This window comes from Dunckerocampus dactyliophorus, chromosome 2, assembly GCF_027744805.1.
Source record: "Dunckerocampus dactyliophorus isolate RoL2022-P2 chromosome 2, RoL_Ddac_1.1, whole genome shotgun sequence".
Taxonomy (NCBI): Eukaryota; Metazoa; Chordata; class Actinopteri; order Syngnathiformes; family Syngnathidae; genus Dunckerocampus; species Dunckerocampus dactyliophorus.
Genome location: NC_072820.1, coordinates 39,105,100 through 39,210,077, shown reverse-complemented (window position 1 = coordinate 39,210,077; position 104,978 = coordinate 39,105,100). Strand labels below are relative to the sequence as shown.

The 104,978-nt window shown below is 40.7% G+C and overlaps 5 protein-coding genes and 1 pseudogene across 8 annotated transcripts; 1 reads left to right on the top strand and 5 right to left on the bottom strand.

The window, feature by feature from the left end:
* Window positions 1-394: 394 nt before the first annotated feature.
* Window positions 395-29,847, bottom strand: si:dkey-121b10.7 (heparan sulfate glucosamine 3-O-sulfotransferase 6). The gene is made up of 2 exons (XM_054768523.1): window positions 29,195-29,847; window positions 395-1,359 (listed from the first exon to the last, which is right to left on the bottom strand). Exons 1-2 carry the CDS (start codon window positions 29,641-29,643, stop codon window positions 732-734), a joined length of 1,077 nt encoding a protein of 358 aa, XP_054624498.1. The 5' UTR covers window positions 29,644-29,847; the 3' UTR covers window positions 395-731.
* Window positions 29,848-47,855: 18,008 nt separating this feature from the next.
* msrb1b (methionine sulfoxide reductase B1b) lies at window positions 47,856-53,542 on the bottom strand. Of its 2 annotated transcripts, XM_054767131.1 has the most exons (4): window positions 53,383-53,542; window positions 52,928-53,070; window positions 52,678-52,795; window positions 47,856-52,016 (listed from the first exon to the last, which is right to left on the bottom strand). In XM_054767131.1, the coding sequence occupies exons 1-4, from the start codon at window positions 53,435-53,437 to the stop codon at window positions 52,000-52,002; spliced, it is 333 nt and encodes a 110-aa protein (XP_054623106.1). In that variant the 5' UTR covers window positions 53,438-53,542; the 3' UTR covers window positions 47,856-51,999. The 2 variants fall into 2 exon arrangements, with proteins under 2 accessions (XP_054623106.1, XP_054623104.1); XM_054767129.1 differs by lacking the exon at window positions 47,856-52,016 and having other exon boundaries at window positions 52,025-52,795.
* Window positions 53,543-54,228: 686 nt separating this feature from the next.
* Window positions 54,229-55,501, bottom strand: neurl2 (neuralized E3 ubiquitin protein ligase 2). The gene is made up of 2 exons (XM_054768159.1): window positions 54,754-55,501; window positions 54,229-54,680 (listed from the first exon to the last, which is right to left on the bottom strand). Exons 1-2 carry the CDS (start codon window positions 55,499-55,501, stop codon window positions 54,565-54,567), a joined length of 864 nt encoding a protein of 287 aa, XP_054624134.1. The 3' UTR covers window positions 54,229-54,564.
* Window positions 55,502-60,209: 4,708 nt separating this feature from the next.
* tex2l (testis expressed 2, like) lies at window positions 60,210-88,177 on the top strand. Of its 3 annotated transcripts, none has more exons than XM_054768431.1 (13): window positions 60,210-60,281; window positions 60,386-60,640; window positions 65,314-66,678; window positions 68,606-68,806; window positions 69,167-69,488; window positions 70,225-70,508; window positions 72,887-73,036; window positions 73,116-73,215; window positions 73,689-73,821; window positions 74,429-74,560; window positions 76,267-76,476; window positions 76,619-76,739; window positions 76,810-88,177. In XM_054768431.1, exons 3-13 carry the CDS (start codon window positions 65,353-65,355, stop codon window positions 76,972-76,974), a joined length of 3,144 nt encoding a protein of 1,047 aa, XP_054624406.1. In that variant the 5' UTR covers window positions 60,210-60,281; window positions 60,386-60,640; window positions 65,314-65,352; the 3' UTR covers window positions 76,975-88,177. The 3 variants fall into 3 exon arrangements, with proteins under 3 accessions (XP_054624406.1, XP_054624407.1, XP_054624405.1); XM_054768432.1 differs by having other exon boundaries at window positions 74,423-74,560; window positions 76,619-76,671; window positions 76,810-76,983; XM_054768430.1 differs by having other exon boundaries at window positions 60,212-60,281; window positions 74,423-74,560.
* Window positions 77,679-81,829, bottom strand: LOC129167848 (uncharacterized; annotated as a pseudogene).
* Window positions 88,178-89,505: 1,328 nt separating the features above from the next.
* LOC129177382 (NADPH oxidase organizer 1-like) lies at window positions 89,506-94,759 on the bottom strand. Its single transcript, XM_054768465.1, has 8 exons — window positions 94,615-94,759; window positions 94,431-94,511; window positions 94,290-94,356; window positions 93,000-93,183; window positions 92,724-92,917; window positions 92,196-92,291; window positions 91,821-91,938; window positions 89,506-90,550 (listed from the first exon to the last, which is right to left on the bottom strand). Exons 1-8 carry the CDS (start codon window positions 94,693-94,695, stop codon window positions 89,863-89,865), a joined length of 1,509 nt encoding a protein of 502 aa, XP_054624440.1. The 5' UTR covers window positions 94,696-94,759; the 3' UTR covers window positions 89,506-89,862.
* Window positions 94,760-104,978: the final 10,219 nt, after the last annotated feature.

The window sequence follows — 104,978 nt, the reverse complement described above, 5'->3', positions numbered from 1 at the left end:
ACCAAATTTTCCCCAAAATTGCAACATATTCTTTGATTTGTTTCTTATATTCAACATTTTTTCCATACTAAACAAAATTTCATGCTATTTTTTTTCCTCATAATATTGTTTTCCTAATATTTTGTCTCTATTGTCATAAAAATTACTGCTTTTTTTTTTTTTTTTACATTTTTGCTGTTGTCTTTTTAAAATATTGTTGTATTTTAGAATAAGCGGAGGTCCAATTTAAAAAAAACAACAACAACAACAACAAAACAAATGTAAATGGCCCCCAGGCTGCACTTTGACACCCCTGATACAGGGCATTCAAGGACAAAATATGACAAAACACCTTTGAAGAATAAAACATTTTTAGTCAGAATTTCAGCAGAATTCCAAATACAAAAGTGTCAGGAAAAACATTTCAACAATATGTTGTCATTTTATAAATTAGGAGCTCTGAAACATACTGTACACTTGAATGAGGGTATGGTTTTGTGGATGTACTGCACGGTTATTTCAGATTAGAGATACTGTAGCAAGAAAAGCAGCATCTTTTAAAGTGAAAGAACAGTACAGCAAATGAAGGAACTATAAGCACCTCTCACTGCATATGCTGTGCTGTCTAAACTGAACACTGTTGACGAAAGCTGATTGTTGCATTTTTAGATAAAGTAATGCTTGTAAGGCCTGTTTTTCTCAGTAAAAACTTTGGTAATGCATGTTGTGTCTCGCCACCGACAACTTTGGTGTCAAGCTGTGTCATCCCAGCCAAAGTTCTGACCCGTCATTTGATAGAATTTGAGGTTAAAAGGTCTGTAAAAGTCTCTGAGCCTGAGCAGGACGTCTGAGGGGATCTGCGGATGGGGCCTGCCCTTCGACTTCCCCAGGCAGCGCGGCCTGCTGCTCCCCTCTGGCTTCTTCAAGCAGGGGAAGCCTTTGGTCTGATTGAAGTAGAAGTGCTTATCCGTCACCACGCGTTTCAGTCCCAGGAAATCCTGAACGCGGCCCATCTCGCCCGCCGGGTCCGTCACCAGGCGCTCGCCGCTGACGAAAAGGAAGCGCGAGAGCGGGAAGTAGCGCAGCCAGTTCTCCAGGTGCTTGGCGTAGATGCCGATGCGCACCGCGCTCCAAGAGGTGTCGATGAGGCCTGTGGTAGCGTTGCGAAAGGCCAAATTCCGGAAGGACGGCAGGCCCGGTGATTTGGACACAGTTTGTGTGTAATCGGAAACGGCCCTGGTTACCGGGTCGCGCACCACCACTATCAGCTTGGTGTGGCGGCTCATGGCAAAGACACGACGAGGGGCTTCTTTTGTGATGAAGTAACTGGGGGTCTTCTCCATGGTGATCTGACCATCCAGTGTGCGGGGCATCAGATTCCTGGGAAGAAAGGAAAGACCGCATTAAAAATACTCCATAAACATATGCTCGTAATCTCATTACATGGGACTCTCCGAACCCGCAAATTCCCTGTGGGCTTCTTGATTGTTATGCTTTGCTATTAGAGATCTAAATCTGTGGATTAAGCCTCTGACAATGATGGAGTGGCCCTATCAGCGCCGGCTGCTACTGTAGGAAACCACAAGACTGCATTAGCCTCAGACAACTCATGTCTCACATTCTCTCTGTAACACACAACACTGTCAAACTGCTGCTATTAGTTCCCTTTGTCCCTTTCATAAGCTGCTTGTTGTCATCAGCTTTGTATGATAATTATGCTGAGGCACGAGTCAATTAGCTCGGGAAACTTTTTGGGGAAGTTGAACACAATTTTAGCGCACACAAAGGCCTGCTTTTTGTCGCTGTGAAGTCTCCACACATAGCGCATCCATTCACCGGTCTCTAAAATAATTAAAACCACAAATAGTCATTTTTGCACCCAAAACAGGTGTACTCTTTGGATATTTTATTTATTTCCAGCATTATCTAATTGAAGTGGATTTTCAAACCTACTAAAATAGTAGTACTAGTGTAATGCTGCAAGAATAAAGTCATACAATTAAGGAGAATAAAGTCAGAATATTAAGAGAATACATTTTTAATATTACAGGAAAAAACATGCAATAAAGTCACAATATTATGAGGAAACAAATGTGTAAATATATTTTGTTTCTGTTTCACAAAAGAGAGTAAAAAACCAAAAAGAAAACCTTCGACTATAGAAATGAATGCACTGTGACTGTGTGTCGAGTTCTTTTTGGAGGGTACAGTGGAACCCGCTTATTTCGACGACACTCCGACTGACTGATTGACGTCGACACAAACAGTTGTCAACATAACCAAAACCGAAACGAACCATTGCTTGTACATTGACATGGTTTTCCTCCATTTGTGCATATTTTAATTTAGATTCTTCTGTATTCATATGATATTATAGCAACGGTAGTACTGTGTGGTCCTGAGCTGTTATTGAGGGGTTGGACTATAGGGGGCAGTGGTGTTTGCCTACGAGTTAGAGCCAGCCCAATAGTAAAGAAGAGTCACCGAATTGATGCATTCACGTTGTGTTACAGCTGTTTCGCCGGCATTACAACATTTGATACTCTTATCTAACCGAGTTGCTGCGGTAATTTCGTTGTGTGTCACAATGACAATAATGACAAGAAATCTACATGCGTAAATTCAGGTTAATACAAGCATACTTTTATTTTGATGCTGATTTTGCACTGAGCAGGAAGTCACTGTATCCACATTTTAATGCTGCGTCACTAGACACAGTAGTTGTGTTGTGGCACGCCGCTGAGCAATAACGAGGCAGTTGACAATACTACAACGCCTGTCGACAAAAGCGTACGTCGACTTAAGTGGGCACTTTTTAATAGTTGTGATATCGTGGTGGACTGTACATTGACTACTCTGAATACAGTCATCCTTTGCTACATCGCGGTTTGAGCATCGTGCCCTCAGTCTATCGCAGTTTTTCAAAAATGTATTAATTAATAAATGATCACAATTTCATGGTTGAATATGGTCTAATATTAGATAAAACTATATATATATATATGCATATTTAAGCTAATTGTACACATTCATGGCCTAAATTAAGCATTTTCAAGCATAAAAATGGCTAAATTCACGAAAATACAAATATAAAGCATTCCACAGATGTGATATGAAGTGTTATGAAGTGTAATACAGTTTCTGTCAGTTGTTGTGTGCGCCTTTAAGAAGCGGGGCCTGGGAAATTTGAGTTGACCTAGAATTAACTGTTAGCTGAGTGCTAGCGGCCGGTAAGCAGTGTAGAGAGCGGACCACAGCTAATAAAGCAATTGAAGTGCATCGTGAATCTCTCGTTAACCACGGAGAGCGGCAGTAGAGTAGTATTCTACACTGGTCTCTAGGTGTCAGTAACGATACATTGATGAGACAGTAGCTACCAGAAAGTACACTGTCAATGCTAACGTGTGAGTCTATCTTATCTTATTTATGTCTAAGATGGCTTATTTTCTATTATTATGTTTACTATATCGGGCAATCCAAGTGTAAAGGTGACTATAGGGGTGTTATTTCATCTCTAGAATGTCATAAACAGGTTTTCGATGCTCTAACTACGAAAATATTCCATTTATTAATATTGGATCCGACTTCAAGGAAATTCCTTTCTTGCGGTCGGGTCTGGAACCAATTCACGGCGCTAAACGAGACACGACTGTATATCCAAGTTTCATTTCTATCGTATTGTCCCTTGAGAAGACCTACTAGTTATAAAATGGTTGAAATGTGAGAAGATCTACTCACGTTTGTGAGATACTGCAACTAAACTGACCAGCTATTGTGCATTACTCTCACTTTACATAACTACTGTTTTCCTGACAGCGTATAACGAATGTGTGCAGGTGTTCCTAACGTTGTGGCTAGTGAGTGTGCTGTATTTTTACCAATGAATAACAGACATTAATGGGCAAAAAGAGGATTTGTGGTGCCTACGGAATCAGAGGTTATCCTCGGATAATCTTACCGTGCTCTCATTAAATCTTGGCTATTGCTGTTGGCTCCTCTGCTTATTATTGTTGCAGGCGGTTCTAGAATATTCAGGGTTTTAGTGTGTTGACATATTTCTTGATTGATTGCAGGTATAGCTGATGACTCAAGCTGAGACCACATATCACCTGAAAAAGTCCTAACATGACGTGCCAGAGCGGATTGTATAAAACAAAGCCAACGGAATGGGGGGGGAAAAAACCTGATTTGGCTCGTGTATTTCAGGCACATGCTACTGTAGTGGTAAAAACGGAATGTCATAACCCCCATTGTGAGTGACATCCTGCCAACTTTCCTCATGCAAACAGGGTCAAAAGAAGGGATCTCAGCAGGGAGAAGCGCCACATTTGCAAGATCTGTTACCTAATTTCAACAAAGCAGGCATGTTTAGATGGTTTGGTCTTTGCGGTTGGTTTGTAAGTAAAAAGCTTATGGCGCCCTGAGCTTTGATGGAGACGACTCTCAGTTTTATGAGGGCGACACCAAAGACACAACTTATGGTTTTCATAACACATCTCCGGCTCGTATTACAAGGGTCGGGACAAAACAAAATCACACAACACACAGCAAAACACCAGGAGGATAAAAGCGAAGTAAAAATAAAGCTTCCCTGGTTATAGTCTAAAATTTAGCACGCATTCAAGGAGGCTGAATGTGAGCAGCAGCCTTTCACTCTCAGGCCGCTTTAGTAAAACTGTGGCTCACAGATTTATTTCAGGCAATGTATGACGCGGGTGGTGGTATAGCTGCTAGGATAAGGATCCCAAAAAACGTTTTATAACTGTGTTTTTTGGGAGGGAGCTCCAACCGATGGGCCTTCCTTTTCTCTTTGCAACTATCATAGTACAGACACTACGTCCATCTACTGTTGCTTTTTTTACATTTCCCCCTGTGACCACCTGAAACATCTTTTATAGGAACATCATATAAACATATAGTAGATAATTATTGGTCTAAATCACATTGAAAATTGTTTTGGGGACATTTGGAGCAAGAAAAGGCTTTATTAAATTATAGTAAGGATCTGGTTAGTTTCATTTCTATATTAGTATGATGACATGACTTGATTATAGGTAACATGTTCTTTTGATCGTTAATTTGTCGTGTAATTTCTAATCGTATCATTTCAACAATAATAGGATATTTTATGACCTGGTTATAGCTCGTGTGTTGTTGTTTTTTTAGACATTATTTGTTAGCTGGATTTTGTGGCACCATCAGACAAAATCATTCAAATCATTTACATTCGAGTCCCTATTATTCCCTCCTCCCTAGAATAAAAAATGGTATGGTCCCATTGTTTTGCCTCATCTTCCATGAGCGAGGAAGTAGACTAACTACCAAATGGACAGAAAACCAAATAAAAACAAATTTGCCACGTTTTTCGATGATTCATCTTTTTTTTGTGCCCTTCAACTCACAATGGAACCATTCTCCGTGCCGTAGAATTAAACATGGTACAGTCCTGTCATCTTTTATCATCCACCATGAACCAGGAAGTGGCCTGCAAACTAACAAACTGACAGAAAGCCAATCAAAAGCAAATGTCTAACTTTTTTCAGCAGCATTTGTTTAATCTTTTTAACCTTTGAGTCACAATAGAGCCATTCTCTGTGCGCTAGAATTAAAAACGGTGCAGCCCTGTCGTTGTAAGTCATCATTCATGAGCCAAAGCCAAAGAAGACGCTCTCAAATTTGTCAGCATTTATTTGATCTTTTTTACTTTTGACTTTTGAGTCACAATAGAACCTTGGAAAAACAGAAAAATGGTACAGCCCTGTCATTATGTCAATCTCCACAAACCAGAACCTCCGTGAACCAGGAAGTAGTCCGCATTAACAAAGGACAGAAAGATAAAAAAAATAAACAATTTCCCACTTTTGTCAGTAATATTCATTATCTTTTGTTTTCTTTTTTTTTTTAAATTTGAGGCACAATAGAAACATTCACCGTGCCCAAGAGTGAAAATGGTACGGTCCTGTCATCTTACGTCATCCTCCATGAACCAGGAAATAGTCTGTTAGTTAACAAACGAACAGAAAACCAAAAAACAACATGGGACTTCACAATTGTATCACTTTTTTTGAAAAATGTACCGTATTTCCAGTACCATATGTCGCTCCGGAGTATGAGTCGCACCAGCCAAAAATGCACAATGAAGGAAGAAATCAAATATAAGTCGCACTGGACTATAATGCATTTTTGGGGGGAAATTTATAAAATCAGAGACCAAGAACGGACATTTCATCTTGAAAGGCAAGTTATAGTAATAACAATAACATGGAGAACAACAGGCTAAATAGGCGTCTTAACGTAACGTGAATAGGTGGTATTTTAATAGCCTAGAGCGCCCCCTCGTGGCTGTCAGTGTGACAAAAAACATATATAAGCCGCTCCGGAGTATAAGTCGCAGGACTAGCCAAACCATGACAAAAAAGTAAGACTTTTTTTCCCGGAAAATACGGTATATTTTCTTTTTGCCCTCTGAATCTTGATAGAACCGTTTTTCGTGCCCTTGTATTAAAAATGTTAGTCCTGTCATCTTACATCATCCTCCACGAACCAGGAAGTAGCCTGCTAACGTACCGACACACCAAGTTACACAAACACTTGCCCAAAGGTCTAAATATGTGGATTATATTGAAGTGCGAAACATAAACTGTGCTCTAAGGGGAGTGGAAGCCATTGTGTTGTCAACATCCTCGTTGCCTCACTGGGGGGAAGACAAAGTGAAACTTGTGCGGTCTGCTGACCTCAAGCAAATCTGAAGCAACTGCTAGCCTGCAATCATGAAGCGATTGAATGTAAGAATGTTGGACGGCGGTTAGCAACAAATGCACGATGGTGGACGAGCAGAGAGAGAGAGAGAGACGAAAGCGCGGGGGGGGAGGGCGTGGAGTAAAAGAATAACAACAGAAGTCTTTTTATCTCCTAAAGTGACAAACTACTTGTAGCAAAACTTAAGGTCTCAAGAACATGACATTACATTTCCAACAGCTGGCATCCGGTTGCTAGGCAAATTAAGAGGGCATACACGCGTGTCCACACACGCACAATCCATGTCGGTGCATAAGCAGTGTAAGCAATGTGGTGTAGACAAAGCCAGCAGTATTGTCGGCGTGTGCGTCTATGTATAGCAGATTCATGTTAGCCTGGCTGTCCTGTTTATCAATCAAGTGACAAACGTCACACTGAGGATGAACGATGGGCTTTTTTTGATTCCATGCGATCGACCCACATTACATTCGAGATACCACAACAAGACTTTCCCAACGTTAACGGTGAGTTATTACAGTATGTCTCATTACTGCTTATCATCTCTACTATATTAGGTCCTATGAGGATAAAGGTGACTAGGGGGTGTTATGTTATGTCTACAGGGCTGTGATAATGTTATAACCATTTTTAGAAGGTCATAAACAGGTTTTCTATGTTCCAACTACAAAAATATTTATAAATTCAGCTATGGCAGTCAGAGCTGGTACCAATTAACCGCAATATCCATGGGATGACTGTATAATTATTATTATATTATGTCAGGTGTGGTTGATTTTTCAGGCTTCTGATTGGCCAAAATACACATGACAGCAGGTGAATGTGGAATGGGGGAAATGTGCGTTCTTGGAAATATCCATGTTTATATTTTTCCAAAAACGGGTCTGGGAAAAGAGGGTTGGTCTTATTTTCGGGGTTGTTTTATATTTCATTAAGTATCATATTATTACAGTGCAACAAGTGAGGTCACACACTTTGAAGTCCCACAGATGGAGGTCAGCGTTCATGTGTACGAAAGTACGTTGGTAAACCTCATTCCCTGAAACATTGAGAGTCGCATCAATGGTTAGCGCTCTCTACTCTCACTTGAGTATGAATAACGTCGCACGACACTTCAGTTCAGCAACTATGCGTGTGTATTGCTTCTTGACCCTGGAACACATTATTACTTACTATCATCTACTAATACTACGGCAGCCATCTTGATCTGGACTTCTGTCCGGATCTGGACCCAGTGATGGCACTTTACGGACCTGTGATCAGTTAAAGTGAATGCGAAAAAAAAAATATATATATATATATATATATATATATATATATATAAACATATGATCATGCTTGCAGACCGACGGCAGGGGCAGTTTGGGGGCATAATTACTTTAGTTATTATGGTGACAGCAAATGTGGTGACATCACTCAAAATGAGCTTTATTTATCTGTACGGTACAGATTGAACTCGAAACTGAAAGCAGTAAAATGCAGCAAAATGGAGAGCAGTGAAGCATAGAAGCAGATTCAAACTGCATGCTGACTAAGACAAATTCATACACGTTGGCAGGTCTGCACTAATATTGAAAGTCCTCCCTGCCTCTCACGCACGCCTGACAGTTCTGGACGTTGGACATTTGGCTCCGTAGCTACAGCGGTAGTTTCCCTGATTGTACGGGGAGCTCGCACGCAGTGGTGGAGCTACGTGGTGGCCAATGGTCGAGACATTTCAGGTTTATTGCCACCCCTATGTGATTTTAAATCACACCACAAATTGATCTATAATGATTAGTCCTACCCTAAAAGTATTTTCCACCCCAATTTTTTCCAATTGTATCCTTTATTGGATGGACTTTATTTATTCAATGTTCTGTATCTTTTATTGGATTAGGGATCTGACTCACAGAGGTTTGTTACTAAAGCCAAACAATATTATTGGTCATGCTGTGTAATTAAAAAGTACATTCAGCAATACTTTGGTTACATTGTTTTTAATGCTTTGAAGAGCTTTTTTCATTACCACATTCAATTCCACAAATTTGTGTTTGTAACAAAAGCTTATTATTTTTTTTTTTTTAAAAAAGGATCGGATCGGATCGGCAAGACTATAAAAAAAATTGGATTGGATTGGAAGACAAGGCATGTAATAACATCTTTTTATTGTTTTTCCATCTTAGGGCGCACAAACATTTTAATTCTGTTTGTACGCAGCAACACATGGACATACACAAACAAGCACACACAAGAGCAATGTGAACATGCCTTCCACAGGATGGATCCACATCTGGGAGCAATGAAGTTCAGACCCGCACAGTGTGTGTGCGTGCGCGTGTTTGTGTGCGTGTGAGCTATTTAGAGGGAAGTGTTTCTCACTTAGGAAGTTTCTCTCCGCTCCTGACGTTCCTAGCCATGAAAGCCGTGATCTGTACCGACACTGCCTGGCTCGTGGCCAGGCCCCCGGACCCTCTTTATCCTTTCCACCCTACTTTGCTACAAAAAAAAGCCCGAATTTCAGAGTCAGATGGTAGTGATTCAGAGGGCCAAACCACTGGGTATAATCACCAAGGATCATTCAATGCAACTTGTCATCATGTGCACTTTTCTCCCTTACATGCTGGTGCATGGTCTCTTTCCTCTTCTCCTTCCCTCACTTTATAGAACTGATTCAGCCTTATGTACTCCGAATCCAAGACTTCGTTCGCCCTTCCAACAGAATATACTGGATACGTGAGAATATATCCACATCCTTAACCACTTAAGCCTGTTCAAAGATGTTTAAAAGCGGCTCCCTGTAACTCAGTGTTGTGTGAAAGGGATACGTTTGTCATTACAGAGAGCAAATGCAGGCCTGGAGAGCTCCTGTGGGCTGATGAGAAGTCAGCAGAGACTGTAATCAACTTAACGAAAATGAGGGTTGTTTGTTGCCTCCCTGAGCGTCTAAGGACTTGAACTGAACAAGCCTTGGCTGGATAATATGCCCTTCTGGTAGAACTCTATTTTTTTGGTTTCATTTTCCTGCGAGCTATTTGACAAAAAAAAAAAAGAAAGCATGTTACTGCAAGCATGTGTGTGGTGCACACCAACGCTTATTTTTTGAGGTGGTGAAAAATATTTTTGCCGAAGAGGTTTTACAGCGCTGGGGTAGGTCGGTAGGAAAGCTGAAAAATGTGTGTAGCTGAGGGGAAAACTAGACAAGTACAAGGCCAGGAAGCCACAAGTGAGTGAGAGGTGGTCAGTCAGAAACCACAACAACATGAAAGACGCTCTTTGTGTATCCCCTTGCTGTGTGTTTGATCTGATAATGCAACTACATAGACGCATCTCTCTCATAAAGCAATTATGCAGGAGATTTTCTTAGGTTATGTTCACATGAGGAGCGTTTTTGCAAAGTTTCGTATGCAAACCACATTGCTGTCACCTGATGTTCATACCAGGCCAGTAGTCACCGTGTAAAGAGATGCTACGCACATGCAATTCAACTGCTTGTCCTCACTGGTGTTACACAAAATCCCCTCAGAGAATAACCTTTTGTTGGTGTTTGCATGGATTTAGAATTACATGTTGTAAATGCACACTGTGTACACAAAGTCTGCCATTGTTGTTTTGGACGTGGCAAAGTCACTGAGACTACACATGCATGTGCATGTGTTCTGTTTTAACTCTCTCACTGGCAAAAAGTCACGTTGACTGCCAAAGACGTCTATTGATGTCACAGATCAAAGTCTTATTCATCTTGTGTGTGAATTTCTGACTTGTAGGCAATGAATGTATTTCTGTCCCAGTAGAAGGAAACAGTTCTCTTTTCCTCCAACCGGCAGCGACTACGAAGAAGACGGATTGTGGGTTGAGAGAGGAAAATGGCGAAACACATGCAGAAATCGAGCGGAGACCAAAAACACAGGCAGCTAACACTGTCACAGAGCTGGTCTGGTGGTGGATCTGCCTTTAGCAGTGACGCCATCTCGAAAGATAGAAGCTGACATGGGTGACGTAGGTGACGTAGACACAAATGCAGAAGCAACAAGCTCGTGGTTAGCGTTGCTGAGCCATGTGGCGCGACACCGGAGCCTGACACCGGAAGCAATTCAGAGTCGGGTGACTCAGAACCCGACCCTGATTCTTCTGATGAGTGGCTGCTGTCTGGATCGGTCAGCAGCAGGGATTCATCCCCACATCCAGCAGACCCCAACGTCACTCTGCTTGAATTTGCTTCTTTGCAGAAAAAGCTCGTTTTCACAGCTTTTTGGTCAAAATCAGGTGTTTTTGCTGAAACTACCCTACATTCTATATCTAAAGACCCAAAAAGGCTAGAAACAAACTTTTTTTTCTGATGAAAGAAGAGAGTCTAAGGTTTCTTTAGATAGTTTCAATGGCGCTCTCTGCTCTGAACATGGCTGGTCGTCAATGGGTTAACATGGTGGATGGTGGTTTTCGGTATTAGGCAGGGGTGTCACAAGATCTCGCGAGATTAAAACCTGACAAGAATTCTCATTCAGGAAAAAAAAAGTCTCATGGGCGCTAGGCCTGGGATGATAATAAATAAATTAATTAATCACACAATAAATGAAAATGAACTTGATAATTTTGCCGGCCTCGATATATTGCCATGTGCATGCGTGTCCGTTTTCCTGGCCGCTCGCCTCCAAACAGGCAGGAAGAGAGTTCACTCTGTTCATTGGTTTCAGCACCTTGGCGCGTTTGTTCCATAGACCAACGGCATGAAGGGGGTGAGCCCTTTTGTCAATCATACAGTCTCTTTGTCTCGGTGAGTGGAGGCGGTGCCGCTAGCATACACACAGAGTGCAGAAGAGTGAATGTAGTAGAAATTAAATGAATAGATATGCAATATATTGTCATATATCATGAGACCTCTAATATTACAACCAAACAATTTCAATTTCATTGTACAAATTATTATTAACACTAACAAAGGTAAAGGTAATGGTTTAGTTTATTTTGAACATGCTTTAGAATTCAACATGTCCGAAAAGGAGTAGGAAGAAGCAGATCTTATTTAATCCTGCCCCTTCCCCGACTCAGTTCACTTTCTGTTTTTTACATGTTGTTGCCAACATTTTCTAATAGGAAAAGACAGAATAAACACTGTGTAATAGTTTGTAAATAGCTTATTCAGTTATGAAAAGAATAAATAAAGAGTAAAAACTAATGGAAACATTGTATAAGAAAAAAAATACAGTACAGTAAGTACAGAATTAGAGCATTGGATATTGTCAAAATGTGACGAAAAGTAGTTTTGAAAAACCATGATAGACTGAGAGAGGACTGTATTTGCCATCACTCGAAAGCAGCAGTTTTCCTAATATTCATGAACACGGATCTTGTTCAAGCTGAAAAGGCGCTTCAAAAAGAAAACAAGTGTGTCTAATCTAAACAGGTACTACTTTTACTTGTGTGCTCTCAGAAGCTTATACAGTATATCCTCTTTTATTATGAAAACATTTTCCTCTTTTACCATCTTGCCCGCTCTTGTGATTGTCTGCACCACTCTGATTAGTTTCGCCTGTTTCCTATTACTTTTTTCTCTCTCTCTCTCACGTGTTGTATTTGAGGCTGTATGATGACGCCTCTCTTTGCCAGTTTGCCTGTTTCTCTTCGCCGTTGGATTCCAGCTCAGCTTCTCTCTTTCCTGTTCTTGCCTGTGTAATTGCCTGCCATGGTGGACATTTTTAGTTTTGGACATTCTTTGTCAGGACACCGTGTTTGTGAATTGTTGTTTCTACCTGTACTGTAGAAGTTCCGCTCTACCGAAATATCCATATATATATATATATATATTTTTTTTTTTTAAATAAATCATATCATAATTCATAGTATCAGTGCATCTGTAAAGAAGTGTAGTACCAAGTAGTAAGAACTATGTCACGAGACGGCTGGAGCTGTCGACGGCTTGACCCCCAGAATGCAGAGAAGGCGGCGAAGTGCATTCAAACGTGTCTTTATTGCACACAAAAAAACAAAAAATAACAGAGAGAAGGCTCTGTGAAGACACTCGTACAAAAATAATATCAACAAGTAAGTCTATTCAGTTAGGTGACAGCACCGGTCAGGCAATGAGGTCCGCGCACGCTAGCAACGACAAAGACATGACAATGAACAATGAACCAGCGCCGCGCATTCGACGCCGCTGGTCTTTTAACCGTCACTAATGAATATTGACAGCAGGTGTGCGGCCACCAGGCGTGGAGCGGCAGTCCCTTCCACCACACCGGAAGCACCGCTTGCCAGAATAATGGCGCAGAACAGGAAGTGCACGCTCCTGTCCTGCGTAGCGTGACAAATTAACTAATAAGAAGAAGAAATAACCCATAAGTACATATCCAGTCCATATCCGCAAGTTCATGTGCATTAGTATGTATGCATGTGGCCACTGATTGCTTATCAAATGGGAAAATCTGCAGTCATGTTCCTGTAGGGCCCACATGTGGCCTACTTGTCTGGCTTTATCTTGAAGTTCCAAGGGGGCCCCGCCCTGCGTTCCATCCTTAAACACAGGATGGACAAGCTGAAGATGGGTTGGAGAGATGAGCAAATTACAGATTCTCCTTCCTTCCTGACCCCAGTGATGTCATAGCGTCGTCGCCACAGCACCATAATTGGGCTGTTAAAATGGAAATGTGTGGTGTACTGTGATATCCCTGTGGATAAATCCCTTGGAATATACACAAATAACATATTTCATGCATTAAGACGAGTGGCGGGATTATTTTAATGGTGTGGTTATAAACCATGTGTCACAATGGTTGCCAACTATCCAGTGATGATTATTGCTTGCATATCGTTTGCTTAATAACACAGCTTTTTTGTGTCACTGATGCATATCCGTGTCTTCCAGTAAACAGAATTATGTGCTCCAGGCAAGGCTTCAGCTCACGTCAGCATAACTAAGCAGACAGAATACTGTCTAAACCAGAGTATAGGTGCTCTTCTGACAACTGCATCTGGCGCTGGCATTTCTTAACACGATAAAATGTGTATATATTTTTTTCCCACTGACATTTTCAAGTCAAACATTACAGAAAACACAGTGTTAAAAATAACGCTCAAAACATAAAGCATTCTCATGCCTGTTAATCCATGCATCCAATTCCTACTGCAATGCGGGTGTCCAGCTGCCAGCTGTCCTTCCTAGATTTTCCGGGTCAGACACCAAAACTCGATTATTATTGGATAATGCTGTAGTCTACTCGGGTCATTGAGAGGTCAAGAAGTAAACTTCTAATTCTGCAGAGCAAGCCCTTTTGACGAAGAGGATGGCGAAATTAAAGAAAGATGAGGAGTACCATGCAAAACCATGCAGCACCAGAAGTCACATTATTGGTAAGAAGTATTTTATTTATTAGAAGAAATACAAATACAATTACAAAAATTACAAAATAATACAATCAGAGACTTATTATGAGACTTATTGATACACTTGGTATTGCTTAAAATGCACTCATTTATTTCTATTCAGTGTTTAAAAATATTATTTGGCTCTCACGGAAATTCATTTTAAAATATGTGGCTTTCATGGCTGACTTAGTTGACCCCCGGTCCAAACCATTCTTGCTCACAGGAGCCATTTTGACACTGTAAAACTGTAAGGAGTAAGACAGTTTGTAAGATTATTTAAAAAAAAATACAAAATTGACTTTCATGAAATGTAAGGTGATGCATGGGGCAAGGAAGAACCTATTTAATTTTGGTGAGAATCTGGCTAAAGGTGTAAATTCAAGAATGCGTTTTTTTACTGTCATGTCAATTTAATTGTCCGACCCCCAGAATCATAATGACACCCTTCGTCTGTAGTCTGCTAATTAACAAACACAAATGCAAAGCTTGATGTACTGTTTTTTTCCACTTTTGTCAAGTTTGAAGGGGTGTTATGAAATAAGCAATCACTATTGACGCCGAAGGCTAAGGTACTACAAACAGAAAATAACTAACAAAACTAATGTGAGTTAATGTTGTGCTTGTACTTTTGCGCAGCACTATATGCCATATATAATGTGCTTACAGGCGTATACTTTCAAAGATCTCCCCACAGATAGCTGGAAGTAGTTAGTTCAGTTACAAATTACATGCGAATTTCCAACATGTGCACACTGTAACATTTATCCCCGACTCTAACTTTGCAGAGGAGAAAGGGAAAAAAAAATGTTTCCTCTAATAAAACTAGTCTAAACGAGCACACACACACACACACGTTAGACAAACTTTAATCGACTCAGTGTGAAATTGTCTGGCAACTCCCCAAGTCCTGGCCAATAAGGACGCTCGATACTGTCTGATCCTGAAAAGCCACTTCCGAGCAGTTTCCGCCCCGCCGTTGCTTGTGGTTTTTCATTGTTCACAGTGTCTTAAAAAGAAAATCACAGGCAGCTTTTAAGCCTGGAAACTGCCTTTATCAGTCCTTTGCTGTTAGCAGCAAGCAACTCCGAGGTCACCGTGGAGCCTGTTTTAATGAGACTTTAGAAGGATTTTGAACAAAAGGTGATGCTTTGTAATGGGTGGAAAACTGATGCTGTGTTTTGAAATGAATGAATGGCATGACCCAGGCCTAGAAGCGTAGATACTGTATGGCCCAACTTCCCATGTTTTTCTTCTTTGGAGTGCAAACCAGTTGCGACAGTGTTTCGCTGGTTGCAGTCAAGTAGTGCACTCCATTTTGCCTCAGTTACCATATTGACCGGAATATAAGATTACGGTTTTCCCTAAAATGATCTAAAAAAAGCTGGTTCATCTTATTTTAATGGTTTAGAGATTGATATAAAAGAAAATGCGTGCAAAGCGATGTCTCTCTTTCTTTTGTCTGTGTGTGGCCAAGCGCTCCGTCGACACACGCACAGACACACGGCGACATCGCTCTTCAAAATTGTATTTGAGAAGCTTTTTGTGAAATGTGAGCTGGTGGGAATATAGGTGGTCCTCGATTTACGACATTCTGTAAAAACGTAATTTTGCTCCTTAAACACGACACTCATTCCAGAACTAGTTACGAGCGCTGCGGAAGAATACACTATGTGCTCAATACTTGTCTCAGTCACTCGACTGTCACAACCATCATAAAGATATTGTAACATCGACCCGGACCATTGAATGCCGCAGAGGTGGTCCATCAACAACCTTTTTTTTAGCAAAAACAAAGAGGCTACCGTCGGCCGAACCACACCAAAGCAATATCATCATGACCATCATGTTTCTGCCCCTAATACGGTTCCTTTTGTGTGATTTCCTACTAAATTCCCATGAGATCATTTTGGGAAGACGTGAAAGCGGGAACTGATTCCCATCACCGCGTCTTGTCCTGCGTGCATTCTTGGTTGAGCACAGGCTCTCTTTCCTGGCGTGATTAATCTAATTTCCGCTGTGTGTTTATGCCAGAGAGACAGGAAGGTGTTCAGGAACATTTGAGCACCGGCAGACAGACAGGAGGTGTGTTTTGGAGCAACACTTTTAGGATGGAGGCTGGTTGACATGATGGCACACTCACCACCCCCCTCACCCTTCTTTGCATGGTCGTCAAACATTAAACAGACAAGTCAGTCGCACACGCACGCAATCAATAATTACCTGCTTTCGAGACAGACTAGTGAGGTAAACACAGGTTTTTGCATTTCAGCGTCCGACAAAAACAGCGGCGACTTTGAAGTTGATGTGTACTTGTTTCAGTGCATGTCAGCGTAGTTTCATGAAAGTCTTTTACCAAACGTCAAGAAAGAGTAATGCAAGACGTCTTAACAGCTAAATAATAAAAAAAAAAATCAAAAAATCATTGGCCAGGCCAGATTCATTCCACCACATCATTAAAATAGGGAAGACTTACATTCCATCGCAGTATAACTGGAGTGAATTATAGACTTTATTATTTATAGATTCAAACTTATCATTATGTATTTTTGCTAATCTCTCCCATATATTATGTTTGCAGACGAACCTCAAATTACCAGTCATGATTGAGCATTCACAGTCATTTTCATGATTGCAGTCCAAGAATGTAACAGACAATTGTGATAAGTTTTAAAACGATAGATTTCATTATAAGAAATCATAACAATTTATCTTTTAAATTAAAAAAAATATCTGAATGATTTGGGTTCAAATCTCCGTTGGGCATGTCTGTGTGGAGTTTGCATGTTCTCCCCGTGCGTGTGCGGGTTTTCTCCGGGTACTCCGGTTTCCTCCCACATCCCAAAAACATGCATGTTAGGTTAATTGGAGACTCTAAATTGTCCATAGGTATGAATGTGAGTGTGAATGGTTGGTTGTCTACATGTGCTCTGCGATTGGCTGGTGACCAGTGTGTACCCCGCCTCTCGCCCGAGGTCAGCTGGGATGGGCTCCAGCATACCCGCGATACCAGCAATTTGTCCAAAGAGATTTACAAACCTCAACTTCATTGTAACACATTGTAATACTGTTATATTGCTTTAAGGAACATGTTGAATGGGAAATGAACAAATGAATCAGCAATTGATGTGCGATGTATTAGCAATTGTGAAATGTATTAGCAATTTCATGTGTAAAAAAGAGGCGATAGGATTGAATAAGCTCTGCTTCTTCCTACCCCTTTTCGGACATGTGGAATTGTAATATGTGATGTATGCTGAAGTGAAAAGAATGTTCAAATAAATCAAACCATTACTATTCCCATCGCTATATATTATTAAAATCACAGGTGTTAAACTCAGATTTGGACCGCCACATCATTTTTGTGGCCCGCGAAAGCCTGGAAATAATGCCTGTCAAAAATGTGTTTTGTCAAAATGTGTCGTTTTTGACTGAAACTTTGTACTGCATGCAATTGCATTTTTTTAAAAATGTATTTTGCTTTGGGTGGAATCACCCTCATTTCACTGAAATGATTGTCATTGGCAGGTGGAGGTCTCACTCCACTGCATTGTCTCACTCCACTGTCGTTTTGCACCACAAAAGAATGAACTAAAAGGCCATTAAATAACTAAAAATTACGTTAAATAAATAAAAATGCCTTTAGAAAAACAGAAATGTCATTAAATAATTAGAAAGGGCAGGAAATACATAAATTGATTGTAAAAAAAAATGGTAGTTTCAGTCGAGTTATTTAATTATTCATTATTTGTATTTTACAATTACCTTGTGTTTCACACTTTTATTCAGTATTTCATATTTTAATTAATTAATGAATGATCTGCCCTGCAATTGGCTGGCGACCAGTCCAGGGTGTACCCGGCCTCTTGCCCAAAAGTCAGCTGGGATAGGCTGCAGCACACCCCCGTGACCTTAGTGAGGACAAGCGGCATAGAAAATGGATGGATGGATAGATAATTAATGATCTGTTTATTTGGCTTTATATTTATTTAATTATGGCACAAATCCACTCCCCGGAGCCCGACTGATTAAAACTCTGTATGGCAAAGTCTCCGAGGGCTGCGCACATGCTGTCACCAAACAACCTGCCAATCATCCGACTCCGCTGTCACTGACTGGATGAGTCACGGTCCACCGGGTGGAGGAAGGTCAAGCAATGACGAGCTGTCAAAATATCGATGGCTGGCTTGGACCTGGCCTTTTTCTCCCTCTTGAGTTAAAATCTATACATATCACGCAGCAATTTATCTCGCCAGGCTTGATTCTAACTTCTTTCCCAGCTCCATTTACAGCCTGTCGTCAGCCACTCCATTCGTTACACCCGCACAATCTACAGTAGTGTATCAATATACTGTAATTGCCTTTCTCATGAGAGAATGTGTATGCGTCCTTAAGAAAATACACAAATGACAATATGACATTTTAATTCATTAAGAAGCCATGGGATTTATTTGACTTTGCGGTATTTAACCATGTGTCACATTGGCTGCCAGCATTAGAATGATCACTGGAACTCACGTGTTCAGGATACTGTGCGGCGAAATACGAGAGCTGCACGGTCAGAGCAGAGCATTTGTATTACAATATGTTTATTTTTGTGGTTATTGTGATGAATATCTTGATTACTCCATTTAGCAAAAGAGAAACAGGATGATGCATAGCAGTTCTCAACCACTGCAAACTAGAACCACTACCATAAACACATTGTCCAATTGTCTGACAGCGTCGTTTGCAATCCTTGCAAGAGCGGGTTTTTTTGATACAGGTGTTGAAGTGTGCAGGTGTTTCAAATTTTCTGACTCACGCAAATGACATTGCATGTTGCACTGATTGCTGCTAACAAACATCCTGCTAAAACTACGAGTATTTCCTTCCAGCATCGATGCAGCATAAAACGCATCGACTGCCCCTCTCTCTCTCCTTCTGCTGCACAAAGCCTTCTTTCTTGCAGCATAACGTATACATTTGTCTGAATAATAAAAAAGACTATGCACAGAGAGGAATTCAAGCCAAGATTCCCTTGTGGTTGCTAGAAATTCACTGACAGGAAATAAAACCTGGGCATTCCTGGCTAAGTAGCGCATCCTCCTCCCTGCTGAATTATGCAACCGCCTTCTTCAGAGCGACCAGACATTAGAGGGAAGAAATATAATGAGTCGATAATCAGACAGATTTAGAGACACTGACCTAACAAGAAAGAGAACCTGTCCGCCGGCTTGAAACTGCACGGTTTGAGTGGCCTGAACAAGCCGATAAATCCAGTGCGGCGACACCGCGACCCTGAGGTGTAAATGTCAGCAAGAGGTGGAGAGGAGTAACAGCCTCTTGTCAACAAGATTGAATATTCAGAAGTTAATCATTTCTTCTGTAACAGTGTGATAAAGGCAGAGAGCGGCCAGATCAATAGAATGAGGCAGTTTTCTGTGATCAATACAGTGAAATGACTAATATATCTGTGTAGTGACAAGATGAAGAGGCTACAGTGTTGCTGGGGTGACGGGATAGGCTCCAGGTAGCACACACGCACACGCACACACATCAAGTCCTTCACTCTCCATCAGAAAAACCACAGAATAACTTCCAGTCGATGGTAAATCCAAGGCTTTTCCACATATAAGCGTTTGTTCTACAACAATTTGCCAAATGCTTCCTTTAAGGATGTCCATGTGTTTTACTTGGTTAGCACAGAGGCCAAGGCTCTCTCTTGCTCTGTCTCATTGGAGCTCAAAGACGCACACAGCACTTTGAAAGTGAAGAGAATAAATGTTTAATTGATGTATTCCAGCCCAGTTTTCACATGATATTGTTGGCTTGGCATGCTGCAAAGTCGGCTTCCAATTGATATGAGGAATCACTGAGTACTTAGCGTGTGATTATGCTAAAGGAATAATAACATATGATATCTGGAAGTGATATGTGGGAAACTAAAGATGGCTGTAGACTCGAGGTACAGGGAAGGAAAGCTAGAAAGGGAAACGAAAGGAAAAGAGGGAAGAACTTTGACCTTAACTGTTTGGGATGGGTTGAAAGGATGGGAAGAGGGGAACAGGAGAAGGAATAAAGATTGGTAAAGAAAGAAATTCGACAAGTGAAGAGTGAAAGAATAGGAATAAGAGGGAAGGAGTGGGATAGAAAGGGAACAAGTAGATGAGAAAGGAAGGGAAAAGAATGGAGGCGAGGAGGCCACTGACCTTTAGGTGACACGATATAGCTTCCATTTTTGATGAAAGTACTGTAATTTCCAGTGTACAAGCCGCTACTTTTTTCTCACGCTTTGAGCCGTGCGGCTTATAATGTGATGCGGCTAATGTATGGCCAAAAGGCCCATTCCCATGATACTTTTAGTGCAGCTTCAGGAGGTAGTGAATTGGATGAGTGAAGTGGACGCCCATATCACATTTTAAACTCTTATGCAGTGATCGGGTTTTGATCTGACAAATCGTAAGTAATTTTGATCAAGTGTAGAATTACTACAGCGTCTGTTTGGACTGCTTGGACCGTGGCAGCTGCTGAACTCAGATTGGAAAAAAGTGTCTCGCATCTCATCATCGTAGCTAACGAGTGAGCTGGGTACATCGAGTGGAGGTAGGATTGCAAGGTTTGTAGTGTGGGTTTCGAAAGGCTGCACTACTGCATGATGAAAAGGACAGCTCAAGCTAAAGGGATAATTTTCCTCGAGACAAAAGTGACAACGAGAGCGACAAGGAAAGAGAGAGCGAGAGAGACTGACAAAGTGTGTGATGAAGGAATTATGAGGCTGGTCAATTCTGACGCTGAAGACGGGGACTTTAGTGGTTTTAGCTCCCAGGAGGAGGATGAAGACAGCGATGAATGACTTTTCTGGTAGGCTACTGTTTAATTACCTGTTTTACACGCACTGTTTGGAAATTTATTTAATCAAAAGTTTTAAAAAATATTTCTGTGTAACATCTTTCTGTGTACTATCCCATGTCCCATGTTACGACATGGACACCTACAGCTTATAGGTTGGTGCAGCCTATATATTTACAAATCTTTTTTTGACTCTCAATTTAGTGGGTGCGGCTTATATACCGGTGTGCTCTATAGTCTGGAAATCACGGTATAAATCGCAATACAAGGGCTTATGGAATGAATGGATGGGTATAGAAGGGAAGAAAAAAACAGGAATGGGAATATCGATATATTGATATATTATACAGTCCTCCCTTGTTTGTAACGGTTAATTGGTTCCAGATGTAATTCAATGTTAATAAATGGAATATTTTCATAGTTACAGCATAGAAAACCTTTTTATGATTTTCTAAATATGTTTTTTTTAAAACATTATTAGAGCCCTGTAGACAGGAAGTAACACCCCTATAGTCACCATTAAACCTCCTATTATTCATTGTTTTCACTGCATTGCACAACTGTTATGCTGCAGGGACTCGAGACGGCCGCTAGCTAGCTGGCAAGCTAGTGAGCTAACCAGTTAGCCTCGAATATATTTCTTCTAAACTTAAGAAAGGGTTTCAAACAGAGTGGGGAAGATGAACAAAGTAATAAGCCCAAAACTTACCACTTCCACACAGAGTGGGAGGAGAAACTTTATTTCACTTAGCATCCATGGCTGGCTACATTGAGTGCAAGGTAAGGTAATGTAATAAGGATGCATGTCTCATCAAAGTAACATTATTGCTGCCGAGTGGCCAGAATACTACATGTCACTTGTATTTCAATATGTTTTGACGAGTAATACACCATAGTTTACCACAAAACAGTGATCATTAACTAATTAATTTTTGAAAAACGCGATATAGCAAGGGAGCGATAATCGAACCGCGATATTACGAGGGACAACTGCATACAATGATCTGAATATGAGACAAAATTGAATGTCAGCTGACATGTCACCTGTTTTTGGAAAATAGACCAAAAAATCATTTCAATATCGATGAAATAACAACTGGTAGATTGTGACACAAAAAGGATATCATCTTTCTCAGATGCTTGACAGTTGTGTGATGACTCTGCTTCGTTGATCACTATTATCTTAAAATAGGCATCATAAACCCTCCTCTATTGTTTGCTAACTTGCTACTGACCTTTGGAGACACTTTTCCAGTGGGTGTCACAGCTGCATCTCTCCAGGTTACTAGTGCGTGTGTGAGTGACAGGAAGAAAAGCTCTGGGAGCACTTTTTGGTGCCACCTGTTGGTTTGCTCGTATAAAGCTCAAGACAAGACATCTTTTTGTAGTGAAAAAAACACCATCTTATATTTGGGTCAACTAGGTAATTGATTAAGTGATTGACTTTTGATTGTGTGACATTGATGAATGATTCATGAAAATAGCACTTAAACAATAAAAATGGTTTGCAAAAGAAGGAGATAAACCCAAACATCCTCAATATCCCAAAAAGACATAAAATTCTAAATAGGTGACATCAAGTGAGAATAGGGAACTCAGTTAGGGGAGGAGAGGGAATGGTCTTTAAAATAACAAGGCTTCCCTATGATGCATAATGTTGTTAATCCACATTACAAGGTGAAGAGTCGGGGGAGGGACCATGTTGTGGACTAACACTCCATAAGGTCTTGTTTGGCTGTGGCCGGGGGCTTAATCCCCGTCATCCCTTGCGCACCTCTCCGAGCTGTCCGTGTTAATGCCTGAGCTATTATTACACGGGTCCAATTCACACAGCGTTGACTCGTGCTGTCAGCGGCTTAGATAACAAGCACACTCCTTTCGTCACAAGAGGGGGGGTTTGATAACGTGTTCAATAAAAGGGTATACAGTGGAACCTGCTTAAGTTGCTCCCGTTTATGTCAACAAAATTTGAGACGGCAAAGGGGTCATTTCTATGAAAAAAAATCACTCTTTTTATGTCGAAAAGTGTTGCACACAAAACGTGCATACAGTGACTTCCTGTTCAGTGCAAAGTCAGCTTCAAAATTAAAGCATTGCAGTATTAACCTGGATTCCACCACAGCTACTAATAAAATGCACCCATTTATTATTATTATTTTTTAGATTGTTAGTGTACGCTTGTACGTAAGCTTTACTGTCATTGTAGTCAAGACATACAACAAGATTACCGCCACAGCTCAGTTGGGTTATGGTACAAACTATATAAAAAGAGAATAATCAAAGTAAAAACATTCACACATGGAGGAAAACGATGTCAACAAACCGCCGTAGGTTCAAAATCCTTTATTAGTGGCCACTCATCGTATGTCTCTGGCCAAAGTCACAAGTTAATAGCTGGTTTTGGTTGTGTTGACAACAGCTTATAGATAGATAGATAGATAGATAGATAGATAGATAGATAGATAGATAGATAGATAGATAGATACTTTATTGACCTCCAACAGAAATTCACATTTCCAGCAGCTCTGCAAAAATGTCATAATGAACTTAATCACTCAATCACAAAATAAAATCAAACAACCAAGGCAAGATGTAAGGGACAAAAAAACAAGAAAATAAAATAAGAATAAATAAACAAATAAATATAATTTGTGTTTATGTCGATGTTAGTCAACCACTCTGAGGAGCATTGACTGTACAAGGCACGGTCTGTTTGACACCGACAGGAAGCAGTGAAAGGAACATTTAACAGTCTTTCTACCTTTGCTGTAACTTTGTAGTCTTGCACAGGGCTCAGTCGCGAGCATTGCAAGACATTATTAAAGCAATGAACATGGATCAACACATATTACACATAAAAAAAACAGGAAAATAACACTTTAAATCAATAGTAGGAATTGACAGCGGCTTGATTAATTGCAGCCATCGTAGCTAAAACTTCCTATGACCTCCACATTGCACCACCGAATGGGAATCTGGCACCGTAAAGAGGAAGAATTTACGATGTCGATGGCTTTACCATAAATCTGACTTTTGTGCGTCTCTAAATTTTGTTTAGCTCTGCATCTGGAAAAGAATCCAAGAGCAAATTTATAACATGATGTGAAAGTTATATAGACCCACCGCACACTTAAGAGGGCATATTCTGTAGATTAGCTGCACTTGGTTTGAGTAATGACCATCCTCTCATACTGTATTTGCATTTTAGACAAAAACTAGCATTTAATGTTAACTAAAACACATTTCAGGGAAAGGTCAGATAAATAAAAGTACAAATGCAGTCGATGACCACAGTGTATCCCTAAGGGCATCTTCTCATTGTTGTTACTGTGTACGTATATTGATACAGGTATGTGTACCATACAAGTTATTTAATAAAACAATCAGGTTCCAATAATACGGTCGGCTCCAAGGAAACTGTTAACTGCGTTTTGACGTACAAGGATACTTCCATATTTTTCTCTCTGTCTTGGACTTTTTGTCCTTAAAGATTGAGCTTTTGCAATACTCCAATCAGGATGAAGACTTCCAGAAACAATTCAAGATTCAAGACTCAAGATTCAAGAGTTTTATTGTCATATGCATAGTAAAACAGGCAGTTATACTATGCAATGAAATTCTTATTCTGTTCATTCTCCCAAGAAAAGAAAGAAAACACAAGAAAAAGAATAAGAACATAAAAAAACATAAATACCAATAAATTAAGCAACAACAACAGAAGATACATTAATACAGATAAATAATACAAATAAATAAATAAATCAAGTGTTATGAGTGTGTGCGTGTGTTGCGTGCGGCGTGTGTGAGTGCTTCGTTGAGAAGCCTGATGGCCTGTGGGTAAAAGCTGTTTGCCAGCCTTGTGGTCCTGGACTTCAAACTCCTGTAGCGTCTGCCTGACGGTAGGAGTGTGAATAATGAGTGTTGTGGATGTGTGCTGTCCTTCATGAGGTTGTGTGTTCTGCGTAGGACTCTAGTTTTATAAATGTCTTGCAGTGAGGGGAGGGCTGCCCCAACAATGGGCCTCATTCACGAAACGTTCTTACGCACAAATGTGTTCTTAAAGCCTTCTTACAAAGATTTTTGGCATTCACGAAACGTGTTCTCAACTCACAGTTCTTAGATCTAAGAACAAATTCTACGAACACTCAGGAGGACTCTTACGCACAAGCAAAGCTTGCACTTTCAATGCTCAATTGCCATCATGATGGATTTTGCAACCTGATCCCAAAAAATGTAGTGCAAATAAAATATCCCAACAATTACTTATCATCAAAACAACTAAAATATACTCCATGGATAAATATATATTCAAATCCCAATTCATCAAAAGAAAAAAAGTAGCTGGCTGGACGTGCGCTGCGCAGAGAGAGAATGTAAAGGGACCATTAGATTTATTTGCTGAAAGCCACGAATATTTGATGTCCCGCTTCAGGCTTCAGGCTTCCCTCTCTGTTCTTGCAGGTGTGCAGGATCATCAGAATAACATCGCAATGAAACGTGGTGTGCCTATTGCGCACGGAGCACCCCCAGATAACGACATGCGCCCCCAGCCACGTCTTGAGCCAGAGCACGGGGCTGCTGTATTAATTAGGCAGCGTCTAATCAAATGTAAGCACAGAAAAAATAAATTGTCACACACAAACTATGTATTTTGACTTTATTTTTCCATCATGATTGTGTCAATATTTTCTAGAGTTTCCGAAATGGTTTAGTTTCTGATTGATGGCCCACCTCCCGTTTCCTCCAGATCCCTCCAGTGCAGTCCAATCTTTTTTTTTTACTCTAATTTTAAGTCAAAACACTTCTTTTTAACCTCTGCGGTGGCGCGTTTCTCCGTGGAAACGGCATTTATGTTTCCTGCAATGGTGCTCCATGCCGACTCTTTTTGGATGGCCTGATGACGGGTGGATACACGTGAAAATAAGGTGGTCTTGTGTTCGCTCACTCCTTGTAAAAGCACCTCTATTTCTGTACAATTGAAGTTTTTCTTTCGTTTGTTGTCCAGCTGCTCCTCAGTCTTGCCCTTGCGCGTTGCCATCTCCGCCTCCAGCTGCCTGTTGCGCACGGCACATTTTTGACCTTATATAGGAAATAATAGGCGGTGACCTGTGCTAATTAGGCCTTACATGCACGGGCATCCCCATTGGCATTCATCAACCTAAGAACACCGGCGCGAACGATTATCCCTACTTAAGAACGTGTCGTGAATGTGGCGCAGTTTCCAACCCGCGCCTTCTTAAGTACACTTCTTAAGAAGACTTTTAAGAAGATGTTCGTGAATGAGGCCCAATGTTCTGTGAGGTCTTGATCACCCGCTGGAGTGCCTTCCTATCACGTGTTGTACAGTTACCGTACCAAACAGTGATGCAGGCTGTAAGGACACTTTCGATAGTGTATGAACAATGTGTATGGACAGGGTAAAAAGAGCTTTTTGCCTTTTGTCCTTTAAACTGTGAGGGGGAAAAAAGTCATATTTATTTAAATTGTTGTTAAAATGTATGTGTTACATGAGTTGATATAATTTTGTGAAAAAATATTTATTTATGCTTTTCCAAGGCTGCATGAAGACAACTGGTTGATTATCAACAATAATTACATCAATTATGCGTCTAACGCGTCACTATATTTACAAACAGGTATCGGAATGCACAAACCATGTGCAAGAAAGCTGGTAGATCTGTGGACAGAACTCTTTTTTTAAGATATAATTTTTTTAAAAGATCTGTGTACATGTGGACTATGAGAAAAAAAATCATAAATTAAAATTTAAAGAAAAAGTAATAATTTTTGTCTCAAACCCACATAATTTGATGATGAGAGCAAAAAACGATTGTGACCTTTGTTCTGCATGCAAAAACGCTACGATGAATCCTGTATATCTGCTTCCTCTGAAGTAATTGTTCATTGTATGTACTGTGTAAGAAAATTCTTGTAAACGTTTATTAATGTTGTATGATAATATAACTTTAAGATTAAAACAACCATCTTGTATTTGTGAATCCTCATATACAAAACTGCATACAGATTTTTACACCCACTCAATTAAAAGCCCTGTGTATCCATTAAGTCGTGCATCCATGACCTACGCCCCATCATTCTAATGTATGTTGCCATCAGAAATGCATTAGATGAGCAGCAACCTCCACCTTTCCGAAAACCACTCTTCACTAAAAACCAAAACAAACCAATCCTTGTGCACACGCACGCTTTGAGCCTCATCCCTGACCTAATCATCACACGGTTGCATTGATCCCATTGCCCTGCATCTTGTCTCTTTGTCAATCCATCATTTATTCCACCTTTTCACTGCATCTTCCTGTGCAATATCCAACCTTCCTTTTCCATTATTCCTGTCTGTGTGCACTTTAGAGACCTCATTTTTAGGCCTCTGCTCAGCATTCATGTGTAGTAGTATCACCACATGCACTACATTATATCTTGCTTGCTGCTGTAACAAGTGAATTTCCCTGCTGTGGGATAAATAAAGTACAATACAATACAATACATTATGCATTTCACACTTTGAGAGCATCAGCACCACACACAACCACCCCATCGTCCCTCCATTGTGATCAACCTAGCCTTGGTGACGAAGGCCTCCTCCCCAGGAGACCAACATGGACACTTTGGAAAACAGCGTGTCAGCTCAATAAACAGCAATTCATTGGTGGGGACTGACTGAATACAATACGCTGCTCTCACTGGATACTCTCAGTAGAGCGTCTCATTGGTGCTGAGAGATATTAATGAAGAGAATATCAAGCAGGATAGTGTTAGTGCGGGCGACTGTCGAAAAACTTCAGTACACACTGTTTGGGAAACATTAATGCTCAGTTTGCTCTATTCAGGTGACTATACTGTATCTGGTTTATTGGATCTTTTATATGTAATACGGGACCGTATTTCATTGCAGTTGAATAGAAACAAAATCCTCAAGAAAATGAGACAAAGAAAGCTCAGTTGGAGCAACACACTTGGATTCATCATCAACTATCATCGTGTATCATCAACTGTACACTATGTGCAGCACATGCAGTAGATGACAACACTATTGGTCTCCTTATATTCCTGTTTATATATATCTCCACCAATGCCTACTGACATTTTGACCTATTGAAATATATTATTAATGCAGTATACAGTGTCAGCAACACGGGAACAATTGTGGTACAATGTCGCCAAGGCGCAAATTTTCAACTCAAACTTCTCAGATATCATATATTTAAAGGGACTGTTTGCAAACGTTACACGGTTATGTGGCGGCGTTGCAAGCGAACAGCACAGAAAAGAATGCGAGGTGCATTCACAAACATTGGGTCATTCCATAATTTTTTTTTCTCTTTAATTAATTTTCTTTTTCTTTCTTTTTTTTTTTTTTTTACCCAGGCAAACCTGTGACCCAGTAAAAATGGCTCCACGACCCACCGGCCCTGTCCTGTCCTTTGTCCCCGTGGCAAGAACATGTTCTGCACAGAAGACAGCGTTGCATAAGGCTGCTACTCAGTGGGATAGGTTGCCTTGTTCCTTAAGAGAATCAAACAATACAAGATGTTTTAAAAATAATCTCAGGGAGATACTACACGAGAGTGCAGTTATTTTTTCTTGATATGAGCTGTTTTCATGTATGGTGTTGCTATATGATGTACTGTTTTATAGCTATTGTTCTTTTTCATATAGAATGTTTTGGTTTTGGGTGTTTTTTCCATGTGTTGCTGAGTTTTCTGTTGTGTTGGTGCTTTGTGTGACGGGGCCCAGAAAGATTAGTTGATCCATTTTAAACATATTAACAAATAAACTGCTCTAAAGGGACCATAATGTACACACTCAATATATGCACAAATGTTAAGGTATATGTGGTATAATGTGGCTGTCTAATGAAAAATATGGGGCTATAAATTATGTGATTTACTATTTTTTATCCAAACACAAAAACTACACAAATTATTGTTGATGAGAGGACCACAAAAACAAAAAATGTGGAAAATTATGCTTTCCGTTGGACAGCGACAATATGCAAGATTGCAACTTATTTCTTTCCACAATATTATCCAGAATGCATTTAATTGGTCAAATATGAGCAATAACAACCCCAAAATGGCTTTCTGCCATTTAATTTTCTGAAAACTTTATTTCTTATCTTTGTAGTCGCCACCAACACGCACGTTCATGTATCAGCTGCCATAATATTATAATGTGGCTGTGTTGCTTTCGTGCTGAAGTCAGCTGGGGTGATTTGCAATCAGTGTTCATGTCATTTAAAGGTAAAGTGTGAATGAGTACGTCATCCTACCTGTACCAATCCAGTCCTTTATCATAGAAGCGGTCAAAAAAGTGAGGCTCGGATCCAACCGCCCTCACGTCCGGGTGAATGCGCAGGAACTCCAGGAGAGCCCTTGTTCCTCCCTTCTTCACCCCGATGATGATGGCCTGGGGAAACTTTTTGTTCCCAAACGTATTAGCGATGGATATATTGTTCGTACTGTAGGCAACGTTTGACAGCTGGTCCCGCACAAAAGACGCAGCGGGCAGTTTTGGTGACGTCTCCTGTGCGTCCTTTTGAACATGTTTGTCCTGGTGACTCTGCTGGTCATAAACAGGTCTGGGTAAGGACTCGCAGAATCCATTAAGGCAGTAAAAGAGGTAAACGAAGAGGATGATCATGGTCAGGAAGACGGACAGCTTGGACTGCACCTTGAGGTGTCCAAAGTTGAACGCAGCTCTCCATTTACTACATCCCATGAGTCTTCATGTTTATGTTTTTTTAAAAGGCACGTTTTAAAAGATGAAAAACAACCGCCAAAGTTGCGCAATGCGCGGCAAAATGCGCCTCATGATGTTCCTCAGCTTCAAGTGCGTTCCTCGTCCTCTCAGGGATTGTCTGCTCAAGACCATTTGAATCCTCACTGGAGATTCTGGGTTGTGCGTGTCCTTCTGCGCGCTCCCGTGGCTTCGTGGAAGTGTCTCTGTGGGAAGCACTCATCATCTAGCCCCGTGCTACTGCCATTTCCACGCCCCAAAACACACGCCCCTCCAACCTCGGGCACTAAAATAACAGGCAAAACAATTATCATTAAGACAAGTCATCATATTGCAGTATTTTGCCAGCAATTTGACACAAATCAAGGTCATTATATGAAGGAAAACATGACCAAGTAGGGCTATTTACTTTTTTATTGCAGTCTGAGGGAGTAATTTTCTCCAATTTCCTCTGCAAATCACCACATCCACCAAGAGGCTTTGTGCAAATTTGCAAAGCTGTATTATTGGACTTTGCTCTAGGTTGCTTTTTAGTCCGATTTTAGTGCCTGCTTAGCGACCACCTGCTGTCTGCAAGCCCCCTCCCTGACCACACACCCCATGGAGCCACTATGACACACATTTAACCTTTGCACTCTTACCATACAGGGACAGACAGGTGCCAGAAGCTCCTTTCTCTCCATGTGTATGTGTGTGTGTCAAGCCTGCAGTGATCCAGACCACCATCAGCTTTCTATCTCCCTTCTCTTTTGTGCAAAAGTGCACAACCAACATTTTTCTACAGTGAAACCTCAAAAGCCGCAAACATCATACAATTTGACTGCAAACCATCGTCATGTGTGTTCTCCTCAGTGAGCATCTAAATTTCACATGTGGGAAAATATGATGATAACCACAGACCTGGAAATTGAATTTACTTCATCGCAGAAAAGGGTCTGACTGCGCAATACAATGCAACTAATACAGTATTAGAAATTACTATAGAGTAGTCGTCGTACAGCTTGTATGCCAGTATACTTGTATTAGCCACTGAAAATGAAGTCATGGTCTGGGGCTGCATGAGTGCTGCCGGCACTATGGTTCATTTTGGGAAACATGAATTCTAACATGCGCTGTGACATTCCCTTGGGAAACCGGGCCACATAGCAGGTTTCCAATGAGCCCAAACACACCTCCAAGAAGACAAGTGCTTTGGATGGAGCGGCCAAGCTCCATATCACCTGTGGGGCATCCTCAAGTGGAAGGTGGAGGGGTGCAAGGGTGTCTAACACCCACCAGCGCTGTGATGTCATCATGGAGGAGTGGAAGAGGTTTCCACTATGAATTTTTAGAGATGTAAATCTCTTTGCGATAGACGATTCGAGTTGAATATAGATACACAAGTTACGATACGATTAAAAGACGATATATTTTAAAACCAGAACGATTCAAGACGATTTGATGCAAGGTACAAACAATACGATTCGATTCTACGGTTAATGTTTGTTGATGTAGACATTAATCTTACATTATAAAATAAAGATGCCAATGATATGAAGGTGGCATTCTTACAGTGTTTTCTAATGTGTAAAAGAGCACAACATATCCCCAAGCATGCTGTAAGGCACTGGCAAACATAAAGTCAACAGAATAGCATGTCAAATCTTCTTCTTCTTCTTTTCCTTCTTTTCCCTTCAGGGGTCGCCACAGCGAATCAATTGCCTCCATCTAACCCTGTCTTCTGCATCCTCTTCTCTCACACCAACTACCTTCATGTCCTCTTTCACTACATCCATAAACCTCCTCTTTGGTCTTCCTCTAGGCCTCCTGCCTGGCAGTACCAAACTCAGCATCCTTCTACCTATATATTCCCTATCTCTCCTCTGGACATGTCCAAACCATCTCAGTCTGGCCTCTCTGACTTTACCTCCAAAACCTCTAACATGTGCTGTCCCTCTGATGTACTCGTTCCTGATCCTATCCTTCCTGGTCACTCCCAGAGAGAACCTCAGCATCTTCATCTCTGCCACCTCCAGCTCTGTCTCCTGTCTTTTCCTCATTGACACTGTCTCTACACCAAACAACATCGCTGGTCTCACCACAGTTTTGTACACCTTTCCTTTCATTTTAGCTGAAACTCTTCTATCACACCTGACACATTTCTCCACCCGTATGAAAAAAAAAGTCAAATGTTTAGATTGTTCAGACACAGACCAAAAAAAGACTTGCTGAATGACCATATTTTTCTTTGATCAATCTCGTACTCAAAACGTAATAACATTAATGATAATAATATAATAATACGATAATAATGTCATAAGGATATGAACACTTTCTAAACACTTATATGGAGATTTATGATAGGAACTGTCTCTGGTGAGAAATGTCCAAGAAGCAAAAGAAAAATAATCAGCCACGGATGACAAAAGGACAATAAAATGCCTGTAAGAATAAGAATATATTATGTAGGAAATTTGTCATTCAACAAACCAAAGAAGCAGAAAAAAATATAAGACATATAAAAATAAGTTGGCAACAATCTTGAGAGTGCGGAAGAAGGAACATTAGAGTCAATTATTAGATAAGAATAAAAACAACATTAGAGCAACTTGGGGCATTTTAAATAGTATTATAAGAAACAGCAATATAAATAAGGTGCTTAAAATGTTTAACAACTACTTTGTAAATGTTGGACCAAAACTGGAAGAAGAAATTCCAAAATTCTGGACAATGGAGGAAAGGAATGACACCATAGATAGGAATCCTAACTCCATGTTTCTCACTGATGTAGCAAAAAAGGAAACCACTGACATTGTCAATAATTGTAAAGCAAAAACATCAACTGATTGTAATGGAATCGAAATGGAAACAATAAAAAGGCGTTATCAATGAGATCGTAGAACCGTTAACATACATCAGTAACTCATCATTTCAGACTGGAAAATTTCCTAACAAAATGAAAATAGCTAAAGTAGTTCCAATCTTTAAAAATGGAGACAAACATCAATTTACAAATTACCGACCAGTTTCCTTATTAGCCCAATTTTCAAAAATTATCGAGAAGCTATTCAATGACAGGCTGGACAAATGTATTAATAAGAATGGATTACTCGCAGATAGTCAATACGGATACAGAGCTAACATGTCAACCTCCATGGCACTGCTTGAAATCACAGAGGAAATTACTAACGCTATGGACCACAGAACGTGTGCAGCTGCAGTGTTTATGGATCTCACAAAAGCCTTCGATACAATTAATCACCACATCCTAACAACAAAATTAGAAAGGTACGGAATCAGAGGATTAGTTTTGAATTAGGTTAAAAGTTAAACCATAGCAATTTGTAAAGCTAGGAGAATACGCATCTGCAAGTTTAAATATTACGTGTGGAGTACCCTAGGGGTCAATATTGGGACCAAAACTTGTATATCAATGACATCTGTAAAGTGACGAAAGACTTAAAATTGGTATTATTTGCGGATGATACTACTGGAAAAGCACACAAGCACACAAGAGATAATTTTAAAAAGTCACGGACGAAATGGTCATATTAAAAAGATGGTTTGATAAAAACAGATTTTCCTTGAACTTAAGTAAAACTAAAATAATGGTATTTGGTAATAGCAAAAAGGACACGTACGACCAAATATACCAAAAATGAGCTGGAAATCTCACATTAATGAATAAAGTAACATTTTTTGTTGATGACAATTCACTCCATACTTTTCACTGTTCTGTGGTATTGCCATATCTAACTTATTGTGTGGAGATATGGGGTAATCACTCGCTAAATATACTGCAAGGAAGATCAGTGAGGATAATTCATAACACTAAAACAACACTAAAACCCCACAGCATTTCATTATGTGGAATGATATTATGGAACGGATTGAGTAAGGAACTCAAACAATGCACCAAGATGAGCGAATTCAAAAAACAATACAAGCAGTTGATGTTTGCTAAATACAAGGAAGAAGCGTCTTGAACTTGTTTTGTTATGCTTGTCTCTATGTAGGATTATTTATTTATTATCATTATATTGATTATTATATTTATTGTGGAAAAATCATCATAATTACATCATCATATTGTTACATTACCTTATCAGTCTACTATGTATATATTGTGTGTTGACTTATTTTTATAAGACAATGAATCTATACTGTTATACAAGCTGTACGCTGACTACTCTCAAGTATATCCAAGTTTAATTTTGGTAGTATTGTCCCTTCAGAACATACAGTACGTATATTAAAATGGTTCCTGAAATGTGAGGGATGTATTCACCATTTATGAGATACTGTATATAAAAACAGACATTTATAAACAATTTTAAACACGTATTAATTCCAACAATACCTATAAAACGCCACTAGGTGACAGCATTGCTCTGCAAACAATTTCCTGTTCCCTCTGTGTCTGTCAGGTGTCGTCAGACTGAGTAGTTTTACTTTACTTTAGTATTTGAACTTATGGTCTTTAACTTCTTTTTACACTTAGGATAGTTGACAATGTTAAAACATTGCTTGTACGGTTAATAAAAGTTTACTAATGGTGGCAGTTTGACTCTGGAACAAATGACTTGATTTGACATGATTTGCTATGGGAAGAATGGTTCCAACAATTTAAAAAGTGATGAAACGCCATCAAAATCATTTAGATGATCTTGGGGATAATTGTGAGGAATAGTCATGCAGTCAACATACACTCGATGGCTGCAATTAGGTACCCCTATACCATCAATCCATGAAGAGAAGTGATTGCAACTTAAATAGAACAGTTATTTCTTGGTACAATTTGCTGATAACATACATTACGTGTGTATGTGTACCTAATAAAGTGTCCATTTATGTGAATTCCTAATTAACACTTCAGCCAAACTTTATTATAGTTGTCATTTAGAACAACATAAAAAATTGACTTCATCCAGAAGTTAAATCAGTTGTTTTTCTGTCCTATTTATTCATCAGTTCCATGTTTTTAATGTTTGGTGCATTATTTTCTACATACAAATTCTGAAATTTAATGGGCAAATACAAAAATTGTGATGTCGCTCATTGGCAACTTTTAAGAAAAACACAAACATTTGTGTTTCAGTGTGGGATGACAAATTATTGACAACTTCACCTAGAAGTGAGGCGCAACATGGCAGGATATCCATATGGATGACAAACCAGAGGGGTGTGTGTGCAGGCGCTCCTGATCGACTCAGGTCTCCCCCAACCTGGCAGAATGTCAATTTGCTACGAGTCCCTAAATAGAGAAGGCATCATTTATCCTCTTGTAGTCACCAAGCTCTCCTTCTCACTATTGATCAGATGCAGTGTTGAAAAACAATCGAAGACATGTCACACTGTTTGTCAATAATGAACTTTCTGGAGTTTTTATTTAGTCTTGATCAAAATGAGCTTGGCATTTTAAGGTTAAGAACTGCATATCTCACAAATCTACCACAATCAATCGACAACCCGACTAGCTAAGCAACTTAGGGATATGTTTATTATAGCATTGTAAAATAAGTTAAATTCTATATTAATATTTTTTCAGATTGTTTTAAAATTTCTCACATACTCACTTAACTATTGTCGCAAAGGCAAAACTCGTAATGTCTTCAACGTCCTGTCATAGTTAGGTCTTGAATGTGGGCGGCCACTAACTTTCAAATGTGTATATCGCCTGTGTGTATATGCTCTGTTATTGAAAGCCACGCCCCACGTAACAAACACACACATGCATTCTTGATGTCAGTTGACAGCTAATGATAGCCATTTTGGCAAAGTTTATCTGTGAACATCAGCTATTATTGAGTGTAATCGCGCATGCAATGACTGCAAATTGTTGATCGCCTTTCTGAGACTGCTTCTGTGTACGTGCACATATGTATGAGTGAAAAGCCATGAACGCCAGTCATTTTACTCGCCCCAAACGGGAATTTTTACAAAGTTTAACTGGTGACAAATATAACCATTTATATGTTCAATCTGTTCTTTTACACCACTAAGTGTAGCCAGTGGTGTTCTGTATTTATCGTGTTAAAAAAAGTGTAATTTGGTGCCAAAGACGAACGTTAACCTATAAATGACAATGGAATCTTAGATTAGTCACCATTGTTGCCAACTCCTTAGTAAGAAAAGTAGCTATTGGCTGTCCTAGAAGTTGCCAGATGATGTCATCGGCTAATTTGCTTATTATTTGCATATGCAGTTGGAACAGATACTGTAGGAAAAACGCACAATGTCGTAGGAAGGGAAAAAAGTGAGTAAAAACAACTTAATTACGTTTAGAACTACAAATAAACTTGATTCTTAGTTTCATTTAAAATTGGCCATCACTTCATCAAATAACATTTTTTAAATATTTTATCTCAGCCTGCGCCTCTCAAAGTCTAGACAGCGTAATAATTGCATCCGGACTCGCCTCCTGCCTTCACCGTTTATCTTGCAGTTAGGACTATTTGTTTCATTTATCATGCAATGTTCTTCCATCACACGTTCTGACACACTGGCAGGTAAGTGACCGGGTTCGAATGACTCTTGAATGTAATAAGTAGTAATTTAATGAAGATTAAGAAACATTTACATTTTATATACCCCTCTGTAAAACAGGGCGAGATCAACCCCGGTGGCATCGCACCTTGTGCATGAATTCATGAATGCGTGGAGCTTCACTATGCTCTCAGTGTGCAGTGGGAGCTGAGTGTTCACTGATGGCTTGTGAGTGCTTTGGGGACGGGGCGGACCTCTCAGGAGCATCCGCTGCTGCTCAGTGAGAACAAAAACTGCAGATCAATATGCGCTTTCACTTTTAAGTCTCTCCAACAACGCCAGAAGACGTCGCAGCTCGATTTGTTGCTCATCACGCTTGAGAAAATATGTCACCAAGATGGTTTGGAATGTCGCCAGATTTAGTGACAAAGTCGCCAAGTTGGCAACACTGTTAGCCACTAGCATTAGCTAATCACTGCTGCACTGCGTAATTTCTCTCTCCCCCTTGTGGAGAAAAGAGGAATGACAACACTGCAATTGCTGATTGTTGTCCAATGAAATGCATGCATCTCTAAAGTCTGTCTTTATATCTGAACAAACATATGTTTTAATCCATAAAAATATATAATTTTGTTGTTTTTTATATAAATATTGAATGGTTTCTTTACATGTGAAACACATAAAAATATTTTTAATCCATAATTTATCAGGAAATATTTTAATATAATTGTTTTAATCAAAAAACATTACATTATTGAGAAAATAAAAAAAAAAACAACAACAACAAAGATTGCTTTTGTAACCCTGATGGTGACTTGTTAAAACATGCTTAACATCCACTTGAATGCAACAAACTATCTTTTGTATGTATAATATGCTTCAGTCTATGGAACAACAGTCATTTGCAGCCATGACTTTTACAGCTTTAGTAAAATACCTGTACTTTTTTGGCTAAGAAAAAATATAAAGAGATCGCTTCGAGTCCAGTAATTAACCCAATATGTATACGTTATTGCACCTTGAGGGTCAAATACTTTAAAAAGTGTAATTCATACTATTAGTTATAAAACAACTTCGTCAGCTACATAGAAAAATAACTATTTTGGGTCTACATACAGTAAGCCACATGTACAGTTGATGCTGAGTGACATTAAATGCAACGTTTTCCCACACAGACACATGCTGTAAACACACCTGCAACAGTGAGTGACATTGTGTGTGCTGAATGTCTGTCCACCTGCGTCAGGTATGTGACTGTGGGAAAGCAGAAAGCTGTTCTCAGCCCAGCTCTGTAATCCTCCCGAAAGTCTCTCCCGCGCGATGACTGGCAGCGACTGCTTCAAAGACAGCATCAATGTCGGGCCTCTGAAAGTCACACAAAAAAATAACAAATGTGTTGTGAAACGCTGTTGCTGAGTTGCTGTAAATACGCTATGTGGTACACATCAGTGCAGCTTGGTTTGGAACGGTGAAGCCTGATGTCAGGTTTCCACTATGGGATGAATAGATCGAATTTGCAACCTGCAAATAGTGTGACATCATAGGAGTGTGACGGTGCAATGCAATTAAAGGACAACAACAATACAACATATCTTGTCTTTTATGGTATGTGACCATTTACGGTGGCATCCGCAAAGCCAAACACCAATTTCACCGTTTGCCTCGAAAAGTTGCACAAACGTCGTAGTTCCAAGTGTGGCCATTTGCATGTTATGATACGTACCGTATTACGCAATACCTCCTTGGAGCAAGCGCTGCAAGATTAACATACAAGATTTGCTTTTGCTTTGACCTTTTCGCAATACTTTTTCAAAAGAAAAAGACTACATTCACAAAGCTCCGATACTTTTGTCCACACGGTGCCCGTATATACAGGTGTTTGTCCAGCGTCACGGTGCGTTATCATTTATTATCAATGTTGAGGTTTGTTTTATTGTTTTGCAATTTCACTATTAACACTGGCTAACTTATTTTTACACTTGTGTGACAGTTAAGACTGTTGGGCCGCCATCATCTGACATTAAAGTGAGCACTGAGGGGTTAACTTCTTTTTACACTTGTGTGATGATTAAAAATGTTTAATTACTCACAGCATTCCCTGTACAGTAAAACATAATTTGCGATGGCGACAGTTTGACTCTGGAATGGATTTATTCTCAAAACGGCTGAAAAGTGTGTGTGCAATTAGGGTGAGCTACTACTGAAATGCTACTCTTCAAAGGGCCTGTTAGCTCACCTGCTTGGAATGCGCACACACACACACACACACACACAGTACATGCTTGTCACCACACTCCCTCAACCATCATTATTAAAGGTCAACATGGATTAATGCTGGAGGTTATTCCTTTTCATTTTACAGTAATTAAAGTCACTGGAAGCATTCAAACGCAAGTCATCAGAAAACAGTCTCAGCCAGTCCGGTGAAATAAATGTTTACTTCAGGTACATTGGGAAATGAGGGCTGTTGCTCAATTAAGCTATTTTTCAAAATAACGATGGGATAGTGCTAATCAATTTTAATGCTGGCCACAAAAACAACAATTATGATGACATGCAGCCATGTTTGATGCAGCGGAATAATTGTATATTAGATATAAGATGTTTTTCTGTTTGTTAGTGTGCATAAATGTTACCATTTTGTACAAAACTGTGAAAGGATGGGATAAGGAGGAAGCCAACAATTTCTGAGTGAGTGTTGCATGAATTGTAATGTGCTATTGCTAGTTAATGACATGAAAAGGGAGTTACTGTAGCATAATAAGAGAAAATGTTGGTGCGATTTGTGATTTGTGAACTCCCACCACCGCAAATCACACCCAGGATGTCATCAGACAAACAAAGCTCCTGAAGGTGGTGATTTTAAAACAATGCACTAGAGATGGCTTCTGCTAGAGGAAGTTGCATGCTGAGTGAAGGCGGGCTGCAGAAGGCCACACGCTTAACTGCAGGGCAGAGCTCTGTGGCGAGCTGGGTAAGTATAGGACACAAACACTGTGCATTACCACATGGGTGTGGCCTAAAAGCTTCAAAAACCAGAAACATCTTTTGACTGAGGCGCATGCCTGTACAGGACTGTTACATCACGTAAATCTGTTTAGGGAAAAAGGTGATGCCTTAAAAACATGTTTTAGCCAGTCTGGGATCTAATAAAACTCTAGCATCATTTAAAATATTAAATATATAAAACAACAAACTGTCAAGTGTATGCCATACACCTAACTATGATTTGAGATAAAGGGGATCACACTGACTGATTAAAAAATAAAAAATAACGCACTTGATTATGAATTTAGCACATTTCTGTCATGGCATTTTATATTATATCACCTGATTTCTTTGGGAGAGTATCAAGCAGGGGATGAGACTTCAGGTGGGCCTTGCAGACACAGCAAGACACTTCTTTCAACCTCCTGACGTCTGACATGTTTGGAGTTACAAGCCTCAAGTGGTTGGTTTCTTTTGTTGATCAAATATGCAAAGCAAGATAAGAAAAGGTGTGTAGCGACATGTTATAGCTTTGCGAGGGTATACGAATCTTACCCTCTCAGACCACTGTAGACCAAACTCACTTCTTGGGCTTTTGTGAGCTGTGAGCTAATAACATCAAACCTTTGCTGGCAGCCACCCCTTGAGTCTTACGCTCAGATCATTTAGCTTTATACTGTAAAAAGAAATTAACCAGTCAGTGTTCACTCTCATGGCAAAGTAGGAAGGCAACCGCTCCTGTTTTCTTGTACTAAGATAACCCTTTTAATCAATTCCTCAATCTTAATTGGAAAAATAAGATAAGAAATGTAGGGTATATGAAGTACAGTATATATAATGTATATCCAGATCTTTTTTGCTGTTCTCACCGTGCGTGGGTTTTCTCCAGGTACTCCGGTTTCCTCCCACATTCCAAAAACATGCATGTTAGGTTAATTGGAGACTCTAAATTGTCCATAGGTATGAATGTGAGTGGGAATGATTGTTGAAGGATATCCTTCTCCAGGAAAAGTTCTGATACATTGTTGTAAAAGTCTGATCACGCTTGAGCCTTTGTGCTAAGCTAACCTAGCTATCTAATACAGTAGATGGCAACTACTGTTTGTGCTCTTTATGTTGAGCTAAGCCAGTGGTTCTCAGGTATTTTCTGTCACGCCCCCAGTCAGGAACAGAAATGTTTTTGCACACCTCGATTTGAAATACTATTGAGAAACTGCTATCTATTTATCTGTACTGTATAGACTGAACTTGAAACTGAAACCACTGAGCTAAGCTGACTCTCTCAGAGTAAAGACAACCACCTGATAAAAAGAGTGCACTCTTTTTACGTTTATGTGCTACAGCTAAGATAGTCCTCTTTCTGACTGTAAATAGCACCCACCTTGTGGACCTAGCCCTTTTATGAAAGTAAATAGCACACACTTTGTGTGTATTTTCTTTTTGCTAAGCTAAGCTAACCTGTGTCAAGCTAAGGTAAGCCTCTCAATTTGTATACAAACCGGTAACTTTGGTCTTTCTGTCAAGCTAACTAAATCAGGGGTGTCCAAACTTTTTCCAGCGAGGGCCGCTTTGATATTTTGTAAATGAACACATGTAGATATGCGAGGAAGTTATATATATATATATTTCATGAAGATTTGTGACACAAGTGAAAAAGCGTATTATTACTATGAACTTCAATATTTGCTAATTTCCCTATTCCCTAACTTTTCGTTTCATAGTATTTTTACTTTATTCCCATAATATAACTTTTTCCGCAACTTTATTTTGTTTTGTCGACTCACAATACTATGATATTTTAAAAAACAACGTATTTTTCTTTAACATTTCAACTCTGTGCTACTGAAATGACATTATTAATTATTATTAATTATTAATGACATTATAATATCATAATTATATTCCGACTTTTTTCATTAGTAGAATGACTTTTTTTCGTAATATTTTGGTCAAGGTTCGGCATAAGCCAGAACTTGGATCGCAAGATGCGAGAGTCGATTCAGGTGTAACAACATTTATTACACACAGGGGTTGTAGTAGAAGCAAAAAATAAAGTACAAAACAGGTAGAAAAAGTCCAACACAAAATCACCCGGAATGCTCATGGGGGTAAAAAACACTAGCAGGAACAAAAGGAGCTACCAAAAAACACGGCAGAGTAACAAGAAGGGTAAAAAACGAAACACAAAGGCACTTCTGAGAACCAAGGCGAGAAGAACAAAAGAGGTACTCACGCTGCCAAAAACACCTGGCACGCAAACTCAGAAATAGCAGCAGGCTAAAGCACAAAAAGTTCTGAAAGCAACATGCGAGGAACGCTGCTGGAATGCGCCTGCGACAATGGAAGGTTGGCAACAATCTGGCGGTGAGCGTGGGTGAGCTTGCTGCTTAAGAGCACACTCCTGATGGGTTGCAGGTGCGTCAATTAGCCCCCAGAAGGCGGGAGAGGGGTGCTGCAACGCAGGGCAGAGAGAGGGCAGCAGCGCAGCACACAGAACATGACAATTTTGACTTCATTCTTGTAAAATCACAGCAGTTTTTTTCATTTCTGCTGTTGTTTTTTTTTTTTTTCATTTTCCAACTATTTGAACTTTGTTCTTGTAAACTTTCTTCCCATAATGTGTTGACTTTATTCTCGTAAAATTATCATTTTGCCCATAATTTAGTTGTCCAAAAATTACAACTTTATTTGTTGCTTTGTTTGTTTTTCATAATATGTAAATGTCTTTTTTCTGTAATATTTCAAAAATTTGCGACTAAGATGATGTAATTTTTTCTCTTAATATTTTGACTACATTCTTTTAAAATGACAGATTTTTTGGGTTTTCTTGTTAAATTATATTTTTAGAATGTGCTGCGGGCTAATAAAAAAACAGCTGCGGGCAGCAAATTGCCCCCGGGCCGCACTTCGGAACCCCCTGCCGTAAATGGTGGCACCAAGGTTACCTTTGAGTCAGAAGTGATAATATACTCAGGTGGTCCTGTGCTGCAGTTGGTGAGAGATCTAAAATATCAACATTGAATGAATAAGACCACCCTGTCCTGTCACGTACAGTATGTACAGACACATGGTTATATGACTTCTCTTTGCTGGATCTGCTTCTGCATCCTCTAATGCAGAGGCCTCCATTTTCCTCTGCATCCGATCCAAACCTTTCAACAAGAATTTTGGACTACACGCTACAGCAACAGCGCGATTTACTGCGCCCAGTATAACCCTGCGATGCCATGATCTACAGTCATGATGTCACTCATGCAATAAAGACTGCTCTATAATCATTCGAGTCCATTCTCGCTGCTATGAAATTCTGTAGAAGGATGATATATCTGAAGCTAGGCTAGGCTGTAAATAAAAAGAGCGGGTAGACGGCGCCTGAGGCCAAAGTAAAGACTGATCCTAGAGTTGTAATTTCCTCAAAGTTAGAAGCAAGGTACTGTTCTCCATTACTGCACTATTTAGGATGCAGAGATCAATGAGGCCTTAAAAACACATGAATTAGTCTGTGCAGGAACGACAGGTAGCCTAAACAAACACAGCTAACCTCCTGACACACACACACACACACACGCTGTCATCGCGTATCACAGGTTGAATGTCTGCCGCAGTAGAAAAGCTCCTGATTAAATAGTTTTGCAGCAGTGTATGTGCGTGTGTGTGCGTGTGTTTGTGTGTGTGTGGGGCAGAGTCTCAATGAGCTCAGCAGCTTTGAGGCAACTCGCTGAGGTCGGCTGTTATCGTGTCTTGCTACGGAAGATAATGCGGTTAGACGATGCTCCGGGATCGTGTTTACAAAGAGTCATCACGAGCCCTGTCAGGAGGCATCCATGTTGGTTGAAGTCAGACAGCGCTGCTTTAAAGCGTGTGGTTTAAACTGTGCGTCAACTTATGTTTTAAACTGGATGTCTGTTCAAGTGTCAGCGGATGACAACAAAAAGTTCACATGCTATATTTGTAATAGTAGTGTGTAATAATACTTATTTGTGACAAACACGATATTTTAACAGATACTTTCTATGCTACACCAGTTTGCTTATCGTAAGTACTGTACTACAATCTAAAATGCAGGCTTCGCTGCGCATCTTAAAATAAAGCCTGGATCTCAGCCAACTATCCATCAGTCAACTACAGATGTGAGCGAATGGCATTTTTATTACAGCATATGAACGCTGTTACAGGCCGAGCCTGGCCCTTTAAGAAGAATTGCATTGTGGGAAGTTGAGTGCCTATGTCTTCCCTCTATCGTCTGTTTGCACCGCCCAATGTTTTCTGCATCCAGATTGGCTGTAGACCATTGTCAATCAATCTCCTTCCCTTCCTGCCATGTCTCCTGTGTCATCACTAGCTTGCTTCCTTGCTAGCTTGTAAATGATTCTTCGGTTCATCTCCAGCAACATGTTTTAACAAGGATACAGTACAGCGGAACGGCGCCAGGACAAAAAGGCACGGACATAGGAGTGAAATATGCATGAGTGACTTAATCGTTTCTTGGATTGATCATTAAAATTCAAACGGAGATTTGGACTTTTTTGAGAGTGTCTAAACAAGAGAAAAATGTGAGAAAATGTTATTGCCTGTGTGTTTTTTCATTTTTAAACTATTTCAACTTTCTTCTTGTAATTTTTTTTCTCGCATTATTATGACTTTATTCCCAAAATATTTTGACTTCATTCCCATCATATTATAACTTTCTCCCAAAAATGTTCAACTTTATTTTGTTTTGTTTGTTTCTCATATCACAACTTAAAAAAATGTTTACGTTTTTGCTACTAAAATGACATGTTTCCTCATATTATCTTACTGTCGTAAAATTATGGCTTTTTTCATGCCACTTTTTTACAAATCATTTCACTTTATTCTTGTTAGATTACTGCTGATTTTTTCATTTTTGTCGCTTTTTTGTGTCAAATTTAATTTTTAGAATGTGCCGTGAGCCAATAAAAAAGAGCCGCGGGCCGCAAATGGAGCGGTCCGGGGGGCCGGACCGCTCTTTGGCCACCACTAGTCTAGCGTCTAGGTGCTGAACCAAGGCACAGAGTGAACACTCTTCCTCAGGAAATCAGACAGGCATGCACATGGCTTTGTTCATCACAGCGCCATCTGCTGGATGTGATGTGCCACTGCTCCACTTGGCCCCCACATGAGTAAACTGAGGTGCGCAAATTGCATGGTTTGTACTTTTTACCACATCTGAACCCAAATTAAATGCTTACTTCATTAACTGACAAAGCAAACATTGTATTGTGCAGAGGTGTAGAGCTGGTAACCAAAGAAATAATAAATTATACGATGTAATCTGGGTGGTACTTTTGGGAAACGAACCCTTTAAAACCAACATTTTGATTCATAAGCCATAGAACGATCATTACATTTATTTTTTTGAATAAAAATGTTATGTAGTAGATACGTTAAACTGGTCGTGATCAGATCACATGATATACTGTTGCAGGCACTGTCGTCCGAGCCATAGTGACAAATATAATTATTAGATTAATTATAATAATTACGTACTATACATTTTTTTTTCTTATGAGTAAAGATAAGGTTAAATATTGATTAAAAAGAAGATACAAATACACACAAGCCCAGTATAACCAAAGGAATACTGTATTTCAATGTCATAATACACAAATGGTGTGCTTTAGGGAAGGGGTGTCCAAAGTGGGGCCATAGGGCCAATTACGGATTGCAGCTGTTTTTTTTTTTTTATTGGCCCTTATTGGCACATTCTAAAATATAATTAAACAGGAAATTAAAAAAACAAAAGCAAAAATGGTAAAAAGAGCAGTAATGCATTATGAGAAGAAACACTAAATATGAGAATAAAGTCATAATATTAAGAGAAAAAATAGCATAAAGTTGAAAAATTACAGGAAAACATGAGAAAAACAAACAAAACAAAGAATAAAGTTGCATTTTTTTGGAAAATGAGGTTGGTAAAAAGTTAGAATACTATAATTAGTCATGAAATTCTGATGTACAAGAAGGAAGTTGAAATATTTGTACAAATAAAAATGAAAAAAACAGCAAAAAAGTGTAAGTATAAGGAGAAAAAGTTCATACTAATAATAGGCTTTTTCCCTCATAAAACAAAGCTGAGATGCTGGTTGTTTTATTTTATTTCAATTAAAAATCATTTACATGGGTGGGTTTAAAAAATGTAAAAGCGGGCCCTGCATCAAAAGTTTGGACACCCCTGCTTTAGGGAATACCCAAGTATGTGTCACATAAATAATATATGTACATAGTGATCCTATTTACAGAGTCAGAGCCATTGTGAAACACAGAGCATGAAAAGCAGTAAGTCAGTCAAGCTCCTTGTTGTCTTCTAGCTCAAATCCCATAGAGGGTGAAAGGTGTCAATACTTTGCTGCCTTCTCAATGACATATTGAGCAGCAGTTCAGTGCTCTGCATCTGTGTGAGTGTGATGAATGGTGACCCGTCTGTGTAAGGGGGACTCGACTTGGGTTCAGTCTGTAGTGCACCGGGGTGCATGCGGCTCGCAGGCACCACATGCCGCAAGTGTAAGATGGATGGTGGAGATTTGCTCCATGTCCAAAGGATTTAGCCTAATTTAGCCCAGATGCTAAGTGCCGCTCGTCATGCTGGCTGCTTAGATGCCTGCGGTTTTTACACAGTTAGGATTTAACTTTTTGACCGCTAATTTGTCGCCCACATGGGGGATGAATGATGTAACATAAGCACCTTTGAGACAACTTAACCATTGTTCTTAAAACAAACTTCATTACTTTCAATCACTGCAGACCAGCTGTGCTTGTGCCTCAAAGAAAGCATCTCAAAAGGATTACAGATAAAATGATTTTGGCTTGTTTATCATTTCAATGATGAGTATTAAGCATATCAATTTGACCACAATTAGTGTTGATGTCCTTAAAGTGACAATCCCATTCTAACTTGTATACATTAAAGGCCCTGTCACACCTTGACGATTTAGCCAGTGTATGTCAACGTATGAAAAATTTGGCCAATACGCTGGCATATGTCGAATAAGTTATGGGTAAGTTTTGTATAAGTTAAGAGCACGCTGATGCAGGCCGGCATATGTCGTAGTACGTCCAAGTCGTCCAAAAATTTTGTGCATGCACAAAACGTTTCGACGTATGTCAACGTATGATTCATACGTCCCGCATACGCGGGCAATAAGTTATGCGATCGTTGACGCCCGTTCACACACATTATTTGTAAGTTACACACAAGTCGTACTACGTCAACATACCTTGAGACAAAACTGTGTCTTCTTGGCTCTCTTCTTGGCAAGGGTTGGCTGAGAGGACATGGAGGCAACTGGGGAAGCAGCTTCCGATACCATTGACGATGCCTGAGAAGCGTTAGAACCTGCGTCATCTCCATCAGAGTGAGATTGGGAGGGGGAGGCTGTGGGTGGTGATGGATCCCTCCGTCACTGCCCTGATACTTCTTGGGAGGGGTCTTCGAAATTTTCTTCGGCATGATGGTAATGTTGACACTGCGATGTCTACTGAGGTTATGATTTGAGTCATCAAGTGGCAGCCTTTTTATAGGCTACGCACGTCATCGTCGGCCATACGCTGCCGTGCGGTTTGCATAAGTTAAGCCCCGGTCACACCGCCCGAACTTTGCTGTAGCGTCCCTGGAACGGTGAAAAAAATTAATTAATAGAAGTTGGCCCCCGTTAAGGCAACACCGTATACGCTCGGCCACCGCTGATGGTCCCTCCTACCGCTCCGAAAGTTTTGAGCTGCACAAAATATTGCCAGCGGTGAGGAGCGGGCAATTTTCCGCTACGGCAAAGTTAATCACCGCTCCAACAACGCCCAGTCAAAATTTGGCGCCGCTAGACGGTTCGTGGACGCTTGGGTCAGCTACGCCAACGCAGAAATCTTGAACGCTGGACCACTGCTGCTTTGCCAGCTTTGCCCGGGCGGTGATTAAACGTTACAAAAACTTAGTTGAAGCGGCTGTAAGCGCTTTACGAGTGGACATGGGATTGCTGGAACAGTGTCAGGCGTTGAAGCAGCGATGAAGCAGCAATCCACTGCGGTGATGAACTGTGGTTTGACGTTGGTATGGAGGTGTCGGAGGCGGAGCATAATTTCGCTATGAATACGGGGAGAAATGGACGAGGAGCCCATTTGGAATAGCCGTTGAGTGCAGACCTCAGTTATATCGAATTTGCTCAACGTTACAGTAAAACTGTACTACCACAGATATGACAAGCTGATGGTGGAGCTGTGGAATGAGCCTTCGAGCACTTCATGAGTGTAGTGTTTGCAGACACATTATATTTATACTGCTACATGTTGACCAGTAGAGGGCACTGTGGGACTGCGAATGGGACAACAGTTGTGAGTGTGGAGCTGTATGATGCACCGGACAACGTCGTGTTTTCTATTTTTTTTTCCCATTTTGTGCGCGATTATGAGCGGTGATGATTTTTTTCACCGCTCCAGGGACGCTACAACAAAGTTCGGGCGCTGTGACCGGGGCTTTAGACTGGCGTTGGGCATAAGTTGTGAACACCTGCAACACGCTACGCATTCGTTGGTATAAGTTGTTTATAAGTTATAGAAACGTTCTATATAAGTTACTAATACGTCATGTATACGTCGAACTCGTTATGAATACGCTATGTGTACGCCCAAAATTGAAAAAAACATCCACAGTTCAACATATGCCATCAAAATGATCATGTCGGGCATGCGCTGGCTAAATCGTCAAGGTGTGACAGGGCCTTGACGAACATGTTAGGCTGCACAGTGGTCTACTGTTTAGCATGTTGGCCACACAATCAGGAGATCGGGAAGATCTGGTTTCAAATCCCTGAGTGGAGTTTGCATAAATGACCATGTTAGGTTAACTGGAGACTCTAAATTCTCCATAGGTGTAAGGGGGAATAGTGCCCTGTGATTGTTTCATCTGCCTCTTGACCAAAGTCGGCTGCGATAAGCTCTAGCACACCCCCGCGACTCTAATGAGGACAAGCGGCACAGAAAATGAGTGGATGTTACATTTATATATTTATTTGTGAGCCGCACCATGACCTAGTGGTTAGCACGTTGGCCATACAGTCTGGAGATCTGGGTTTGAATGTTCGTTGAACCATCTGTGTGTGGAGTTTGCATGTTCTCCCCGTTCCTGCATGTATTTCTCAATGCAGTGAAACAATGAAAAACAGTGGCAGCCATTGTAAGACAGTATAACCACAGAATCCACTTCATGGCAACATATGTAAATGTGACTCTACTGCAGATGTACAGTATAAAATGTTACAGTGCAAGTGGTTATAGAGTGCAATGTTGCACATACAGTATCACAACTATAGCCTTAGAGTATTAAATATGTTGGTTTTACTGTCGGGCAGGAAACCACAAAAATACCAATAAGCCTCCAGGTTGTTTCATTTGAACAACTCGAACAGAACAAAGCTTCACAATTGTGTACGTGTGAAACAGCAAGTTTGTTGGCACAAAAAAACACAATAATAACTATGATGTCACAACACCTGCCGTTTTGCTCTGAGGTATAGTGCTATAGTGCTGGTACCGAACCCCATCAATTTCATAAGCCCATTCACCGAACCCTTATTTAGCGAAAAATAAAATATATCCATCCATCCATTTTCTATACAGCTTCATCCTCATTAGGGTCGCGGGGGCATGCTGGAGCCTATCCCAGCTGACTTCGGGCGACAGGCGGGGTACACCCTGGACTGGTCGCCAGCCAATCACAGGGCACATATAGACAAACAATCATTCACACTCACATTCATACCTATGGACAATTTAGAGTCGCCAATTAACCTCACCTGCATGTTTTTGGGAATGTGGGAGGAAGCCGGAGTACCCGGAGAAAACCCACGCGCACACGGAGAGAACATGCAAACTCCACACAGAAATGCCCAAGGGAGAATCGGACCCAGGTCTTCCCAATCTCCAGGCTGTTCCTGTGTTGGCCAACGTGCTAACCACTCGACCACCGTGCGGCCCAAATATTTTTTTCAAATTCAAGACATAGGTATATGTTTGTTTATAAGTATATTTGTTTACTGGTGCACAAAATGACGGAGACAGGACGCTGACTCCCATCACGGTTCGTGATACATGTGAATCCATGCTGTACATATTCGTCCCACCACTTTATTTTGCTCGACATAGTTAGTATGGATCAAAATATTAAGAACGAAATCACACGACGTACTACCATATCAGTCACACGTTGACTACTTGATGGTGCGTTTCATTTGTACTCGGAACTGGGAAGTCAGAATGACAGTGACATGATCTCCGAGTTAAAAGTGTTCCAGTTGCCAAGTCAGAAAAACTTCACACTATAGCAATATTTTTTATAAATTATTTATTGATTATTTATCGTTTACACATGAGGCAGCCATCATTGATTATTGACTCGGAGGTGGTGTGGATGCTCTGACTTCCAAGTTGAACATTCCGACTTCGGGGGGCGTTTCATTCGGGTGTTCTCGCTAGGAACTCGGAAATTCCGACTTCCAAGTAGAAATGGAACGCACCATGAGCGCGCTAAATTCTTCGCAGCACTGATTGGCCAAGGCAAGCAATGTAATGTGATTATCTGCAGCCAGTGATGGCTAAGCGGTGGCGAGTCATCACGAATTGACACGATGGGTCTGGTGTGTCTCAACCTCCGTGGCGGAGGCTCCGCCGAACCCCTGGGACCGACTCACCGAACACCTAGGGTTCGATCGAACCCAGGTTAAGAACCACTGCACTGGAAGGTCCATTTTTAAAAATCATGTTATCCTTAATTTCACAGTACATAATAATGGTAATGATGAAGGCCCAGGAAGTTACACTTTGGTGACATTACAAATGAGGATCTATGATTTGATTCTCCAAATTGGGATTGTTCAGACTCAGTGAAGGTGACTGACATTGTTAGCTGCTGGAAGATTCACTACAGTAACCCAATACAGTAAACATAATGTTTCTATCCTTTTAATATCACCTGTCTTTTTAAACATGGTGGATGATCCTGCAACTTAATAGTCTCGCCCTTGAAGACATGGTAGGTGGTTAAGTATAGGGTTGGCCATCGAGTCTAGAGCGGGACTAACATTCCGATTCTCCCAGGATTGTTACATTTTTTTACATTTCTATTTCTATTTTCGATGCCCAGTCCACCAACCGGAAGTAATAGTCGTGAACACCGACAAACACCATTGAAGAAGATGCGGCTACTGTTTGGCTTAACTTCATAAGAAAAAGAGCAGTCGGCTCAGTGCAACATTTGCAACATAATGGTATCATGCAAATGAGAGTTTCAGGATGCCTGCTGATGTCGTGGAAGTTCGGTGTAAATAAAGGACGGGAGCTCTAGGATGCAAGTTTAGTCATGTACACAGCGTGTCTCCTTTAGTAAAGTCAAGACCTCCCCAACCCACACCACACACTCCCAGCCTTCAAAATAAGAGCGATGTGCACTACATCCTGTTTACTTGTGGTCACAAAATAAGGGTGTCATAAAATACAGCTTACACCAACACTGAGTTAGCAAAGTACGATAATATGGTAGCTCGAGTCTCGCTTCACAGACAAACAAGTTTACAAGTTATTTGATATTCTGCACCCAGGTAAAGTGCATGTTCAAGTGCCTGCAGCATCACAAACTAACACATAAACAGCATATGTGAAAATGTTTTTTCATGAGCTTTTTAAAAGTAAAAAGTTTATTCCTGTGAAAATAGAATTTTAAAAATTATGGGGAAGTTCGAACATTTCATCCCAAAGAACTCTGGTTAGCGCCCTCATTTAAACCATGCAAACTTTTATGATGCTGTCTGTTAAAACCACTGCAATCGTGACTCGTTCGGAACTGGGATCAAAATGAGGAATAGGAATCAGAATCATTCAAATTCAAACGATGTTAAGTATCTTGCTTCCATAGTTAGTCTATCACAAGTGATACAAGTGTGACACGTGTTGTCACTGTGCCACACTTTCGATGCCTGCTTGTGCACACAAATTGAAATTGTGTGCACAAATTGAAATTGTGTGCACACGCGTAACAGCCACCGCGAGCATTTGTGCAAAACAAGAGCAACACCAAAATGTGTCAATGGTAAAACCAGTTGAGTGTAGTTTGTGTGTACAAATGACAAGGGAAGATAAACAAAACTTCAAAAGTAGCAGCTGATACGCACCATATCCAAGAATACAGCTATATGTTGACTGCCAACACTTTTCTATGTGTGCGTGTGTTGCCTGTATAATGACAGCCCTTGCTCTCAAAAACCAGGGCGCCCGGCTTCTCCTGAAAACCTCAGTGGCACGGCCAGGCCGCCACCGCAAGGAATGCGGCCTGTAGCTGCCTCAGAACGCGCCACTCAAGCAACCGACGTTCACATTTCATCACACAAACACGAACAGCAGTTGAAGCGTGTAAGTAGTGTGTCTCATGCACGGACACAGTGGAGCTCACACTACACATACAGTTGAACCAACGCTGGTTTAAAACAGAAGGTCCAAGTGAAGTAACAAGAGACTAGCTCCCTCTAGGGGTTACTCAGCAAAATAAAACATTTTGTTTAAAACCCACCGAACCCCAAAAATAGAACTTACTTTTTTATGTTTTATATAATATAAGCATCAATCATAGTATAACATTTCTCATCAAACAAGAAGGAACTGATGCTAAATGTGCAAGCTAACTAGATGGGTTGAAAGTGCATAGATTATGTGGCCGATTTATATCAGCAAACAATCTTTAATATCTATAATAAACACTGTCCTTAAACATGAACAGTGCTACACCATGTCCATGTCATGTGAGATACTTCAACAGACAGGATGTCCTTCTCAGGACTTTCTCCTGGCCGCATCACACTCTCCATCTGCACTTGGTGAACTCGCTCTTTACTGATTGTCCTTGCCTGGAAAGAAGACAAAATAGAAACTGACAATAAAATTACTTCATATTACCAACCCTTTTGACTCTCATAAATGCTCTAATTATAGCTGATGTGCTCATTTACCTAAGCCAGAAAGAGGAGGGGGCATGAATTGGAAGCAGGCGATAACTAATACTACTTTTGTGCCCATGATCTTTCAGATACAATAAAATAACCCTGGGAATATTTAGGGTTATTTCACTGCTTCACAATTGTTTTTTCCAATATGCATTTACGTTCAGTTTGTCCTCCGTAGTCAGGAAGTAGCTACTGCCATTGGAACGTGCAATGTGCCAGTCCTGTCCCTTGCTGAGCCGAGACTATGGTGAAGTTAGTTGCTAGCCGGATAGTAGCTCTGACAAGTAGCTAGCCGGTATGGCTAAGTGTCAATGCACCAGTAACATACAGTAGTTCGATAGACATAACAATGTTAATAATAACAATAACAATGTTACTGTAGTTTGGTTATATGCACATCATATTACAGTATATATAAATGGAGCATATAAATGGAACCTGTTATCTGTCTGCTGGCCTAGTAAGTAGAAACCAGAGACCACCTTGCCGGGACACACCTCTATTTGAGAAGCGTTGTTTAAGGTGATGATTTGGTTATAAGTGTGCTTCAAAGTACTTTTCTCACCTTTGCTGGGGACAAACTTGAGCGAGTGACTGAATATTCAAAATCGTGACACGCCCTCCTCCGGGCCACCGTTAACAAACTCATGGCCCAGCCCTTGGCCACACTTACCACACAGAACCTACAAGGAAATAATGCAATAAATTCCTACTTCCTGTAATTACATGATACCATTAGCTTCACATGAGGCTTATCTGTTACAGGCAAAAAGCCTAAAATTGTGGATGAGCGTAGTTTCGAAGACTTTCCTGACCTTGAATGCTGTGAGTGTCTCCATCAGTTTGGTCACGCTGTCCTCTCTGATGGTCTCGGTGAAAGCGGGCCATGGAGACGAGTGGGCGAACTTGGACCGACTGGAGAACAGTGGATGGTTACAGTTGGAGCACACGTACATACCTGTCGAAAATATTTCATTACAAAATACATATATACCTTTAAAAATACTAAACCAGACGCCCCATTTGGCCAAACCCAAACATGATACTATAAACATCCCCATTATTTGTCCACTATAACAAGCATAAATGACTCAAATAACGTCAATATCCAAAAAGTATTTTCTACTGACTCACAAAAGGAAGCAAAACAACAACCTAATAAAATCATATGGCAGGCCCAAGATATACATTTAACCTGAGGCTGAATAAATAACTCAGGGACCGGTTACATGACTTCTCAGATGACGGTTTAACATTGCTGCAGGCTCACCTGTCTTGAAGTGATCCTTGTAGATCTCACCGCCAAAAAACTGACAGAAAGACATGTTGTGGGTGAGGAACCTGATCCCAATGAATTACAAAGGTGACTGACTGATTACTGAAGGTTTACAGTAGACATTACAGCGCACCGCCTTCCCGTTTTGCCTCTTGTCTCGTGAGATTCAACGGGAACTCCACCCACTGCAATTATGTCAATGCGCGCTAGATGGCAGTGTTTGACAATCTGGGCGCTTGCAGACCAGTCTGCCACTGATAGAAACAAATTGTTGAGGTGAGGTGGAACTATTGCACTCACCGCAACCTCACAATTTTTTTTGTTTTTTTGTTTTCTGACTGCCGGAACTGTGATATACTGACAGTACAGCCACAGTATGATGCTGTGCATTTGACATACAGTACTACAAAACAATCATAAATATATTGTTAAATTTAGTGGATTATTATCTTTATGAAGGCATTCATGCAGCTCTTGTATTGGTTCTCATTAGACTGTGTGTGTACCAGATGTAATGGCCGATTTTTTTGTAACAGCAAATATCAAATAAAATGTAATAATTAAAAAATATATTCCATTATAATATATTTATTATAAGGTTTTTTGTACAGTACTTTGCTGCAAAGCTATGGATGGCAAATGTAATATTCATGTAATATAAAATAAAATACTTACTTACTAATTATTTTAATAAAATAATTATTGTACATAAATGTCACACTGAAAGACATACAGTACATTAAGGGGGAAGACATCAACATAAAGTTCCACAAAAAAAATTATGCTCATTTTTTTAATCGCATAGGCACAGTAAAATCTGGACAGTTCTATGGTTCCTATATTATGGGAGAAGGCCCTTTTCCAAGGTATAAAGGCATGGTTGGATGAATTGGATCAGCTTCCGCAGTGACATCTGACCTCACAACTTTTCTTCAGGATGGACACAAATGTCTACACATGGACACAATCCAAAATCTTGTGGAAAGTCTACCGAGTAGAATTGGAGGAACTCTCACTTCTTGTAGGTGTACTGGTTTAGTGCCCGATACTTTTGTCCACAGTGTAATGCATATGTGGTCCCTTAATGAACACACTGGATGGGGTTGAGCATCCTGATTAAACACCCAGCAGTCATTCATCATCGTACATGGTGGCAATATTTAAACAACCTTAGTGTCACTCATATTTGCAGTAGTGTTTCAATGCCTCTGGCAGCTCCAACCAGTCAATGGCCATTCTATGCACGATGTGTTTCTGGATGGCCTTCCTGCACAGTGTCTGCAAGGAAGAGACTGAAATGGGGATGTTTTAAATATAAGGAATTGGGGGAAAAATTGCTTCCAGCATGCAAGGGGTGACACTCACATCCATACTCCACCTGCACAATCCTGACACACTTAGTGGCAGCAAAAACGTCCACGACAGCATAAATAGGCTCTATGGTGGGGATGCCTCTTGCAGAAGGCCCCATGTCCTCCCCGTTGATGACAATATGCATGTCAGCTAGATGTGGGCCTTTAGATACATACAGAACTCCTATCCGGCTACGTCTGGCTGTTGGCGGAAGTGCATTGGTTTTGTACAAGTCGTCCAGAATGTGGCTATAGCGTCCAGGTCGGCTGCGACCAACCAGCTTGTCTCTAGGGATCCGGACATTCTCAATGTACAAATGAGAGTCAGTGAAAAAAGTCTTTGGTTTGGTATTTGTGTCACCTTCATTTTCAGCCTCTCCTTGCCCCAGTCTGTGACCCCCAGGCTCCTGCCCACCTTCTCCCACATCGTCCTCCTCCACGATTTTATTGTGGTTGCGAGTGATGGCGAAAACCCAGCTGTCACCCATGTCTGTCAATTCCGGTATAGAGTATTCAGGAACCACCTCCAAGGTCCTGGGGTCCTTGGCGGTCAGGCCGATTCGGAGGTGTCCACACCAGCCTAGCTCCTTGTCCTCGATCTCTATGAGGAATATCTCCCCTGGCTTGAGGGGGTGTTTGCTGAAGCACACTCCATTGGCAAAGCTCTCCACCCTTGTGGCCTGGGTGGCCGAGTGGTCCAGTTGCACATTGGTTCCATGGATAGGGTGGAACTCCATGAAGTGGTTCGGAAAAGGTTCCATTTCTTGTTACGCTTTCACTCTCCAGCACTTTTATTGAAGCTTTCCAAGTAAACAACTTCGTAGTGCCGTCTTTATTGTCATTCTGGAGACAAAACTCCCTGCAAGAACGGCAACAGCAACACAGCTCTACCTATCTTGCAGTCACTTAGGAAGCTTCTGGTCAGGCTATTTTTGAACAGATGTCAACAGATGGCAAGGTATGTGTGTGTGTTTTAGTGTGATGGGGGTGGCCAACATGCACATAGCTGCAGTTGCTCACATTCACTCTCGCGTGGCGCAATAAGACCATTAAAAATCCCTTGATGCTTCATGCTCATTTTATACCACAAACCGGTGAAGTGTAGTAATGATGGCATAATTGTCATATCGCCATATGGCAATGAGATACGTAATCGTAGTCTTTCAAAGCCGTGCTCTAAATATAGACCTTGCAAATGTGACCTAGATTAGATTCTTAAGTAACACAGCAATTAATGAGGTGTGAAGATTTCTTTTTCATAATGGCTTATATTATAAGACGACTACTTAAACTTTAATTTGGAAACATTCAGATTTCAAATGAGGTAAGGTGACGGCCCTTCTTTAAATAGAATCAAATCACCCAACATGACCTTTGGTACTGTACAGTATAATCCTCACCGAGCAGAATGTGTTTTAATATCGGTTCCAATTGCAACTTTATATAAAATATAGAGTACTGCTCATCCTTTTAACAGAGTTGTCTGAGCCAGAAATGTACTATTTCAAGTGGTTCTCTTCTTTGGCAATAGAACTTGTTTGATCAGATGGAGCCCTCCTGACAGGCTGCACGTAGTGTATTCTTCTCTTGTTAGAATATGACACTTTCATCTATGACTCAGAAAAAGGAATCTTTCTACGCCTCTCTTTCATGACACAGGTAAGAAAAGTGAATTTATCCACATTTTAAAACCCCTACACATTATCACACTTTTTTTATCATCAACATCAGCCAAACAACAACTAACAACCATTTTATTATTATATTTACTCAAGGATCAATGCCATAAAAACAAACTTGGGCATACTTTAGAGTAGTCAATGTACATCTTGTAGAGCAGCATAGATTTACGATGCACTGAAAATGACTCATCACACAACCATTATTGTCTAAAAAGCTGGCATTGTGAGGACAATTCACAATTACCATGTCCAAATTGTGGCCAAAATGTCAATATTTTGTGTGAACACCATTGTTATCTAGCACTGCCTTAATCCTCTTGGGCATGGAATTCATTCACCAGTGTCATTATGATTCTGGGCAGCGGACAGTTAATTAATGCCACAGAGACTCAAGCCTCGTTTACACTTGCACTTGTTTTGTCCGCACAGCGGGACGCAATTTTGCCTGCCAATGGCGAAGTGTACCTATCCTGGAACAGTGTGCGTTGCATATACTATTTTTGTACACTAGACATAAACAGTACTTGACAAGGTTTAAATAAGTTCTGCGGGAACGTGGTCATTTAAATAAATGACACGCATTGCCACAGCAAAATGCATGCAAGTGTAAACACCGCTTCAGACGGTAAAAAATATATCCCTGTATCAGCACCTTCATCCATGTCCTCACCCAAATTTGATGGGTTCTTCCTTGGCTCATGCTTAAACCCTCTTCAATGTTTGTTTTGTCTTTTTTTTTCTTTGCATAACAACTAACCAACTGTGTCCTAATAGTTACAGTTTTACTAATGACTGATATATAAAGGATATTTAAAAAAGTAAAAGTAAAGTTAGTAGTGGCCTAAGACTTTTACAAAATAGTATATAAATAAAATTACATTAATCTAAAATAATATATGTCAGTTTACTTAAGTTTATTTTTATTTTTAATTTAATTTCTTGTTAATGTTTTGCATCCATCAAGGATAGTGGTATTGTTTTCATCCCTGTACATTTTTGTTCCAAAGTTTGGACGCAAAGTTATGCAAAAAATATTACACCATTGAAATTTGGTGGATGCATGGCTCATGTGCAAAGCAAAGCAAAAACGCATTTGAGTTTGATGCAAATCACAATTCAAATGTGGATTCTTTATTTTGCCACATCTCCTATTCTCAAAGCCACCGTCAATACTGGCAGTACTGTAGATGCTGGTCAAATGAAATACAAAAGGCACCATGGTTATTACTCTGTCCTTCATCCAGCTAGAAACACGTCCTTCAGTCAGTGAAGAATGGAAGTTTTGTCCCTCACCCATGCAGCTGGGCAGTGAGATGCGGTAAGGTTCATGGCTGGTGAGGCGCTGATTTTTAGAATGTTACATTTTTTAATGTCAGTACAGGTTGTTCATTAAGAGGCTTACAAGAAAAATAAGAGAATAATTCACTTTGGTTCAAAAAATGGTTTCAATTACTTCTTAGTGCCATTTATTTATTCTTTTATTAACTGAAAAACATTTCTTTTCTTACCTTTTGTCCATACATGAAGTACATGCACTTTACTTTATTGTAAAAGTCTGATCACCTCCTGGTGAGTTTGGATATATAATCCTCCATCTTGGCAGTCAAATTCATTTCACAGAGCATAAAAATATCTCATAGCATTTGACTTGTTTGTAAATCTTGTTCTATCCCAGGGATGGGCAAAGTGCGGCCCGCACGCCACATCAGGCCCACCAGGCGTCTTAATCCGGCCCACCGGGCATTTCCAACTTCCTTTTTTTAAACCTTGAACATCAAAACTGTAGCCAGCAAGCAACATGACTTGCAGTGTTATTGTGTCGCCAAAATAGTCAGATGCAATCTGGAGCTTGTACAAAAAAGTGATCCAAACAAGACAACACGTCAACACACACGACGCACAAAGTAACCTACCTACTGCACCATGTGGGCATACAATTAAATATCTAAGCACTACCCATGCCAAAAAAACACCCATATATTCACGCCGCAAGGCCTGCTGGGTACCTTGTGGTACTCTTTCTCCCAACATTTTGCCGTGTTTGTCGCATTTTTGCTTGATTGCAAAATATGTTGAAGAGGTCGGCAGAGAAGTAAACAAGGAGGAGTGGAGATACTCTTGATCACCAATGTTTTATTGTTCATAGTACATATTGCCGCTGGACTACCCAGCATGCCTTGCAGGCATTTGGAAATAACAGTTTTAAGTTATGTTCAGTGCTTAGTTGTTGTTTATCACCCCCGTAGTAGTAGTAGTAGTTGATTTATGCAATGCATTAACTTGCTGTGGATTTGTTGTGTTTTCGTTTTGTTGCACCGTGAGCAAGTATGTCGTTCTTTTTGATGGCCACCTATATATAGACAGCCCCTCCACTAGATTTTTTAACCCAATGTGGCCCGCGATTCAAAAGGTTTGCCCTCCCCTGTTGTGTATTTCAATAAAGTAAAAAAAAAAACAAATAAACGTTGGCTTTTCCTCTCTATGGAAGGATGGCAGTGAGAAGCACCTTTCAGCTCATGGACGCCCCCACCCCTTCAGACTGAAGCGAGTACTGTAAGCGCCTCCCGTGTCCTTGTCTACAGTCGTGTTTCACGGCTTCATTCTATCACGTTTTTTCAAACATATATCAGTAAATAAATCATACTGTTTCATAGTTGAATATGGCCTACTATGAGAGAAAAAAGGGCATATTTAAGCAAATTGTACATATTTTTGGCCTAAATTATGCAATTCAAGCATAAAAATAAATTGTGAATGTAGGATTCTACATTGGTCAGTACGTGTCAGCAATTGTTCAGTGAGACAAGCAGCCTTGATCGCCAGAAAAACAAGCTTTTATTGTAGGTTTAAATGATTTCAGGCACAATAATAATAACGTAATAATAATAGTAATAATAATAATAATCGTCACCGTCGACATAACACGGGCTACTGGCAAGCTAAACCTGAACTCTGAACCCCCGATGTCACTTTCTGTCCTCCACACCAAACACATTTACTGCGACACACACAAGCACAAGTTTTATTTATGTCTTAAATGGCGTATTTAGTGTGATTATATCTGCAGTTTTGGGTAATACAAAAGTAAAGGTGACTATATGGTTGTTATTTCATGTCTAGAGGGCTCTAATTATGTTAAAAACCGTAAACAGGTTTTCAATGGCGTAACTACAAAAATATTTCATTTATAAAGAAGGAATGCTACTTCATGGAAATTCACTTATCACGGTTGGGTCTGGAGCCAATTAACCGCAATAAACAAGGGATTCCTGTATTTTATTGTCCAATTCGCAAGAATACTGATGACACACTTACATTAAAGACATTACACGGGCAGTAGAAAGGCATGGAATAGAATAAATGTTTTTGCAACATTATAATATTGACGACATGCTGACCAACAGAAATTGGCAGGCGCTATGAGCCACCTCAGTGCAGTCACTGAGTCCAATGAGACGGTTTGCTGGGTTTACTAATTGCGGCAGCCTCATCTTAGGTTTCTGCCCTGTATTTGATCAGGAAAGTGCAAATTCAGCGATTTTTACTGAAGAAAATGTTAAAAACTATTGGAATAAAACAAAAAGTACATTATAATACAGTTCAATGGACAAACATTAATATTTATTTGATGTGATCATTATTAATCGTTTTAAATACATTTTCATTTTTTTACATTTATTTTTCATCATGACAGGTGACTGCCCCACCTGCCTCCCGTGACTGCACGTCACTGCAACTGGAGCCTGAACACCACTCAACCCCATTCCTCACAGTGTCATATCTGGGGCTTACTGTGGGTTTTTTTCGTTGTAGACCAAGATGAAGGGAGAACCAGAGGAAAGGAGCCGCACTGGACACAGTAATGAAGACAATTTCTGGCACACTATCTTATTCTATGCATTCTGGTGGTGTTTGTGTGCATCTGTTGGGGCTGCCCTACTCTAAATCTGGATTATCTTGCAGGGCGGCCATGCTTTTCATAATCAGTTGGTGAGCTGTGATTCTCGGCCGTGCATGACACATCTGGATACAGGCAGTTGGCTTAAGAGGAGGTGTGTGTGACTGCATGAGAGAGAGAGATGGTGTGTGAAAGCGAGAGAGTGTGTGCCCTCAGACTCCTCACTGCGCAGTCCTTGCGCACACAAATGGAAGATGGACTCTGAAGACAACTGTGACCATCCCTTTGATCCCGTTCCCATGCACAACATGAACACGCCGGTGAGTAAACTTCATCTATGTTTTGCAGATCATCTTTTGGCACACCGAACAAGTGCAACGTAATCCTGAAGTAAGGCTGAACTGACTGAATGTTAATATATTAATGTTTTAAGCTGCAAAATATAAGCCTTATATGGATGGATGGAGGCGATCTGCAAGAGTTTTCACAAATGTCACATGAGGGCAGCTCTATTTCAAGGCATTGCAATATTGCATTGCATATTATGTGCATTTATTAAAATGTCAGTTGTTGTAGGTTCCAGCCTTAGCTTACCATTCAATACCATTCAACAAATTCCCTATTATGTCCTTAAAGTCGTACACAATTAATGTAATGTTGGATTCCTTCAACTGTTTAGGATGATTCTAGACATTAAGGAACAAAGATGATGTAGAATGTATAAAGTGTTACGAAAAATGTAAAAAGTGAGAGTGAGAGACTTGAGCTGCAGCAATTAATTGATTAATCGCTGGTTAAGGACTCATCAATCACCAACTGTTTTGGTAATCGATTAAAATCATTTCAAAATTTAAATATGTAAATATCCTCTGATTTCAACCTCTCAAATGTGAACATTTCTTAATGTCCTTAGTCATCCATGAAAGCAGACCTGTTATCTTTGCGTTTCAGCCAAAACAAGATATTCACACATATCAGCTATGACTTTGGAAAACAGCCTCTTTTCTGATATGTTGCGGACCCAACCACTAACTGGAGGTGTTTGCTTTATATTAATTTGGTCCATCTATGGCCTAACCGATTACTCAGTTCATTGAAACAAAAGGCTTCAGATTAATCGACTAAGAAAATGATCATGGTTGTATTTTTTGTGTGTGTTTTTTGTACATGTATTGTTTTACTGAAGCTTTCAACAAACATTTAGATGTTTTATTATTTCCCATTATTTTAACTGAATATTCAAGCGGCAATCTGCTTTTTGTGCACTTATTTGCTCTTTCAGTTCAAATCATCTATTTCTGAATAAAGTTTGTTTTTTTCCAGATTCATCGACTAATCCAAAAAATAATCGACCGATTAATCGGTTATTAAAATAATCATTATTTAGTTAAGACCAAGCCATCCTGTTCTTCTTCACATGCTGATCCAGCTGTTTTAATTCAAGTTTCTATATGTCCTTTTCATTAACTATAATTTTATTATAAGTACGCACGCTGTCATCAAATCCTCCAGTGACCTTTTATGCCCTGCACAAAATCTGTACAAGAAAATGACTTTGGGTCGCTGAGATGAGCTTGCTTGGAAACCCGTCCTGCCAAAAGTTGGCTTAGTCAATAAGCCCTGCAGTGTGATTTGTCAGATTTCACCGTTAAACCTTGAATTAATGTTAATCGGAGATTGTAACCGGTCATGTCTGATGAGACTGTGGAACACAAACACTTTAACTACTACATGTTGAATCAAAAATGTAGCCCGATATTGGCAAGGGGGTCATATTTGGTAAGTGGGCAATCCAAGTAGAGCCTGTTTAATTATCGGAGCTCAGAGTCCTAACCCTGAATTCACCTCAAGAATGAGGAAGTGTTGTTCCCAGGACAAATGGATAGAGCCTGTACCCACCTGGTACCCGCAATTATCAAATGAAATGCATGCAGTATTGAAGAGGCCATGTTAGTAGTGATTGAGACTTTTGACATTTTTTGTGTCACAGTCTGGTCGCAGCTGTCGAGTGTTTGACCCCCAGTATGCAGAGACGAGGTGAGGGAGTGCAAAAATAAAGGTTCTTTGATGGTACAGATATTCAAAAATACAGGAACAAAAAGCCACAGAGTGGTAGGCCCTGTGGAAAAACAAACAAGTACGTCCAAAGCAGAAACACAGGTCAGAAGAAAGTCTAGGTGACAGGACCGGCAAGAGTACGGGGATTAGCAACAATGAACCAGCACAACACATTCGACGGTGCTGGCTTTTTATCCACCACTAATGATAATTGACCGCAGCTGCGCGGCCACCAGGCGTGAAGCGGCTGCCTCTTCCTCCCCAGAGAAGGCACAGCCCACCAAAATAAGAGCGCAGGACAGGAGACGCTCACTCCTGTCCTGCAGAGCGTGACATTTTGATTGACATTTGTATATGACATGTTCTCCGAACCTGCTGATTAAAAGGTTAAAGTTGAGGTGCACTCAAAACATGCTTATCTTGTCCAGTGTTTAATCACCTCCACATCACAAAAATAATAATAACTGGAGATAACTGGTGAAAAATAGTGGCAAATAAAACCTTGCCCTCACTGAAATATATGCCAGTGATAACAATCGTGATGATGGGACACCACATGATTTTTGGTTATCAATACATAATTAACTTAATGACGTTTTATTCACGTGAAGTAATTTGGCCCCATAACTATAGCCTTGCTCCTGGCTTTGCAGCTAGTGTGTGTAATGGGCGCCACACATACAACATCGCCTCTACTCCATTCATTTTCAATGGAACCTGTGCGATAGGGTGATTAGCGCGTGTCACCGTCCAGCCAAGCGACAAGCAAAATTCGTGCGTGTGAAAGTTTATGTTCGTGCATGTCATTGTGCACACGCTGGCTAGAAAGTTGAAAAATGTTCAACTTTTCATCGCTGTCGCCCAGACGAGGACCAATCAGCGGGAGTTTCATTACTCGACCAATGAGCGGACAGGATGCTATTCTGTACGCTATACAGGTACTTGCCATGTCAGATTTCCCGGAGCTATTTGACATTTCTAAAAAAGAATATAAAGATATAAAGAAAAAAGCGGCATGGGAACTCATCTGTGCCAGAGTAAACATATCGGATAAGTTTACATTCATTTTACATGGATATTTATGTAAGTTTATCTTCAATACTCGCAAGATCCGGTACCAGCAAGGCCGCTTTTCCTCCTCTGAACTACTTTGATACCCCCAAATTCCCTACACATCTGACAGCCAATCAAAACCGTGGGATACGTGTACAATTCGCTCTGGATGTGAACACGTCGCTCACAGGTCACAGCCGCTCGTCGCCTCCTGTGTGAATGCTTTGCTGTGCGTTGGTGAGTTTCGCCAATCGCAGTCGTTTGTCGCCTCTGTGTGTGGCGTCCATTACAAGCAAAACAGAAGGCGTTCAAGGTGCTTCCAACGCACACGAAAGGTGACGATTGTTATTGGATTTCCTGTATTTTGTCTGTATTATCTGTGTTGCAGAACTTGGATGCATATTTTGCAAACAGAATATCAACAATGACTTCCACTGCAAATATTTTACAGGATGGAATTACAGTTAATTAACAGTGGCTTGGCGAACATGTTATGTATAAAGTACAGTACAAGTAATATCTGCCCTTGTTTAAATTACAAACTCAGATTTGTATTATCCTAGAGGTAAATGCTAACTAATGCTGACTTTCTCTAATAAACACTGAGTTGGGGAAAGTGAAAAGACTGAGCAAAATCCCATTGGACTCCATGGAACGTGAGAACTTCGAAACAAATACATTTGCTATTCAAATCCCTGTCAAAGGATATGTATAAACGTTCTGGTTCCCCTTCCTCTCTTCATGTGAAAATCTATGACCATGACTATGACTATGTGAGAAAAAAAAAAAGAATGTTCAAATATGACCAAGGTCTAATGTCTGCATGTGTGACTTGGAGGTTTTATCCCTCCACCATGCATTTTGGGTGCGAGCAGATTAGTCACAATCCACCATCTGCTGTGGAATTGGTTGAAATCGTGCCACACAGACCTGTAATATTGTTACATAAATCTGATTGGTCTAAAGAACGCTTTAACTCCTATAAAGAGCAATGCTAGCTTGGGCTGTTTCAGGTTGTTCAGCTTCTGTTCGACAATACTGATTACAATTCGTGGCTATGCGATCTTGATTACTCTTACTTGTTTTTATGCTTCCCGAGCCTGCAGCTCTTCCGGGGAGAGTTATTAATGATACAGGAAAGAGTACCTCAAAGAAGACCGTACTCAAAAATGATTATGTCTTAAATAATAACAACAATGTCCACCGTGAATCATCTTTTAGGACAGTTTCTCTTCTAGCATGGTGGTGCCACAAACCATTAAGTCATGGTTGGTTGGGTTTGGTGTGGAGCAACATAAGAGCACTGACCTCCACCTTATCCAACATCAACATCAACTAAAACAAAGATTAGCCTTATGACCCCTTTCTGCATAATTTCATAGGCAAAAACACACTCCATAATGTTGTAAAGAATTCCCAACACAGTGGAAGCTGTTGCAAAAGAGGAACCAGCGCCATAATTTATTTTGTCCAAATAGTGTCCAAATGTCCTTTTGATGTCACATATTCGTGCACAAGCTTCACATAATACCTAAAAAGACATGATATCCAAGCTCCAGTTGCTCTTGTTTGTGCAACATTTGAGAGCTTGTCTAGTCTATTTTTGTCTGCGTGCTCATATTCAGATGTGGAGCAACAGCTTTGGGAGAGGCGCTGACTTGGCACCGATTCCCTCACTAGACTCAAGCGCACAAATTCACACTCCATAGCTCAACTCTGGCATTCACCATAGACTAATACCTAATTGGCAAGATGCGAGCAGTTTTTGTGAAAATGAGGCACGAGCATAAAATGAATGCCTCACTCATTCCTTGTCTGCTTTCATTTGCTTTGCCTCCGAGGCATAATAATTCCGCTATTTTTCGTGCTTCTTCTCTTTCAGTGACTCTAAGGTGCCTTGACTGTATCATGTAGTCATAAAATGGCAGAGAGTGGAAGCAATTGGGAACATGGATGTGAGAAGGAATCAAGAGGAGGTGGGAGACCTCTTCAGGACACCCACAGCCCTGATGTTCTCCCTAACTCCCTTGGAACAAAGCGGCACCTCCCTCGAAGGATTGTTATACAGCTGACAGGAACGGAGGGAGAATGGAGCAGCCTTGATGAGAGCGAGCTTATCTTCTCGCTTGATCGTGATGAGGACTCCCCCTCAGTGTCTCATTCAAGTCAGAAGCAGCTCTCCAGTGACCATGACAGAGGGTCCCAAGCATTCCACGTCCCACTTTCACCCTCGTCTCCCAGTTCTCTCGGGAATTGCTCCACTACAGGTCCCTGCTACCTCTCTCCAGGCCCTTCCTCGCCCACTCATCGACCCTTAGCCAGTCTGGTAAAGTCGCTCTCTACAGAGCTGGAGCTGAGAGAGGGCTCCACCCTTAGACCGAAACCCCTTCTCAGCCTTGTGAAATCCATCTCTACTGAACTCTCACGATCTGAGCCTGAGGTGTCGCAGTCAAAATCGGACTCTCGCCTCAACCTCCACCTATTGAAGCAGCTTACACAACCCAAGACCCGAAGCAGTGGGGACTCTCGGACAGCGCCTCCATCTCCCAGCACGCTCTCACCAAGTGGCGAGGGTCTGAAAGGTGGCTTCTTCAAAATGGAACTAGAGGACACCAAGAGGAAACTCTCTGAGGCAGTCCACGAGCCCCTGAGCAGTATGTTCAACAAGATCATGAGAGAAGACAGCATGGGCAGCCCCAAACACCAGTCTAAGACTACCCAGGTCATCTCCAGAGGTTTGGGCCGGGAAAGTAGCACAGACACGGTGGTCTCAGAATCTCCTGTGAGGAGCAGTGGCAGAACAGAGGGTGACATTTTTGACTGGCCTTCGGTTAGGTATCCTGGGAGAAACCCCCGCAGCACTTGCCCAGTCCATCATTGCAAACATATCAGGGATGAAGAGCAAGGATTGTATTCAGATGGAGACATAATGCAGGTTTTTCCCGTTGATACTCCCCAGCAGACGAGGAGACTGCCTCGGGTTGCACCACCACCACTTAGGACCTATCCACTTCACCCACCCAATCCTCCACCATGCATGAGTTTATTCTGTGTGGCAACACTATTCTATGGCTATTTTACTTTACCTCTGAATCCATACTTCTCTGGCATGGCTTTGGGGTTAGCATTGGGCTTTTTACTAGGACTCTTACTCATTCGAATGGGCTCTTCCAGGTCCAGAACAGCACTGGCTCTCCTTGGTGAGGGGATTCTGAGAGATACCTCCACTGAGCCTGAGATCACCAAGGTAAATTTCATTCATCATACATTGGGACTTCAAACACTTCAGTGGGACTTTAAACACTTGACATCGCTACTAACAAGCAATGTTATCCTTACCCCGTGTAGCTGCGAATGAGGCACACACACACAGTATGTGTGAGATGAGCAACACCCTGCGTCTTTGCACTGCTGCACATACTGTGGCTAGTTCTCGACCGAGTCTAGTGTCAACGGACCAAAATTCCATCCTTCCATCTTCTATGCCGCTTATCCTCACTAGGGTCGCGGGTATGATGGAGCCTATCCCAGCTGACTTCGGGCGAGAGGCGGGGTACACCCTGGACTGATCGCCAGCCAATCGCAGGGCACATATAGACATCACTCACATTCATACCTATGGCCAATTAAACTAACATGCATGTTTTTGGAATGTGGGAGGAAACCGGAGTACCCGAAGAAAACCCACGCATGCAAACTCCACACAGAGATGCCCAACGGAGATTCAAACCCAGATCTTCCCCAACTCCTGACTGTGTGGCCAACATGCTAACCACTAGGCCACCGTGCGGCCCGGACCAAAATTCTGTTTTTTTTTGTTATGGCAGCGCGTTCGTAACCATGAAACGCTGTAACCTGAGGACCACCTGTATTTCCACGCCTTACCCGCATATGTAGGGGTGAAGTTGGTGAAGAAAGTATGTGGAATAATGTAAAATCAAAACATTATTTTTTTCTCAAAGGTTCCTTCAAACACAGTAAAAAGTCTATCTTCCAAGTTTCTATTTTCTGTATCAAGTCGCTGCCATTTTAAATCTAGAGTTAGAGTAACAGTGGCACTTACAATAAGCTTTCACCCACACAAATTAGTTCTAAAAGAGAGCAGTGTCAAGTGAATGGTCACATCTGCAGTTCTACTTCACTTTATTCTTCATAGAATAAAATTAGTGCCCTGGCAGAGAATTGCAATTAAACGTAGAAACCGCTGGAGTCTTTGTGATAATCACAGTACTCTTATCCTGCAGCAGGACGTACTGCAGCAAGCACCCAGATACTGTCATCTCCAGAGGCCATTTGAAGCACATACGGGCTGGAGGCGGTTGTAATTTGTCAGCACATAAGGCAGGTGGGAGTTGGTGTGCTTTGCACGAAGGGAATGAACGGCGTCATAAACGGTTTAGTCTTCTAAGATGTAAAATAACTTTCAGCGAGTAGTTATTTATTAGATTTTGGTTTGAGATACATCCAACCCTATGTCTGACTTTCACCACACAATGGCCTAAAAATAAACACATTTTCCTCCACTCCACTTCCTCAACTGGAAGACTCAAAGAATAACACTTGTTAGTTACCATTTTTTTGTTAATTGTTAGTTAGTAATCTTCCTGGTTCATGGACGATGACAAATAATCAGTGCCTGTCACGCCCTGCATGACATCATGCGTGACAGCCTGTTTATGTCCGTGTTTATTCGTTAGTTCTGGATATCATGCTCTAATTTTGTTACACTTCTTGTTTTGTCGCCACCTTTAGATTCCTGCCTACACGCACCTCCCGTTGATTTGTGTTTGCCTGTATTTAGTTCAGCTAGGTTCCTCCTTGTTTGTTGGTGCATTGAGCATTGTATGTGGTGTACATGTACTTTATGGCAGTCAGTTGCTGGTTCCTTGTTGCTACTTGACATAGCATAATTAACATATATGTTTTACCTGCGCTTGGTCATCATCTCTGCATCTCAGGGTCGTCGCCAGCACAAACACAATGTCAAGACATGACAGTGCCATTATGATCCTGAGGAGGACTGATGCCATAGTGCCATTCTCCACCCCTCTCTAATTTGCGGAATCCTGTTAATGTATCTGCCGTATCATTTATTAATATTGATAGTATTAATATTGATAGTATTTACCAAAATGTATAAAATGTTTAACACTTGTTTCCCTACTTTTTTCCAGGGCTGGATGAATGAGATCCACGATTATGACCCAGAAACCTCCCATTCAGTGCAGACACACTCTGTGTTTGCCACACTGGAGGGATCCTGCCTCCGACTGGACACCCCCCAGTCGAACATCAGTCGAAGGGCCACGTATGACGAGAGAGTCCACGAGTCCACTTTCATCAAGACACGCTCCTACCAGCTGGAAGAGAGCAAAGTATGATGGATGCTTAAGTGAAATTAACTAAATGTGCACATAAGAAACGGGAATGGAGGTCGAATATTTCCAAGGGTTTTTTTTTTTATGAATGAACCTAAGACGGACATCATGTATGTAGCCATTTTTAAATGAATTCATTTCAATTAACATCCACAGATGCTACAGACAAAATGCCAAAGTGTGAAGGGTGCATCTGGGAGTGATGGCAGTCAATCCAACAGATGTTGGAGGTGGATATATTCCAACCTGGACAATGGCTGAAAGACTAGCATTACTGTTTTGGGTGCATGGGTGCTTAATGGGTACACTATATCATAACAATTTAGGTGTATAACTCTTTTCAATTGTTCCCCAAAGGTGTTCTTGCTGCCATCTGTGTTGGCCCGGAAACGAATATGGAACCCCAAGTATCCCATCTGCATCCAGCTGGCCAGCAACTCCCAGAAGGATACTGGACAAAGGTTGGATGGGAGTCAGGAGGCGGAGCAGCCAGGAGCTGAACCCAGAAGTTCAAGTTCATCTGAACCCACCCGTGACCCATGTACAACTCTTTACCTCTTTGGACGCACGGGACGGGAGAAGGAGGAGTGGTTTCGCCATTTCCTGCTCGCATCCGTGAATGCAGAGCGCGAAAAAGACCACAACAAACCAAAGCCTGGCAGATGTGTGCCTCGATCGGGTAAGAGAAACATGGATAATGCGTTAGAAGGTCTCTAGATAAGGCATCTATACAAACAGTATATATGTGTGGATTATGGATTACATGCTCCAATTCTTTGCATGTCAAAGCCAATCCTATTTGTGAGAAAATACATGTCTCACTGTGGCACCAAGCAAGGACACCAGAGAACAACTGGAATGTTACAGCGTTAGTGCATCAGTTATATTATTCATTGGATGGATGGATCTGTTTTTATGTCATACCGTATATGTCACTCACCATTCTCCCTGTATATTTGTCTGCATCAGTCTTGTGCAACATTTAGCACTAAAGCCTATTATCTAGGACACTGCTAAGCTATGACGTATATACCATATTGGCTGATCATGCAAGAGAAATATGTCTAAAAATCCTGTTATTTTCCGTATTTCCCTCATTGATGACAATGCAAATTGAATATGCATATTTGTTTGATACTTCAACTTCGGATTGGAAGTCAAACATATGAACAATGAAGCCTACTGTAAATTGGTAATATTATTCATATGTTTCCGAGTAAGTGACAAGATTTGAATGTTATCAGTAAGAGTCAATAACCATCTTCTTTCTTGTGTACCATCTTGGTCATTTTTTCAACACCAAAAATGTGCCAGCCTTTGTTCCTACTTGGTGTGAGGCTTAAACACCACCCCCTCACTACACATGCCACAAACATTGTTTTTGCTAACTACATAAAATGTCCATTTCCCTGCAGGTGACCCAGTACTGTCGCAGAGCATCAGCGGCCATGGTGATATCCCATGCAGCAGAGACTCCACCAGCAGAGTGGGCAGCAGTGGAGACGATGCCCCCACCACGCCCCCGGTCTCCTCCACCCCTGCAGCTCCTCTCAGTCATGCCTCCGGCAGCACCACCAGGGGCCTTTCACTTCTCGACTACCCTGAGTATATGTCTCGTCTTCTGGCTACAGAAGACTTGCCCCCGCTCTCAAGCCCTGGCGTTGGCAGCACAGAAACAAGCCCCAACCTCAAAGGAAATGTAAGTCATGCTGAAAGTGAAGGAACATTCAAGCTGGGCCATGCGCACGCAGTAAAGCGAGAACAGAGCCAGAAAGGTTAGTGTTGTCAATAAGATAAGGGAGAGCTTAACCAACACTTTATGATATACAGACTTAAAAAAAAGCATGAAATGTAAGCTGGAAAGTCTCACAGTAGAGCATAGACCTCCACCAAGGTCTTCATAAAAAATAGAGCAGAGTTACTTTATTTGGTAGTTAGTCATGGACAAACTGGTTCATGGAGGATAATATCAAATAGAGTGGAAACATTTGTTAGTTCAGCCCCGGTTTGCTTGTTTTTTGGTTTACGCTGAAAATTTACGCCACAATTTTGCTTTCACAATTGTGCATTCTCCGGTTACCGTAAAATATGGCACGCATCTTGTTCTGTTGTTAAAACGCTGCTTGAGTCCAAATGTGTTCTTAATCTATTTTAATTAATGTGTTAACTTTGGTCCATGCTCTTTTTTTCCCCATTTAAAAAAAAAAAAATTCCAAATGTTTCAACTTTCTTTTCAAATAATCTTCGTAAATGTTCATTTCATAATATTATGACTTTATTTCCATAATATTATACATTTATTTTGTTTGTTTCTTATAATATTACAACTTTTAAAAAATGTCTTTTTAAAAATACTTTTACTTTATGCTACTAGAGTAATCTGGGCTCAGTTCTGTGGGCATCTCTGTGTGGAGTTTGCACGTTCTCCCTGTGTGTGGGTTTTCTCCGGGTACTCCGGTTTCCTCCCCCATTCCAAAAACATGCATGTTAGGTTAATTGGAGACTGTAAATTGTCCATAGGTATGAATGTGAGTGTGAATGGTTGTTTGTCTATATGTGCCCTGTGATTGTCTGGCGACCAGTCGGGGTGTACCCTCCTCTCACCTGAAGTCAGCTGGGATAGGCTCCAGCATACACCGTGATCCTAAGATAAGTTGCACAGAAGGCGAATAGACTTTATGCTACTAAAATTATGTTATTTTTCCTCATAATATTACAGTATGACGTTATTCTTGTAAAATTATAACAGTTTCTCGTTAGATTACAACCTTTTTCTTTTAATATTTTGACTTTATTCTTGTAAAATTACTGCTGATTTTTCCATAATAGCTGTTGTTTTTTTTTTTGTTTTCTTGTTCAGTTATATTTTTAGAATGTGCCGCAGGCCAATAAAAAAACAGCCATGAACTGCAAATGGACCCACGGCCGCACTTTGGACACCCCTGCCTTAAATGTACATTTATTCCTTTCATTCTTCATTTATTTGTATTCATAAGCATTTTAAATTGTTTTCTGTATGTAAAACTATAATTGTAAAGCTACAAAAACTTTTTTGTGATAACATTTTTGGCTTTCTGGAACGGATTAATAGGATTTTGATTATTTCTTATGGGAAAAATGTATTTGGTTAGCATCAATTTTGGTTAGAGTCTGATCTTCTAGAACAAATGAATGACACTAACCAAGGTTCCACTATAGGAGTGATTGTACCATTTTTATTCTAGGGTAGATTGTGACTGGCGAAAACATTATTGTAATTCCTTGATCCACATATTTATCCTAATGTGCACCATTCAAATAAACAAAAAAACATCTTAATGGATTCAAAATGTGTGTTTATGACCCAGGGTGGCTCAAAAGCAGATACCATATACATACCTTCTTAAACTAACCTATTTATTTCTTCGAGGTTAAACTGTGTTTAATAAATGTGACTGTAATAAATATGTGTAAATGTAATAGAATGGAAACCTTTTAGAGTGTATAGGAGCTCCCCACATGTTCGCGAGTCAGTATTCAAGGCCCAACAAATTCTCCAAAATTAGGACATTTTTTTCCACAGAAAACACATCTCATTCATCATAAATGGGCAATCATTTATCAATACATGAAGATACAGGTAAAAGTGCAGCATGCCTGTGCCACTGTTAGAAACCCCACAATTTGTACGCATTTCTTTCTTCATGCTTCAATGATATTGTTTTTTCGTCAAGGTCTGAGATTTTGTACTTTGATTGGCGGTCCTTGAATGCACCATAATTGCGTGCTCTGTGCTGTGAAACGCAAAAGTTTGGTTGGCTGTGGAAGCGCGAGCTGCGACAGTCAATATGGCCACAAAATGAGCAGTGAGGTGGACACAAGTTAATATATGTCCGTACATTTTTACTGGAATGACAACATGCAAGTAGTGTGGATTTTGTAGAAATGCCTTCTCTAGCCTGCTAGCCTGACGACCAGGCTAAAGGCTACTTCATGACTCCGATTCCATCTATTCATTGATCATCTTATATAATCATTCATTAGTGGTGTGTACTAGGTCATGTTTTGTGAAGTCTTGCTAGTTCTTTTTTTTCACAGTGTACCTGTGATTTGGCGGAGTACTGTGGGAGGAGTTCGACCGCATGGGTGAACGCTCTGATTGGTCGCATCTTTTGGGACTTCTTGAGAGAGAAGCACTGGGCTGACGTGGTTTCCTGCAAGATCCAGAAGAAGCTCAGCAAAATCAGAGTAATTCCAGCAGTATTTACGGCATAATAGAGATACGGATTTTAAAAGGTGATGTTCATATGTCTTATATTGTTTACAGCTGCCTTACTTTATGAATGAACTGGCCCTGACTGAGCTAGACATGGGCTGTTCTATGCCACAAATCACATCCACCTCTCGGCCGGAGGTTAACCACAGAGGTGAGCAGGCCCATGGTCATAAAATAATGTGCACAAACACGTATGCTTGAACAATGTACAGTTGTTGAGTAAGAACACCATCTGCTGTCTGTACGATTACGGCTGAATGCAGCGTATCAACAGATCAAGTATTGTTATGCAGTTGTAATCTCACACCGCATCTTACCGCTTCAGAATGTTGGATTTTTGTGTGTATGTTTTTCAATGAGTCGGTTTGGCAACCAACACTGATGAGAAGACTTGTGTGTGTGACCTCATGATTTATACATTTCTGTAGTGCCACCCTCCTACAAATTCTCTTCAGTCTGTCCCTTTTTTCCCCCCAGATGTGTCACTCCCATCGTATAATTCCTTGTAATCTATCATGCATATTCAAGGCTCGATAATCGCAATGACAGTAGTTTAGTCTGCCCACTGCACGTGTGTGCGGAGATTTGTGCTCTGACGCTGACCCCCCTGTGCTTCCTCTGCAGGCCTGTGGGTGGAACTCCAGCTGGCCTACAATGGTACTCTGCAGATGACCCTGCAGACCAAATTTAACTTGTCCAAACTGGGCAAAGAGGGCGGCCAGGACACTGACTGGTTGACTGAAAATGGAAGCACACGGTTAGTAACTAGACAAATGTATTGGGACACAGAACCTCGTGGGCCTTTCCCACACTGATACTACAAAATTGCGAACATAGCATTGCCCAAAATGTCTTGGTAAAATGAACCAGGCTCCAGCCCAACTCCTGAATGATTGAGTAATAGGCGTTTCCTAAGACTTTTGTCCACATAATATACTTGCAATGACTACTTAGTTACATCAGGTTTTTTGGAATGACTGTCACCCTTGGGTTAAACAGAGCTTGCACTGTACCCTGTGTGAGAAGCATCCAAATAATTTTTTATCATATTGCTATGAGAAAGTCATCAACATCCATTATTCTACACCGGCTTCTGCTACTGTGGCACACACACACCTCATCTCTTAGCCTCACACTGCACTGATTAGCACGAGCACGCTGTCACACGTTTGCTGGTATGGATTAAAAGTCCAGCCAAAGTCTGACATCCTCTGCAGTCACGAGCCATTCTAAGTCTCTCCCTGCAAACAAGACACTTTCACTTGTGTTTGTAAGCTCCTCTGTAAAGTATCAACCTCTCAGCCCATAATTAGACTTCAATTTGCATTGTTTAATAGCTTTTAATGTCTTCTTGCTAGTTGCAGACCCATCCTGAGTGTGCTGGCAGACAGTGATGAGGAGTCTTCCAGTGCTGGTTCATCTGATGAGGAAGAGCTGCTTCTCTCTGAGCTTCAGGGTCCTGCTGGGGAAAAGGGTCCTACATCTGGACCAGAGGGGTAAATGCTAATCCTAATTTAGCATCGAGATACAGTGAAGTACAAGTACATACAAGATAGTGGTAAAAAAGAGGTGCTATACATCATGTATACAAAGGGTGTAACAGTACACCATAATCACAGTGCAATACAGACCAGGGGTGCACCGATTACAAGTTTTTGGACGACCACTGATCTTTAAAAAGCCTGACTTGTCGATTCCGATTTTGGCTGATACCGATTTTTAAAATTAAAAAAAAAACAAAAACATAACTGACAGCATGCACCTTCAAAGTTCCAGTCTTATTTTGTTGCAATACACTGAACAACTTGTGAAACTATGCACATGAGCTAAAACTCCACCCGCCACTAAGGTCCAATATGTCACGCCACAAACTTGTTGGACCCAAAAATGCAAACAAGCAGGGTGGTGTCAATAAAGAAGTCTTAATTTCTTGCACAACACACTACAGCAGCAAAGAAGGAAAAAAAAGGTAACAAAAATCTATGGTGCAGGACTAACAGTGACAAAAAGAGCACCACGAAGGAAGGGGACCGAAAATAACAGCTGCAGGACTCAAAATGTGAAGGTTAACTGGGAGAAGCTACCAAACTGGCAGCAAGACAACTATTCATGACCGCATAATCTACCGTGACAACAAAAGATGACGCTGGCCGGCAGGAATGAGTCTGGAAGGATGACGAAGACTTGTGGTGTGAGTCCGTGAAGAACAATCAAACTGCCGCCACAGGTGTTATAATAAAGGGGTGGCTCTGATATGGAACACCTGTGGCTCGTTTGGTAGCTCCACCCATCAAGGTAGCCCAGGGTTTAGAATGAGAAAAAACACCATAAGCAAGGGACGACAAACCAAACCCCAAAAAAAACAGAGAAACCAATAAGGTGCTCACCAGAGTAGTGTTACTGCAGAGCGTGACACGCTAGGGAACACATTTGCTGTGACACACAAGAACAGGAGTTTTATTTACATCTTAAATGGCTTATTTACTCTTATGATGTCTACTAAATTGGGTAATAGGAGTGTAAAGCCATTTAAAGCTGTCATTACAATACATTGATGAGACAATAGCCACTGCAGGATGTACGCTGTCCAGAAAAAGCCCCAACAAGGGACTGCTAAAGTGTGCATGTATGTTATCTGATATATGTCTATGTCTTAACCAGTCCAAGGTGTACCCCGCCTCTCACCCGATGTCAGTTGGGGTAAGCTCCAGCATACCCACGACCGTAGCTAGGACATAGAAAATAGATGGATGGATGGTCTTATTTTCTCTGATTATATGTACTATATTGGGTATTACAAATGTAAAGGTGACTATATGGGTGTTATTTCATGTTTAAAGGGCTCTAATGATGTTAAAAAACGTATTTAGAAGGTCGTAAGCAGGTTTTCTATGCCACAACTACTAAAATATTTCCTTTATTTATACTGAATCCTACTTTGAAATTCACTTATCGCGGTCCAGTCTTGAACCAATTAATCGTGACAAATGAGGGACGACTGTATACATCACTTATACCATTTTTATCCTTATTCAAAAGAATAACATTGTACTTTTATCCAATTTCAAGTGGTTAGAACCTTTTTGGAAATTTACATTTCAGACTTTTTAATTTTATTTTATCAAAGCAATCAAAAGTTAAATCCATCCACACTAATGCGTTCCTTCTTCTCCTCCTACTCCTCTATAATCTTGCCTTACAGAACAGGGGGTGGAAGGACTGGAAGGAAGATTTTGAGATTTGTGGACAAAATCGCAAAATCCAAATACTTTCAGAAGGCGGCAGAGAATGAGTTCATCAAGAAGAAGTTTGAGGAGATGTCAAACACTCCCTTGCTGCTCACAGTGGAGGTGCAAGAGCTGTCAGGCTCTGTGGTTGTCAACATCCCACCGCCCCCTACGGATAGAATATGGTAAGAGCAACATTCCGTGTGAATTGTTATAGCAAGGTACCAGAAATACATTTTGACAGTGAAATTCAATTTTGACCCTCAATATAAAGCGAAAATAGCGAGAGCAATCTATATCCACCCTATGTGTTTGTGTCCCATGCAGGTACAGCTTCTGCGCACCACCCAAACTCGATCTCCATGTCCGACCCAAATTAGGTGAGAGGGAAGTGACTTTATGTCATGTGACTGAATGGATTGAAAAAAAACTGCAGGATGAGTTTCAGGTAAAGAAATACTGCAGTACATGTTTTCCATTCCTCTTTACTACACTTACTTTCTTTCTTTGGGTTTTAGAAAGTATTTGTCCTGCCAAACATGGATGACATCTACTTACCCATCATGCACTCGGGTGTGGACAGTCCCTGTGCATCTCCACAGAGCTCGACTGAGTCCATCGAGCGTAACGCATTTGAGGTCACTGCGACAGAGCCAGACTGTAGCACCACGACATTTAAATAACAAGTGATAGGAAACAATATATTCAGATAAACTCCACATATACTGTACTATTGTTTGAAGGTGGGTTTCTTTGAGGGAATACGCTTGTCTTGAGTTATATAAACAGGACTGTACATGTTTATATGGTTTGTCATATTCATTTTTTTAATAATGATCATTTATTCATGATGTATTATTATTATTATTGTATCGGTGTACTCTTTTTTGCAAATGTTTACATCCCTATGAGATTATTAATTTGCCGCGTTATATTGGCTCATGATCAATATTAAACAAAAAAGTTCAACAAACAAATAACTTATTTGGATTTTTTATTTTCATTTTTCCAAAATCAAGAAAAACCTCCGCGTAAAATCTTACATTTTTTAACTGAAATGTCGCCACTTGTCCAACCAGGCGGCAGTTGCTCAGTCCTTAAGGACACTCGGAACCTGATGGTGTCGGTTCGGGTCCTGTTGTTGGAGAGATGCTCATCTGCTATCAGGTACCAACACCCTCCTGGTCTCAGCCCCCTCACTCTGACTTCTCTCCTTGCATGTCTGCATGAGTCTAAATTTAAGTTCCCTTCGAGGGATTATTAACAGTATAATATATTTTAAAATCAAGAACCTCCAAAATTTTTCATTTGAATGAAAGATACATCGTGAGATGCACTGGGACACATCATCAGTGATGTTCCTGAGTTCATCGGGCGTTTCGGGTCTTTCAACATCATACGCCCTCACTCAGGTGACCCAGCCTAGGGTTGATCATTCCCTGGCTTGTGTCCCAGTAGCATGGGCCCACAGATCGCTCCTCCTGATCCACAGCCACCTGGAGGCTCTCTCTGCTGCCTCCATGGTGGACTTAATGGCTTTCCGTTTTGCAGTCCCGGTGATGCCAAGTAGTGTGAAAACCTTGCACAATGAGCGGCCAGCAAAGCCCCTGCACCCTACTTCAATGGGCTTGCATCGTGCCTTCCACCCTGCTCTTAGGCATTGCTCAACCAGCTCCTGGTACTTTGACCGCTTCTGCTCGTTTGCCTCCTCTATATGATCCTCCCAGGGAACTGTCAGTTCTAACAGAAGCACCTGCCTTGAAGAGACTGACGCTAGCACGATGTCTGGCCTCAGGGAAGTTGCTGTAATGTGGTCTGGGAACTTGAGCTGCTTGTCTAGGTCAACTCGGAGATCCCAGTCCACTGCTGAGGTGAGATAGCCTGCTGGTTTGGGCTGTGGTAGTGGTTGCTCTCCAGCCCTGACAAAGGCAATGTTCCTCTTGCCAAGCTGTTGCTTGTGGCTGATGTTTTTGGCCACGGCCTTGGAGATGGTTTCAGCAACAGTCTTCAGCACCTGGCCGTGCCTCCAACGGTAAGGACCCTCCCCGAGGGCTTTTGAACAGCTGCTTAGGATGTGCTCCAGAGAGCCTTTCCTGGAGCACAGGGCACATGCTGGAGAGTCACCCATGCCCCAGAGATGGAGATTGGCTGGGCTGGGCAGGACATCATAAACAGCACGGACCATGAACCCGATGCGCTGGGGTTCTGCCTTCCAGATCTCAGACCAGGTCACCTTCCTCTCCAGCACCCCCTCCCACTTTGTCAATGCTCCCTGCTGCTTCATGCCCACCATCCTGCTGGTCCGTTCCTCCTCGACCCGCACCTCCTTCAGGACTAGCTGTCGTTTGTCCTTTCCATGTGCCTTCTCATAGCAAGGTTGAGGAATCGCACCCAGCCCAGATCGACCCATTGCCACCGTGCCCACCAGAGCCCTGTGTCTCAGCCGGGACTCAGCCACCACCAGACCATCTTGAGCCCTCCATTTCCTGCCAGTTCGCACCACGATGCTTCTTTAGAGTCCTTGGAGTCGCGATAGAGCAAGGCCTCACTTGTGCGAGAGACCCTGAACTCTTCATCAAGGCTGCTGAAAGGGAGCTGTAGTTTGTTGGTCCTCCCATACAGTGTTGCACTGCATAGGCTGCGTGGGAAGCCCATCCATCTACGGAGGTAAGTGCTGATCCTCCTCTCCAGAGTCTCTACAGTCGACACGGGCACCTCGTACACCAACAGAGGCCAAAGTACCCGGGGTAGGACGCCATGCTGGTAAATAAACGCCTTAAACCTGCCGGGTAAGCCAGACTTGTCAACTGCCGACAGCCACGTCTCAAGCTCCTTGATGGTGATTTGGATTGATGCAGAATCCCTGAGACTACAGTCAAAGATCTTGCCCAGGCTCTTGACTGGTTTCTCGGTGATAGATGGGATTGCCGTGCCATCCACAAAGAAGCGAAACTTGTCTACCACTTTTCCCTTCTTCAACACCATTGCCCTGGATTTAATTGGTTTGAAGCTCATTCTTGCCCAGGATATGAGCTTTTCCAGGCCCTGGAGTATCCATCTCCCACCAGGCACAGATGTCGTGGTGACGGTGAGATCGTCCATAAAGGCTCTGATGGGTGGTTGCCGAATGCCAGACTTGGACAGAGGACCTCTGCACTCCCTTTCGGCTGCCTTGACTACCATGTTCATGGCCAGGGCAAAAAGGCTAACTGAGATCGTACACCCAGTTATAATGCCCTTTTCGAGCCTGTGCCAGTCAGATGTTGTGCTCCCAGAAGTGACTCTGAGTCTGAAGTTCCCGTAGTAATTCAGAATGAGGTCCTTGATCTTCCTGGGTACATGGTGACGGTCCAGGGTAGTCTCAACAAGCTTGTGGGGTATGGAGCCGAAGGCATTGGCCAGGTCAAGCCAGAGCACGACGAGGTCTCCCTTGCCCTCCCACGCCTCCCTGATTAGCTGGGTGACTACTCCGGTGTGTTCTAGGCATCCTGACACACCAGGGATACCACCTTTCTGGACGGAGCCGAAGGCATTGGCCAGGTCAAGCCAGAGCACAACAAGGTCTCAGAGCACGACAAGGTCTTTAATCTGAACAAAGATTTTACTAAAAAGCAAAAGCTGCTTATTGGGATTTGTCCTGTGTGCAATGTCTTATCATTTTTCTTTCACTTTCTGCATTTAGAATAAAAAAAATACGCAAGTGCTAACAGAAATTGTTCGGAACAGGGCAGGCACTTCACATAAAAGGGGACTGGACTAATGCTGTGTCTGTCACATCTTTTAGGCAGCTATCAAATCAACAAGTAGAACAGTAAATGATATTTTTTTAATTAATTGGTTCCAGACCTGACCACGGATTTCTGCAAAGTAGGATTCAATATAAATAAATTAAATATTTTGTATACATAATATTATATATATATAATATTTTGGAATATTAGAGCCATGTAGCCGCACGGTGGCCTAGTTGTTATGTTGGCCACACAGTCAGGAGAACCGGAAGACCTGGGTTCGATTCTCCCTTGGGCATTTCTGTGAGGAGTTTGCATGTTCTCCCCATGCGTGCGTGGGTTTTCTCCGGATACTCCGGTTTCCTCACACATTCCAAAAATATGCATGTTAGGTTAATTGGAGACTCTAAATTGTCCATAGGTATGAATGTGAGTGTGAATGATTGTTTGTCTATATGTGCCCTGCCATTGGCTGGCGACCAGTCCAGGGTGTACCCCCCCCCCCCAATGCCCAAAGTCAGCTGGGATAGGCTCCAGCATACCCCTGTGATCCTAATGAGGAGAAGCAGCATAGAAAATGGACGGATGGATGGATGGATTAGAGCCATGTGGACATGAAATAACACAGCTGTAGTCACCTTTACACTCCTATTATTCTTTGTTTGCACCACATTGCTAATGCACAGGCTACGGGATCACCGCAGGGACAAAAGAGATGGCCACGGCTGAATAGCATGCTAGCGAGCTAACTAGTTAGCCTCCAATCTATTTATTCTAATTTTAAGAAAGGGTTTCAAAAAGAGTGGGGGAAAAAGACAAAGTAAGAATCCACGTCCACACGGAGTAGGAGGAGAACTTCACTATCATGTTGGCCATGCCATGGCTGCAGTGTGATGGTAATGCCATGCAATGTCATGTCTGATCAATGTTTTGTGTCATTACTGACATCTAGTGGCCAGAATGTGTGGCCCACATGCTAACCGCTAGCCCACCGTGTGGCCCTTCATATAACATGTCTTTTAATATTATTTCACTAATAATGGTTCATAGTCAACCACGAAACAGCGATCGTTTATTAATTATTTTTTAAAACCTGTGATAGAGCAAGGGAGCAATATTCAAACCGTGGTAGCGAGAGACAACTCTAGTGCCAGCTTGCCAGCTCTGAAGTTGGTAGAAGAGTTTCCATTGGGAAAAGTCTTCTGTGTTTTTATTTATTCTTCTTTTAATCAATGATAGTGTCCTAGGTTGTGATCAAACCACCATTTCAATCTCCACCTATATTCTATACTCTTTATCCCAAGTAGGGCCAAAAGTGAGATAGAGGCAGGGCACATCCTGGGCTGGTTGCCAGTCAGTCACAGGACACCTATAGATAAGCAACCATTCACACTCCTATTGACACCTGTGGACAATTTAAAGTCCCCAATTAACCTCACATGCATGTTTTGGCATGGTAGAGCATCCCAAAACAGCATCAACTTCATACAGCAGCAACGTATAGATCGGAGCTACCAGTAGCTCGCCAGCTGATTTTGAGTAGCTCACCAAAGGGTCAAAGAATATTTGCTTCAACGCTTGGTATTTATTTAGGGCTGCAACTAACCATTATTTTCTTAGTCGATTAATCTGAAGCTTGTTGTTTTGATTAATCGAGTAATCGGTTAGGCCAGGGGTCGGCAACCTTTACCATGAAAAGAGCCTCCTCTTCCAGTAAAAACAAAATGGTCGGGAGCCGCGAGAAGGGAACCTATGGCTCGAGAGCCAGACGTGGCTCTTTTGATGACTGCTTCTGGCCCTCAGACATTTCTTAACACGATAAAATTAATTTAAAAAAAATTTCCGCTGACATTTTAAAGTAAAACATTATATAAATCACTGTTAAAATAATATTCAAAGTATAAAACATTCTCATTTATCCATCCATTTTCTACTGCAATGCGGGTGGCCAGAGCCAATGCCAGCTCTCCTTCCTTATATTTTCCGGGTTAGACACCAAAACTTGATTATTACTGGATAATGCAGTAGCCTACCCATGTCATTGAGAGGTCACAAATTAAACTTCCCTCCTTTATAAAGTCAGCTCGCTAATTCTGCAGAGCAAACCGTTTTGGCAAAGAAGATGGCGAAAAGAAAGAAAGATGAGGACTACCGTGCAAAACCACGCAGCACCAGAAGCCGCATTAATGGTGAGCATCAGTATAACAATGTTATTAAAAATATAATACATTCAGAGACTTATTATATTCTAAAATTGTTAGTCATGAAGATGCATGTTAGTCATGCATTTAGCTGTAATCAGTGTTAAAAATAGGATATTGCTCTTACAAAAATACATTTTAAAATATGTGACTTTTATTCTTAGCCAAAAAGGTTCCTAAGCCCTGCCCTAGACGGACCAAATCAATATGAATCAAATACAGTGTTTTGGTCCGTAATATATCAGAAAAGAGGCAAAAATACAAATCACTGTTTTCCAAAGTCAACGCTGATGTGTGTGACACAAATATAACATGTCTGCTTTCATAGATGACCCAGGAAATTAAAAAATATTCATGTATGAGAGGCTTAAATCCGAAGATATTTACATTTTTAAATAAAAAAAAAAATTAAACACATACCAAAATAGTCGCAGATTATTTGGATAATCGATGAATCATCGATTAATTGTTGCAGCTCTACTATTTTTATTACTGTTCAATTTGGACATAATACCTCTATTTCATGACAAATTAGGGGAGACCGGGTATGGTTCTAACATGGGGAGAGTTGTAACACCACCAATTCCACCAATCCGAGAAGAGATAGAAGTCATCTGATCATTTCAGTGTTTGCCCACTTCCTAATCGATCTCACAGTTGTCAAGGCTGGATACAGCAGCATGCAGATTTTATGAAAAAAATGATTTCATGGTAAGAAAGTATTTTTTTGGACCAAAACCAAACTTTGTTTAGCACTTATACAGTTGCATATAAAACCATATGACTTAATGTAGATCAAATTGTAGCTTGTCAGGCAAAATATGATGCATTTTCCCCTTGCTTATTTGTCACTCTAAGCTAATACAATTAGCTAAACCATGGCTGACAACTGTGGGGAGGGCTGTCACATAGATATTAAAAGTGTTACAACCATCCCCTGAGATGAAACTAAGAATAAATTATTGATTTTAATACTTTTACAGCATGCCTATGTAATGGAAAAGAAAGACAGAGAGAGGTGTGCCTGCTGATGATTTTAAAAAAGCATCTGATGAGGTCAGAAAGGCAAGTCAGACAGATCAGTGGCAAAGGAACATGAGATCTGCCATGTAACACTGAGCAGGTACTGCAGATCACTACAGAAACTGAGAGACCGGGGATGCCATTTGGCAACTCAAAGCCAAAAGAAGTGTGGGTAAAATGTGCCCCATGTAGTCTTTGGGCCCATCAAGCCTGCACTCCAGGGCTACCAACATTCATTTGTCAACACTGTGATTCTGATGAAGACTATACACACGTAGCCATACACATGCACATTGCTATTGTTGTTTACACATACTGGCTGTATATAAGACCTATATGTTTTTCATTAAGAGTTCATTAAGCATCAGTCCAGCTATGAACGTTCTTTTAGACTCTAGTAGACACACACCTGAGTTATTGTAATGGTAATGGTTGAATTTTATTTGAACATGCATACAAGTTACAATGGAATACATCACATAGTACAATTCGCAGTTCCACATGCCACATTACAGATTACACATTGCAGACACAAGAAGCACAGTTTATTTAATCCTATCCCCAATCCATTTTACGTTTGTTGCAGAACATTTATTCACCTCCTGCAGTTCATGTGATCTTTTTAATACGTACAAAAGGGATAAGTAATGTATCAATGTGGTAATATAAATGTATAAATGTCAGGGTCTCACAATCATAATAAATAATCATCATATATAATAATCAGTATAATAATAAATAAGTAATAATAAATACAAATAGACATAACAGAACAAGTTCAAGACTCTTCTTCTTTGTATTTTGCAAACATCAACTGCTTGTATTGTTTCTTGCAATTGTTCATTAGTGCTTTGTTTGAGTGATTGAATTTGATTGTACATACTGAAATGCATTGGGTTTTGTAGCGTTGTTCTCACGTAGAATTGTTTTCACTTTAGTTTTTCCCAGAGGTCACATTTCGTAGAAAAGTATTGTATGGCATTTTTGGGTTATTGTTTCGGCTGTTTGGAAATGTACTAAATCAGCAAATTTTAGTATTTGTGAGTTTAGAAATAAAATATTTGTATGTTCTCCATACGTGGCATTGTGGATTACCCGAACTGATCTTTGAAGATTGATCTGAAGATTGCTTTTGTAGTTATTACCCCCCATCTCCACACAGTAAGTTAGATATGGTAATACCAGAGAGCAGTTAAACAGACAGCAGTTAAACAGAGGTTGTTTGAGTTATGGCTAGTCACGAGGACATTCATTGTTCTGGATTGTTCTTTTTTCCCCCACACACCTGTTTTGAAGCAAATTCTATGGTGTGGCCTCAGTTTTTTGTTTCTTTTGTGTAATTGTTACAACTCCCCCAGCATGCGTTACAACCCACCCCACTGTAACAAAGGAACACTTTGCATTTGACATTAATACATAAGGTCTGTGCTATTCTTGCAGGGGTTTCAATCGGTGCCATTTGCAGTAAACAAATATGGGTATTTTGTATAAAAGTTTGAGAACTGTAGCTCAAAAATTATGATTTACAGGCGCTGAAGCAAAAAGTGTTACAGCCATACCCGGTCCCCCCTACCACAAAATAGCTTTAAGACAATGACTGCACTGTGGGAATAGAGTTCTGCTTTATGCATAAAGCACAATTTAAATGTTGCCAGTCATATAAATAAAACACAAACAGCTCAGCTCTACTTTTTGTCAAAGTAGCTTTAATAGTGATGAGAGTTGGAGACCCCTGAAGAAAAACAGACTGTGATACCAAATGCACTTGAACACATTTTTCGTTGCTGTTTTAATACAAAATGGAGTTGTAGCTGGTTGAAATAATCTATGAAAATAAATGGTACAAAAATGAGTAGCTCTCGGCCATGTTCATTTTGTAAAAGCAGCTCTCAAACAAACAGCCACACAGCCATGTTCCAATTGAGATTCCTCTAAGCCACCATGCTGCCCCCATGTCAGTTTTCAAATGTCCAAAAGCCTTCATAATTTCTAACCACTCCCACACGACATGAGATGCCGGCTGAAATGGCCTCAGAAAAAAGCTGAAATGATTCTGTTAAACAGAATTAGTGTAGTCTGGTTGATAGGGAAGGGTGCGAGTGGAAAGATGGCAACAAGACACGTGACACCCTGCGGGATTTGGAAGAAGTGAAAGTCGAAGTCTAATAAAACGTGTTATTCTGGTTTGACGAGGATTTGCGCCAGCTGTGAACACAATGATCAATTACCACACTCATTCATTAAACCAAAAATAGATTAAACGTGTGCCAGAAAGTCATTCCGAGCATTCCAGCAGAAGGAAATTGCTTTTTAAATGTATTTTGTAGCCCAGCCAAGGTTAGAGAAGGGATAGATGCAGTGAAACGTAATTGTAAAACCAAATCAAAGAAAACCACGAATGAGAGCGTGAACTTTTACTTCATGACTGAACATTGATTTGACCAAAAAGACATGTTTGCATCAGCTAAAAGTTATGATGAAATTTCATGTGACACATGTGTGTGTGCGTGTGTGTGTGTCTGTACCTGCCAGCCACCCTGACAACCTTAGGAAGGTCCATTTACGAGGTTTCGCTTGGAAGAAGGCAGCTTTTTTCTGAGCTTTTTCTGAGGTCATTACATTTTTAACATTTCTTAAATGCATGTTAAATGCGCTTAAAAATGAAGTGCTTTAAACAATTCATTGTAAAGTGACAGAAAAATGAAGAAAAGCATAACATATTTAAATAGTTGTATTATTTCTTGAAAAAGAATAATAAATATCTTCTCTGGCAGCGTCAATCAAAACTGAGCATTATTCTACTTTTGTCAAGGAAAATGCTTGATGCAGCTTTGCTTATCTTTACAGGCCTCGGTGGGAAAAGCACATGCGCGGCTAAAACAAAAAGCAATAATATATATTACTGATCATTTAAAAACAAGAACAAATCTAAAAGTCATGAAAAACAATCCAAAAAATAGTTTTAAAAAATGACACAGGCTAAAACAGCAATCCTTTCAAAAAACCCAAAGGGCTATTAGATTAGATTTATCTTATTTTATTTGTTGTACTGGAGTGTTTGGCCTGGAAGGATGTCTGCGCTCTTCTTATCGCCAGTCTATAATCGAATATGTAATATGTAATATGTGTCGCAGAAGTTTAATGATACCAATCAATGCTTGGATAGTACATTTATTGATTTATTGAGTGTTGTTTCTGGTATCGGTCCAGCACAACCTTATCTTTGTCACCTTCAGAAGATTGTCGTAATCTTATGTGTCATAATATGATAAATGGAGGCTCTTACGGGTAGTGTGTCTACATTACAATGCACACAAACACAAGGTTTGGGGAAAAAAAGGGGGAAGAGGACTGTCTTCCCATCACAATCCCGTTTTTGGTAAATCATTCACCCTTGTTTCCTCGTCTTTGTCTGTAAATACAATCAGTCCTTTCTTGGGTGACAGCGGCTCCCTCCCAGCACAAACAAAAACATGCGTTTCCTTACAACAAAATGCCCCTTGTGTCCGGCAAATAGAGATGAAAGCATCATGCTTTGCGAACATAAGATGCGTTTGAGAGACTTAATCTCCTTCCTGGTCGAACCATGCTGAAGTTACACTTATTTCACAGTTGCACTTCAGGTACTGTAAGTAGTTAGGTACAGGTACTGTACAGTAGTTAGCAATAAATGCATCACCTTTGTAGGAACACATCTAAAGCTACTCATCCCTGATGAAGCAAGCGGGGAAAGCCGGAGGGAAACACAAGGCACAAGGTAGCGACGTGTTGGGAATTTAGTGAACTGACTGATCACGGAGGAGCAAGAGGTCATTTAAATATTTGCTCTTCTGGAGCTCGGTCTCGCATAGCTGCACAGGTTGATAACTTTCAGTTCACCTTTCTTAAATTGTTTAACCTCATTTGTCATCCACTGACAAATATTCAATAGAATGTTTTCAGATAAAAAAAAACATTCTGATCTAATCATTAGTATTATTATTATTATTATTATACTCGTATTACCCAATATGGTAGACATAATCAGTAGGGGTCTCACAAGATCTTGTGTCAAAAGATTAAAACGTGACAAGATTTCTCGTTCAGGAAAAAAAATGTCTCATGGGCACAAGGCCAGGCACCATAATAAATAAATAAATTAATCACATAATAAATGGTCGGTCATTTTGCCGGCCTCAATATATCGCCATGTGCATGCGTGCCTGTTTTCCTCGTCTCTCGCCTCCAAACAGGCAGGACGAGGATTCTCTCTGTGGATTCTGTGCATTGGTTCAGCACGTTGGCACCCTTGTTTCATAGAACAACAGCATGAACAGAGTGAGCCACAGTCATACAGTCTCTTTGTCTCGGTACACGCAGAGCGCAGAAGAGTGTAGAAATTTAATTTGTAGATTGCAATAGACATATATATTTAATATTTTTTTCATTGTACTTGTGAAGTGAAATTAAAATCTCGTCCCGTAGACCCAATCTTGTGTATCGTCTTGTCTCGTGAACTGGGTGTCTCGTGAGACCCCTACTTATTAACTATAACAATGTCAAGTTGTCAAGACGAACACTAATTCCCATGCATACTATGCTGTTTGCTTGCGGCACTACGCTATTTTAATTTGTAATTAGATCTGCTTCATAGATGAAGTTTTGTTATTACTCAAATGGAGTTAGCTTGCACCCATAACCAAGAGCCAACTTTCACTTTCATTCTGACAATCCAAGACTTATTAAAATGCTCCCAGTAAACCAACAAGCACGAGCATCATTCCATTGTATTTATGCATGACAGCATTTGAGGTAAAATTAGCACTGCTTCTTGTAAATACAACATGAAAGCTGCCTGGGTTCTTGCTCAGCCAAATGTTATCACTGACGGACGTGAATTCTTCACGTGTTTTTCATGCATTTGTTGTGACGGTGAACATTTTTTTGTAAATAAATAAAAAACAAAACGTGTGTATTACTATTTTTGTATCCAGTACACTTTACTGTATATGGTCAGAAAGACTGCTTTATTAATCTTTTTATTATTAAACCATGCCCTGTACAATAAATTGTGCCAGTTTTTCCAATCCTATGCTTAACATCCTATTCTGTTGTTGCTAGTGACTCATTTGGAGCTTTCAGTACCCCCACCTGTGTTTTTGGCAATACCCGCACATGGTGAAGAACATTATGTTCAGAAACCAAGTCCAAATTTTGAATTATAGGGTCAGAGTGTGGAGAAGATGACAACAAATGCTGAAGTTTTTGGCTTCTTAAGTTTAGAAGAAATAAGGTTGAGGCTAACGGGTTAGCTAGCTAGCCGCTAGCCGCTAGCTTGCTTGCTAGCGGCTGTCTCATGCCCCTGCAGCGTAAGAGATGCGCTATGTGTTGCAAACAATGAATAATTGGAGTGTAAAGGTGATTATAGGTGTTATTTCATGTTTAATGTTAAAAAACGTATTTTGAAAGCCAGGTTTTCTATGCTCTAACTCAGTGGTCACCAACCTTTTTTGACCCACGGACCGGCTTGTGTTCCCACAAATCTCCCGCGGACCGGGGGGGGTCATCGTACATTATAACGATCTAATTTATCTTATTTATTATGTATTGTGTAAAACTAAGACATGAATAAGATCAAATTAAAAGCACAAAATGAATGCCGACCCACCATCCACCAGTTCAAGTTCCAGCCAAGTTTTTTACAGAAAGATGATTACATCCTGTTTGACGTGTGTGGTAAAAGACTTTAATTAACTTGAGACAAATGTGCACATTAGCACTGAATAAGTCATAAAAACGTACCTTTATGCATTCCCACATAGTATCAGCATTTGACACCAAATATGAGGTGAAAGAAAAATGGTAAAAGTACAGTAGTAGTCTATCTGTGCGGCATGAGATAAAGTTAGCACACGCACAATGGACATGCGTCATTTTAGACGGATGTAACAGAGAGAATCCGGCCACTTTTCAAAATAAAACATTAAAAAAATGAAATCATGGAAATGATTTTTTCTTTCTGTCCAACCAGGGATTTGGGACCACTGCTCTAACTACAAACAAATTCTGGAACCAATTAACCTCTATAAACTGCAAACAGACTTTTCAATCATATAAAATGCAAGAAGCCTTGTTAAAACAGAGACACGATCATCCAAAGACACAGTTCTGAACTTTTTGTTTTCAAGTGAAAATTTTATTAACTTATGTGACACATTGCAAAAGTCATAATAATCATAATTTTTGAATACAAGCTTATACAATGTAACCGTATGATAAAAAAAACATTGCTAATGGTGTCTCTCTTTGCAGCCATTATTCATTAGTTGTACAGTAACTGCTATTGCTATGATTCCTGATCATCTGATAGCTGTCCAAACAATATTCTACCTTGAACGTGCTTCACTGAAGCTACATTACACTTCTACCATGTGAAATAGTCAAAATGTGCCGTTATCTACATACATTCAGATTTCAAAGTAAGCATGTTTTATCCAGTCAAGTTATTCTGGGAGAAAAACACATTTGACTAAAATTTTTAGAGCAGCAGAGGTTAAATATTTTCAAAAAAGATATAAAAGAGTAAGAGTGTTGTGAGAGTGTTGTGAGAGTATTGTTCAGTATCCGGTATGTGTCCTTATAAGCGGGTTTCATTGTGTGGTTCACGTCGCATTTGGGGCCCGGCTCGAGGGTCCATAGCTGCCTTGCGGGTCTCGGTGGAGCACCGGTTCAGGATCTCCTCCTTCTTGGGTCTGGGTGGGATTAAAGGAGCAATCGGGCCTGCTGTATCGCTGCTACTGGAACTGAAGCTCGTAAAACTTCCACAGCTGCCAGAACTCACAGAGCTCTCATAACTTGCGCTGGAGCTGCGGCGCTGCTGGTTTTTTGGATGGTGCACGGAGGAGTCGTCTCTAAAACGTGAAGACCGGCTGCTGATGGAGGAGCAGCTGGAGCATAAGCTGGACTCCTCGCTTGAGCTGCTGATGCTGCGCACTCGGTTGTCTAAGCAGGCGGCGTCCGCCTTGACCTCGGCTTGGGCGGGACGAGCAGTGTGGGTCCACGTCTCGGAGAGAATCTCCATAGATTGGGATTTGGACAAACGGCCATGCCTACTAGGCTGAACTCTGGGCTGCTCTTCAGAACTTTGCCTTTTTGTTGAAGAAGAAGAAGTTGGGGAAGAAGAAGATGGAGACAGAGGTGCTCCAGGGTAGGACAGGTTGAGGGTGGATCCATGCATCTTCCTCTGCAAGCTGTCAAGTCCTGTACGAGGGCTGTTGTTGGGCTTCAGATACATGGAGGGGACGTAACCCACCTTGCCATTGAATCTGTACAACAACATGAAGAAGAAGTTGAACAGGTAGCCACATTTTAACATTTGGTTGTGTGTTTCTGTGAAACATACGTGGAAAAAATGATTAGACCACCCTTCTTTCTTCAGTTTCTTGTTCATTTTAATGCCTGATACAACTAAAGGTACCTTTGCTTGGACAAATATGGACAAATATAACAATGACATCAAAACTAGCTCATAAGAGTTAAAGTTTTTGGCAGTACAATGCTATAGCTATTCGTGTCAGAACTTAAGTCATTAAGAAAACCATGGAAGTTGCTAGATATCAGCTCTGAAACTCTTATGAGCTATATTTGTTATCATCATGATATTTGTCCAAACAATTGTACCCTTGGTTGTACCAGGCATTAAAATGGATCAATAAACTGAAGAAACAAGGGTGGTCTCATCATTTTTTTCATGACTATAGATGTAGTATGGGCCAAAGAAGATTTTTTTTTAAGGTGTGGATCCAGACAAAAGGTGTTTCTCCTCCTCCTTGTTTTTTTTTTTTTTTTTTTGAGCTCTAAGCACATTTGCTGCCACGTACAGTATAGTACAATGTTCCCTTCTAAAATAGGGCATGTTTCGGTAGGCCAAGGCACGGCACAATTGTATCCACAAGCACAACGTAGCCGAGTGATAGAATGACTGTAATGCCGGGGTGTCCAAAGTACGGCCCAGGGGCCGTTTGCAGTCCACAATGTACAAATAATGTTTTTTGAAAAGGGAAAAACATAGCAAGAAGAAAGAATATGAAGACAAAAAGCTGAAATGTTGAATGGAAAAGACACCCCGCCTGTCGCTCCTCTCAAGTCCTTAATGCTAACCGACACATTACATAATGGAAATAAAACACAAAGACTCAAAATAATCCAAAAGCCAAGCTGAAGTACATTAATGTGCCTAATAAGTCATTTCATGAATGCAATCACTCCTCTCGCAAGTAACTAATGACAGCTGCCACCTTGGATAATAAAAATAATCAGAGCAACTCAAAATAATCCACAAAGTCAAGGAAATTACAGTAATATTACCACCTGTCCACCACAACAGCTTGTTGTTGTGCGTATATATGCGAATATTATCAATGGGCATGGGATCAGAGGCGTTGTTGATTCAGAAAAGCATCAGTTATTCCAAGTCTACCATGGCACAGCCTTTTTTGATTATATAACTAATTGTTTTCAGAGTTTTTTTTTTTAATGCTTGTCTTGTAGTAGCGTGTGTGTATGAAAGGAGCCAACAGGCAAGTCTGGGTTTACCTGATGAGCCACCAGCCATCGTCAGACATCCTCAGCACCTCCACCACAGAACCGATGGGCACAGACACCTCGTCTGCCTTATTGGTAGAATAACTCCTCACGGCACAGTAGAGAACACCTTTAGGACAAAACACAGAAATAAGTGTCTCACAGAAAAGAAGTCCAACAAAGTTTGGCTGCAGTGAAATACACACAAAGCAAGGAAAATATTTTTGCTATGTGGCATTGCTCTAATTTCAGTTTTTCTCACCACTGGCAAAATTCTCCCTGTTAATTATGGTTAATGTTTAGGGTTGGGTGGTCTTTCGATCTATTTAAAAGTTGTTTTCTATCTGACTCACATAAGTTAAGACAGTACGTAGGTAAATGGCACACCTCCCAACTGGAATCCAGTCTCATCTTCCTCTTTTTCCAGGTAGGGACCTGGGAACCACGCCATGCACTTTTCCTCGTTCTCCACCAACCACCAACCTAAAAGTAAAGCAAAAGTAAACATGAGCGCCCAGGTAGTACTCGGGTCTGTTTGGATGAAAAAAACTTTTATTTTCAGTTTTGTTGCTGAGCAAAGTTTTTTTTTTAATCATTTTCCTTCATTCCTCATGAAATGCTGCATTCATTGTATGAGAAAATTCAGGCATATGCAGGAAGTAGGTGTCTGTGACGGTAGAATTGTTTGCCTTGGTGGGGATCTGCAATCTACCAGCGTCTACCAGTGTTTGTTTGTGTTTTGGTAATGAGCAGGGTTACGCAGCAACCAATTTCTTTTAACATTCTGGAAGGGTGGAGCATGGTCCAATTAAATGTTGGTGCAGATCTGCAGAAAGATGCACATGGAAGCTTTTTATGTTACTGATTAAAGCTAAAGGAACAGGTGTCTACGAAGGTGTACAGTATCGGACTGACCAGCAGGGTCCTTCATCAGCACTTCCACTTTTTCATCCATGGCTACTTTAAAGGGACGGTTCTTGGTGTCTTTGGTCTCGTAGGCAGCAACAGAACGGTACGTCTGGGTGACCAGTGGGCTGATTACTGTTCCACCTCCTCCTTCTCCTCCTCCTCCTTCGCGAGCTCCATCTTCTGACAGCAGGATTATGAGGCTGAGTGACAAACAGGTTAGAGCCATTTGTCTCTCCATCACCTTCAATCGCAATGACGTCACATCACTGAGCAGAAACCTACCTGTTCTTGGTTAAGTCTGGATCCAGGTCTTGGCCCTGTGATGTGAAGAACTGTGTGACCTCTGCACTCTGGGTCACCATCGGGTCACTCACCAGCAGCTTGTTACAGTAGGTCTCTAAGGCCTTCATCCGCTGGGCAGACAGCTCCGATCCTCTCTGTTGGAGGTTGCTTTTATGAGCCTCCCCTGAAGAAAGCGGATGAATTCAAACACTTTAGATAAAAAGGGGGAAGGACATGAAACAAGCACGCACGCACGCATTGCAGTGTACATCACACGCGGTGCTGTAAGACAATTCACCAATTTAGAGAACGAGTGTGCTTGAGCACGCTCCTATTGTGTCAGACAGAGAGGGAAAAAAACACGTTCAACAAGATGCTTTACCGCTTATTCAAACCGACAGTGACTAGGTTTAGGTAAGGTTAGGTTCAACTATTTAAAACAGCTTTTCGTTCCTTTTCAGAAAAAAAAAAGAAAAAATGACATTTTTATCAATGTAAATCATTTTTGCTGGGTTTTCTGGGGCAAAATGTAAGAAAAAATCAGCTTTGTATAAATTCTAGGGATGTTTGAAGGGACAATTTTATACACATTTGTATAAATTAAAGACATTTTTGCCTTTTTTGGCAAGAATTAAGTAAAATCACATTGATGTTACTTGCTTTTTTAAATTAAGAAATATTTTTAAAACATTTATTTCATGTAAATTAATGGCATTTCTATATACATATATATATATATATATACAGTATTATATATATATATATATATATATATATATATATATATATATATATATATATACATACATATACAAATATATATATATATATATAAAATGTGCATGCACCTTTATATAAAATAAATTCAAGGCATTTTTTCATATATTTTTGCACACACATTTATATAAATTTTATTCTTTTTCGGGGCAAGAAAAAACATTCTTAAAATTAAAGGGCTGCACTTTTTTCCTAAAAATGTTAAAACATATATATATATATATATATATTTTTTTTTTTTTTTTTTAATCATATGCGTTACATACATTAAAGGCATTTTTTGGTCAATTAACAAAAATTACAAACAGAAAGTCCTTTGGCACGGCCACATTATCCAACCTCCACTGAATATCTCTAAAGCATTTTAATAGCAGTACCAATTCTCATGAAAGCAGCTTAATTTGGCAAATTGTTTGTTATTGTTTGTGTCACTCCTGTAAATCTGGTTGTGCCTAATAAACTGGCATAAAGTGCATTCATTTAATATAAAACATAGGTGAAAAACAATCTTACCTTTAAATTTGGGGATCATTTTGTTGTTATTGGGATTGAGGAGAGAGAACTTCTTTTTCAGCCGCTTCTGTACGATAAGTAAAGCGACTTTAAAACAAGAAAAGAGTAATGACGTGTACTTTTCCCACATTTAAAGCTTACATGAAACTTCTTGAAATCATCATAAGACCTGTAGACAATCACTTCGGTCTCATCTGACCACAGGACAGATATCATGAACATCTGCAAAGAGCCACCAAATACATCACGATGAACAACCATGCAAAATTTGAAAAAGAAATAAATAGTGTTACAAATAATGGCACTTTTGCAGGCTTGAACTCACCTTGAGTTTTGGGGTCTCCCTGTGAACAGCCCCAATGATGTGAGCAGTGAACACAAAGCGCTGCCCCTTGCTGGGCATCATGGTCTCCTTTTTTCCTTTGGAGGAAAAAACACTTGGTTAATGTATCCAGCTTAAGAGGAGCTGATCCATCCACAATGCTACTGGGACTGCTGTGCTTGGCACATAAATACAGAGCATCTAGTGGGTGGAGTCACAGGCTCGCCCAAGGTTGACACCTACTGGGCTTCATGAAACACCTTGATAGGGGGCTTTTCCCCCAAGGGTGTGTCTGGAAATTTTTCATGGCACCAACAGAGGCTACATCAATTGAGTCATTTGAAGAGAATTTATCAGGACTTGCTATCTGGCTCACTCTCTTTTCTTTCCCTGTCTTCTCTGGAAAACCTAAATCTTCAGGATATCTTCTTTTTCTTAAAAAATAACAAACGAGTTATGTAAATACATAGCCAGCTACAATATTGCATTTTCTGCTGAATCACTGGTGCACTTTCATCATTGTCTTGCACATTATTCTGGCAAGAATCAAGATTATTTCGGTGCTGCACCTTACAAAAGCTGCACAGTGCTATTAGGTTTATTATTGATTGTCAAAATACTCTAAAAATAGTACTGTAGTAAGATAAACTGCAGCAAACTACAACTACAATAATGTGACATTAACACCTCTCTGACAGTGTAAATTGACACTACTTGGCAAATAAAGACAACTGATTTGGATTGCACCCAGTAAAGATGATGCATTTGAAGTAGCCTGACTTTGCTGAAAGGTAGTGCATTATTGCGTGTATTCTGAAGGCTGAGGTGGGCAAAGTTTTTGACTCGCGGGCCACACTGGGTTAAAAAATTTGGCTGCGGGGCCGTCTATATATATATGTGAGAACGACGTACTTACTCACGGTGCAACGAAATAACACAGCAAGTTAACATATCCCATAAATCAACAACTGCCTCTACATGGGTAATAAACAACAACATAACAGGTAACTTTAACTGCAATTTACAAGTGCCTGCAGGGCATTCTGGGTAGTCCTGTGGCAACAACAATATGAACTATGAATGATAAAACATTGGATACCAGGAATATGTGAACGTCTCTCCTTGTTTACTTCCCTGACGACCTCCAGAACATGTCTTGCAATCAAGCAAACACGCAACAAATGCCACGACATGTTGGGAGAGTGAGTACCACAGGCTACCCAGCATGCCTTGCGGCGGGAATATCTGGGTGTAATTTTGGCATGGGTGTTGTGCGTAGACGTTTATTTGTGTGCCCACATGGTGCAGCAGGTAGGTTACATTGTGTGCGTTGATGTGTTGTGTTGCTTGGATCGCTTTTATGTACAAGCTAAAGATTCCATCGGACTATTTCCTGTGCGACTCAAGCGTGCCACAGTAGCACTGCAAGTCATGTTGACAGCTACAGTTTTGTTGTTAAAGGTTTTTAGAAAAATTGAATTTCGAAACGCCCGGTGGGCTGGATTAAGACGTTTGGCGGGCCTGATGTAGCCTGCGGGCTGCAGTTTGCCCACCCCTGCTGTAGACTGTACATTTCAACTTCAAATGTTGAGCCATTTTCTTATTATTTAAAATGTCTAATAAATATAAATAAAATAATAATTGATAAATTTTAAAAAATGTAATGACATGACAGCTTTTGTAACAAAACTGAAATATTCCAAAACAAAATGTTGGGTTGACTACCTTGGTTATTTTCATATTATGGTAGTTTTAGCTCAGATTTCAGGAAAAGGTTCTAAAATTTCCTTTTAAAGCGCGACATGCACTCAGTCATGAACAACCAGTGATAAGACTATGTCTGTTTTCTAAGGAAACAATTCTATCTGATATTTGGGTCAATATGGTATACTGTATGTCTGTACCTTTCACACAGAACCCCGTGAAACAAAAGCGGGGCCTTTTCACACAGTTGCATGGAACCCTGCGGTCAGATAATTAGTAATTACCAGGTCCAGTGTGTGGTGTGACATAAAAACACACGATACTTGTCTGACAGCCACCATTATTTTTACACAGCAGTGAGTCTCTGGTGTTAAATTACACACTCCAGTCCCGTCATTGCAGGATTTGCTTTCTCATAAGCACCATCATGCCTCTGTTGTGGAAGTGATGCTACGTCATAAGCTGGAAATGTGTGAGTCAACTTTCGTGTTGGGGCTGTAAAAAGTCAGGAGAAAGAATTTAAGGGCACCATGCAGTATTAGTAAGATTTGTTATCACGACCGAAAACACTGTAATTTCCATTCCAGTCAGGTATCACGCATAAGCATCATCTTTGAATACTCAGCACAAACTTGGGTTGAGAATTTGAATTAGAGTCATCCCTCACTACATCACGGTTTGAACATCGCCCACTCACCCTATTGTGGTTTTTCCACAAAGTGATTCATTAATAAATGATCGTTGTTTCATGGTTGAATGCAGGCTATTATTAGTAAAAAAAAAAAAAAAAATGCAAGTACGTATTCTTGGTCTAAATTAAGCATTTTCAAGCATAAAAATGGGTAAATGCACCAACTAAATGAAGTAAAATACAAATACAAGGCAGACGAAGCATTCTAATTGTGGATGTAGTATTCTAATTGGCAACTAGGTGCCGCTTCTTCCATCAAGCGAACAATTTTACAGGGGCATGGACAGGACTTTAAGTCAAGTCATTGTCCATAAGTCATTGAACAATGCATAATGATTATAAATCTTTGAAGGTATCTGCATTATACAGTATGCATTTTGAATCCAACTACCAGGGGGCGCCACAAATGCAAACTACATATGTAAATGAAGACTTAGGCATGTAATGTCACTTCCCTAGACATGGTAGCAGCGTAGCTGTGTGTAACAGTGGACCCTTTTAAAGTCAAATCCATCCATTCCTTTACCATTTGTTCTAAACAATTTGATTACTGCCGCCATCATGAAAAGTTTATTAACTGTAAGGTGTTTACAGAGCCCTACTGTCACCTAGTGGCATGTTATAGGCATAGCTACTGTATCTGTCTTCATTATTCTGTGTTGCTCTTAATGTACTGAGCAGCCATATGTTGCTGTAGGTTGCATTTCCGGTACACTGTACACTGTTTGCCGTCACTGGTGCCCTTCTAAGCAAAACATGCATGACGATGGTGTGAAGTTGGTGGGGGGCATTCAGTTTGAAGTGATGTTTTACGCAAGAGATGGTTGAGTATTGACATCATTGAAAACTCATGAGGTGTTCGCAGGTATCCAGGTAAAATGGCATTAATTGTGCAGCCGTTGCTATTAACTATCCGTCCGCTTATCCTCACTAGGGTCGTAGGTATGCTGGAGCCTATCCCAGCTGACTTCGGGCGAGAGGCGGGGTACACCCTGGACAGGTCGCGAGCCAATCACAGGGCACATATAGACAAACAAGCATTCCCACTCACATTCATACCTATGGGCAATTTAGAGTCTCTAATTAACCTAACATGCGTGTTTTTGGAATGTGGCAGGATTCCAACTCAGACCTGTCCGATCTCCTGGCTGTGTGGCCAACATGGGAACCACTAGGCCACCGTGCAGCCCTACTATTAGCTACATTTGTACAAATGTATTTACTCCATGGAAAAAGCAACAGATCAACTCCTTGCCTCAAATTAACTCTCCACTTACTGTTCTTACTTACTGTTACTTACTGTTGCTGCTAATGCTGAGCCAAGCACTCGTGAACCTAGACTCATTAGACTCATTAGACTCACTCGCCAAGGCCGACAAGTGAATCGTGAACCTGACAAGGGCCCACGGGTTTAGTGAGTCGGGTAGGTGGACTTGTTGCACACGTGCGAGTTTCTCGGGTGACGTAGTCGCCGCTTTGAGCGCTGAATTATACTGTCGACATCACCACCATATTGTATGTGGCAAGAGAGAACACGGAAGATGCCTAATTCATGTTCTGCCTGGAATTGTGCCAACCTTTTTTTTTACAGTACAAGATCTGTCAGTATTACCTTTCACAGACAAGACAAAAAAAAATATTTCGTATTTCGTATTTGGCCATTAGAACAGAACTTGTTGACTTTGTGGCATAATACTTTGGCGAAACCAGCTTCCTTTGTAGAAAGGTACTTTAGTAAATTTGGTCCACTTTCTTGCATTTGTTTAAGGGGCAGATCTGCCACATCCAAACGTATCGCTGCAACAGGCCAACCATCTTAGTGAGGTGTTTGCTTGGTGCATATATGTGTCTATGGGAGTCTCAGTGGGAGTTTGTTTTTTTTTGGCGCATGCGCACTGTGACACCCGAATCGAGTACTCGATTAACTTTAGCGGGTGACTCACAAAAACTCGAGTCAATAAAAGGAATCGTGTTTACCGTCACTATTTTACACCATGGCTGTTTGGTTTGACGGTGATGTACTCACACATGTTCAGGACATGTTTTTTGGCCCCATAATAACAAAATTCAGCCCTGTGATAGCTGGGGATCTATAAATGCAGTTTGGTGCTGATCCAAACTCAGTTGTTATTGCCATAGGATTGTATTTTGACATGATATTGCCCATTCAAACCAAAGTCTTCCAGTCAGTTGCTTTATTTCTATAATTACATGAAGGATTCCTGGATTCCCCACACTGTTATTGAATTTACAGTATGCACGTGCAATCACTTCACACTTGTCATCTGGCAGCAATATTTCTTATCAGCAACTCGTGTGGAGAGCAGAGCTCTGTTTGTGTGTGTGTGTAGTGTGTGTGTGTGTGTAGCAGGTGTCTCTTCAAAGACAATATGAGAGCATCCAACTCAGAGTGGCTTATCTCAACCACTCATCAGACAAGAGTGTTGAGTTCATGAATGAAGTCATGCCAGGATTTCTTCTTCCTTTGCACACAAACGCACACACACACACACACGCACGCACACGCACACACATACACACAGCCCCCATCTTTCACACAGCATTGTGGTGGAAAAAGGTCAGGACTGTCCGTCCAGCTTTGTGTGTGTCCTGTGTAGATGCCAGCAAATGAGTTTAAAGCCACGTGAGGTTTCCCTACATTGAGCAATGGAGATGTGACTCTGGATTTTTGGTACGTGGGCATACAGTACAAGTAAAGGAACGCAAAGTACACTAAAGCAAATTAGTTTGTTATGATAGAACATTAAAGAGCCTATTAATACCAGCACAAAATTTGTTGTGTTACAGTGACTCAGTAAAGGAAAGTACACACACACAAATACATTTAAACACGAGATAGTACTATATACTATAGTACTCTTACTATACTGTAGTACTCTTACTATACTATATGAGTACTATCTTACTATGGTAAGGGAATCATGGGTCGCACGGTAGCCTAGTGGCTAGCAAATTATCTTTACAGTCTAGAGATGGTGGTGTATGTGGATTTTCTTCATGTACTATCTGCCTTCTTCCCTCCCACATCCCCAAAACAGACATGTCAGGAGAACGGAAGACTCTAAATTATCCATAAGTGTGAATGGAGTGTGTGTGGTTGTTTATATGTGCCCTGTGATTGACCGGTGACCAACTCAGGGTATAAGTCAGCTGGGATAGGCTCCAGCACTCCTGTGTCACTCATGTGTACCAGCAGTATAGAAAATGGACACATTTATTTTTTTGTACTTTTTATTTTATAAGTCATGTCTTATTATTTATGTGTGTATTTATTATAAATTGAATATTTTCAGCGTTAGAACATAGATAACTTGTTAACGACCTTCCGAATGTTTCAATATTTTAACATTATTACAGCCATTGAGACATGACATAACACGGTTATTGTCACCTTTACACTCATATTTCCCAATATAGTAGACATAATACGAGTAAATAAGCAGTATAAGACATAAATACGACTCATGCTCATGTGTCGCTATCAAAAGGGTTCCCTAGGGGAACTGAGTAGCGGAACGGGCAGAGTTTTAACTTGGAGTGGGTTATGGCTGCAACAGCAGCGTGTGAGATCATTCGAACTTGCAATAAAAGCCTGTCTGGTGCTCCTGTGTCTCACCGAACATTACAGTAACATTCCTGACACCTGGTGATCAGTGCAGAATACTACATACAGTATTATCACCTCTTTGATTGTGACTTCTGAATTCCTTATATTTGTATTTTAGCTCATTTGGCCATTTTTATGATTGAAAATGCTTAGTTTAGGCAAAAAAATGTAGATATTTTTGAACTAGGACTAGTGTAAAGTGTTTTTAGCATGACATGTTTGCAGTGTTGCAGTGAAAATAGTCCACTTTCAGTGCAAAAATAGCGCTTCTTTAATCCAATGAGTGTTGGGACTCATTTGAAATGATGCTATGCCCAAGGTCGTAGATCATCATGGGAACATTTACACCACAGCTGTGAGATGATAAACGTGTTATGTGATGAAGGAATATTGCCATGTGTCCTTTCCCTCATGGATGAAGACACATTACCATTAGTATTTATGTGGGCCCCATAAGATCCTCTCAAGTGGACTTAAGGTGTCACTTTTCATAGTTTTACGGTATGTTGGTGTTGACTAACACCCACGCAATGTGCAGATACGCCTACGTTTTTTAATGTTTTCTCATGCCATGATACATTACAGTCACATTCGCCTGATTAAGTCAATGAATAATAATTACATGCAAGTGCACACAACGTGTTTAGTCACGCCCTTTGCATCATACACCACCTCATGAGCCACTTCTTTGCACCAATACACTCCTTTTATTTACTTTTTTGTGGGTCATTGCTTATTTATTTGTTAATTCCAGTTACACAATTCAACATGTTCGAAAAGGAATAGGAAGAAGCAGATATTATTGAATCATACCCCTTCTCCATGTCTCGGTTTGTTTACTTCCTGTGTTCGTCATAAGAGAAAAGAACAAAGGTGTACCAATCGGTAAAATGCAGTGATGAAAGACAGAATAAGAGGGAAAAAAGGAAAAAAAAAGAAATAAATAGAATAAAAAATGAGTAGAGAATAAATAAATTAAAATAAACACCAATATTAAAGACAAATGACAAGTAAGTAAATAAATACAGTAAATACAAACTGAGAGAAACATTGTATAATGCATAAATGCTAGGGGTGTCTCGAGACACTAAGTTCATGAGACGACACGACACAAGAGATTGGCTCTACTAGAATGACACGAGACAAGATTTTAACTTTACTTTATGAAAAGTACAACCAAAAAAAAGAGCATATACAGTATTGCAATCTACTAATATAATTTCTACTATGTTACACGCTTCTGCACGCTCATTGTGTGCTGCCGGCCCCGTCTCCACCCACCGAGACAAAGAGACTGTATGTATGTATGTATGTACTTTATTTATCCCACAGCGGGGAAATTTACTTGTTACAGCAGCAAGCAAGCAAGAGAAGTAAAGAGAACAGTGTAAAGAAAGCATAGTGTCTACAACATGGTTCAGGTGGTGCAGGTGTTGTAGAGCCTGACAGCGGTCGGTATGAAGGACCTGCAGAACCTCTCCCTCTTACACCGTGGGTGTAACAGTCTGGTGCTGAAGGAGCTGCTCAGGGAAACAACAGTGTCATGTAGCGGGTGAGAGGTGTTGTTCATGATGGATGTCAGCTTAGCCAACATCCTTCTCTCCCCCACTTCCTCCACGGAGTCCAGAGGACCGTCCAGGACAGAGCTCGCTCTCCTGATCAGTCTATTGATCCTGCTCCTGTCCCTGTCCGTGCTGCCCCCTCTCCAGCAGCCCACAGCATAGAAGATGGCTGAGGCCACCACAGAGTCATAAAAGGCCCGTAAAAGATTCCTGCACACACCAAAGGACCTCAGTCCCCTCAGCAGGTGGAGGCGACTCTGGCCCTTCTTGTAGAGGGCGTGGGTGTTGACGGACCAGTCCAGCTTGTTGTTAAGGTGAACACCCAGGAATTTGTAGCTGTCTACCAACTCTATGTCCGCTCCCTGGATGTTCACCGGTGTGAAGTGAGGTGTTTTCCTCTGGAAGTTAATGATCATCTCCTTTGTCTTGCTGGTGTTGAGCTGCAGCTGGTTCAGCTCACTCCAGCTGACAAAGTCCCTGATGACCGTCCTGTATTCCAGATCATTCCCCTCTGAAACACAACCAACGATGGCTGTGTCATCGGAGAACTTCTGGATGTGACACTGTGTGGAGTTGTGTGTGAAGTCCGAGGTGTAGAGGGTGAAGAGGAAAGGGGAGAGCACCGTACCCTGAGGGGCACCTGTGCTGCAGAGTACCATGTCAGACACACAGTGACGGAGCCTCACATACTGTGGTCTGTTGGTGAGGTAGTCTATAACCCATGCAGTCAGTTGTTGGTCCACTCCCACACTCTCCATCTTCACTCTGAGTAGTGCCGGCTGGATGGTGTTGAAGGCACTGGAGAAGTCAAAAAACATGACCCTCACAGCGCTCCCGCTGTCCTCCAGGTGTAGCAGTGATCTGTGCAGCAGATGTGTGTGACTGACAAAAGAGCTCACTCCGTTCATGCCGTTGTTCTATGGAACAAAAGGTGCTGAAATCAAAGCACAGAGTGAGCTCTCTTCCTGCCTGTTTGCAGGCGGGGGACAAGGAAAACGGACGCGCGTGCACATGCCAATGTATCGAGGCTGGTAAAATGTTCATTTATTGAGCGATTAATTCATGTATTTATTATCGCTCCAGGCCTAGTGCCCACAAGTCTTTTTCTTGTCATGTTTTAATCTTGCGAGATCTTGTGACATAAAATCTTGTGACACCCCGAATGCACGATATAGGTTAAGCAATATCCTATTAAATCTTTATTATAAATGTATTGAGTGAAATTAAATATTTATAAATATATCTAATAACGATCCAGTCGATTTGTGTTTCCACCTGTAAACGTATTTGGGTTCAACTTTAAATCTTGGGATCAGCTTTCTTTTAACTAGGATTACCCGCACGGCATAAGTGTATTTGATGATTTATCCTAGTTTCACAAACACATCTTTGTCTGGCCTTCGTGGAGCTGTGCAGGTGTATAGTCCACTCATTGTATTTAAATCTATCAGCTCAACATGTGCAATGTGCATATAAATGTCACAATGCCCAGTTAAAAAAGCCCGTACTGCAAAACGTGAGAAATTCCGCTCCAGGCTTTTATGCTTAAGGGTATAATAAATACCTTTTTTTACAACTCAGTGGCATTTGCTCATGGCGCCACCCTGACAACAAACAAGGAAGCAGGGAGAGAAGGAAGCAGGCTTATCACATTTCTTGTAATAGGAAAGAAAATACTGTATGTTTAATCCTATACTAGTACTGCATTTCTTTCATGAGGTGAAATAAATCAGCAAAACACACTGAACAGGATAGACTTTTATCTTCAGAGATAAGTTGCATTTGTTTTTTTAAAATATATTCACACCAAAATGCAGAGATGTAGAGAAATGTCCTACATGTGCACATAAATAGGCAGCGTCTGCAGACATGAATGAACAAGACACCATTTAGTGTACCAGAATAGCTGCTGTCGGGGAAAACCAACACACGCCACAAAATGTAAAAGAAAGGAAGACAAAGAAAACCCGAGCGAAATTAGAAGCATGCACCACCCCCTCAGACACATGTACTCCTATAATTAACTGACTGAGGTTATAAATAGCACACACCTACACAACAGTTGCCTAATTTTTTAACTTTTCACCTACAGTACAAGTTTTCTCTTCTGCAACTTTTTAGAATGACCCCCCCCCCCCCATCATGACATTAATACAGCATCCACAACAAGGCTTTTATGAGCTATAAATCACATTTCCAGTCATAGCATAAACATGCCTGTGAAAGTGCATCCTGGATGTGGCATGCTAAAAGACAATCCATGTGCATCTGTGTCAGAATGGAAACAATGTTAAGAATGAAAAACCCACAGTGGGTTGTTAATGTTTACTTGGCAGTGCACGTTTCCACTAATTGACTGTGATTGACTAACACTAACTATCTGAGCTTGTGTAACCACAAAAGAGGCTAGATCTTAAAATAAAATAACACAAGAAGCAGTAAACACGGGAAGTCCAGGGTGGTCACAAAAATCTTTCCAAAAAAAAAGTACACCTTTCACATTTCAGCAAGTGTTTTTTTTTTTTTTGCAGTCTGAGTAGAGCTTGTACAGCACTATAGATGTATAATATTGTACAATATACAACATAAAATATTGTCTTGCCTTGTGGTAATGTCATGGTCTGGGGTGGCACGAGTGCTGCCAGCAGGGGCGAGCTGCGGTTTATTGAGGAACACATCAATTCCAACATGTACTGTGAAATCCTGAAGCCGAGTATGAACTCTTCCCTTGAGAAACTAGGCCACATGGCAGATTTCCATCACGTTAACGAGCCCAAACAAA

Coding starts and splice junctions, on each gene's coding strand:
- si:dkey-121b10.7 (XM_054768523.1), bottom strand. CDS start 29,643: ATGGGATGTAGTAAATGGAGAGCTGCGTTCAACTTTGGACACCTCAAG. Junction 1,360..29,194: donor AAAGGACTGGATTGGTACAG/GTAGGATGACGT, acceptor CTTTCTTCCCAG/GAATCTGATGCCCCGCACAC.
- neurl2 (XM_054768159.1), bottom strand. CDS start 55,501: ATGGAACCTTTTCCGAACCACTTCATGGAGTTCCACCCTATCCATGGA. Junction 54,681..54,753: donor TGTGCAGGTGGAGTATGGAT/GTGAGTGTCACC, acceptor TCCCCATTTCAG/TCTCTTCCTTGCAGACACTG.
- tex2l (XM_054768430.1), top strand. CDS start 65,353: ATGGCAGAGAGTGGAAGCAATTGGGAACATGGATGTGAGAAGGAATCA. Junction 73,037..73,115: donor AGAAGCTCAGCAAAATCAGA/GTAATTCCAGCA, acceptor TATTGTTTACAG/CTGCCTTACTTTATGAATGA. Junction 76,740..76,809: donor AACTGCAGGATGAGTTTCAG/GTAAAGAAATAC, acceptor TTTGGGTTTTAG/AAAGTATTTGTCCTGCCAAA.
- LOC129177382 (XM_054768465.1), bottom strand. CDS start 94,695: ATGATGCCCAGCAAGGGGCAGCGCTTTGTGTTCACTGCTCACATCATT. Junction 93,184..94,289: donor AATGATCCCCAAATTTAAAG/GTAAGATTGTTT, acceptor CGCTTTCTTCAG/GGGAGGCTCATAAAAGCAAC. Junction 91,939..92,195: donor GACTGGATTCCAGTTGGGAG/GTGTGCCATTTA, acceptor TTTGTCCTAAAG/GTGTTCTCTACTGTGCCGTG.